Genomic DNA, 144,179 nt, shown 5'->3' with positions numbered 1-144,179 from the left:
ACCCACATTCCCTCAGCGCTGATGTATATGTGACAGCTTGAGTTCAACTGCCAGCACCACCAAATCCTTTCCGTCCACCCACATACAGTAGGCCTTGACATGCCAGATAATCGACACTCTCTGGGTGCAGCCCTCAACCAATATCTAGTGGAAATTGGTGGACAGATAACCCAGGTCTCTTGCCCCTTGGATATGAGGTTTGTAAGGCGTGTGTTTTACACTGGGCCCCAGAGATTTGCAGTGGGATTAAACTCTAGTTTTCCAAAGTAGTAACCTGCTTCACCACAGTCCCTTCCTTGGCTTTCTTCCCTATCCCATCTCACTTCCCTATGCCCCTCAAATGTTCCCTGAGATTACCTCCAAAATACATTTCTTGGGGCACCTGGGTGGCTCAGTCAGTTGAGTGTCTGACTCTTGATTTTGGCTCGGGTCATGATCTCATGGTTCGTGGGTTTATGCCCCACACTGAGTTCAGCACTGATGTCACAGAGCCTGCTTGGGGTTCTCTCTCTCCTTCTCTCTGCCCCTCCCCTGCTCACATGCATGCATGCTCACTCTCTCTCAAAAATAAATGAATAAACATTAAAAAATACATTTCTTGTATTTGAGTTCTTATCTCAGAGTCAGCTTCTGAAGAAACCGATGTGAAGATAAGGTGAATGCCTCTTGTATGGTTTTGAACTGGACCTTATTGGTGCATTTCCCTTTATGAATCACAGAAGAACCCACAAGCACATAATTAAATTGGTTAACTACGTAATGACCAACCGTTTTTACCAAAAAACTCCAAGTGATTTCCATACAACAATCAGTTGGATCAATTTTCACAAGACAAGTGTAACTGAAGCCACAATGTGGTAGATATACAGTTTAGGCTCACTTAGGAAAAGACTTTGAAAGATCTTAAACCTTTTCCTAAGTTCAGAAAGTGAATCATAAACTTGTTGAGGTAGATAAAGAAATATATATTTGTCCCAGTATCCGAAACTATTTACTTTCTGTAAAATTTATCCTAACTTTCTATGTTGGCTATTATCAGCTTGTTTTCATTTTTGCAAACAAAACAGAACAGCCACATATTTACGGCTGTAGAAAGCATATTGACGAGGGATTCTTAAATCTCAGTCTGTTGATAGCAATGATTAACAGTTGGGCTTTGGGGGGGGGGGGGATCAATGAAATCTCTGGAACTGCCTACAAAATGGGACCATGTACTTTTTTTTTTTCTACTGAAGAAAGTTCCCCGAACTTGCATTAGATTCTCAAAGGTGTCTATGATCCAAAATACATGGGAGAGGCCGACCACATTAACGATACAAGAATTGATTAGCAAGAACCTTTAAATGCATCCTCAAAGAAACCGTTGACAATATTAAAGCATAGAAGATTAAAGACTCTGGTTCTTTTTAAAAAATTTTTTTTTCAACGTTTTTTTTATTTATTTTTGGGACAGAGAGAGACAGAGCACGAACGGGGGAGGGGCAGAGAGAGAGGGAGACACAGAATCGGAAACAGGCTCCAGGCTCCGAGCCATCAGCCCAGAGCCTGACACGGGGCTCGAACTCACGGACCGCGAGATCGTGACCTGGCTGAAGTCGGACGCTTAACCGACTGCGCCATCCAGGCGCCCCTAAAGACTCTGGTTCTGATCATGGCACAATTATGGCTACCTGACTTACCTTTCTATCATAAACAACCATCAAACTAGACAAAATAAATGAAGCAACTGATTTAAGTCAGTAGGCAAAACAGGGTTTTGATCTTGGAGAGGAGATATACAAGGTAGGCTCCATATTTACTCCACTTTCTGCTTTGGTGAACTTTCTAGACTACAGCCAGAGGTGTACCCAAACAGTACCCAAACAGAATAGCAGTCTTGCTCTGCTCAGATCCAGATTGCTGAGTTGGCCGGAATTTACTGTGGAGAGGGACCTGGGCAGAATAGGAGTTTCACACATCTGCACAGGTGACTCCTTGAATCTTTGGTCAAATACAAGCTGTACAGGCATAGGGCAAACTCTATGAGGTCTAGCAGAGAACAGCTGCAGGGAATGTGGAAGATAAAAGAGACACAGGTGGTTCAATTGGCAAAAATGAAGAGATTTTGCTTAATACTTTGGTCATTTAGTTGAGACCCTAGGAAGACCATGCCTAGGGAGAGGGCACTATAGTCCTAGAGGAAGGGCTCTAAAGCCAAGCTTCAAAAAGTTCGAGCTGATCTACCAAAACTTATCTGCCAGCCAAAATAAAATCCAACACTCTTTCTAGGAAGACAACCAAATCCAGGCCAAAACAAAACAAAACAAAACAAAACAAAACAAAACCCCACAACATTCATGATGCCAAGTATAAATTTTAAAAAAGTTACAATATGTGTGAATGAACAGAGAAATCTGAAATATAAGCAGGAGACAAATTCAGAGATCACACAGGTACTGGAATTAGTGGGTAAGGGTTAGAAAATAGTTATAACCAATATAAATATTAAGGAAAAAATGGCCACAGTGAGAGAACATGTGGGGAATCTGTTTACAGATCAAACTATAATAAATGAAATGAAATGAAACAGGAACAGCAGATATACAAGATCTGAAATTAAAATTTTACTGGAAGGGTTTAACAGCAGATTGGACACTGGAGAAGAAAAAAAAAATCAATGCTTTTGTAAACATGGCAGTAGAAACTATCCAAGTTGAAGGACCAAAAGAAAAATAAAACCAAAAAGTAAAACACCTGTTGCACAATACCAGGGGGTATTACAATAAGTAGTTTCGATTAAAAAAAAAAGAGAGAGAGAGAAGAGAGAGTCATTGGAGCAGAACATATATTTGAGGAAATAATTGCCCCCCGTATTTCAAACTTGTTGAAAAATATCAACTCACAAATCCAAGGAGCTCAAAAAAGTCTTAAGATAAACACAAAGAAAAGTGTATCCAGGCAACATCTATCTATCTATCTATCTATCTATCTATCTATCTATCTATCTACCTATCTACCTATTTATTAAAAAAATGTTTGTTTATATATTTTGAGAGAGAGAGAGTGCAGGCAGGGGAGGGCCATAGTGAGAGGGAGAGAGAGAATCCCAAGCAGGCTCCATGCTGAGCCTGGATGGATGTGGGGGATGCGGGGGGTGGTAGGGGTAGGCAATTGCAGGATGTGAGATAATGACTTAAGCCGAAATCATGAGTATGAGCCACCCAGGTGCCCGCAGGCAAATTCTCATCACAATTCTGAGGACCAAAGATAAAGAGCAAACTTAAAAATCACCCAGAGATAAAAGACACATTACACACATGGGAACAATAATAAAAGCAATGACTGATACCTTATCACAGAGGATGCAAGGCAGAGACAACGGAATGACATTATAAAGTGTCAAAAACCAAACTTTTAACCGAAAATTTAATATCCAGAGATACTTTACTTTATGAAAGAACAAAACATAAGAATGTTTTCAGATAATAAAAGTTAAAACAGTTCATGATAGTAGCCCTGCACTATAAAAATTCTTAAAGCTAAAAAGAAACGAAGTACAGATAAAAATTCAAATCCACCTAAACTGATGAGGAGTAGCAGAAATGAAAAATATGTTAGTAAATATGAAAGACTTTAAAAAATTATTAATGTATTTAAAAGATAATTGGTTACTTAGGGTAAAAATACTAGTATATATTTCATGGACTGGAAGAATCAATATTGTGAAGATTTTAATTCTCCCTAATTTTATCTATATAATCAATGCAATCCCAGTCAAAATCCTAGCAGGTTTCTATCTAAGAATTGCCAAGATGACTCTAAAATATGTATTCAAATGTAAAAGATCGGGTTTGGTCAAAGGATCTTTAAAAAGAGCAACAAATTTGGAGGATTCGCATTTCCTGATTCTAAGAATTACTACAAGTCAACAGTAATCAAGAGACTGTGGTATTAATAGGCATAAAAACAAAAATCAATGGATCAGATCACAGAGTTCATGAACGGAACCACACTTTATGGTCAAATGACTTTTGGCAAAGGTATTTCAAAGGGGGAAAGAATGGTCTTTTCAACACATGGTTCTGGAAAAATTGGTTATCCATGTGAGAAGAAATAACATTTGACTACTATATCACACCACATACTATATCATATCATACACCACGATAGCATATAACATAAAGTTAATTCAAGATAGATCACAGACTCAAACATAAAAGTTAAAGCAGTAGAGCTTCTAGAATAAAATAGCATCAGAATATATCTGTGATGTTGGGATAGGCAAAGATTTCTCAGACAGGACACAAAAAGCACAAACCATAACAGAAAAGAAATTGGTAAGTTGGACTTCAACAAACTTATAACCTCCTGTTTATCTGGAGACAATGTTTAGAAAATGAATAGACAAATCATAGACTGGGGAAATATATTTACAGAGCACCTATCGGATAAAATACTAACATCCAAGATCTACAAAGAGCTCTTATAACTCAAAAATAAGAAGACGAACAATGAAATAATAACGGGCTAAAGATTTAAACAGACAGTTCACACACAAAAAAGATATTCAAGTGGCCAATAAGCATATGAAAACTTGATCCACATCTTTAGTTATCAGGAAAATACAAATTACATCCATGTTGAAGTAAAATGTGTACCTACCCTATGACCCAGCAATCCTGGATGTAGGTATCTACTCAAAAGAAATGAAAATGTGTTCACAAAATAACTTGTTCAAGAACGTTCATAGCAGCTTTATTCACGATAGCTTTAAATGGAAACAACCAAATGTTCATCGACAGGAGAATGGATAAAAAAAATTGTATTTATTTGCACAGCAGACTACTAATCAAGTGTAAAGAGGAATGATACGCACAAGGGTGAATATCAAAAACACCTCAAGTTGCTAATATGCTGGTAACCTGGGAAGGGGAGAATGGGGCAGAGATAATGGAAGGAAAGGAAAATTAATGCAGCAATATTTCCCTGACAGCTGTGAGCTTAGGCACTGCTACAGCCGAAACTGTGCTTGGCCATAGAGAATATTAATCAGGTTTAGCTTTTCACCAGCTTAGCGCTGAAAGGGCCATGGTGATTAACGGGACTAATTAAGCCAGCCCCAAGGGCAATGTCTGCATGTAAATATAATAGGATTATTCTTTATGCCTCTCTAATATGTCACCTTATATTACCATTGTGAAATGTTTGGGGCATTTAACCTAATCACTTGTCTAGACTTGTCTTCAAGATAGACAGGCTTTTCAGATTTTATTGTTATTCTTACCCAAAACAGAAAAATCAGATTTAGTCCAGGTAGAGGCAAAAGCAAAAGGGAAAATGTTGCTACGATTTGGTCTCAAAAGAGCCCAGGAAACATGTGATAGGTACCACTGTTGTGAATCCAAAGCCTGTCAGGAAAGTTCACAAAATAATGCCTTTCACTTCCCACTATTCTGAAACCTTCTACTACGTTTTCAAAATATCTATTAAGCCAAGCCCCTGTATTTTTGCAATGGAAATGGTCCATAGCAAACTTTTAGATATCATAAAGAAACATCATCAAAATTCCATGTAGAATAAGCTTCTACCATGAGGTTTCAATTGCTCTATTAACTGGAAGTCAAGAAAGGCTTTCTGGATGGTGGACGTCTATGGTGATGTAAGTACAGGGGTGAGCGAGGTCGGGGAGAAGAAATGTAACGAAAACATGCCAACATTGACAGTGATATGAGTATAAACACTACTTTTAAAATCCTTTCATTGTGAAACAAAATACACATATGGATAACCACACAAAACAAATTGTGTATCTTAGTGTGTTGTTACAAGGAAAACACGATCCTAACTCCTAACTGGGTCAAGAAATAGAAGTTTGCCAGTCGCCTCTTGGAACTCCTCTTCAACACTCTTTTCCTTCAAAAGTAATCACTATCCTCATCATTTTTCTTTTCTTGAGGGGGGTGGTGAGAGAGAGAGAGACAGAGACAGAGACAGACAGACAGACAGACAGACAGAAGGGGGAGAGAATCTTAAGTAGGCTCCATGCCCAGCATGGAGCCAGTCTCACAGGGCTCAGTCTCACAACCCCAAGATCATGATCTGAGCTGAAATCAAGAGTCAGATGCTTAACTGACTTAGCCACCCAGGTGCCTCTATCCTTACTTCTTATAGGAATCCTTCCTTGCAAATATTTGTGGTTTTATTAACCAACTGGGCATGCCTACAAACTATAGCTTAGTCTTGCCTATTAAAAAAAGATATATATATATAATATTTAAATATATATTATATATAATATATATATTATATTATATAATATATATAAAATATAATATATATTATATATATTAAATTATATAATAAATATATATTATATAATAAATATATATAATAAATATATATAATTATATGTATATTATATAATTATATAATATATAATTATATATGTATTATATATAGAGTCTATATATATAATATATATAATATAAATATATAAATATATAAATAAATATTATATATTAAAATATAATATATATTATATAATATATTATATATTAAAATATTATATATTATATAATAAATATTATTATATATTAAAATATAATATATATTATATAATAATATATTATTATATATTAAAATATAATATATATAAAATATATAATATTATATATTATATAATATTATATATTATATAATATACAATATAATTATATAATATAATATATATTATATATTATTATATTATCTTTTATTATTATTATAATTATATATTATTATATTATCTTTTATTATTATTTAAAAGATTATTATTATTATTTATTATCTTTTTATTATTAAAGATATTATATATATCTTTTCCCCCCTTTGCTCATGTGTTTTGTTTCTTTTTTTTTTTTTTTTTTATTTATTTTTGGGACAGAGAGAGACAGAGCATGAACGGGGGAGGGGGCAGAGAGAGAGGGAGACACAGAATCGGAAACAGGCTCCAGGCTCTGAGCCATCAGCCCAGAGCCTGATGTGGGGCTCGAACTCACGGACCGCGAGATCATGACCTGGCTGAAGTCGGACACTTAACCGATCTGCGCCACCCAGGCGCCCCACATGTGTTTTGTTTCTTAAATTCCACATATGAGTCAAAGTATATGGTGTTTGTCTTGTTCTGACTGACTTACCTCACTTAGTATAATACTCTTTAGCTCCATCCATGTTAATGCAAATGGCAAGATATTATTCTTTTTTATGGCTGAGTAATATTCCATTGTATGTATATACCACATATTTGTTGCCCATTCATCAGTTGATAGGCACTTGGGCTATCTCCATAATTTGGCTATTGTAGATAATGCTTCTATAAACATCAAGGTGCAGGTATCCCTTTGAGTTAGTATTTCTATATTCTTTGGGGTAAATACCTAGTAGTATAATTGCTGGATTGTAGGATAGTTCTATTTTTAACTTTGTGAGGAACCTCCATACTGTTTTCTAGAGTGGCTGCACAGTTTGCATTCCCACCCACAGCATTTTTCACAGAGCTAGAACAAACAATCCTAAGTTTGTATGGAGCCACAAAAGATCACAAATAGCCAAAACAACCTTGAGAAAGAAAAGCAAAGCTGGAGGCGTCACAATTCTGGACTTCAAGTTATATTCCAAAGCTGTAGTCATCAAAACAGTATGGTACTGGCACAAACATGGACACATAGATCAATAGAACAGAATAGAAAAACCCACATTAATTTTTATACGGTCAATTTATTTTTGACAAAGCAGGAAAGAATATCCAGTGAGAAAAAGATAGTCTCTTCAACAAATAATGTTGGGAAAACCAGACAGCAACATGCAAAAGAATGAAACTGGATCACTTTCTTACACCATACACAAAAACTCAAAATGGATGAAAGTCCTAAATGTGAGACAGGAAACCATTAAAATCCTAGAGAACACAGGCAGTAACCTCTTTGACATTGGCTGTAGCAACTTCTTTCTAGATATGTTTCCTGAGGCAAGGGAAACAAAAGCAAAAATAAACTATTGGGACTTCATCAAAATAAAAAATTTCTGCACATTGAAGGAAGCAATCAACAAAACTAAAGGCAACCTATGGAATAGGAGAAGATATTTGCAAATGACAAATCTGGTAATGGGTTAGTGTACAAAATATATAAAGAACTTATAAAACTCATCACCCCAAACATGATTAATCCAATTGAAAAGGGACAAAAGACACAGACATTTTTCCAAAGGAGACATACAGATGGCCAATAGACATATGAAAAGATACTCTTCATCACTGATCATCAGGGAAATAGAAATCAAAACTACAATGAGATATCACCTCACACCTGTCAGAATGGCTAAAATTAACAACATAGGAAACGAGCTGTTGGTAAGGATGTGGAGAAAGAGGAACCCTCTTGCTCTATGTAGTTTTTTAAAAAATAAAAATACTTGATCTCATCTTACTGATATTTTCATTTCAATTTCAGGAATATCGTCTTTTTTTTTTAACCTGTCCCATATTACATCTTGTCTCCTTTCTTTTACCCAGAGAATTTTGGACATAGGAAATTATAGAATAGAATGTCCATAATTTCTTTACCCCACATCTCATGCACAAAAGCCTCAAAATAACAATACTAACAACTCAACCTCCAACAGTTAAACAGTTTTTGCCTATGTTTTTCTCTTTGCTCCCTCTCTTCATTTTAAATAGTTGAACGATATGCATATTATCTGAGCATTACAGATGTTACACACAATGCTCTCTTCCTTCTAAATGCCAGTTAGTCTTCATTGTACGGTAACTATATACCCAAGGCTCATCTGCAGTCCTTACATCAATATCTTTCTAGTTCTTTAGATTATCTGAAGTTTGGTGTTTAGATTTCTCAGGCAGGCTCATAGGGACAATATTCTGCATTTCTTGCTTGTTGATAACAGTTTTTTGCCCTTTATAGTGGAAAGTCAATTTTGCTTGATGTAAAATTCTTGCTCACATATTTCCTCAAGAATATGAAATATATCACATCGTTTTCTTCTGACTTAAAGCTTTGATGTTGAAATATATAACAAGCTAATTTTTTCATTGTAATTCACAAGCTCTTTTTGCTTACATGACCAAAAGTATTTAAAAATTTCTATTTAAAGTCTAGTAATGTTGTTAAATTGCCTGGGTATTGGTCAACTGTTCTGGGTCAGTCTTCTCAGATAAGTAGTGTGCTCTTGTAGTACGTAGTTTTGAAACTTCAAGATTTTTTAAAATAATTTTTGAGAGAGAGGGAGAGAGAGAGAGAGTGACAGAGCATGAGCGGGGGAGTGGCAGAGAGAGAGGGAGACACAGAATCCAAAGCAGGCTCCAGGCTCTGAGCCATCAGCACAGAGCCCGACGTGGGGCCTGAACCCACCGACCGTGAGATCATAACCTGAGCTGAAGTCGGATGCTTAACCATCTGAGCCACTCAGGCGACCTGTAGATTTGAAACTTTAAAACGGTATCATCATAGTAAAGTTTTCTTAAATAATATTTGTAGCATTTATTCTTTTCGTTTGTTAAATTTTTTTTCTTCAGGGGTGCTACAATCCATTAATGTTAAATGTTCTTTGTCTATCTTTAATATCTGACACTTCCTCTCAAATCCTTTTTATCTCTTGATTCATTTTTTGCAACCATTTTTTCTTCCTGTTCACCTTCTATTTTTATCTGCAGTGTTGTGAATGAATCAACATTCTTGATTTCTTTTTGATTTAGCCTTTATATTTGAAATGAAATATTCTGTTATTTTAAATTCCTCATTGAATCGGAACTTTATTTCTGTGTTTTTCTGATTCTAATTTTTTCATGTGTTTTATCTTTGTTTTTAAATGCCTTTCTGTCATTATGAATCGGAAGGTTTCTGACCTGTTCTGTGGGTATGTCTTTTCTAGCATGATTACATTTTCTGTAGCGATATTATTGTGCTCCTTGTTCTTTTTCTTAATTTTTTAATGGTGTTTCTTACCTTTTATGGCATTTGGGCTTGGTACCTTCTGATTGCTTATCTTTATGTGAAATCAATTGTCTTGAATCAAAAGATCAGGAGAAGGTGGGGTTCCGGATGGCATTTGTGGCTTCACAGAGCTCCCTGTGTATCGGTTCTACGTGGTGTTCAAGAACATGGTAGTTGCTCTTTGTGATTTCTTGGTTCTGTTCCTCTCCTCACTTTTTTTTTTTTTTTTTTAAAATTTTTTTTTTCAACGTTTTTTTTTTTTTTTTATTTATTTTTGGGACAGAGAGAGACAGAGCATGAACAGGGGAGGGGCAGAGAAGAGAGGGAGACACAGAATCGGAAACAGGCTCCAGGCTCCGAGCCATCAGCCCAGAGCCTGACGCGGGGCTCGAACTCACAGACCGCGAGATCGTGACCTGGCTGAAGTCGGACGCTTAACCGACTGCGCCACCCAGGCGCCCCAACCTCTCCTCACTTTTAACCGGACCCTGTCTTTCCTGAATCTCTGTTGCCCCCCATCGTGCGCACCGGTCATTTCATTCCTAGCAGTTCGTCTAAATTGCGGGTACCTTGTTATGGAAAAGATTCAGGGCCTGGCACTTGGGGGAGTCCACGGGGTCTTAGCTGCTCCAGCCCCTTTGGTGCTCTCAGCCATGGCGGGTCCTCATTTCCTACTGGAGTGGGCAAACCTCTGCAGTTTCAGCTGATGTTCCCAATTCCATCTGCCCCACTTTCAGGGGACCACCTTGGCTAGTTTGGGCTTTCTTTGGTCCTTCAAAGAACAATGCTACTTTCTGTTTTCTCCCCTAAGTCAGTACCAAGCAGGTCTCCAAAGTTACTGGTGATTTTCCCCCGCACCTGCTTGTAGTTTTAGATTCTTTTGGATAGCTTATCAGTTAGTTTGAAAATATTGCCAATGAGTTTTCTATTTTTCTCTATTATTCTGTCATTTTTATTTTATTTTTTTAAGTTTATTCATTTATTTTGAGGAGAGAGAGAGAGAGAGTGAGAGAGAGAGAGAGAATGAGAATGAACACAAGCAGGGGAGGGGCAGAGGGAGGGAGAGAGAATCCAAGCAGGCTCCATGCTGTCAGTGCAGAGCCCGACACGGGGCTCGAAACCACCAACTGTGAGATCATGACCTGAGCTGAAATCAAGAGTCAGATGCTGAACCAAGCGAGCCACCAGGCACCCCTATTCTGTCATTTTTAATGTGAGAATTCTGTAAAGGTTCAGGAATGATGTCACTGCCATGATGGCCATCTCCTCAGATTTTTTTTACTCTTTCAAGTATTAATTTTTAAGACTTCTTAAAGAGTGAAAATGCTTTCTCTTTTTAATACTACCAGCAAACATTTTTCTGGTGTCAGATCATAAGGCAATTTTACCTCTAGACCAACATTTACGTCTCAAGTTGATTATAAAGTTGAATTTCTGTCATATTACTCAACCCACCATATGTGGAAAAGTGCAAGCTTCCTGAGAGGGACTTATGGGATGGCTAGATACCAATTACAGACTCAGTGTGTCTATGATTTAGCAGTAAGACCCAAGTGATGCCTTCAAGTAGAATCTTGAGGGATCAAGGTCAGTGGGTATGTGGTAGTGATTGTGAGGGAGTTGGGGGGCATATAGTTTAAGAGGGTACCGAATGCTTGGATACTATGAGTATTCTCACTGAAATTGATTTCATCTGTAAAATTTGGATGAAAATGTACTGAAGCCTTGGAAGGGGATTTCAGCAGTTTTTTGGGCATTCAGTAGTGGTTTCCAGGGTTATAAAAATTGTCTCTTAAAAAAAAAGTTGCCTCTTAGGCAATCTTCTCTCAGCAGGAGAAATATCACTGAATTTACAGAAAAAGTGCTTCCTCAGGTTCCCCTAGGTGAACTATGCAGTTTGCTATTCTGTGTTGGCCCCTGGGTCCGTGTGATTACACTAATATATTGTATTCAGCTCTGCTGCTTTCAAAATTTAAATAAGACATTTTATTTTATTCATTTATTGAGAAAAATGTACAGGGAAGTATTAAGAGGTAACTCATTTCCCTTTTATTTCTTGTTTATTTTGAAGGCATGTTAAAAGGGCCTTAGTTACCCGAAGGTTGCCAAATGGCTGATCAAATTTATAAAATCCCATGCAGAATGAGTTTTTAAGACATAAAAATCTGAACATGCAGGCTTTTAGATTTTGCCCTTGCATTTAAAATTTCTCTCAGAAGGCAATACTAAAAACCCGACTGTGACTTTAGGTAAGTTATTTGATGTCTTTGGGCTTGTTTTTCTTTATCAACTGATAAGATACATTGAGATATTTTCAAAGTTCCTTCTCTCCTACTTTGTCATCACTAATGATCTTGTTAGAATCTATTAAAAAGAAACAACCACATCGTCATTTAACTTCACATTAAGGCTTTAGCCCATATGCCGTTTTGAAGTATTCAACAAATGTCCCAAGCTTTGGGGGTATAAATGGAGTTTGGATGGTCACAGAGAGATCCATTCTGGTTTAAGATATTTGAACTACAAAATGTAGTCATACTTGTGTTTTCCTTCAAGTACCTTTAAAAGCCTGAACGGATCTTTTGCCTCCTCAGGTTTCTTCATGGTGTTCTTTTTTAAAAAATTTATTTATTTTTAGAGAGAGAGAGAGAGAGAGAGAGACAGAAAGAGCGCGTGGGCACAAGCAGGGTAGGGGCAGAGAGAGAGGGAGAGAGAAAGAATCCCAAGCAGGCTCTGTGCTGTGAGCATGGAGGCAGATGAAGGGCTTGAAAAACCATGAGATCATGACCTGAGCCAAAATCAAGAGTCAGGCCCTTAACTGACTGAGCCCCCCGGGCACCCCCATGGTGTTCTCTGTCAAACCGAACTTTAACATGTTGACATAATCAAAGTAATCAAAGTTTTGCGTGATACGCTACGCTGTTGTTTTAAGAAGCTCTTCCCCTCGCGTGCATCACAAAGATATTCGCCTACATTATCTTCTATTATTTCATATTTCATTAAGCTGAAGCTCCCATTTTTATATGATGCATAGTACAAATACAGCATTATATTTCTCTGTATAATAAGCCAGTTTTCCCTGAGGCCACACAAAGAGCAGTCCTTTTCTCCGTTAGTTTCTGGTGTACTTTCGGATACTACGGTTTCAAACAATTGTGGGCCTGTCTCTAGAGTTTCTATTTGGTTCCACTGGTCTATCTGCTTATTTTTTTGGCCAATGGCTTACTGTATTTTTTACTATGGGATTATGGATATCTTAAATCTTAGCTAGGCTAAGTCCTACTCTTTGTTCTTCTTTTTCAGAGTTAAATAGCTTTTTGTGCATATTTTGGCTCTCATATAAATTTCAAAATAGTTTTATCAAGTTCCTTTAAAAATCTGGATAATTTAGATAGAAATTACATTGAGTTTGTAGATTAATTTGGGAAGAAATGACTTCATATTTTCTAGTTAATTATCACTGTTATAGGAAAATATTGAGTTTTCTAAGTTGGTCTTTAACTGGTGGTCTTGGTGAGACCTCATTTTTTTCCTCTATCTTTATTCAAGTATGATTGACAAATACAAACTGTATATATTTAAGGGGCTCTTGGGTGGCTCAATCAGTTAAGCATCCAACTTCAGCTCCGGTCATGATCTCAACAGTTTGTGAGATCAAGCCCTGCATGTTCACTGACAGCTCAAATCCTGCTTCAGATCCTCTGTCTCCCTCTCTCTCTCTGTCCCTCCCCTGCTCACATGTTCTCTCTCTCTCTCAAAAATAAATGAACATAAAAAAACTGTATATATTTAAGATGTACAATGTGGTATCTTGATATACTTTGTGTAATGATTACCACGATCAACTAATTTTCATATCTATCACCTCACATAGTTACCATTTTTGTGTGTGTGTGGTGAGAACACTTAAGATCCACTCTGTGAGTGAATTTAGAGCATACATTAATAACTATAATTACAATGCTGTACCCTAGATGTCTAGAACTTCTTCATCTTATAATGGAAGGTTTGTGTCCTTCGGTTAACATGTCCCCATCTTCTCTATCCCGTAACCCCTGGCAACCATACAAGTGATATCATCCCAGATTTGTATTCTGTGTCTGGCTCATTTCACTTAGCATAACGTCCTCCATGTTCACCAATGTTGTCAGAAATGTCAGGATTTCCTTCTTTTTAAAAGCTGAGTAACACATCACAATTTCTTCATCCATTCATCCATTGACAGATACTTAGGTTGTTTCCATATCTTGCCTTGTGAATAATGCTGCAAAGAACATGGGGGTGCAGATATCTCTTCGAAATATTGATTTCATTTCCTTTGGATAAGTACCTAGAAGTGAGATTGTTGGATCACGTGGTAGTTCCATTTTTAATTTTTTGAGAAACCTCCCTGTTTTCCACAGCACCTGTACAAATTTACGTTCCCATCAACAGTGAACAAGGGTTCTCTTTCTCTATGTCCTCACCAACACTTATTGTCCCTTGTCTTTTTTGATCATGGCCATTCTAACAGGTCTGAGGTGATAGTCCATTGTGGTCTTGATTTGCATTTCCCTGATGATTAGTGAGCATTTTTTCATATCCCTGGTTGGCCATCGGTGTATCTTCTTTGGAGAAATTTCCCTGGGCTTTCATTTTTTTATTTTAGAGACAGAGTGTGTGTGAGCAGGGAGGGGGGGAGAGGGAGAGGGAGAGGGAGAGGGAGAGGGAGAGGGAGAGGGAGAGGGAGAGGGAGAGGGAGACGGAGACGGAGAGAGAGAGAGAATGAATCTTAAGCAGGCTCCACGCTCAGTGCAGACCCAGACACAGGGTTCAATCTCACAACAGTGAGATCATGACCTGAGCTGAAGTCAAGAGTCAGATGCTCAACTGACTGAGCCACCCAGGTGCCCCTCCCTGGGCTTTTAACTTTAGGAGGGTTTATTTATTTCTGGTTTATCCTTGCTATCGAATGTGGCCCTTTGGTGTCACAACTGCAAAACCTGTAATGTTCATCAGAATCTCCCCTTCTTTGGCAGTCCCTGATTCCAATTTTTGTCTACCTAACACCCAAGGCTCTTTAAAAATCTCTGCTCAGTTTTTCAGCCTTTCAGCCATCACGTATGAATTGAAAATTGGCCCGAGTAGAAATTGAAGCTTCAAATGCCAGGCTCATTTCTCTTGAGTTTTTCTTCTGTCTCAACTCCAGGACTTGCCGTTCTTTACTTTCTCTGTAGCTCTCCCATGACTTGAAGGAACTATTTAAATATTTGTTCAGTATTTTAGTTGTCCTCAGTGGGAGGGTAGGCCCTAAACGACCTAGTTTATTTTTGCTAGAAACAAAACTTGACAAACCACTTTTAATGAACCCTATATCCTGCTCCTCTACCAGGCAACTTCTGCTGAGAATTCGATAGTGAACTCTTACAAAGAAGCAGCACAAGAATGAGGCAGTCCCCTCCAGCTCTGAGGGTTTCTAGGGCATGGGGGTGGGGGGGTGGAGGAATGACTATTAAGGACAGCAGAGTTACCTGTACCTATTTTATGTGAACATTATTCTTAACATTTTTTCAATTTTAAGAGACAGAGCATGAGCAGGGGAGGGGCTGAGCGAGAGGGAGACACAGAATCCGAAGCAGGCTCCAGGCTCTGAGCTGTCGGCACAAAGCCCGATGTGGGGCTCGAACTCACGAACCATGAGATCATGACCTGAGCTGAAGTTAGACGCTCAACCGACTGAGCCACCCAGGGGCCCCACTTGAACTTTAAAAATTTTTTTTGTAATAATTTCAGATTTACAGAAAAGCTTTGAAGATAAGCACAATATAGCTTCACCCATGTATCTCATCCTGCTTCCCCTGATACAATCATCTAACATAATCATGGTACATTTGTCAAATCTAAGAAATGAACATTGGTCCAATATGGTTAATCTAAACTACACAAATTATTCATATACAACCAGTTTATCCACTCATGTTATTTTTTTTTCTGTTCTATCCAATCTTGGGTGCCACATTGACATTTATTTGTCATATCCCCTGATCTGTGAGAATTTCTCAGACTTTCCTTGTTTTTTATGATGGACAGTTTTGAAGAGTACTCATCATATACTTAGTAGAATATCCCTCAGTTTGTGTATCTGATGTGTTTTCAAAATTCAAGTGGGGTTATGAGTTTTGGGGAAAAATACCACAGAGACAGATTTCCATTCTCACTCTGTCATATCAGGGATATGTGGTGTAATTGTGACTTCTTACTGATGATGTTAACCTTGTTCACTTGGTTAAGGAGGTGTCTGTCACCTCTCTCCACTGTAGAGTTACTGTTTTTCTCTTTGCAACCTACACCTGTTTTATTAGCTGTTTACCACAGAAGGGCTTCTTTGCTCTCTGGATATCACCCTCAGAGACCCGCGGCAGCCTGGATTTCTCTAGTTGTGGGACAGGCAATAATGGCCTCGAGGTAATGTGAAGAAATAAAAACAACAGGAGAACTTGAAAGCTGTCCTCCAACCCACCTTCCATCGCTACAGCCTTTGCCTTCCACCCCGGGAAGCTACCTTCTCATTACCCCACTGGGTTAGGACACACTTGCCCTCAAGCCCTCAAGGCATCTAAAAGTTTTCATAATTTTACTTCTTCAGTTGATGGTTTCTTGCTTTTGCAGGAGGTGGTTTGTCAGCCTGTCAAAAACCAGAAGCCACCCTTAGGTAATTTTCACAACCCTATGGAATTCTATAGTAGTGATGGCTCAATTTTCCAGCCAAAGAAACTGAGGCTAAGAGAGGCTAAGGGATCTGCTCAATGGCAGAGAGCTATTCATTGCAGAGTTCAAATTTATACCCAAAGCTCTGGATTCTAACCATTGTGATATACTACCTGTCGGTCACACAGCAACTTGAACAGTGCATACGCAAAACCATGCCCTCCCTTTTCATGCAGAACCATTGTCCTTGCGTGAAGCTGGAACACCAAGCTCAGCTTTGTTCCCTTGGGCTGGGATACTTTATAGGAGACCCTGTCCTCTTATGTGAAGAGCCCTGGTAAAGTCAACCCTCCAGACACACGCAGCCCCATCTGAATCTACTGGATCTTTATGGCTCAGGCTCTCGCACGAGAACCCCAAGACACTTGTTGAAACTGGCCCTTCATCTCTACTGCTGAGTATCTCTCTTGAACAGTGTGCCAAGGTCCTCTGCAGACAAGTAGTTCTCTGGCAGTAGTTCAAGATAGCCCCAGAGGAAATTTATCCTGTAAATATTTATTCAATGCCTATTGGTAAAGGGCCGGGTTGGGTGCTGGATGAGAAGGAGTGTAATTTTAAAAGAAAGAAAGATGCCCAAGACACAACTGTCAACTTCCTGGAGTTTAAAAAAATTGGCATTATAGTGAAAAAGCATGTATTTCTATCTCCATGTCCATCTCTGTGTCTATTTCTATTTCTCCACACATATGCACGTGTGCATGCACATACACATGCACACACACACACACACACACACACACAAGTGGTTGCAAGCTTTTCCATTGCTTTAGAAGTCAGAGAAACATTTTGTGCACCTGGGCAGAGAAAAAAATAACTAAAAAGTGTAATTCTGTGGCCAAACTACATGCCTTGTCATCCTTAGAGAAGTTTCCAGGGTTAGGAAGATACAGAGTTATGTTTTCAAAAACTTAATGCTTTTTTCTACCCATACACTTGATGGCAGATCTTGCTTCACTTTCCTTATGTCTTTGATGATAACAATTTCCTCTTAGAAACATGTTTAATTTTTCCTGTTCCATATGTCATCCCTGTGCAAAATCATCTTGTTGACTCATTCTGATATGATATGGACAGGAAACCTAGTGACTGCTTTTTGGTCTCCAGAGCATTATTAGAAGAAAATTCCTTTGAACCTCTTCCATGAAAGAACATAAAGTTTGCTTAAAAAAATGGACATACCTCTTATTAATTGTTACTGTGGGTCTTCCAGATACATGCATTTTAATTTAGATTTTTTTAAAACCATCTACAGATAAATAACTATTTTCTTTTTCAGCTAGGTAGAATCAATGCTAGGGGCAACTTAGAAACAGAATGTGGCTTTTGCGACATTTCCTGGCAATTTTTGGCCATAATGACCGTTCCACTGTACCAGATTCTAACAAAGGATGAAATGTTGCTAGAGAAATGTTTTCTTCTCCCTTTACATATTCTTAACAATTCATTTGACTTCTGCTCCACAAATATATTGCAATTTTTTAAAATGAGAGTGCATAACCTAATGGTTTGAAAAGTCCTTGAGTCCTGGTGAACTGAAACTTAATTTTAATAGTTTCTTTGGTTTTCATTTATTTATGTATGGATGTTATGTATAGGTATACATATATATGTGTATGTATACACAACTTAGTATCAAAAGTTAGGAAAAAAACTTGATTAAAAATATGTTTACCCTATTTTTAATGTCAAGCTACCCATATCAATAAGATCGTAGTATCAGATTTTATGTGGTAAATCTTGTGCTGGAGTCAGAAAGGTGTGGTTCAACCTCCCAAGATCTACATTAACTATGTATTTTGGTTAATTAAGGTAACGCTTTAATGTTAATTTCAATGTAACCAAATACAAATTACTATTTTAAATCTATGGGAGCACTTCAGAATATGTGTATAAACCCAATGGAAGGATCATTTGCCCAGACCAGCCAGATCAATCCAACAATCTGCCAAATAAATGGACCGGCTATATTGAGGACTCTATTCCTTAAATGGTTTCGTCTCCTTGTTGGTATATATCATAAATATGCAACAGAGATAGTGCAGTAAAGTGAAAGTACACCAGATAAACTCAGGAGACTTTGATACTAATCCCTGGTCTGTCACCAACAGTAATCACGAAACATAAATGTCTATCATCTTACTAATATTAAAGCACTTCTATACATATTGTATCATTTGATATAAACACCCAGGGAAGCAGATATTCTTACTATCACTTCTTTCTTTTTAGAGCATTTTGGCTATACTTATGTAGATCCTGAAACTCATGAGTTCAAAGGTCCTTGGCCAAGGTGACTTAGTACCAGGAATGTTTGGCATTTCAATCTAAGCTTCCGGGTTTTAGAATTCTCATCTGCAAAATGAAAATTGGATGTTCCCTAAGTCTCTTTCAGTTAGAAAAAGGGGCTCTCTAGAAGTTATGTTTTCTAGATGGAAAAAGTGTATTAACAAACCAAACTATAGGACATCACCAGAAAGCATGCTGATTTTTGTCTCCCAGTCATTTCATGATTTATTTAGTGGGAGAAATGCCACTTCTGATCCTGGACAAAAACTCAGTCTTGGGACTGTTTTGTCTACTTTCAGGGAAAAAAAAGGCCAATAGTTTTTTTTTAAGTTACTAGCACAGACCCAGTTCAGAATTTAGAATGCCATGGTCTTATTATATTAAATAGTCATAACTTGAAGTTAAAATGTCTTCTCCCCAATCTGGAGGCCCTCTATAGGAGAGAAGCCAGGGAAGCAGGGCACGGTGCCTTCCCTTCTCCCCCATCTCCCTGACCATAGTTCTGACAAGACCAGAGCCACAAAAATGGAGGGGAGTCCAGAGGTATGAGACTGTTATAAGCTGCCTGTGTGAATTCTGGGTGTGAGTCCTTCAGGGGCCCTCACTGGGAATATCTGATATGGAGTGGCAACTCCCCTTCAGCAGCTGACCCTTCAGGGGCCCACTTTATGAGAACTCCTTCTGCTGTGGTCACAGCTCCCCTCCACACCAATCCCTTGGGTGGGATTTTAAATGCCAGAAGGTCTCCCAGCTGGTCCATGGAAAACACTCATCCATTTTCTGCCTTAATAGGTCAGTTCCAACCCAATCACCTGTCCTTTACTCCAGTCTTCAGAGCCCATCTCTGCTTTGAGGTTTTACAGGTGGGAGTCAGAGATCTGGCCAATGTGTCCCTTTAACACTAGTGAACAGTGTCAAAACTCTCTTGACTAGAAATGAAGGACAGGCATACCACACACTGCTTGGGATGATGGGGTTAACAATCCAGTTCTGTCCAAAGACATTTTCCTCAAAAATTCTAAATCTTATCTTTATTGATATGCTATATCCTCAATAAAGATGATTAGGCACCCCTAATCATCAAGGGGTGCCTAGGTGGCTCAGTTGGTTAAGCGTCTAACTCTTGATTTCAGCTCAGGACATGATGTCACAGTTCATGAGTTCAAGCCCCATGTCAGGCTCTGCCCTGACAGCCCGGAGCCTGCTTGGGATTCTCTCTTTCCCTCTCTCTCTGCCCCTGCCCCTACTCATGCTCTTGCTCTCTCTTTCTCTCAAAGTAAATGAACACGAAGAAAAGATGGTCATCTAATTGTTTCTCAAGAAATAGTTTTGACATTTTTGTTCTCATTGGAATGCAGTATTTATTATTTTCATATATCAGCCAAAAGCCAAAATGGAGACAGAAAGTGCTCCATTGTTAATATTCCCCATGAACATATAGAGAGGCTAGTAAAAGTTTGCATCTAAGCATGGCTAGTCCACACTGGCTGTAACACAGCCAACCTAATCACTTTGGCCATTATGTTAATGATCACACCAAAGGAATGATAGGTTTTATTTGTGGTTGACTAAGTTGGCTGTGCCACAGGTTTGTTAGTAGAAAAAAATATTTTTAATTTTCTCCTCTTGTCAAAGGAATAGAAGGACAAAATGGCAAAGAAGCATTCCATTAAGTTTCTTTTCAGCTATATTGAGATATGGCTGACAGAATTTTAATGTACACAAGTGTAATGATATGATCCATATATATATATATTACAAAATGATTACCACAGTAAAGTTAGTTAACATATCCATCACTTCACATAATCACCCTTGTGTGTGTGTGAGAACATTTACAATCTACTCTCTTAGCAACTTTCAATTGTACAATAGAGTTTTGTTAACTACAGTCACCATGCTATACCGTTCGATCCTTGGAACCTAATTCAGTTTATAACAGAATTTTGTACCCTTTGGCCAACATCTCACCGTCCATGCCCCCCAGTCCCTGATAACTACCACTGTTCTCTGTATTTCTGTGATTTAGGCTTTTTAAAGATTTCACATATATGTGGAATAACTTCCAGTTATAAGATGAATAAGTTCTGGAGATTTCATGTACAGCAGGGTGACTCTAGTTAATAATACTGAAGTATATACTTGAAACCTACTAAGAAAGTAGATCTCACCATGAAAACAAAAATGGTAATTATGTGAGATGACAGAGATGTTAACTAACTTTATTGTGGTCATCATGACACAACATATACACGTATCCAACCATTACTTTGTACACCTTGAACTTACTTGGATGTTATATGTCAATTATATCTTAATAAAGCTGGGGAAAGAAGTGAAACTACTTCCCAGCCTTCTTATTCCTAACCCATTGAGCACTCAGAGCAGGTAGCATTAGGTGGTCTAAGACTTTGAAGATGAATCTGTCTGCTAGAAGAGCTTCAATTCCAAGCTTGTGAATAGTTTCTGTCATGTAGGGCTTTTCAGTATCCCATGTGGTATGTTACGGGCTATATAAATGCAAATTTCATTTCATTTAGAAAGGAAATGAGCCACACTAAATGGACATAGATACAACTCTAGAATTAAAAGGAAGGTGGATTCCTTCTGTCAGCAGGGCCAAAACAATACTCCATACCAAATGCATCTTTTTTAGAAGTCTTAGCAGTTAAAAGGAACATGAGAGCTTGGATGAAAACAGAAACAGAATGAATTCTCTGTTCCATTTCATTGCTTTACTACTCAGCACCTATAAGGCAGAACTCACCGTGTTGGTTTTCTCTGGTTATTTCTGATTCTGTACGACTACTGGGCTCAAATGAGTTTCTTTTGACCGAATTCTAATAATTAATTCTAATAATGGAAGGCAAATTGCTGCACCATTGTTGGATAGAGCCTTTCTATTGCTTGGCTGGCAACGAACAACTGAGGATCAATGTTTCTTAGATAGAAAAGAGAGAGATCAGGCAAATCGTGTGCCAGAGGACACATATACAAATATTATATCTTTCTTCTCTGTGGCAGAAATTCCTTATTGGCATAGCAGAAAAATCTTGTTGCTTTATGAAAAATAATAACTGCAGGTTGGCTTTGTTTAACAACACATCTTAGTTCGCTAAAGCATTGGAGTACAGAAAAGAAATATGGAGTTCCAGCAAGAAAGCTGACAAGGTTAGCCTCAAACTAAACTTAGAAATGAGGACTACTACATTAAAATGAAAACAAAATTAAGCATTCAGTTGAGTTCAAAAGGAAAAATGAGATTCATGCTCAGTTGCCAAAACCAAAAAAGGAATGTAAATTTAGAGTGGAATTTTATGAGAAAAAGATCAGAAGGATTTGAGGGCAATGGACCAGATACAGGCTCTAGTGGGATAGAGTCAGAGGTGGATTAAAGACAGCCACAAATTGTTTGTCACACTTTCCATCAAGACGTAGAAATCCCATTTGTACCTAGACTGATCTCGACCAATCAAATGAGAGAGAAAGGGTGCTGTGTAATATTCAAGGCCATGACTTAAGAGATCTAGAGCTTCCACCTTTCTCCCCTGTGAATGCTCCCTCTTGAAACCCAGCTGCTTTGAGTGGTCATAGGGAGGAGCACCGATGCCTCCTATCCAAAAGCCCAACTGAGCCCCCAGTCAACAGCTACCACCAACTTCCAGCAATCGCAGTGAGCCATCTTGACTATTTCATCTCCAGTAAATCCTCCAGATGACTTCTAGCTAATACTCAGATGGAATAGAAAAAGTACCTAGTTGAGCTCAGTTGACCTATGGACTCATGAGAGATAAGGATAGGTTGTTTTTGTTTTAAGGCAGTAAGTTTCCGAGTAGTTTGTTACACAGCAATAGGTAACCAAGCCAGGGCTTGAGATATTAATATCCACGTAATAACTGAATGTATGGCCATCAGCCTATAGGATGCAGAGGGGAGACGCATAAGACCTCTGCATAAGCATGGGACGTGGAAGTGTTGTTCTCTTGGTAGAAGAGGAACTAGAAACACCCTGCCCACCATCCCACATGTGCACCAGGAAGCTGGCCTTTCTTGTTTTTATTAGGAGGTAGATGAAAAAACATTCTTGCATGAAAAGAAAAGCCTCAGGCCAACATTATGCCTGGGTGTGGAGGCTAAATTTACACTACTCACTTTGTGCAAGGGTTTCTCCAAGCTGTTAATATAAAAATTGACCAAGAATGGATGCGTCTTCTTGAGTACTTTAATAGAAACAATTTAAAACTGTTCTGTTGCAACAACTTTAAAATTTAAGGTGGCTGTGACACTTATCAGAGTGGGAGAATCCTGATGAAGATGATCTCACAGTAAAAATTTATAAACCATGTGAAGAAATGATTTACTTTGAGAAAAAGTCAAAAGATACAAACCACATAAGTATTCACAAATATAGAGCTTAGGATAACAAATCCAGCTGAAGAATATTTTTGAAAACTGCATTTAAAAATAATTCAGAGGGAAGAGGAAGAATAAAAACTAAACTCAAAGGGGCACCTGTGCGGTTCAGTTGGTTAAGGGTCCGACTTCAGCTCAGGTCATGATCTCCTGGTTTGTGAGTTCAAGCCCCATGTAGGGCTCTGTGCTGACAGCTCAGAGCCTGGAGCCTGCTTCGGATTCTGTGTCTCCCTCTCTCTCTGCCCCTCCCCCACTCACACTGTCTGTCTCTGTCTCTAAAGTAAATGAACACTAAAAAAAATAACTAAACTCAAAGAATAAACAAGATAGTTTTTAAATAGCACATGCCCTTGAAAAAGAGCCAAATGCAGTGGCAAGAAATCAATGAATTAAAAAAAATATTGCAAGTTTTAAACAGCAGATTTGGCTTGACTGAAGAAGGAATTAGTGAACTGGAAGACAGATTGGAAAAAATAGCACTAAACATGAAGTGATAAAGAGTTAAAAAAAATTTTTTTTTTAATGTTTATTTATTTTTGAGACAGAGAGAGAGACAGAGCATGAACGGGGGAGGGTCAGAGAGAGGGAGACACAGAATCTGAAACAGGCTGCAGGCTCTGAGCTGTCAGCACAGAGCCCGATGCGGGGCTCGAACTCACGGACCGCGAGATCATGACCCGAGCTGAAGTCGGCCGCTTAACCGACTGAGCCACCCAGGCGCCCCAAGAGTTAAAAAAATTTTGAAAGAGATTAAGAGGCATGGACAATAACAGGAAAAGTTCTAACATATATCTAGTAAGGTTCCAGAAAGAAAGGTGAGAAGTAATGGTAGAGAAGGAATAACTGAAGGGACATTAAGAATGTTACTAAGGGTCTGCTTATCACATTTACATTTGTTGCCTAAATAATTATCAACATAGAGGGTTGAGATTAACTGTTGTCCTCATTTTTAGTTGAGGAAAGTGAAACTTTGAAAAGCTGTATGACCCAGCACGTTCTTTTCCCTCTAGAGTAGTGTCTGTGTGTGCCCCTGTTCCCCCATGCTTGATTCTCCCCATTTTTCCATCCCACTCACACTGCTCTTTGGCCAAGGTTCCAGTGAGTTTGTGGTCAAATCCAGTGGGCTGCAGTTGCCTGTTCTACGTTAATGATATGTCAGGCCCGCAACCTTGTCAACTGCCACAAATAATACTGTTTAATATAAAAATGGGAGATTTGAATGGAAAAATTTGATGGAAGGAGGGGCCACTCAAGCATCATTAATGAATACTGTAATCCCTTTTGTAGAAGCCCTTCTCTTCTAAGGGCAAACACTTCTACTGATGCACAGAACAAATTCTTGATCCACCTCCATTCCAGAGTAAACGAAAGGTTTTTTAACCAGCTTCCTGAAATCAAGATTTTATATTTTAAGGAAAGTGACATTTCCTATGTATGATTGGAAGCATAACATTATAAATGTAACTAGCATTTAGGCTATAAAGAATACCTTCCTTCTGCATCATTCTGAATTTACCAAAACTGTCAGAGAAGACTCCAGTAAGGGTAAGCAAGAAAAGTGGTAGATTGGGTCCAAATTTATTTCTTTCCATTTTACAAGATATGCATAAAAGTATGAGAAAGTGAGTTTCAGGGAATAACTGAAGCATAAAGATGAGAACTTTCCAACCCTCAAAAGAAACAGGTTTATCCTTGGTACTGATCTTAGCCCTCACAGCAGAAATCCTGGGGGAACTGAGGTCTGCTAGAAAGTTATCACATTTTGTAATAACCAAGAGTCTGGCTATAAGCAGAGCTCACTTTTCTCTTGTATTGGACAGGACAAAGGTGGTTGAAGATGAGGTAGGGAAGGCCAATCCTCTTCCACCTAAGTGGTGGCCCCACCATACCACTGTCCCCAGTCCACATATGGTAGTGGCTAAAGCTTAAATATATACATCCTCTGTTACTCTCTGATCTTACCCATCTTCCTGTTATTCCTGAGAGAGTAAGTTCTATGATCCTTGTCCCCAAAACAGAAAGGGCTATTTCTGATTTTCATTCTGAGAACTCCCCACTCTCCTGATTTTCTCTCTTCTCTCCGTTCCTGTCAATCTATTTTTTATCTCCCATCAACTTCTCTTTCTTCATCTACCACTTCCCCTTCTCAGATTTCCTGTACTCAGCTATAGCTTTGCTTTGCCCCCCACACAAGTCACTCGCTAGTTACTTGACTACCTTCTATTTCCATTTTGTATTTCAACTGGAATTTTTTCCTAAGGGCCTTTCCTCACTGAGTAATTCTAGCCCCTAACTTTGGGAAGAGTTATAAAGGTAAAGTTTTTATTTACAAACATAAAAATTTTTTTTAGGTGGATAGAGAGAGCACCTGAGCAGGGAAGAGGGGCAGAGGGAGGGCGAGAGAGAATCCCAAGCAGGCTCCACACTCAGTGCGCACCACGGAGCCCAATATGGGGCTTGGTACCATGATCATGACCTGGGCTGAAATCAAGAGTCAGATGCTCAACTGACTGAGCCACTCAGGTGCCCCTAAAAACATTTTTAATAGTAAGTTGGCGATTTGGAACTCAGACCACTTGTTACAGGGCAACACTATTGTAACTGATGGTTATGTGTCACATCAACCACAGAAGTATCTTGAATCCATACTGTATAAAGAATATGCCATAGTTCTAGCAACTGGGAAGTGTGGAACAGGAAGAAATTGGGAAAGGAAGAGAATTCCCTCTTATTCCTGGTCTGAAGTCATTCCTAGAGAAATTTTCGCTACTGGTGCAGCTTGTTATTGACCTCTTGTCAAACTCTCCTTCTGCATCATTCCTGGCTTCTCTCTCCCAACCTGCTGGATCCTTCTGCTGTCCAAAGTTCTATTTTGTGGAGTAACAAGAGCTAAAATTTTCCTGTTCTCCAGAGTAGTCAGATTCAGAATTATTTTCTTTTACTCCTTCCCACCTTAATCAAGACATTCATGCTCTCAATCTGTTGAATTTCAACTAAGCTTTAGGGGACGAAGGCAGAGGGATAAAGTAGCTTATGTGGAGACTCTACTATGTTTGGAGAACTTTAATAAATATTATCTTATTAATCCTCAACAACCGCACTATAAACATGGTATTTTTGAACCCAGTTTATAGATGGGGAGACTAAGATTCAGAGGACCAAGCTCACTTGCTTTATTAGTTACCTATTGCTATGTAGTAAAAAATTCACCCAATATTTAGTGACTTAAAACAATTCGCATTTGTGATCTCGCCATTTCTGTGGGTCAGGAATCTGGGTGCAGCTTAATTGGGTCTTGTACTTCAGGGTCCGTCACAGGCTACAATCAAGGCATTGGCTGGTCTGGAATCATCTTAAGACTCAACTAAGAAAGGATATAGTCCAAGCTCTTGTGGTTGTTGGCAGAATTCAGTTCCTCATGGGTTGTTGAGCCGAGGGCCTCAGTCTATGGCTATGTGTTGGGTGGAGGCTGCCCTCACTTCCTTAACATATGGGCTTCCCCAGTGTGGCAGCTTGGTTTGTCAAAACCTGCAAGCCGAGGTGATAGAATCAAAGAGTAAACCCCAAGTCACAATCTCTTGTAACCTAGTCATATAAATGACATCCCATCAGCTTTGCTACATCTTACTTGTTAGAAGCAAGTCACTATTTGCATACACTCAAGGGGAGGGGATTGCACAGGGCTTGAATACTGCAGGTTGGGATCATTAAGACCCTACAGCTGATAGGAGGAAAATGATATTTAAACCCAGTCTGTTAGTGTCTAACTCTGTGTCCTTTTCACTCAATGAGGTGGCAATCTGACTGAGCTGACTAACATTGATGAAGAGGAACAAATTTGGGGCTTTTCCAGATGATCCTTTCAAGGTGCTCTCTCAATGGGATGTAAGATCGGGACTCAATGATAGTAATAATGGGACCAGGTTCTGGAGAACTCTGGTGTACTTAGACATGAGCTGAAACTTCCTGTGGTGTGAACCCTGGAGTCAGAGTGGATGAGCAGGGGGTGTGTCCTGGTGCTGGTGAAGGGGGGAAAAAGCTGTGTGTAGCATGCAGAGAAAAGAGAGGCAGGGAAGACAGTCAGGGATAATTGCACTGGATACCCAAGACGGTAGCATACTTTCTTTCTTTTTTTTTTTTTAACGTTTATTTATTTTTGAGACAGAGAGAGACAGAGCATGAACAGGGGAGGGTCAGTGAGAGGGAGACACAGAATCTGAAACAGGCTCCAGGCTCTGAGCGGTCAGCACAGAGCCGGACTCCGGGCTGGAACTCACCGACCGCGAGATCACGACCTGAGCCTAAGTCGGACGCTCAACCGACTGAGCCACCCAGGCGCCCCAGTAGCATACTTTAGAATCTAGTAAAGTGCTTTTATTTGCTAACACAATTGATCAGCACATAGAAAACCACTAATTGCATAGGTTCTTAACCAGGTAACTGGACGCATAGCAAGATACTCTAAGATATTATGGAGGTAGCGACTGCAGGAAGCAACAGGGTGATATGACAATCTTGGTTTTAAACATGAGGAAACTGAGAGCCACAGAGCTTATCCAGGAAATGATGTAATTTAATAACAGAGCTGGTAAAACTGTGTTCTGATGTGATGACTGAAGTATCTTGCCCTGCATATAAATGAGTAAATAAGTGTAAGCAAGCCTTCCTCCCTTTGCCTGTGAATAGAGGAAGTATGTTTGGCTAAGTAAGGAGAATGGTGGCAGAGAAGGTGGATGCCTTACTACCAAGGGTATGGATCTGGTTGCTGATGAAGAACTTTCATTAATCCAGAGATGCCCATGGCCGCTGCTGAACTGAAAGGGATCTGAGCAGAAGCCAGGGGCCTGTCCCATCTGACTGTTACGGTGTGGTTCAGTCACAGCAACTCTTCCCTGTCTCCTTTTTCTGGGATTCACCTGGGCTGATGTGGTTCATAACATGTGATCATTAGGGCCACACCTGCATGCATTTAGTGCCATCCCTCTTCCAAGGTCACAGGATGACTATGAGGTAAATCGGAGTTTGAACCCAGGTCTCATGATGCCAAACAGTTTGCTCCTTCCTCTATGCCGAACAGTTAATTGAGCATTGGGAAAAGGCAGATGCACAATGACCTGAATATGGAAGAGACTAGAAGCAGTGGCCCAGAATAGGGAAGGGAGGAAAGTGCTAAGAGTGTGGAAAAAAAAAAAAAAAAAAAAAAAAAAAAACAACAACAACCAGGGAACATTCGTTGAGTACTTTTTGTTTTCTGGACATCCTGCTAAGCATTTTACGTGTATTTTCCCACTTAATCCTTTCAACAACCTTGTAAGGTACATTCTGTTATTATTATTCCTATTTAACAGATGAGCAATCTGAGACTCAGGTAGATTAAAACGTCTTGTTTAAGGTCCAGAGCTGAGAAGTAATGGAACTGGGATTCAAATCTCGTTATCTTTGTCTTCATCTTTTGATCCTGAGTTACCTCTGGAGCCTCTTCTTCCACCAGAGCCCAACTCAAAGGAAACACCTGGACACTAGCTTACTTGCTTTAGAATCTAGTAGAGGCCTGCTGGGCCTCTTGTTTGAATTCATTTTAAAGGCTAATGAAATGTCAACCATAACATCATATTGGTGTCCAATCGGACTTTGTACCTTAGATAATAAAACATGGAGCTAAAAAATCTTGTACCTCACAGCTTATATACCTGGGGAATGTTGGGGAACATAATTTCCAAAGGAAGAGGTTTTAGCTAAAAGATTTATTAAGCTGGATCTTTCACAGTCCAATGGAAGCTTTATCAGTTGCTTGGCAACTGGTTTTTGAGACGGTGCAACTTGATCCAACTGACAAGCAAAAAAAAAAAAAAAAAAAAAAAAAAGAAAAAAAGAAAAGAAAAGAAAGGCTAAAGCAACTTTGTTATCATATAAACTCATTCTTGTCTAAGAGCTGAATCTAGATTCTGGATCATTTGTCTTCCAGTGACTTCTGTATCTATCTACTAAAATTACTAGTTCCCTAGGTAATATCTATGCCTATGGTTTGTAGCAAAATGCTAGCATAACATCTGTGAAGTTCTTTTTGCAAATAAATTTTGTGAACTTTTTCAAAGCCCTGGGTAAGTGTGGTTTCTCTTCAGGGAATATAAATCTTAAATTTCTACTCTGAGAAATACAAGATCACAGTTGACGGGGGGTGGGGGGATCTGGATTCTTAGTGACCTTCCATCCATGACTACCTTGAATCAGATACAATTTTAGTTGTTTTTTCTAGGAGCTGCTACATCTGAAAACAGTAAAGACAAACTTCTCTTCCCTCCTCACTATGCACCTGTCATACATGCCCACTAAATATACCTAGGTCAAGTCCAGGTATTCCATCAAGGCTGGGCAGCATGCAAACGTTTTACTTACAAGGAGCTCCAGTGGTAACAGAGCTGAGGTATGGTAAATAGGTCTGAGAGTCACAACCTTCTAAGAATATCTTTGGCTTTTGCATCGCCTTCTACCTGAGATTTAAGAGCTTCTAAGTAGTAGAGCCAAGACTTGAACCCAAATGTATGAACTCAGGATCATACTGTTTCCACTTTACAATGATAGAACCTCTTCTTCCTCAACTGTTAAGGACACTACTGTTGCTTTTTTTTTTTTTTTGGTTTAAAACAAGATAAATTTATTTTCTAACGGTTCTGGAGGCTAGAAATCTGAATCAAGATGTCAGCAGGGCCATCCTTCCTTTGAAACCTGTAGGGCAGAATTCTTTGCCTTTTCCCAGCTTCTGGTGTTTTGCCTGCAATCTAAGGACATTACTGTCATTTTGATGAAGTTTTATGCCCTGGGATCACCTCTGCCATCATATGGGAAATCACCATAAAACATCCAAGTGCTGGCTCCTTACAATGGTCTAAAGAGTTTTGCTATAAAGCATATACTTGGACTCAACTTATAAAGGCCGTTGATGGCATCACATCAACCTCTGGCTTTATGAATGCTAAAGCAAGAGAAACTTCTAGTGAACGCTCATATTCACTATCATTTCAATGGTGTGTGTGTTCACTGTCATGGGTATATGTGTGTGCATGTTTATGTAATTGTGAAATTAGCAAATACAATTATGATTTTTATTATGAATCACAGACATAGTGATTGTGGAATTAATTCTATTAGTTTTTTTGTGTGGGGGTCGTCTTATAAAAAAGTAATATATACAATATATTAGATAGGTTTGGAGTCCGTTTACCTATTTAGGGTGTTAAAACCCATTTTTTTCATTTTTGGAATTTATTTGTTTGTTATTTATTTAATTCCAGTATAGTTAACATGCAGAAATATATTAACTTCGGGTGTAAAATATAGTGATTCGACAATTCTATACATTACTCAGTGTTCATCATGATAAATGTACTCTTAATTCCCATCACCTATTTCACCCATACCCCCCCCACCTCCCTTCTAGCAACCATCAGCTTGTTTTCTATAGTTAGAGTCTGTTTTTTGCGCGCGCGCACACACACACACACACACACATATATATATATATATATATACATATATATATATGTATGTATGTTTAATTTTTTGAGAGAGTGCAAGTGGGGGAGGAGCAGAGAGAGGGGGGTGACAGAGGATCCAAAGTGGGCTCTGCACTGACAGGGTGACAGCAGTGAACCTGATGCAGGGCTGGAACTCATGCACTGTGAGATCATGACTTGAGCCAAAGTCCAACACTCAACCAATGGAGCCACTCAGGCATCCCTCTTTTATTCTTTGTCCATTTGTTTTGTTTCTAAAGGGTCAGTATCCAAAATATATAAATAACTTATACAACTCAACACCAAAAAACCAAATAATCCAATTAAAAAATGAGAAGGTATAAACAGGTATTTCTCCAAAGAAGACATACAGATGACCAACAGACACATGAAAAGATGCTCAACATTGTTAATCATCAGGAAAATGCAAATCAAAACCACAACGATATATCACCTCGCACATGCCAGAATGGCTAAAATAAAAAACACAAGAAACAAGTGTTTGCAAGGATGCTGAGAAAAAGGAACCCAGGTGCACTGTTGGTGGGAATGCAAACTGGTGCAGCCACTGTGGAAGACAGTAGGGAGGTTCTTCCAAAAATTAAAAATAGAATTACTGTATAATCCAATCACTCCACTACTGGGTGTTTACCCAAAGAATATGAAAACACTAATTTGAAAAGATGCATGCACCCCTAATTTATAGCAGCATTATTTACAATCACCAAATTATGGAAGCAGCCCAAGCATCCACTGATGGATGAATGTGGTATAAAGAAATGTGGTATATATGTAAAATGGAATATTACTCAGCCACAAGAAGAATGAAATCTTGCCAGTTGCAACGATGTGGATGGACCTAAAGAGTATAATGCTAAGTGAACTAAGTCAGAGAATAACAAATACCATATGATTTCATTCATATGTAGAATTTAAGAAGCAAAACAAAGAAAAAAAAAAAAGACAAACAAAAACCAGACTCTTTACTATAGAGAACAAACTGGAGGTTGCCAGAGGGGAGGCAGGTGGGAAGATGGATGAAATAGGGGAAGGGGATTAAGAGTACACTTATGGAGAATGAAAAAAGCCCCAAATAGTATTGCTGTTAAAAAAAGAACAAAACCAAAACAAAACAAAAAAAGAGTACACTTATGGTGATGAGCAGGGGGTAACATATAAAATTCTTGAATCACTATATTGTACACCTGAAACTAATACAAAACTGTATGTTAATTATACTGGAATTAAAAAAAAATAAAGAATGACAACAAATTGAAACACATAAACCTAATTATATGTCAGGGTAATGTCACAAGCATATAGAAATAGGAATAACCTCAAATGACTTTAAAACACAGTGTATTGATTGTATGTCTCTAGCGGGGTATCTCCCGAGGACAGCAAAAACCACAAAGAAATCTTAAACTGTACTGTGACCTTACTGCTAGTAGTAAAATTATTGGTGTTTTTGTAATTACTATGGGTATATTTTATTTTATTTTTTATTTTTTTAATTTATTTATTTTTTAGTAATCTCTATATCCAATGTGGGGCTCAAACTCACGACCCCAAGATCAAGAGTTGCAAGCTCTTCCGACTGAGCCAGCCAGGTGCCCCTCTGTGGGTATATTTTAGATAACGCAAATAAGTAATTATGTTGCTGCCATTAGAAATCAAGATTTTCGGTATTTTTGAGGATGTGAAGGAAAGGGAACACTTGTGCACTGCTGGTGGGAATGCAAATTAGTACAGCCACTGTGGAAAACAATATGGAGGGTTTTCAAAAATTTAATAATTTTTTTAATGTTTATTTATTCTTGAGTGAGACAGAGACAGGGCACAAGCAGGAGAGGGGCACAGAGAGACAGGAAGACACAGAATCTGAAGCAGGCTTGAGGCTCCGAGCTGTCAGCACAGAGCCCGTTGTGGGGCTCAAACCCATGAACTGTGAGATCATGACCTGAGCTGAAGTCAGACACTTAACCAACTGAGCCACCCAGGTGCCCCTTAAAAATTTAAAATAGAACCACTATATGATCCGGCAATCCCATGTCTAGGTCCTTTCAAAGTCGAGTGGATAAAGAAAATGTGATATATATATATATGATATATATATATATATATATGTTGGATATGTTGGATATATATATATCATATATATGTTGGAATATATATATAATGGAATATATATGTATAATGGAGTATATATATATGTATAATGGAATATATATATATGTATAATGGAATATATATATATATATATATATATATATATATATAAATAATGGAATATTATTCAGCCATAGAAAGGAGGAAATCCTGCCATCTGTGATAACATGGATGAACCTGGATGACATAATGCTAAGTGAACTAAGCAAGACACAGAAGAAGAAATATCACATGATCTTTCTTATATATATAGAATGGTGGTTGCAGGGACTGGCAGAAGGGGGAAATGGAGCGAAGGTAGTCAAAGGGTACAACCTTCCAGTTGTGCAAGATGGATAAGTTCTAGAGATCTAACGTACAGCATGGTGACAGGAGTCAAGACTGTACTGTATCTTTGAAGTTTGCTAGGAAGATATATCTTAATTTAAAGCTTCCCATTGCATACACAAATGGTAATTATGTAGAGGTGATGGATATGTTAATTAGCATGACTGTGGTGATCTTTACACAATGTATCCATGTATCAAAACATCAAGCTGTACACTGTAACTATATACAGTTTTTTAAAAGTTATTTATTTATTTATTTAGAGAGGGAGGGAGGGAGGGGCAGAGAGAGGGAGGGAGAGAGAATCTCAAGCACCGTGAGATCATGACTTGAGCTAAAATCAGGAGTCAGATGCTTAACTGACTGAGCCACCCAGGCACCCCAACTATATATGATTTTTATAAGTAAATATAGCTCAATCAAGCTGGTAAAAATAAAGAAGTCAATATTTTCAGTGTGAAAAAGATACAAGTATAAAATGAAAGTAAAAACCTTATCATCTTACATGTGAATAGGAAAATATAATATGAACTTATTACTTTTTACTGTCATAAAATGTTTCCCCAAATCTTCTCACTGAAAAGGTCTTAAATTAATGACAACCTTGTAGCAATAAGTCCTTTTATGGCCCAGTTTACGTTGTAAAGATACAACTCCTTGATAAAAAAACCAAGGCTCCTTGGAGAAATGACAGATCCAACGTCTGGAGCAAGCCTTGGGAGAAATGAAGCTGAAATTCTCTTCGTATGAGAAGGCAGACGATGCTATAGAACACTCTGCTGAGTGTGTCAAAAGGATAATGGGAGTCAGAAAATTATTATCTCTGTAGGTTGCACATGTTGCCGAAATTGATAAATAAAGTATCAGAGTCAAGCTTTTATTCTGATTTTCTTGTGTGAATGGTATGTGAAGGTAAACAATAGTTCCTGAAGGGAAGTTCCCTTTCATAGAACAATTCTAGGAAATAAATACGGAACAGAATTAGAAAATCATTATTTTTGCAACCATCAAAGAAATAATGAAGGTAGCCAATGACCATTAATAAATACCCAACCATTGGCTAAAAGCTTCCTAACTTCATAATGATGGATTGAGCTGATAGCCCAGGAATCCAGTGATCAGTCTCACATCATTGAAAATGGGACAGAGATTGGGTGCCTTCTTTTATTTAAAATTTTTTTTAAATGTTTATTTATTTTTGAGATAGAGACAGAGTGCGAGTGGAGGATGGGTAGAGAGAGAGGGAGACACAGAATCCAAAGCAGGCTCTAGGAATGAAGCGGAAACGCTCTTCGTATGAGAGAGCCCGACATGGGGCTTGAACTCATAAACTGTGAGATCATGACCTGAGCCAAAGTCGGACGCTTAACCGACTGAGCCACCCAGGTGCCCTGATTGGGTGCCTTATTATAAGACACAATAGGATATTCACAGCACTACCTGAGTTATTCTCAAAGAAAAAAATTGAACCTGAATTGAACTGAGCCTCAAGGTCTGTCTGCCAGTTTATGGAAGATATTGGCAAAGAGAGAAACGAGTTAAATGATACCATGAGGAAGTAATAAAAATCCCAACCATACTCCATTCTTCAAGACAAATAACCAAGTTTATCCAACAAATTTGTATCATGAGAACTAAAAAATAAATAGGTATAGATGGTCCTCAACTTACAATGGTTTGATTTACAATTTTTTGACTTTATGGTGGTGTGAAAGTGATATGCATTCAGTAGAAACGTTACTTCAAATTTTGAATTTGAATCTATTCCCAGGCTAGTAATATGAGGTACGATCCTCTCTCATGATGCTGGACAGGGGAGAGAGCTGTAGCTCCCAGTCAGCCACACAATCACAAGGGTCAACAACTGATACACTGACAACTGTTCTATACCCATACAACCAGGCTGGTTTTCACTTTCAGTACAGTATTCAATTAATTACATGAGAGTCAAAACTCTATTATAAAATAGGCTTTGTGTTAGATGATTTTGCTCAGCTGTCGGGTAACAGGAATGTTCTGAGCATGTTTAAGGTAGGCTAGGCTAAGCTATGATGTTCAGTAGGGTAGGTGTATTAAATGCGTTTTGACTTTTTGATATTTTCAACTTACAAGGGGTTTATCAAGATGTTATCCCATTGTAAGTCAAGGAAGACCTGTAATAGAATTAATAGAAACTAAAGAGCCATAATCAGATGCGATGAGTGGAACTTGTGAATACTGGTTCAAACAAATTAATTAAAAAATGACATTTTCAGATACTAGAGAAATTTGTAATGGACTAGTTGTGATGTGATATTAAGGAACTGTTAATTTTGTTTGGTGGGTTAATGGCATAATGGTTAATTTACAAATAATACCCTTATCAGAGAGACAAACTAAAACATTTACAGTGAAATGACATGATATCTATCATTCGGTTTAAGATGCTCCAGTGTGGGGGGGGGGGGGTGAGGGGAGGAAAAAAAGTGGGTGTGTATAAATGAAACAAAGATGGCAAAATGTTGATTCTTTGTTGAATCTGAGTGATGAGAACAGGAGAGTTTATTATATATATTTTTTCTTCTTGTGGGTGTTTGAAGGCATCCACTATCAAAAGTTTTCAAAAATTGCCCAAAACTCAAATCAATTATTTTGCAGCATTTTTCAATGATGTAAACACTTTAATAATGGTAAAGGCATTGCGATTTCATAATGAAATGCATATTTGATGCTTCAGCTAATTCGAAGTTACCATGATTTTATTTACTGTGATAAAAATCCTAGCCTAATTTTTCCTTTGATTTTCAACAGAAAATGACTGGATTGGCAACTTTTGATTTTATTTTCCTCCAACAGGAGACAAGAGGTAAGAAACAAACAAGAATCCTTTTGCAATGTTCTGTAATCCTCCACCTCCTTCTATTTTAATAAAACCTGGTTTGCTTGTCAGTTTAACATTTTATTAAAGGTCAAATTGCAGTTTGTAATAAGTAAATTCTAGAAATGTGGGTAATAGAAGTTTCATTTGAGGGCAAATATAGCTGTTTAAAAATAATTATCAGAGGAAGTAAAATCCTTCTTTGGTATTGGCATTATTCCATTATACATTTTACTTTTAAGTAAATATCTTGCTTTATTTTTATATGTCTTATTTCCCCTTCTCCATATTTTCCTCCTCATGACCTCTTTTTCTGATTAACTCTTTGCTCATATCTTAAGGATTGGTTGAAATGTTACTCTACGATCCTCTCGATTAATAATAATGCTGTACATTAAGCACTCACTAATAGGGCCATGTGTGTTATGATGGCTTTACACATAAAAACGCATCCAGTCTTCCCTATAAGCCAATGAAATGGGTGCGATTCAGCTACTTACAAGCTGAAGCCCAGACACATGTACAGACATTTCTCCAAAGAAGACATCCAGATGGCCAACAGACACATGAAAAGATGCTCATCATTACTTTTCATCAGGGAAATGCAAATCAAAACTACAATGAGCTATCCCCTCACACCTGTCAGAATGGCTAAAATCAATAATACAAGAAACGACAGGTGTTGGTGAGGAAATGGAGAAAAAGCAACCCTCTTGCACTGTCAGCGGGAATGTAAACTGGTGTAGCCACTCTGGAAAACATGGAGGTTCCTCAAAAAAGTTAAAAATAGAACTACCCTACAATTTAGCAATTGCACTACTGGGTATTTACCCAAAGAATATAAGAACACTAATTCAAAGAGATACATGCACCCCTGTGTTTACAGAAACATTATTTACAATAGCCAAGATATGGTCAAGTGTCCATCGACTGATGAATGAAAAAAGAATACTGGTATACATATACAATGGAATATTATTCAGCCATAAAAAAGAATGAAATCTTGCCATTTGCAACGACATGGATGAATCTAGAGAGTATAATGCTAAGTGAAATAAGTCAGAGAAAGACAGGTACCATATGATATCACTCATATGTGGAATTTAAGAAACAAAACTGGGGCCCCTGGGTGGTTAAATGTCTGACTCTTGGTTTCAGCTTAGGTCATGATCTCACAGTTTACAAGTTTGAGACCCACATCGGGCTCTGTGCTGGCAGTGTGCAACCTGCTTGTGATTCTCTCTTTTCCTCTCTCTGCCCCTTCAATGCGCTCTCTCTCTCTCTCTCTCAAAATAAATAAAGTTAAAGAAAAAGAAACAAACAAGGGAAAAAAATAGAGAGGGAGAGGCAAACCAAGAAACAGACTCTTAACTATAGAGAACAAACTGATGCTTACCAGAAGGGAGGTGAGTGGGGAAATGGGGGAAGTAGGTGATGGGGATTAAGGAGTGCACTTGTGATGAGCACAGGGTGATGTATGGAATTGTTGAGTCACTATATTGTACACCTGAAACTCATATTACACTGTATGGTAACTAACCGGAATTAAAAATAAAAACTAAAAAAATTACATGTAGTTAGGTCATACTTACATAAATGTCAACTTTAATTTGGGTATCCAATAATGACATACCTGCACTTCCTTCTCTTACAAAAAGGCACCAACGGAGTAGGGAGTGAGATGTGGAGAAGAGAAATAATTACTACATTCAGTGTTACATGAACTTTCATTGCCTACAAGTGAGGATAGTCATTCATGAGCAAAAAACACTGTCATCAACTTCCTCAGTCATGAGCCTTCCCCCAAGTGTATCTTCTAGTTTATGAGAACAGGCTATTTCATTTTGTATTCTACATCTTTACAATAATTTTGAAACCTATTTCAGAATTTAAAGATAGGATAATTCAGTTTTTCAATCGATTGCACACTATGGTTAAATCACTCCAGTGTCCAAGGGCCTACCACTTTATTTCTTAAAACCAATTAGCAAGTATAATTAAACCATAGGGGAAATTGTGTGTCTGACACCATTTAACATCTCCTTCTGAAAGGATGCCATTAATTGTCCATATCCTTTTATCTGAGTCCTGTTTATCACAGGGACATCCTCAGGGTGAACCTTGGGGACTGTTTTCCTGGAACACTAGGAAGATTTAAAATCTTCAGTGGTCATTATATTGTAAACTGTTTCATGATTTGGTCATTTAGGACAACACGTGTCAGCTCCTTGACCCCAGGAGGTAGCTTGAGTGTCAGAATGAACATCTGAATTATTTAATTACATCAGCCTTTGAGGTGCTGTCTTTGAGAATGGAGCCAGGTTCATGAATGACTGTTGTTATAAAGATGGAGGTAGATGGGGAGCCTGGGTGGCTCAGTTGGTTGAGTGTCTGACTTCAGCTCAGGTCATGACCTCACACTCCCTGAGTTTGAGCCCCACATTGGGCTCTGTGCTGACAGCTCAGAGCCTGGAGCCTGCTTCAGATTCTGTGTCTCCCTCTCTCTCTGCCCCTCCCCTGCTCAGGCTCTCTGTCTCAAAAATAAATAAAAACATTAAAAACAATTTTAAAAAAAGGTGGAGGTGGAATTTATCTACCATATGTGTCCACAAGTTTGTCTACTGATCAGAAGGCAGAAAGTTGTCCTTAGGTCTGCTGACATTTGTAATTTATGCTACACAATGTTAAAACATCATTATTATTTTCATTATGTATTTACAAAACATTTTCACTTATAAAATATGGACAAGTCAAAGGAAGATTTTAAATCAGCTATAACCCCATCCTTTTGTTGATGTTTTACTAGTAATCATTCCTATTTTTTCCCCCTTGGAGACAAATTTATTTTTACTAAAAATGAGATGTATTTCAATAAATAGTTCAAAAGTTTAGAATAAAGCAAAATCCAAACCAACACAGTATGTAACTTGCTTCAAAAAGTGTTTATATAGTAAGAACTTCTTCTCATGCTGCTAAATGTTTAAACTATAGCCTTATTTTTAGTGATGGCATAGCATTTTGTTGTACAGATATAACAATTTACATAATCCAATTTACTATTTTTGGAAATTAGTTTTTCTCCCCCTTTAAGTACTGCGGGATGAACTTTTTTTGTAGCCAAATATTTGCACATATCCATAACTATTTCACTGAACAAATTTCTTAAAAGTGGAATTCCTGAAATGAAAGGCGCTATTTTTTAATCCAAAAAAGTCTATCCATTTGGCCTGTTTTCTTTTCCAAGTAGTTTAAAAATACCTGAACATTAGGTCTCACTGTTTTGTAAAAAGACCACTTTTATTTATCACCTGACTTCAACTCATGTCAAGGAGTTCTGTTGTTGGCTGAGTGACAGCTGCAACAGGGATGACTTAAATTTTCATTGCTCCCAGCATTTTCTCACTCTTTCATTTTGTTTTACATACATGTCTTATGTATGATCATGTATCCTGGTTTGCCTTGGACAGCTACAGTTTATGTGTATTGTTCCAGCATAATTATTCATAGCACCCCATTTCACCCTCAACATTGTTCCAATTTAGGTGGTCATGATGTGAATGTGAGAGAATGTGTTTGGAGCTTTAGAAATGAGCATGAGAAGTACTTAGAGCTCACTAGGTTGAAGATGAATAAGGAGCAATGAAATCATCATTATCCACCCGTGATACCACTTGAAAATTCTAGTTTCCAAAAGAAAATCAAGAAATGCTTGAAGTGGATGAACCATAATAGTGGGGGTTACCAACATTGGTGCTAGCAGCTGCATTTATTGAAGAGTTAAGAATTCTTTGACTTGAAGGGTACCTTAAGTCCCTGACTGATGAGATCCACAGGTGTTCCCTAGAAAGGGCGTAATTGTTGGTAGTCAGGTCATGGCTTACCAAAGAGGTAGTCTTAGAGGAACTGGTATCCTCTGGCAGGGTGAGTTAGCTTGAGAAACTGGAAATAGAGGAAGGTGGTTCTGGGCTCTACTGCCTACTTGCACATTTTCCTCAAGTCCATTCTGCTGTTTATTTCACAGTTACCAGCATTACTTCCTGAATGATGTTTATACTCTTCTTTTGAATTTCCAAGGACATAATTCTGGGCACATAGTAATTGCTTATTAAATGTCGTGTGTTATAAACAAAGAGAATAATGAAGACTGTGGTAGACTGCATGAACCATGACATTTGGTACCCAGATGTTTAATTTCAGGCTTCTTCTCATCAACTTTATTTTTTTTTCAAAGCAAATTATTCACTGCCTTCTATAGCTGTTTCTTCTAAAGAACATTTTGAACAGAGCTTAAAGGAATACATCGCTAAAGCCCTGGATTTTCTAGGAAGGTCCAATTACTTCTACAGTGCTTTGCAGTTACAACAGCTCTCTTTTATTTGGAGGAGTATGTTTTCATGAAGAAGCAGGTGGCAAGCAGAATTCTCCATCTTCACTAATGAGAAAGACATTGCTACACAGTTATGGCAGATAACTCAGCAGTGAAATCTCTCTAGTTACCTACCCAGCCATCTGCCATTAACTTGTTACATCTCATGAGCAGAGATTGGGTATTTTCTTTAATGTGATTCTTACTCTGGCTATGACCAAATAATAAAGTAGAATACTGATCAACCTAGTGATTTTGGTTATCATGACATTTAAATCATAATCTATGGTACAACTCAATTAATTGTACAGCCACTAGTCAACAAATAGATGAAAAAAATCACTTTGAAAGTTTGTACTCAGAGGTGCCTCACTCGCTCAGTTGGTAGAGCGTGTGACTCTTGATCTCAGGGTCATGGGTTTGAGCCCCATGTTGGGCATAGAGCTTACTTAGTAAAAATAGAATCTTGAAAAAAAAAAAGAAAGTTTGTAAGTAAATAGTTTTGCAGTTTTCAATTATGCTTCCTCATACCTTGCCTTTTTTGAAAATATAAACGTTCTACTTCCCTTTTTAAAAATCTAGAATAAAATACAATGAATAATCAAGATTAAACAAAAACGTGCTGGGCAAAACCCTCACCCTTCTTTAAGTGAGCAAACATCTGTGGTTCATGTCTGCAGAGATTGTAAATCTATTCTTACACAATTGAACTGGCAAGCCAATGATGTCCTCTGGATTATATATATATCTATATATATAGTATATCTATCTATCTATCTATCTATCTATCTATCTATCCACTATATATATAGAGAGAGACACACAAGCAGGCTCTGCTGTCAGCACATAGCCGGATGTGGAGCTCGAACCCACAAACCGTGAGATCACGACATGAGCCAAGATCAAGACTAGGTTGCTAAAGTGACTGGGCCACCCAGGTGCCCCTCCTCTGGACCTCATCTTTAATTAGCTTTAGCCCTAAGTTTGGATGCTTTATTTAAAACATTAAAGTAAGTCTTAGAAAAACACAGACAGTATTCCTACTATCAAGTGTTTTAACAACAGATTTTAACTATTTAATGGAATTTTTCGTAGGTCTCAATTGGGTATACATACAAAACAACCTTATTCTTTTCTCCATTTGTTCAGTGGACTAAGTTTTCTTCTGAAAGGAGATCTCAGAGCAGGTTCCATAATGCTTCCAGTTACTCTCATGTGACAACAGCCCTCCAGTCATCATAAGAATAATCTTATTTTAATAATTGATATTTCCGTTCCAAACTCTAACTTTTCTCTGGCTTACTTCAGATCTAAACAACTGGGGGTTGGAGTGGGCTGGGAGAGGGTAGAGATATGATTTGGGAGGATTCAGGATTCTTTCTTGATCACTGCCATCTCCTCCTCTTTCCCTCTCAGTTGGCTGGTCTTAGTTTTGAACCCTCTAGCATAAGGAAAGGAGCCAGGGGGTAGAAAGGGTCTCAAATGACTGGTATTATTGTGATCTCCTATTTATATTTACCAGGATTGGCAAGCAGTTAAAACTGACTTTTGGTGCCCTTCAGAATTTTTCGAGATTTCCCAATGGGAACATCTGATACTGTTGAGTGCAGTATCCCCTTTGACTGGCTGCTGAAGAACATTCTCCACAACTTCTTCATCCCAAAATACATCTCCAACCTCTTTCTGCTCAGATCACATTGATCTTTATCAGGAAGACTTCTCAGGCAATTTTCCTTTTAAAATAAAAAAAATTACCTTCCATTTTCAGAGCCCACATCTTGCCCAAAGGATGGACAGAGTGACTCTCTCCTACAGCAGGTGGATGTGCATGGCTCTCAACACTGCCCTCTACTGCCAGGGGCTGCTTCCATCATCCCCTTTCCTGGTGTGAGTCGGTGTGAGTCAGACCCTAGTCTACTGTGTCCTTGATTGCCAAATGATACCATGGTGGGGTCACCATTTTCACAGGCTATAATCTGAATAGTGACCCCTGCAGGTATGCAATGCGCATCAAGCCTTCTGAGTTGTTCTCTTAATCTGTCTCACTAGGCTTGAAGTAAACTGGGAAATATCCCTCTCCCTTTCCCTAGCGTGGGAGGAGGGAGGGAAAACACCACAGGATTCCAATAATACTCTCCAAAGAGAATTTCCCTCTGGCTTCATTAATTCCAACCCTTTCACATCATCTTGATATGCTCAGATGCTCTTGCCTCCCAGGCTGGAGTTTATTTTTTTGCATTTTTAATAGAGGAATGGGGACAAACAAATTATGCTATATTCACACAGTGGGCTATTTCTCAGCAACAAAACAAGCACAGCACACACAAAACAAAACCAACCCCCCCCCCCCCGCCCATAGTGGATACACAAAAAAACACAGATGAATCTTAAAAACATTATTTTGAATAATAGAAGCAAGGCAAGAAGTTTATAAATTATATTAAACCATTTATACAAAGTTCTAAGCCAGGCAAAATTAGGCTTTTTTTGTTAGAAATCAGAACAGTGGTTGCCCTGGGTTGGGAGGGAGGATTGATTGGGGATGGATGGTCCCATCACTGAGATGATAGAAATGTTCTATGCCTGGATTTGGATGATGGTTACCTGGATATATACATTTATCAGAACATATCCAATCTGATATGTGCTTACATTGTATGTAAATTACACCTCAACTTAAAAGAACTTAGATTTTACTGGATAGATTTTGTAGAATATTGGCATGAGGAACACTGAAGCCAATTATACAAAGAACACCCTACATTCTCCTTCACTCTCAAAAATTTACCTTGCGCATTTAGCTCAGCATTTCAGCACATCAAGATGGTTTAGAAATTGTGTTCTCTCTTTGCTTTTTGTTGTCTGCCAACATTATTCTGTCTTCTCTGTCTTCATCTGTATCATCAATATAAATGCTAAAAATCTTCCCCTCCCAGGTAGAGACCAGGCTGTTGTAACAAATATCTGCAAGTTGTTCTCCTTAATAAGCTATGCTCCTATCTAAGCTTATTAACCCATAATGAATGAGTCATCTCTATGAATGTCACAAAACACTTTATCAAAATACACTGTTGACTTCAACATGCACTGTATTTCCATGCTTCCTCCAATTTACTGAATTGTCAATGTTTTCAAGATGTATTATCTTTCTTAAACTAAAATACGTAAAATTGAGCCAACATATCTTTTAAAACCATTTCTGATATTTTCAATATCACAGATTCCTTTTATGTGCCTTATCTTTTTTCATTGTATTTTATTTTTTACATTTACAAGTATATACTATAGAGAACACTTGAAAGGCTATAGCCCCTTGCCCTTTATAGATGATATTAGATAAAATGAAAAATGCCTCAAAGCTTCCAGCAATATGGCAGACTGAGCTGATAAGGAAAAGCAAATAGACAGAGATGCTGGACAAAATGTAGCAAGCTTTTTCAATACAGCTAAACTTGAAAGAAAATAAAGAAAATCCCCTGGTACTAGAAATGAAGAGGAAACAACACCAGAAAACTAGGCAGAAGCTGATGCAATGGAGGCTCAGGTGGATATCAGGTCCAGGGGTCTAGAGGTTGGGTTTTGATGCCTACACAGGAACAGAAGATATGTGCTTGAACCTGCACATTTAAGGAAGTTAGAATCAAGCTCCATAAATAAAGCTACAGAGCCCTAAAAGCCTGTTCCAATAATGCAAACTGAATAGCTTCTTCTCCTTGAGGAAGATACAAAGAACATTCCTAACTGCCTGGGGATGTTGTAAAAATAAAAGAGTTGTCTGCGAGAATAAAAACATCATGAAGATAGTACGCAAAGCCATCAACAGATTCAATACAATCCCTGTCAAAATTCCAAAGGCATTTTTTTGCAAAAATAGAAAAAGCAATCTTAAAATGTGTAAGAAACAACAAAAAACCCACAATAGCCAACACAATCCTGGTAATGAAGAACAAAGCTGGAGGCATCACACTTCCTGATTTCAAAGTTTATTATAAAGCTACAGATATCAAAAAAGTATGGTACTGGCATAAAAAAGGACACATGGGCCAATGGAACACAATCAAGAGCACAGAAATAAACCTACACATATCTGTCAACTGATATTTGACAAGAGACCCAAGAATACACAATATGAAAAGGAGCCTCCTCAATGGTGTTGGGAAACTAAATATTCACATGCAAAAAAAATAAAATTGGACCCCTATCTTACACCACTCACAAAAATTAACTCAAAATGTGAATTATAGACTTACACATAAGATCTGATACCATAAAACTCCTAGAAGAAAATATAGGGAAGACGCTCCTTAGCACTGGTCTTGGAAATAAATTTGGAAATAGGACATCGAAAGCACAAAAAAAACAAAAGAAAAAGTAAACAAGTGGGACTACATCAAACTAAAAATATTCTGCACAGCAAAAGAAACCATCAACAAAATGAAAAGGCAATATATGGAATGGGAGAAAATATTTGCAAACCATATACTGGATAAGGGGTTAATATTCAAAATGTAAATTACTCCTATGACTCAATAAAAAAACCCAAACAATTCAGCGAAAAAATGGGCAGATGAACGGAATTCTGTCATTTTTTCAAAGAAGACATTCAAAAGGCCAACAGGTATGTGAAAATATGGTCAACATCACTAGTCATCAGGGAAATACAAACCAAACCAGAATGAAATATCACCTTACACTTGTTAGAATGAACTATCATCATCAAGAATGCAAGAGATAACAAGTGTTGTTGAGGATGTGGAGAAAAGAGAATTTTGTGTACTGTTGGTGGGAATGAAAATTGGTTTAGCCACTAAAGAAAACAGTATGGAGGTTCCCTAAAAAATTAAAAATAGAACTACCTTATAATCCAGCAATTCCACTTCTGGGTATATATCCAAAGGAAATGAAAACAGGTTATTGAAGAGATATATGTACTCCCATGTTTATTGCAGCATTATTCACAATAGTCCACATATGGAAACAACCTAAGTGTTTGTCAACAGATGAATGGATACAGAAGATATAGTGTGTGTGTGTGTGCATGTGTGCGTGTGTGCATATGTGTGCATGTGTGCAAATACATACACACAATGGAAGATTATTCAGCCAAGAGAAAGAAGGACATCCTGCCATTTGCAACAACATGGATGGACCTTGAGAGAATTATGCTAAATGAGGTAAGTCAGACAGAAAAAAGACAATTACTGTATGATATGACTTATGTGTGGAATATAAAAATGCCTAACTCGTAAAAACAGAGAGTAGAATGGTGACTCCAGGGGCTGAGTATGGAGGAACTGGGGAGATGTTCAAGGGTACAAACTTGCAACCAGTAGATAAATAAGCCCTCAAGACTGAATACACAATATAGTGATTACAGAGAACAATATTGTATTATAAACTTCAAAGTTGCTAAAAGACTAGATCTTAATTGTTCCCACCATAAAAAAGAACTGATAATTATGTGATGTGATAGGCTTGAATCTTGGCTAACACTATGGTGGTAACTGATATATGTATCAAATCAACATGTTGTACCCCTTAAATTTTCACAATATGCCAGTTATATCTCATTGAAAAAGTCATGAAGAATGGGTTCTGAATTGCTATTATCTGCATGGTCTAGAAAACTCAAGCTGAGAAGTTAAAATAAAACAATTTAAATGAGATGAATAAAAACCACTGTTTCAGTGGGGGGAAAGGTTGTTCCAAAATCCAGAGCAATATAGGATTTTCCCCTCCCCCCAACTCTATGGCCTCCCCCAAATAGATGAACTCACAACAAAAATTGCACACAATTATGGTTCTAGCAATGCAATGATCCTGCTAATGGGAAAACTCTGCTATGAAATGCTGGCCAAACTATAACAAACGTTAAGTGCATACTGCACGCACACACACACACACACACACACACACACACAGAGAGAGAGAGAGACAGAGAGACAGAGAGAGACAGAGAGAGACAGAGAGAGAGAAGGAAATCTGCAAAGGGAAAAAGAGGTGGCTGTTAACAAGAAATCAAATTATGGTCTGAAGTTACCAATTCCTTAGGGTGAATGGAATGACGTTATCAGTCAGTATCATCAAGGATTGGGTTCTAACATATAGAAACAGGCAATGAACCTTTAATTTCAGATGAAGAAGAAACTTTAAATCGCATCTTCTGAATGAACTCAAGAATTTTAAGACTTATACCCTTAATTTACTGACTTGTTGTTGGCATGAATCGCCATTCTAAATCCCTATGCTTTATCCAATATTGCAGTAGCTAGATGCTTGAGAACAACATTCATGAGAATCGCCTGTAAAAAGAATTTTGGCTTACATTCGGCCAGTGGTGCAGAATTATGAAAGAGTTGAGGAAGGAAGAGAAGCTGACATTGTTGTTCCTCCCCTGTTGGTCACAAATAAGGTTATGCAAAAGCTGTGAGCCTCTGAGGTGTCTTTTAAAGTGATTGACTTGGATGATTGCACTAACTTCCTACTCCTCTGGAAGCCAGTGGTGAAATGGAGTCTTCTTTGAACTACAAACTTCAAAAACCTCTGATGGTTTATATTTGCACTTATATCCATAATTCCTGCAAGAAATACCTAGACTGGACCCTGCTCAACAGACTTAAAGGATGGATAAGAAAAAATATCTTTCGAGTGGAGCAGGTAGATGTCAAAGGAAGCTTGTATGTGTTGGCTTGGGCCCTGGGTGGGGAAAAGTCTCCCATGAAAATTTTTCATAATTGACCTGCCCCTCAAACAGATGGTCCAAGAAATGCAAAGCCAAAGAAATAAAACAAAAGTAATAAGAAAGAAGTGAAACTCTCAGTGAACCTGGAAGAAGCATAGAGAAATCTACTCTGAAGGGATGTACTCTCAGTCTTGGCTACATAATTTCTTACATATATGACCCATTGAACTTGACCTCACAACTCAAAATTAGGAAGCTCGCAGGATAACAATCCATCATAAGTAAGTACCCATACTTATCATCAGGTATAATCACAGCAGGATTATACTCCCAAGATTTTTAGATAATGGAACCATTTCACTAAAATAATAAAATATGTTTGGAATTAAAGACATAAAAAAGAAAATCAAAGCCAACTGTGAAAAATTACAGGCAGATTTGAAAAATAACCAAACGGATTTTGGAAAGGAACAAAATAAAACACCCTTGCTAGTTTTAGCTTTAAAGAAGATTAGATGGCGCTGAAGAGAGAACTAGCAAACTAGAAAACAGCTCCAAAATGAAGCACAGAGTTAAAGATACAGAAACAGGAAGAGAATTAAGAGACAAGGAGGGTAGGGGAGGAGCCAAGATGGAGGAACAGCATGGAAGTTTTTTTTTGCGCCTTGTGTCCATGAAATACAGCTAGATCAACACTAAACCATCCTGAACACTTAGAAAACTGATTTGAGGATTAACACAACAATCTGCACAACTTGAACCACAGAACTCAGAAAGTATGCAGTGCAGAGAGGTGAACTGGGGAAAAGAGAAGACGTGGAAGGCAGGGAGCTGTTTTTGCTTGTGGAGAGAGGATGAGATGGGGGAGAGTACAGGAAAAGCACCCCCCCCCCCCAGAAGTAGCTGGAGAGAAAGTAGAAAAGTAGAAACAGCTGCAGGGACTGAAAAGGGAGAAAGGAGAGGGTTTAAATTCCATTAAGACTCAATAAACAGGGGGATCACAAAGTCTGAAACTCCACAGCTTGATACCTGGCGGTGCTCTGGTGCTCCCCAGGAGCAGAGTGAAGTCCAGAGGGTCCTCAGGCCACACGGAGAGAGGTAGTTCCCCTGCTGGGAGGACATTTGGTAGAGGCTGTGTTGCCCCACAGGCAAAGGCCTCAGTGTACCCCAGAGAACTACCACATTTGATGGTGCTAGAACAAGGTCGTTAAGGATGAAACCTGGTACCAGATGCGTGTTGTGATTTTCCACAATCTCTGAAACACTCCTGCTACACGATTGTGTGAACTTTTTCTGGGGCAGGCTGGCACCAAGCCGCAGTCTCTGGGTATCAGCAGCAGCATGATCCCACATATGTTCCTGGGTGTGGCCTGCACCCAGCCATTGCTCAGTGAGACCCTCCTGCAGAGGGTCAGAATGGATCAAAGCCACAGTCGCTCAGAAGTGACGGGCCGGGAAACACAGCTGCATCTGAGATAAAACTCAGGGTGGAGGTGCTGCCTGGCAACCTGAGAACTTGGTCACAGACAATGTAAAAGTGGGCAGTGGATGGAAGCTGGAGACAAAGGATGGGTACGTGATTGCTCACTGGGGAGAACAGAGTTCCAATACTAGAGATTGGGTAGCTGGGTGATGCCATTTTCACCCCTCCTGCGCATGCACCTACACACCTACAAGCACCACAACAATCTACCCCAGTTACCTAAGCAGCACCATCTGCTGCTGGAGAATGGAGCCATTGCACTAAGCCCCGCCAAACTGGGCCAACCTTGCTCTTCAGGAACAACACAAGTCTCTCTGCCTGCTTAGTTTACGGACTGTCAAGTGCTTCAGAGTCTGAAAATGATGTAATTTCAATTGTATTTCAGTCTGTTTGCTGGTCCATCTATTCAATTTTCTTTCTTTTTCTTTTTTCATTTATTTTCTTTTTCTTGAATATAGAAAAAGAAAAAAACTTATTTGTGTTTTCATTGTTTATTAAAAATATTTTTCTTTAATTTTTTTCTAGTATATATTTTTACTTTTTTGTAAATTTTTTTTTCAGTATATGAAGTTTATTGTCAAATTGGTTTCCATACAACACCCAGTGCTCATCCCAAAAGGTGCCCTCCTCAATACCCATCACCCACCTCCCATCAACCCTCAGTTTGTTCTCAGTTTTTAAGAGTCTCTTATGCTTTGGCTCTCTCCCACTCTAACCTCTTTTTTTTTTTCCTTCCCCTCCCCCATGGGTTTCTGTTAAGTTTCTCAGGATCCACATAAGAGTGAAACCGTATGGTATCTGTCTTTCTCTGTATGGCTTATTTCACTTAGCATAACACTCTCCAGTTCCATCCGTGTTGCTACAAAGGGCCAGATTTCATTCTTTCTCATAGCCATGTAGTACTCCATTGTGTATATAAACCACAATTTCTTTATCCATTCATCAGTTGATGCACATTTGGCTCTTTCCATAATTTGGCTATTGTTGAGAGTGCTGCTATAAACATTGGGGTACAAGCGCCCCTATGCATCAGTACTCCTGTGTCCCTTGGGTAAATTCCTAGCAGTGCTATTGCTGGGTCATAGGGTAGATCTATTTTTAATTTTTTGAGGAACCTCCACACTGTTTTCCAGAGTGGCTGCACCAGTTTGCATTCCCACCAACAGTGCAAGAGGGTTCCCGTTTCTCCACATCCTCTCCGGCATCTATAGTCTCCTGATTTGTTCATTTTTGCCACTCTGACTGGAGTGAGGTGATATCTGAGTGTGGTTTTGATTTGTATTTCCCTGATGAGGAGCGACGTTGAGCATCTTTTCATGTGCCTGTTGGCCATCCGGATGTCTTCTTGAGAGAAGTGTCTATTCATGTTTTCTGCCCATTTCTTCACTGGGTTATTTGTTTTTCAGGTGTGGAGTTTGGTGAGCTCTTTATAGATTTTGGATACTAGTCCTTTGTCCGATATGTCATTTGCAAATATCTTTTCCCATTCTGTTAGTTGCCTTTTAGTTTTGTTGATTGTTTCCTTTGCTGTGCAGAAGCTTTTTATCTTCATAAGGTCCCAGTAGTTCATTTTTGCTTTTAATTCCCTTGCCTTTGGGGATGTGTCAAGTAAGAAATTGCTACGGCTGAGGTCAGAGAGGTCTTTTCCTGCTTTGTCCTCTAGGGTTTTGATGGTTTCCTGTCTCACATTCAGGTCCTTTATCCATTGTGAGTTTATTTTTGTGAATGGTGTGAGAAAGTGGTCTCGTTTCAATCTTCTGCATGTTGCTGTCCAGTTCTCCCAGCACCATTTGTTACAGAGACTGTCTTTTTTTCCATTGGATATTCTTTCCTGCTTTGTCAAAGATGAGTTGGCCATATGTGTGTGGGTCTAGTTCTGGGGTTTCTATTCTATTCCATTGGTCTATGTGTCTGTTTTTGTGCCAATACCATGCTGTCTTGATGATTACAGCTTTGTAGTAGAGGCTAAAGTCTGGGATTGTGATGCCTCCTGCTTTGGTCTTCTTCAAAATTACTTTGGCTATTCGGGACCTTTTGTGGTTCCATATGAATTTTAGGATTGTTTGTTCTAGTTTCAAGAAGAATGCTGGTGCAATTTTGATTGGGATTGCATTGAATGTGTAGATAGCTTTGGGTAGTATTGACATTTTGACAATATTTATTCTTCCAATCCATGAGCACGGAATGTTTTTCCATTTCTTTATATCTTCTTCAATTTCCTTCATAAGCTTTCTATAGTTTTCAGCATATAGATCTTTTACATCTTTGGTTAGATTTATTCCTAGGTATTTTATGCTTCTTGGTGCAATTGTGAATGGGATCAGTTTGTCTTTCTGTTGCTTCGTTATTAGTGTATAAGAATGCAACTGATTTCTGTACATTGATTTTGTATCCTGCAACTTTGCTAAATTCATGTGTCAGTTTTAGCAGACTTCTGGTGGAGTCTATCGGATTTTCCATGTATAATATGTCATCTGCAAAAACTGAAAGCTTGACTTCATCTTTGCCAATTTTGATGCCTTTGATTTCCTTTTGTTGTCTGATTGCTGATGCTAGAACTTCCAAAACTATGTTAAACAACAGCGGTGAGAGTGGACATCCCTGTCATGTTCCTGATCTCAGAGAAAAAGCTCTCAGTTTTTCCCCATTGAGGATGATGTTAGCTGTGGGCTTTTCATAAATGGCTTTTATGATGTTTAAGTATGTTCCTTGTATCCAGACTTTCTCGAGGGTTTTTATTAAGAAACGTTGCTGAATTTTGTCAAAGGCCTTTTCTGCATCAATTGACAGGATCATATGGTTCTTATCTTTTCTTTTATTAATGTGATGTATCACATTGATTGATTTGCGAATGTTGAACCAGCCCTGCATCCCAGGAATGAATCCCACTTGATAATGGTGGATAATTCTTTTTATATGCTGTTGAATTCGATTTGCTAGTACCTTATTGAGAATTTTTGCATCCATATTCATCAGGGATATTGGCCTGTAGTTCTCTTTTTTTACTGGGTCTCTGTCTGGTTTACGAATCAAAGTAATACTGGCTTCACAGAATGAGTCTGGAAGTTTTCCTTCCCTTTCTATTTTTTGTAATAGCTTGAGAAGGATAGGTATTATCTCTACTTTAAACGTCTGGTAGAACTCCCCTGGGAAGCCATCTGGTCCTGGACTCTTATTTGTTGGGAGATTTTTGATGACTGATTCAATTTCTTCGCTGGTTATGGGTCTGTTCAAGCTTTCTATTTCCTTCTGATTGAGTTTTGGAAGCGTGTGGGTGTTTAGGAATTTGTCCCTTTCTTCCAGGTTGTCCAGTTTGTTGGCATATAATTTTTCATAGTATTCCCTGATAATTGCTTGTATCTCTGAGGGATTGGTCGTAATAATTCCATTTTCACTCATGATTTTATCTATTTGGGTCATCTCCCTTTACTTTTTGAGAAGCCTGGCTAGAGGTTTGTCAATTTTGTTTATTTTTTCAAAAAACCAACTCTTGGTTCCGTTGATCTGCTCTACAGTTTTTTTTAGATTCTATATTGTTTATTTCTGCTCTGATCTTTATTATTTCTTTTCTTCTGGTGGATTTAGGCTGTCTTTGCTGTTCTGCTTCTATTTCCTTTAGGTGTGCTGTTCGATTTTGTATTTGGGATTTTTCTTGTTTCTTGAGATAGGCCTGGATTGCAATGTATTTTCCTCTCAGGACTCCCTTCGCTGCATCCCAAAGCATTTGGATTGTTGTCTTTTCATTTTCATTTGTTTCCATATATTTTTTAATTTCTTCTCTAATTGCCTCGTTGACCCATTCGTTCTTTAGTAGGGTCTTCTTTAACCTCCATGCTTTTGGAGGTTTTCCAGACTTTTCCCTGTGGTTGATTTCAAGCTTCATAGCATTGTGGTCTGAAAGTATGCATGGTATGATTTCAATTCTTGTATACTTATGAAGGGCTGTTTTGTGACCCAGTATGTGATCTCTCTTGGAGAATGTTCCATGTGCACTCGAGAAGAAAGTATATTCTGTTGCTTTGGGATGCAGAGTTCTAAATATATCTGTCAAGTCCATCTGATCCAATGTATCATTCAGGGCCCTTGTTTCTTTATTGACCGTGTGTCTAGATGATCTATCCATTTCTGTAAGTGGAGTGTTAAAGTCCCCTGCAATTACCACATTCTTATCAATAAGGTTGCTTATGTTTGTAATTGTTTTATATATTTGGGGGCTCCTGTATTCGGCGCATAGACATTTATAATTGTTAGCTCTTCCTGATGGATAGATCCTGTGATTATTATATAATGCCCTTCTTCATCTCTTGTTACAGCCTTTAATTTAAAGTCTAGTTTGTCTGATATAAGTATGGCTACTCCAGCTTTCTTTTGACTTCCAGTGGCATGATAAATAGTTCTCCATCCCCTCACTCTCAATCTGAAGGTGTCCTCAGGCCTAAAATGAGTCTCTTGTAGACAGCAAATAGATGGGTCTTGTTTTTTTATCCATTCTGATACCCTATGTCTTTTGGTTGGCACATTTAGTCCATTTACATTCAGTGTTATTATAGAAAGATATGGGTTTAGAGTCATTGTGATGTCTGTAGGTTTCATGCTTGTAGCGATGTCTCTGGTACTTTGTCTCACAGGATCCCCCTTAGGATCTCTTGTAGGGCTGGTTTAGTGGTGACGAATTCCTTCAGTTTTTGTTTGTTTGGGAAGACCTTTCTCTCTCTTTCTATTCTAAATGACAGACTTGCTGGATAAAGGATTCTTGGCTGCATATTTTTTTCTGTTCATCACATTGAAGACCTCCTGCCATTCCTTTCTGGCCTGTCAAGTTTCAGTAGAGAGATCGGTCACGAGTCTTATAGGTCTCCCTTTATATGTTAGAGCACGTTTATCCCTTGCTGCTTTCAGAATTTTCTCTTTATCCTTGTATTTTGCCAGTTTCACTATGATATGTCGTGCAGAAGATCGATTCAAGTGACGTCTGAAGGGAGTTCTCTGTGCCTCTTGGATTTCAATGCCTTTTTCCTTCCCCAGATCCGGGAAGTTCTCAGCTATTATTTCTTCAAGTACACCTTCAGTACCTTTCCCTCTCTCTTCCTCCTCTGGAATACCAATTATGCATATATTATTTCTCTCTAGTGCATCACTTAGTTCCCTAATTTTCCCCTCATACTCCTGGATTTTTTTTTATCTCTCTTTTTCTCAGCTTATTCTTTTTCCATAATTTTATCTTCTAGTTCACCTATTCTCTCCTCTGCCTCTTCAATCCGAGCTGTAGTTGTCTCCATTTTATTTTGCAACTTGTTGATAGCATTTTTTAGCTCCTCCTGGCTGTTCCTTAGTCCCTTGATCTCTGTAGCAAGAGATTCTCTGCTGTCCTTTATACTGTTTTCACGCCCAGCAATTAATTTTATGACTATTATTCTAAATTCACTTTTTGTTATATTGCTTAAATCATTTTTTTTTTTATTTTTTAATATATGAAATTTACTGTCAAATTGGTTTCCATACAACACCCAGTGCTCATCCCAAAAGGTGCCCTCCTCAATACCCATCACCCACCCTGCCCTCCCTCCCACCCCCCATCAACCCTCAGTTTGTTCTCAGTTTTTAACAGTCTCTAATGCTTTGGCTCTCTCCCACTCTAACCTCTTTTTTTTTTTTTTTCCTTCCCCTCCCCCATGGGTTTCTGTTATGTTTCTCAGGATCCACATAAGCTTAAATCATTTTTGATCAGTTCGTTAGCTGTTGTTATATCTTGGACGTTTTTCTGAGGAGAATTCTTCCGTTTCGTCATTTTGGATAGTCCCCGGAGTGGTGTGGGACTGCGGGGCACTTGCCCTGTGCTGTCTTGAATAACTTGCATTGGTGGGCGGGACCACAGTCAGACCTGATGTCTGCCCCCAGCCCACCGCTGGGGCCACAGTCAGACTGGTGTGTGCCTTCTCTTCCCCTCTCCTAGGGGCGGGATTCACTGTGGGGTGGTGTGACCCATCCGGGCTACTTGCACACTGCCAGGCTTGTGGTGCTGGGGACCTGGCATATTAGCTGGGGTGGATCGGCAAGGTGCACAGGGGCAGGAGGGGCAGGCTCAGCTCACTTTTCCTTCGGAGATCCACTTCGGGAGGGGCCCTGCAGCACCAGGAGGGAGTCACACCCGCCGGAGGGATGGATCTGCAGAAGCACAGCGTTGGGTGTTTGCGCAGTGCAAGCAAGTTCCCTGGCAGGAACTGGTCCCCTTTGGGATTTTGGCTGGGGGATGGGAGAGGGAGATGGCGCTGGCGAGCGTCTTTGTTCCCCGCCAAACTGACCTCTGTCATCCGGGGCTCAACAACTCTTCCTCCTGTTGTCCTCCAGCCCTCCGGTTCTCTGAGCAGAGCTGTTAGCTTATAACCTTCCAGATGTCAAGTACCGCTTGCTGTCGGAACACACTCCGTCCGGCCCCTCTGCTTTTGCCAGCCAGACTCGGGGGCTCTGCTTGGCTGGCGGGCCGCCCCTCTGCCCCGGCTCCCTCCCGCCAGTCCGTGTAGCACGCACCACCTTGCCGCCCTTCCTACCCTCTTCTGTGGGCCTCTCATCTGCGCTTGGCTCCAGAGACTCCATTCTGCTAGTCTTCTGGCAGTTTTCTGGGTTATTTAGGCAGGTGTAGGTGGAATCTAAGTGATCAGCAGGACGCGCGGTGAGCCCAGCATCCTCCTACACCGCCATCTTCCCAGGATCCCCCAATTTTTCAAATTCTATTTTGCTTCCATCATTTCATTTTATTCTATTTCATTGTATTCATTTTTTCAAATTTTCAAACATTTCCCTACCGCCTCCCCCCCCTTTTTTTCCTAATCTATCAAGCTCCTTTCAACAACCAGACCAAAACACACCTAGGATCTATCATCATTTATTTGATTTTTTTGAGTGTGTATATTGTTTTAAATTTTTTAATTTTAATTTTTTTGCCTTATTAAATCCTTTTCTTCCTTCAAAATGATGAAATGAAGGAATTCAACCCAAAAGAGCAGGAAGAAACGACAGCCAGGGACTTAACACAGATACAAGTAAGATATCTGAACCAGAATTTAGAATCACGATAGTAAGAATACTAGCTGGGGTCAAAAATAGATTAGAATCCCTTTCTGTGGAGATAAAAGAAGTAAAAGCTAGTCAGGATGAAATAAAAAATGCTATAACTGAGCTGCAATCTTGAATGAATGCCACAGTGGCAAGCATGGATGAGGCAGAGCAGAGAATCAGAGATAAAGAATACAAACTTATGGAGACTAATGAAGCAGAAAAAAAGAGGGAGACTAAGGCAAAAGAGCACAATTTAAGAATTAGAGAAATCAGTGGCTCATTAAAAAGGAACAACATCAGAATCATAGGGGTCCCAGAAGATGAAGAGAGAGAAAAAGGGGTAGAAGGGTTATGTGAGCAAATCATAGTGGAAAACTTTCCTAACCTGGGGAAAGACATAGACATCAAAATCCAGGAAGTACAAAGGACTCCCATAAGATTCAACAAAAACCGACCATCAACAAGGCATATCATAGTCAAATTCACAAAATACTCAGGCAAGGAGAGAATCATGAAAGCAGCAAGGGAAAAAAAAGACCTTAACATACAAGGGAAGATGGATCAGATTTGCAGCAGACCTATCCACAGACACTTGGCAGGGCAGAAAGGAGTGGCAGGATATATTCAATGTTCTGAATCGAAAAAATATGCAGCCAAGACTTCTTTATTCAGCAATACTGTCATTCAAAATAGAAGGAAAGATTAAAAGTTTCCCAGAAAAACAAAATTAAAGGAGTTTGTGACCACTAAACCAGTCCTGCAAGAAATTTTAAGGGGGACTCTCTGAGGGGAGAAGAGATGAAAAAAAAAGAGAGAGACAAGGAGGGTAGAATGAGAAGACTCAACATATATCCAGTTGAATTCTCAAAGGAGGAAATGTGAAAGAGTCAATTTTTTTCTTTTTTAAATTTATGTTTTAAAAATTCAAGTTAGTTAACATACAATGTAGTATTGGTTTCAAGAGTAAAATGCAGTGATTCATCAAAAGAGTCAATTTTTCAGGCAATAATAGCAGAGATTATTTTATAACTGATGAAGGAATTAATCCCCAGATTTCAGAAGCATAAGTGTTTCAAAAAGAATCGAGAAAACTAAAAGTCAAAACGAGAAACAAGCAAACAAAACCATAGGTACACTTAGACATACCATTGTGGAACTCCAGGCCACCAAAGACAAGGAGATAATTTTTCAGGCGACCAATAAGAAAAGACGGGGCTTATCCCTTAGCAGTTATATGATTTAATCTCAGATAAGTCCACAGCTGATATCAGAATTCAAGAAGTCACAATTTTACTCACTTTAGCATCCTTTTAATATTTTTGGTTAGTCACTGTAAAGCCACTATTGGCGAGCTGCCCAAATTCCTGCCAGGGGCGAGTGCCCCTGCCACTCACCATTCCTATGGACTCAAAAGTTTCCAAGTACAAGTGTGCATGACCCTTTTCCTGAGGACCATCTCTGTCAAGCAGGAGAGCAGGCTGAAAGTTCTGGGGAGGGGATATAGCTGTCAACAAATGACATGAGAAATATTCCATCTCCCATGTCCCTCATTTTATGTAACCCTGATGCATGTAAGTGATCTCACAGAGTTCCCCAGGGTGACTGTGCTTCAGTACCCTAGAATGGTAACTTGCTCTATAATGTACGCTGCATTGGCTTCCTCCCTTCCTCTAATTCTCCGCTGGTGTTTCCTGGGACGATGTCTCACACAAACTACGTGCATTCACATCCCTGTGTCAGGGTCAGCTTTGGGGGAACCCAACTTAAGGCAGACACAAAAAATACAATTTTGATCCCACAATTTTAAATAAAAAGACTTTTTTTTTTGGACGGGGAATATTGTTCTTCATTTTCAAACCTCTCAATTCGGAATGACCAAATGGTTGGCCATGTCTGGGTGAGACATACATGGGGCAGGAAGGACACAGTTCATTAAGCCACTTCTTGGTGGTTTCTCAACAAATCCTGAGTGACAAGGCTCTGACTCCAGCCTATGAAAATCATACTCCCTTTATCTTTTTGAAAACTTAATTTTGAAACGATACTCCCAGGAAGTTGAAAAATACTACAGAGAACTTCTATGCACCCTTCATCCAGCTTCTTACAATGGTAACATCTTATATACCTTATAGTATAATATAAAAACCAGGAGACTGGCATTAGTACTGCCTATAGAGATTATTTAGACTTTGCCAGTTTCTGTGTGCACTCATTTGCACGCACACATGTGTATGTGCATGTGTAGCTCTATGCAATTTTATCACATGTGTAGGTTCATGTAATCACCACCACCATCAGGATACAGAACTGTTCCATTACCACAAAGGAGCTTCCTTGTGCTACTCATTTAGAGGCATAACCACCCCCATCCCTGTCCCTCACCCTTGGCAACCACTAATCTGTTTCCCATCTATATATTATTTAATGTATAACCTCCAGACTTGTGTAAGAAGAAAAGTTTTAATCTGTTACAGAGACAAAGGAGATTAACAGGCAGTTTTTCAATGTCAACAGGACTTTCAGACTTGATTTTAAATAAATTCACTGACACTTTTGATACAGTAAAGTGTTTCTAAGAGTGTCCTTTGTATGGGTACAAACAATCCTACTTCAAGGGAAATACATGTTCATTTCAAAATTGTGCTTTAAATATTTATGAAACTGATATGCCCTGCTGTACTAGGTTGGGATACAAAGCAAGAGTATTTCTCATGATATTTTTTATTTGTATTAACTGACTCTTAGCCCTGAAAGCTCCTATTTGCAAGAATGTGTTTCTTCCATTCATATAGTCCGCCTTGATAATTCTAAGAACTTTAGTGTTGGTTGCTTGGCCCAAGGGCCTCAGTTCTTTTTTTTTTTTTTTTTTTTAATATATGAAATTTACTGTCAAATTGGTTTCCATACAACACCCAGTGCTCATCCCAAAAGGTGCCCTCCTCAATACCCATCACCCACCCTGCCCTCCCTCCCACCCCCCATCAACCCTCAGTTTGTTCTCAGTTTTTAACAGTCTCTATGCTTTGGCTCTCTCCCACTCTAACCTCTTTTTTTTTTTTTTTTTTTCCTTCCCCTCCCCCATGGGTTTCTGTTATGTTTCTCAGGATCCACATAAGAGTGAAACCATATGGTATCTGTCTTTCTCTGTATGGCTTATTTCACTTAGCATCACACTCTCCAGTTCCATCCATGTTGCTACAAAAGGCCATATTTCATTTTTTCTCATTGCCACGTAGTATTCCATTGTGTATATAAACCACAATTTCTTTATCCATTCATCAGTTGATGGACATTTAGGCTCTTTCCATAATTTGGCTATTGTTGAGAGTGCCGCTATAAACATTGGGGTACAGGTGCCCCTATGCATCAGTACTCCTGTATCCCTTGGATAAATTCCTAGCAGTGCTATTGCTGGGTCATAGGGTAGGTCTATTTTTAATTTTCTGAGGAACCTCCACACTGCTTTCCAGAGCGGCTGCACCAATTTGCATTCCCACCAACAGTGCAAGAGGGTTCCTGTTTCTCCACATCCTCTCCAGCATCTATAGTCTCCTGATTTCTTCATTTTGCCAAGGGCCTCAGTTCTTACTACTATTACCTTGAACAAAGAACAATGGAATCCTTTTGTATTATTGTCGTTTTGGCCCAAGAGTCCCCAGCTCTTCCATTGCTGCTGTTTCTGTCTCATGGTGTTGCTGATAGTCAAGCAGTTGGATGCAGACCTCCTCTGCTTTGATGACAAGATGAAGCACACACTGACTGCCACTGTTGGAGTGGAAGCATCTTTGGGTGCAGTTGGGAAAGAGGAAGTCTCCATAAACCCAAAGAATTTTCTAGATCTCAAGGCATTCCAGCATCTGCCAAACACTGGGACTGGGATCGGCCTTCCTTTTAACCTTCAAGAATGCCAGCTTATCTGTGTTCAAGAAGCTCCATTCCTGGCTTTCTGGCTGCTTCCTGAGGGAGCTGAAGTCCTCAACTGTGCTACCCCATGAGCAAAGTAAAGTGGGAGAGAGAGAAAGAAGATGCCAAGGTAGTGTTTACTATGCTTTCATTCCACAAGGCCAGGGAAACTTAAACATAACCCCAATAACTCACCACCTCCTGTCTTTTTGAGTGCTAATGTCCTTGTCCCTAACCTTAACCCTAACCTACCCCAACAAGGTTTGTCCATTTCTGCAGAGATGACTGGGCATTTTAATACTTTATGGCTTGGCAACAGACAATCACAGCTTTAAAAAAATAATTTCTAAGATCTGGATTTTTTTCATCGTAACCAGAACCACTTTGTTATGTTCAAAAGTAAACAAGTTTTAGGACAACCATCCCTACGGGGTGCCTCAGTGGCCCAACTGGTTAAGTGTCAGACTCTTGGTTTTGGCTCAGGTCATGATCTCAGGGTGGTTTTTGAGGTCGAGCCCCATGTCTTGGGATTCTCTCTATCTCTCCCTCTCTTCCCCTCCTCCACTTGCCCATGCAAGTGTGCACACATGCACGTAATCTCTCTCTCTAAATAAATAGACTTTAAAAAAGAACAACCAACTCTGAAACTGACTCTAGGACTTTAGTTATACAGTTCTATTACTGCTAGGCATAATTTCAATGGACAATTATAATAAATGATAATTTATTCCAATAGATGCATTCCAGTAAAAATCCACCTAAACAGAGGTTGAGTTCTGATGCACCACTTACAGAGCTTAGTGAACCACGCTGTGCACCTCCTCTCTCTTTCCAGCAGCCTGTGTAGTTCCTGGCTCTAGGAAAGAGCAAGACGGAAATGGAGATCGCATTCTAAAATGACGAGACAGGCAAAAACCAAATAATTTTACGCACAGTAGGAATGGAGGGGAAAGGGGGGAGTTACGGCGTAGGGTGACTAGAGGTGTGAATTTCTTTAGCTAAGAAAACCAGAGAAGACTCTGAAAGCAGCCATAAAAAATCCTGAGAAAGAGAGTGTATGCTTCATTAGGGTAGGGGTTCCCGTGCATTTAGTTCACACAAGCTAGGACAGTGCCTGACACATCTGAGACATATTTGTGAACTGAATTAATAGGGATTTCAGGCAGAGAGGGCAGCAAGTACAAAGGCCCTGAGCCAGAGAGAAGGTCACTGTGGCTGGAAAAGAGTGAATGAAGAGAGTCCAAGGAGATGACCCTGAAGGGGCACATAGGAGGTCAGCTTTTGCATGCTGGCTTCAGAGGTGGATGGGAAGCGTGACTTGGGAGGGCTCACCAGATGTCCAGGATCAGCCCTGCCATATGAGATTCTTCAGATTGTAGGCATCCCAGTGTAACTCTGCCCTGCCTGGAACCAGTGGAATTGGAGGGCGCCCAGGTCACGAGCAGCTCAGGATCAGGAGTAAGGCTGGGATGTGTGGGTGACACCCAGGAGCGAATCAAGTAAAAGGATCTGAAAATGCAGGAATAGGGAGGGACTGAGAAAAGCAGCCCCAAACGATCAGTTGCAAGGACGGCTAGAATAACTGATTGCATTGGAGAACCAATCAGTCATAGGCATGGTGTTGGCATGGCCTTCCTCATTACAGCTCAAGAGTCAAAATTTGTTTTCAAATAGACTCACATGATGCCTGTTTTTGGTCTTGCCTTGATCTCCTTAGGAAAAAACCACCTGGGCTCATTGTTCAAAATGAGTCTCTTTCAGGAGAAAGTTAATATAATCTTAAGAAGTTTTTTTGTTACATAACTTTAAAGGCTTTCTTTCAGAAATGAATAAATATGCTCATAGAAAGCAGCTCTGCTGTGAAATAAAAAGAAAAATTGAGCAAAACATGACTTTAAAAATATAGCTTTGAAAAGTGTTTGGATTTTCACTATTTTCCAAATAGTTGTATTTATTTTTCTGCTAGTATTTTATGTTGCTTTCCCCTCTAAGTCCAGGATTTGCCTAGATAGATTCTATTATTTTTAAATTCATAGATATGTAGGAAATGCTACATTTATAAATGGTGAAAACCCAGCTGGAAGCCACACAATTGTGATGGTAGTTAAGCAGAAAACATGATCACTGAAAAAAAATGGCCAAATAAACAAAGACGATCCGGCTGTATCATTCTCATTTGCTTCGTATTTTCTTCAGCTTTGACAGGCTCATATAATAACCATCCTGTTCACCGCAGAATGAAAATAAATTCCGTTTAATTAATATTTATTGTACTCTGTGCCTTGTGGCACAGCTCCAGTTTAGTAATATGCAAGCAGAGAGTGGTGGGAGTTGGCTTATAGCACCTCTCTTTGGCTTACGAGGAGGAAGCAGCATAGAGTGGGGATGCGAGATGGGGTAGGTTGCAGAAATGGTTCCATTTCTTCTTCCCCAGTGCAGGCTCTTTGCCGTGCAACTCTGCGGTACCTCCTACTCTGGCTCTGGGCCAGGCTAACGGTATGGTGGCAGTATGGTCATTCTGAACCTAGGCCTTTAGGGGCCTTGAGTGTTTGTGCTCGCCCTCTGATGTTGCTGCATTATTATGGCCTGTGGCAGGTGGGATGATGGTTGTCCAACGATGTTGATACTAATGCCTGGAACCTGAGAATATGGTACTTTATATGATAAAGGAGACTTTGAAGATACAATTATGTTAGGGAATCTTAAGATGGACAGGTTATTATGGATGATCTGGGTGGGCCCAACTTAATCCCATGAGTCCTTAGAAGTTCTTTCCTAGTCAGTCAGTGGGAGACGTGACTATGGAAAAACTGTCAGAGACATGCTGATTTTGCAAGAGGAAGGGGGCCACAGACCAAGGAACATGGGTGACATCTAGAATCCAGAAAAGGCAGGGAAATAGATTCTCTCCCAGAGCCTCCGGAAAGGAATACAGCCCTGCTGATGTTTTGATTTTAGCCCAGTGAGACCTGTGTCAGACCTGTGACCTCCAGAACTGGAAGATAAGAAATATGCAATGTTTAAGCCATAACTTTTTGATAACTGATCACAGCAGCAATAGAAAATTATGCATGGCCATAGGTAACTGATACAAGTGAAAAAACAGACTTTCTCTACCTTCTGGTTTATATCATCTGTTTTGTATGGTTCAGTCCATATTATAGAACATTCAGCCAATTCAATTTCACCTTCCCATTGAGGCTGTCTTCCTGCTTATCCTTCTTCCCCAATTGTGGTTGGATGGGGAGGTGTGCAGCTCTTCTAGCATTGGGAGTAGGTGTTGGGAAGCCCAGCTGTTTCTTTTGTAGGGGTGGCCTAGTTCCTGGGTGGATGTTGCTATACCCTCTGGGGTATGCTTGCTGTGGTTCTGGTACTGGCTGCCCTTTCACATCCACTGCTGAAGTCCATGGCTTGCAGACCCTGTGGTTTGTCTTCTCCCCTGTTTCCCGAGCCCCACCTTGATTCTCTCTGGCTCTGTGTGCCTTTCAAGGTTTGACTCACTCTTCCCTGCATCCATTACCTGGGTGGCCTTGTTTGTATCCCTCAGATACTAGGCCACTTTCACCTCCATAAGTCCCTGCCATGGCAAGTTCCCCAGTAGATTCTCAGTTCATTCTGGTAGCATGTGGAGACTTCCAGATCCATTCCACATATGGGAAGTTGGGGGTAACACAAGAGTGTCACATCAGGACCATTCGGTGAAGTGTCCTTCCTTCCCACATGCCTGCCATCTCAGGAGTTCCCAAGTCGTAGCGCACCCCCAAGCCCCTCCACTTTCAACTTCTCATACCATGTAGCAGGCCACTCCACTGCAGGATTCAACCCAGAGCAGGGAAGCCAAAGTACATATTCTCACGCTTTCCTTCCTCTTGTCCTCCTCCTTCTCCCCCACATCCTCTCCAGAGCAGAAGGAGTGGACTCCTTCTTCTTGTTCAAGAGGGATTCCCTATGCTTCCCAGTTTCCTCCTAAATAAGGCAGTATTTTCCCTTCCCTAGTCACTGAGTTTGTAATTGCAAATGAGATGCAGGGAGATAAGCAGTGTGGCTAAAAACGCAAGACCAAAAAATACATTTCCTGTTACATGCCAGGCACTAAGTTAGGTACTTCAATGTGAAGTAGAGAACTATTCACAAAGAGACTTCTGTTAAGACAAGAATGTGTGTGTGCGTGTGTGCGTGTGTGTGCGCATGCGTGCGTTTGCATAAGGCTGTGAAAGAATAAATATAGGCAGTTTTGTCTACTGTAACAAAAAGAAAATTATTTACACAATGTTTTTGAGTATATTAAAGAACAGAAATTTTTGAGAATGGCATATAAAACTGGGTGATGGATCCATTGAATCTGAGTCTGCCAAAAAAATTGTTCTACCAATAGATAACTGTGGTCAAGATTGTGAACTATTATAGCACTGCATTTGGTTTTGGAGCTTAAGGCAAATCATTTGTACTAAAGCCAGGAATGAGATGAATGGAGAAGTCCTTGCTAAGTTGTGATTCTTATAATAGTAGTCCTTTTTGTGCCCAGTAACATCAGATTTAAGGCTTTGATTTGATGCACTTATTCATAACTTGGGATCTGATAAAAATGGAGAGTAACTGTTTTGACTTGTTGGACAAAGTCCCAAAGTCGGAGTCTCAGCTTCATCCTGGTACTCGTTTTAAAAAATTACACATTAGGGGCGCCTGGGTGGCGCAGTCGGTTAAGCGTCCGACTTCAGCCAGGTCACGATCTCATGGTCCGTGAGTTCGAGCCCCGCGTCAGGCTCTGAGCCCCGCGTCAGGCGCTGGGCTGATGGCTCGGAGCCTGGAGCCTGTTTCCGATTCTGTGTCTCCCTCTCTCTCTGCCCCTCCCCCGTTCATGCTCTGTCTCTCTCTGTCCCAAAAATAAAAAAAAAAAAAAAAAAAAAAAAAACGTAGGAAAAAAAAAATTACACATTAAAAATCTGATGTGGGATAAAGGACCACAAATGAGTAATAGCCAATGTGGCACGTGTAAGAGCACTTTGCAAATGGCAGCGTGCCGACCTGGGTTGGGTTCTTTGGGAGAGACCCTGAGACAAGGATTCCTGTACGTGCTATTTTTTTAATGTTTATTTATTTTTGAGACAGAGAGAGACAGAACATGAGGAGGGGAGGGGCAGAGAGAGAGGGAGACACAGAATCCGAAGCAGGCTCCAGGCTCCAAGCTGTCAGTGCAGAACCCGACACAGGGTTTGAACTCACGGACCATGAGATCATGACCTGAGCCAAATTTGGAAGCTCAGCAGACTGAGCCACCCAGGCGCCCCTGTACTCACTGTCTATTAAGGCTGTGCTCCGAGGAAAGACTGGTCAGGGGGTGGGAGAAGCAGGGCAGGGAAAAAAGGATGTAATGGAAGCTTGTTGTCTTGGGCATAGTTCCCCAAAAGTTAGCTTCCGTATGATCCTGCAGGGGAGATTTGGGGTAGAAGTTAGGCTTCAGATTTTGTCTGCACCAGGAGGAAAGAAGCTAGGCTTTCATACTGTGGCATCATTCAGTCATTGGTTCAGGGCTGCCAGGAAAAGAGGGAGCAGGTGTGTGGGGGCCACCAACCTCTGGAACTCCACAGTATAGACTGCAGCTCCAGTTACCTGTGGGGTGACCTCGGAAGAGATTCACAGGTGCAGGTATCAGAAACAAAGATGACAGTAACCAGAGGCGGCGGCATGAACACGGCACAAGGGATCAGGGGGCATCTAGATGGAGCACGGCGGGTGTTCACCCCATGCGTCAGCTAAACTAGCGTGAGGTCATACGATGAAAAAAGCCTCAGCTTCCCCAACACATTCTTTCTGTTTCCTGAGGCTTTTGTGACCGTCACTAACATCAGTTCAGTAACAGTTGATCTACAGTTGTGAGGCTGCTCAAATTTCAAGTTACTGTCCCATCTTTCTCCAATCCAAGAGTAGACATCTGCTAGGTCCAGAGCTAAGCTTTCACTAGCAAGCTCAAATAGTTTTCACTTCAGGAATCCTGGTTTCCCAAATTCATCTGTCATCTTGACAGAGGACCAAGGACATCCCTTTCACTGTCCTTCCAATGGCGATGGGCCACCAGTTTGGGCTCCTCTGCCTGGCTTCTGAGGCCCTCTATCATCTGACCCATTTTTTCTTATCCAAATCCGTGCCCCGCATCCCTCTTTCCAGCCCCTCCCACCAGGCTGACTCTCGACTGTCCGCATCCCCATAACATGCTCGTATCTGCTTTGTTCCTTCATCCTGGCTATTTCCACCGGCTGGGTGCCTCTTTTCTTTTCTTTCATCTCTGCAAATTCCCTTCACTGCTCCAAGTTCAGCCTAAGTCCCTCCTCCCCGATCAGCCCAATCTGAACAACTCCAGGTCACGTGTTGTCACCCTTCTTTGAATTTTTATGAGTATTTAAGTTGTCACAAGAGCATTTTATGTGCCTTTATATTGGGCTTTATTGGTTTGCTATGAAAGTGTTCTGTGAACGATGCCTCTAGAATTACTGGAAAAGTTTACAAAATACTGGTGCTGGTGTTCCACAAGACCAATTCTATCAGAATCCCTGCAATGGAGCCCTCTATATGATTTTCAAAGAACCTGACTGCTACTAATGTACAGCCAGAGTGGAAAATTCGCTTTGAGATACAATGAATCGAATCACTGTTTTAAGTACTCACCTCCAGAAAACAGATTCATATATTGTGGCTACAGGAAATATCTGACACTGGAAAGAGCTTCCCATGAGCATATGGTGTCACTCCGGTCACGGTTTCCCTACTCAGGATGACTAAACTGTGCTCAGGGTTCACACGATGACAAGGTCAGCTAAAGCTCTGCAGGGAACAGCAGTCAGTTGGAGCCATTTTGCACCGTTCCACACAAGCCCTGCGTCATCCTTAGCTAAAAAAAATACAACAGAAAATAAGGAGGGAACACCCATCTATCTCGCTAACTTCAGATCCGTGGGTTCAGCCTTTCAAGTCTCATTTCTGCTATCAACAGCTCACAGCGGCACTACAGATTTTATTTCCATTGTGTTCCCTAGAAGAAAAGTCTTTACGAATTTCCAACAGAAAGAAATTTAATACAAGGAATGAGTTACTTATGGAACTATTGGGAGGGTTAGAGGGATCAGAATCAGGAGGCTGGCTCTAGGCTGACTTCAAGGTCATACGCCAACATGACCACAACGCACAGACCGGGAAACTACCGCAGTGACTGTGAAATTCAGCAGCATCGTACCCGCTGGGTCATATGTTTATGCCCAGAGAACATGGAAAAGAACGGCCTCTATCTCCTTCCCGCTTTCCATGTCTCCTGTGAGTATACAGAGCTGGCAGAACCTGTCACATCTGGAAGACTAGTGTCAAGGGAGCTCGGTAAACATAGGTTTTAGACTTCCAACCTTTTAAAAACTGCGGGCATCTATGGAAGCTGAATGCCAGAAGACAGTATCTTGCATACATTCCTGAGCAATCCCATGGATCAACAACCATACAGCTTTGGGTGAAAAATAGCAATGTTTCATATCAATAAGTGTTGCCTTGCGTCTGGGTTACAAAGATGAAAAAGACCTAGATCTTGAGATAGGTAAGCACCTTTAGAGGAGTGGTTACATCTTAGGCTCCATCTGTGGTCACAGCTTCCCAGAGGGTTTGTCTTGTCAGGCCTTTTTTTCTTTTTCTTTTCTAAGTTTATTTATTTACTTTGAGAGACAGAGAGCGCAAGCAGGGGAGGGGCAGAGAGAGAGAGAGGGGGACAGAGGATCTGAAGCAGGCTGCATGCTGACAGCAGAGAGCTGGATGCAGGGCTCGAACTCATGAACCAAGAGATGGTGATCTGAGCCGAAACCAAGAGTCGCACGCTCAACCGAATGAGCCACCCAGGCACCCCGAAGCCTGTCTTAAATTAGGTGAACTCACGTCAGTTGTGTGTGCCTGGGCTCACTGCTTCACCTCCCCAGGTAAAATTAGCACATGAAAAAATGGCATTCCTGATGGCAGCAGCTAAGTGCTGCTTTTCCAAAGACAACTCCAAGTGTAGGAGAAATTTTAAAGACAGAAATGAATGGTTCAATGTGAGGAGCTTTGCAAGTTTTCAGTTTGTAGTACATACAGAACCCTTAGTAAAAGGTTTTATGTTTTATTGTTTAGACAGAAACAGTGCGACCAGATGACGGTTTGAAATGTCAGTGCCAATATATAATAATATACCCTGAGAAGTTGAGTTTGGCCCTTATCTGTGTGTCTTACATTTGTTTTGCCTCAAACTGAGATTTCAACATCAGTGGAAATTTTCCATTTAAGGGAGCTGTAACATCTTGGGCAAATTAATAACTTCTGTGAACCCTAACCTCTACAAGTAGGGCACAGCACACATTTGTTAGAAGCGAATAAAGGAAATATCTCTCAAATCTCTCCACTGACATTCTCCTAACAGTAGAGAGAGTGTAAGGTACCCACAGAAAATTCAAATTTGGGGGGAAATCTTTTGTTTTACCATAAAATGCCAAGTGAATTCTATCTATGAACCCACATTATATTCATTACGATTTTATTAGAAATATCTTAGGTATTTTTCATCAGGTAAAACTGACTTTTTAGGAGGATGTACAGTTTTATCCCATGGCTTCCAGTAGGTTCTAGCATGTTCTCTTGAGAACCAAGTTTACAACGGGAAATGTTTCACCAGTGTCTGCATGTAGAAGGCCCCTAACAACACTTGGATGAATTCTGAAGGCGTTTTCCAACATAGGGAATTTAGAATATAAACACATCGAAGAATAGGTAGCAATTTCTAAATTTTGCGGGTTACTGTTTTTGTCCTGTTGTTATGACTTTGCCAGAGAATTTTCCTCCTTTTGGATGTGCTGAAGGGTGCTCAATTCTGCTTTTTCTATCCTATCCTGTTACAGATATGGAACGTTTTTACCCAGGGAGGTCTTTGTCTAGCCCCTAATTAGTCCAGAACAAGACTGCTTTTATGTCTTTATATTAGGAGTCGTATCCTCAGCGGCTGGTGGACTCTGGGAATGGTTCTGCGGCAGGACAATTTTCCTGATTGACAGACTGTTCCGCTGGGGGTGCAGCACGGGAGCACAAACCAAACGTCATTTAGACTGCAGACATGTCCCTCCTTTTCTGCTCTCCTTGTGCTGACTCGCCTACTATGCTTGCACACCTTCGTTACTTGGTTCATGAGAGTCCCTTGACCTGCAAAAGTTCATTTTTTCCTTTGGACCTGGAAAAATTCTGCTTTTCGTGTAGGACAAACTCCAAATGGCGTCCTAAGTTTTCCCTTCCTGGATGCCTGCTGCTACACCTACCATCCCCTTTCCATTTCCTTCCAAGCAAGGTGTCCTAAGATCTGATACGTATCTCTGTTTTAGCATCTGTCACATCACGTTGGTAGTTGTTACATGTTGTCTGTCTCCAATGCTGGCTGGCCTGTGAGCTTCACAGGAGAGGGAGACCTATCTTAGCTCTTACGGCATTCCCAATGCTTGCAAATGTTGAGTGAAGGCAGAAGGAAGGAAGTAACAAATAGCAGGCTCGATCATACACAAAAGCACAATCCGAATGACTGAAATACATCAGCACCGCTGAGCCTGCTTTCCTTCCTTCTGAAATATTTGTGAAAACGATACCAAGAACCGACACAAGTCTTTACGTAAAGGTACTTCATTTGCAAATGAAACATAGAAGGCATTGGCTTAGTACCTTAAATCTGCTTTACTAGGAGAGTTCTTTCTGAATAAAACATATTAGAAAGATGACCACACTCCCCCCACCCCGCCCCGCGTCTCTTATAAATTGTGAAGGCACTCTGCATGTCTGAAAGTCACTAACGTATAGCTTGGGTTTGTGAACTGGCATTGTATCTATGCTGTCACTTAATTATTTTGAAGTTAGTGGATTAGTTAATGGTTAACAACTAAGCCAGAATGATGCACAAGCCGCCTTTTCCAAAATTAAGCTTAATATTTCATAACTATTTCACAGATTATTTATGTGAGTAAAAGTCTCATGGAACCTTCTTTCTCAAGAAAGTAAAAAAAAAAACAAAACACTTCCGTTTTTAATTTAGCACTGAGATTGCTGTTTCTTTGTCATAGTAATTATGGGCCTTCGTGCCAGGGCCCCATTTTTTGCTTCTCCCTTATAACATGGTCATGGTTGAATAGCTTTAATCAGGCACCAATTAGTCCCAAATCTATAACTCATTTAAGTCTGGGTCTTTGGTGGTTGTGCTTTCTCCTTTCAAACTGGGAGGGAAATGTTAGGGAAGTTTGAGCAAATGATCTCAATCCCTGATGAATAGTTTGGAGAGAGATATTTCTGTAACCTGCCCAATAAACTGGTTATCATATTAAACTCATTTTTAGCAGCTTATATTCACTTAAGCATTGCTCCAGATGGTGGCTGTCAAAATGTTTTTTATAATTAGCATCAGTAAACTTCTCCTGGGCCTTTAAAATTCACCGCAAATCACGTGTTGTCTATAATCATAATAAGATTGGAAATGTTATTAATATCCTCCTCAGGATTCTGCTACACCAGTTTCTGTAAAACTACATGGATCAACACAGCCAACTCTTTTCTGCTGTTGCGGTCTCAAAGGCTGTTAAATGGTGAATGTGACTATATCTAGATGCTGTTAAAATTAAATATAAAATGGAGACCGGACTCGAGAATTCCCTGAGCAGACAAAACCATTTAAGCCACATAAGCAAAACCAAATCTAGCTTATTTTGCGAACATAAATGAAACTTAGCTTAGCTTATTTCTTGTAAATGCCTCTGACAATCATAAAATAAAGTCATCTTCCTAAAAATGGTATGTGATAATCACTTGTAACCAATCCCCTGCCATCTGGAAACCCCCGCTGTAATAGCCAATCATTGTAAAGATTAAATAACTTCCTCATTTTCGCTTTATAAGCCAGCCTGTAACTTCATGCCCCTGAACTTCATACCAGTTCTTATTTTTGGAGGCTCCCAGTTCGTGAGCTCTTCTTACGTGCACAATAAACACTTCCTAAGTACTATTTATTGATTTAGCGGTTTTAACTTTGCTATGTCTGGTTTTTTGACCATCTACAAACTGATCTGATCATTTTCACGCAGTTGGCCGATCAACTCTGACATATAAACACCTGCCGAAGCATTTGTTTAGCCAAGCACACAAACCGTCCTGTTCACATTAACGTTTTCTAGAAAACAAGATTTGGATCACACCGTATCGCACTGAATTGGGTGTCTCAGTTGTTGTATTCATCAGGTCTCTTTTGGTTGCAAGTGACGGAACCCCTGTTTGAGCCATTTTATGACGAGGAAGCCCGATTGGAACAGCAGCGGGCTGTTAGTAACAAAAGTTAGTAGCCAAAGCTTCGGAGGTGTACCGGCCAGTCCTAGGGATGACTGGGCCAGGGACTCACCTGCACGCTGTCTTAGTTTCTGTTTTTCCTGCTCTGTGGAGAAGCCAGGAAGGGAGTGTGAGAAGCAGGACAGGAAGTTGTAGAAGCCAAAGAAGGACGCGCTTCCAAGCCTGGTCCCAGCTTCAGCCTAATCCTGCAGGGTGGCTCCGAAATATACATTAGAACTCAGAGTTTGCTCCAGCTGGAGGCAAGGGAGCTTGGTTTTCAGATGCCTGCACCAGTCAGCCATTGACTGAGTGCCACCCCCCCCCCCCCCCGGGGGAAACGTAACCCCAGGCACTTCTGGCTCCACAGGACAGGTCCAAGCAGCTCTAGTAGCCAAAAGGATGGCGTCTTTAAAAGAGTCACAGGTGTGGACCATCAGAAGCAAAGCACAGAGACGTGCTAGTGATCCAAAAGTTGGTTCCTGATAGGCACAGGTGTAGACCATCCGAAGCAAAAGCACACAGAAGCCGAGGGAGGGCTGCACACAAACGGTTAAAGGGATTCTTAGAGGGATCTGGGCAGGATGCTGATAATGTCCACTAACGAACACTGTGGAAATTGTTTTGTGTCTTTTATCTTGACTTGTTGGCTTTTCCTTTGCCCCAAGACAGCAGTTTCCTTCATGAGTGAGGGAACATGGATGGGTGCCAGCTGCTCTTAAGTATCATATCCTGTAGCTTTTACTACCAAATTGGGAGGTTTGTACTTAGTGCCAGCTAGAAAAGTCAGGTACTGTTCTGGTTTGGGTCAAGTGCTTACTTTCGAACCGATCAGCTCTAGCCTTGGGGACAGGGTGATATAAAAACATGGTGAGCTGCATTTGATGTAAAGGAAGAGACAGTTCCTAAGAAGGGCTGTGATGTTACTGGAAGAAGGTAAATATGCAAGAGAGACAAAAGAACGTTTGGTTGGAGGATGGGCTTGTCATGGCCAGCGTAATGTGTTTATTCCCTGAAGGACTTGTAATTGTTCTACATAGACATCCAGCTGAAGGTTATGTCCTTGCTATAGCTGGGGGTTCCAGGTGGCAGTCTTCGGCACAAAAGTAAAAATGAAAAAAGAGATTGTAGATTGTTTTGAAAAAAAAAATCTCAAAAGGGCATCCTATTGGGACAGATATAAATATGAATTCATATTAATTTAGCATAGGTATTACCTGAACACAAATTCAGTGCTCAGGAATTTATTCCATTGGATCCTTATGCATGGACTTCCCCGTTAAATACAAAAGGTATTTCAAATGTAGGAAATATACAGCTAGAAGGGAACTGGACCATTTAGACCATCTACATTTATCTTTGCGCCTGATTTCTCTTTGTGAGTCTACGGATGCTTAATAACTGTTTAATCTGAATAGAGTTCCACCACTAGTATCTCAGAGGTGAGATACCTACTCTTATTTTTCCAGTTTAAAAAGATGCCATCTTGCTCATTTAACATCCTTTTCAACCTATATCCCCACTTCTGTTTATCAAGCAGTTTTAGTGTAACGTGCTTCAATATTAGCACAGACTTGCACGGATATTTCAGGGTGCCGAGGAACAGCGTTGTTATCAAGCATCAGCAGCTGCTGTTTATTGGTGATAAATGAGTTTTTTCCATCGAGGGCAATTTCTCTGGTCTTTTGTCTATTATCTAGGTAGAAATGAAGGATATAATATATCCTTAAAGTGGTATTCACGCAGTTCTCCAGTTAATGAAGCACTGAGGGGAGGGGAGGTGGAGAGACACACAGAGAGCTAGAGAGAGGGCAAAGAGAGACACACATGCACAGAGAGGGAGAGACAGAGGCAAAGACACACACGCACACTCACACACACACATGGAGGTATAGAAAGAGAGAAGTACAGAGAGATGGGGAGAGCACAAAGCAGAGGCAGACTCTGATAACACTGTGGGTCTCTGCTGTGCATCTATCTCCAGGGTTTTGCTGTGACATACTTTGTAAAGAAATATTGGGGCGCCTGGGTGGCTCAGTCGGTTAAGTGGCCGACTTCGGCTCAGGTCATGATCTCACGGTCCGTGGGTTCGAGCCCCGCGTCGGGCTCTGTGCTGACAGCTCAGAGCCTGAAGCCTGTTTCAGATTCTGTGTCTCCCTCTCTCTGCCCCTCCCCCGTTCATGCTCTGTCTCTCTCTGTCTCAAAAATAAATAAACGTTAAAAAAAATGTAAAAAAATGCTTATCTTTATTTTTATTCTAAAATCTGGTCAGAAACGGTTATCCTTAGTGGTGGTGAACAATGGTTATCATTAATACTGATCAACAATAGTTATCTTTTTTTAAATTTTTAATGTTTATTATTTATTATTGAGAGAGAGAGAGTGAGAGAGCACGCAAACAGGGGAGGATTAGAGAGAGAGACGGAGACACAGAATCTGAAGCAGGCTCCAGGCTCGAAGCTGTCAGCACAGAGCCCAATGCGGGGCTCGAAATCACGAACCATGAGATCATGACCTGAGCCGAACTCGGATGCTTAACCAACTGAGCCACCCAGGTGCCCCAACAACAGTTATCCTTAAGGCCTATCCTTAATGATTTTATTTAATCCTGGTCAACAACAATTTATGGCTTTTTCTACTTTCTGGTCACATGATAGGTATGCATTTCCTGGCTCCCTTATAGATGGGTCGTCTCATGACTAGTTCTGGCCAAGGCATTATGACTAGAGGTGATGTGTGTCACTTTCAGACCAGAGGAACATTTAATCCCTGGAGTGAGTATCTCCAGAGCTCTCCTTCCCTCTTGGACACTGACTAGCAGCATTTGGGGTGGGGGTTCCTACATTACCATGAATATGATGAGCAGAGCAGCCCTGTAGCCGTGCAGTACACGATGCGGAAATAAACACGCCAAGATTACACTGTATGTTAACTAACTTGAAGCCGCTGACATGTGAGTGTTCTTTGTTCCTGAAGCAGAACATAACCTATCTTGACTGACCTGGGCACAATGGCTCTCAGCCCTATGTGCACATTGGACTCACCAAGGGAGCTTTGAGTTGATGTGAATATCCCTGTTTCGCTGCAATTCAGTTGGAATAGAATCCATAGGTCTGAGTCCTGGATATCATTTTTTTAAATGGACTTTTAATGGATTTTTAAAATAACTCAAATAGGGGCGCCTGGGTGCCGCAGTTGGTTGGGCATCAACTTCGGCTCAGGTCATGATCTCAGGGTTCATGGGTTTGAGCCCCATGTCGGCGGGCTCTGTGCTGACAGCTCAGAGCCTGGAGCCTGCTTCGATCCTGTGTCTCCTCTCTCTCTCTGCCCCTCCCCTGCTCACGTTTTCTCTCTCTCTCTTTCTCTCAAAAATAAAAATAAACATAAAAAATTAAAAAAAACTCAAATAATGAGTGGCTAGAATGTAAACTTCACAAGGGAATACGATCTGGCAAATGGCAGACACAAGGTAAATAGTTGTTAAATGCATTATCATTAAGTGAATAAATGCAATCAGGCTTAATTAATTTTCTTACACCAGGGTCTGCATCCTGCTCCCTATGCCATCTGCTCAAACCAGTACCATGACCCAGGGTCCTCTTCTAAAACGATGCTTTGCCCTGGTCATTTCACCTGCCTTCTCCCTGGATTTCTGCATGTGTATCATCCCTCCATGGTTCTGAGCCTTGTTTATATCGAGGGCCACATTTTTAAAAAGTTGCTCTCTTTTGTCCCATTGTTACATCTCCCATCATCCCATTCATCTTGACTGCTAGTCCGTCTCTGATCACAGGTGTGAAAAAGGAAAAGAAAATGATACTTGTAACAGTCTTCAATGCCTAGCTGAGTACTTCCCCTTCCATCACACCTTTTCCCAGGCTTCCCAAATCATAGTGAACTTGGAGTTTACAGAATTCCCAAAGAACATTTTGTAACCTGAACTAATCACCTCGACACTTGGGTTGCATTTGATTGTGTCTGGATGTGTGGATAAGTTCATTGAAAAATTAAGAGTTCCCTAGTAATTACTGTATATCCTTCATAGTGCTTAGCAGTAGAGTTGATATTCAATATTTATTTTTACTCAATAAATACTTGACTGGTTACATGTATTCAAGTATTATATTAAATATATGATACTTGACTGACAGATTGAATGAATAGGAGAATACATTACATGTGTATGTATGTATATATGTACACATGTATATGCTTTTATTACGTTCGTCAATTGGAAATTTATGGTTTATATCAAGACCACAATTACAGTGAAATGATTCTAAATCTTGAAGCTTGTGTTAGAGTATTTAATCACTTATAAAAATTAAGAGTTTCCAAATTCACACATCCATCATATTCTGTAGCATCTCACCATAACTGTTGGTTATGAATTTTAAGCAATTCTCCTAGCAAGACTAATGCCTGAAGTGTCAGACATAATCAAATATTGCCTAGTTGCATAACTCTGCTAAACACTTACAGGAAAAAGCTGCAGGTGCAGTTCTATTAGAGAATGGTTAGTCTTAATGAATTTCCACCAGAAATATAAGTGCATAAATCTGGCCCACAGCCAATCACCTCCTTCATTCCAGTAAAGAATATTGAGCTCTAAACCAAGTAAGGGAAACTGTGTAAGATCATTGGTTTTAAGATCTTTCTCAAAACCTATTTTTGCCATTTAATATAGCAGTTTTGCTAATATATTTTTAATTTTTAAAAATATCATCTTTTTGGGGCGCCTGGGTGGCTCAGTTGGTTGACCGTCTGACTTCAGCTCAGGTCATGATTTCACGGTTCACGGGTTCGAGCCCCACGTTGGGCTCTGTGCTGACAGCTCAGAGCCTGGACCCTGCTTCCGATTCTGTGTCTCCCTCTCTCTGCCCCTCCCCCATTTGCGCTCTGCCTCTCTCACTCTCAAAAATGAATAAATGTTAAAAAAATTTTTTAAATCATCTTTTTGAATAAATTATAAACTTTTTGAGAGAAAAAATGGTAAACTTCTTGTGAGCAAGGATAGAAACGTCTTGGTCGTGTAGAACAATACTTTAAATAAGAATCATGTTCATTAGTTCTTTCTTGATCTGATCATTTAAGTTGAATTAAATAATTAAATATGGTTGAATGTGCATGCAGCATTGATTATACATCGTCTATTATAAAATAGAGTTTCATTAAATCAGGTTGTATTTTCTTGTATTGTGGACTTCTTTAGCAGTCTGGTGAAATCCCCTTCTCAGCATCAATGTTTTTAAATGCATAAAATGCAGAGAATTTGATGGTATCAAGTTTGTGGTTATCTTCAGTTCTGTCCGTGGATCAAATGGACTTCCAGAATCCCTGCACTGGGAGTATGAAAGTCCAATAAAGTGTATAGATCATAACTGTAAATAACAGTTGCCACGGGGGTACACATTCCTTGGGAAATTCCATGTAATTTACTTGTGATAAAAATCTTAGAGTGGAATCAGCTTTTCCAAAAGTGTCAATAATATTAACAACTTCATGTTATGAAATATACATGTTTTGACATAAGTAAATGAGAGCATGACCAATGAATAAATGATTTGCACAGATTTTTAATGGGAAAAGGACAAGTCACCATTGATATTCCTCCCTGAAGACCCAGTCTTTTTATGTGTCACACACAAAATCGACAGAAAAGATAAAGATGTATATGTAACTACTGATACATAATTGATATTTTTATTATATGGGGTTTCTATTTTGTCTTTGTGTTTGAAAAGATTCCCTGGTAACTCAGTGGGTATATTGGCAAGACTCAAACAAACAACTGATAATAACCAGTTACAATTCATGACTGCTAGATTAGTGAGCCATTATTTATAGTAATCATCTATTAATAGTATAGGGCATGATATTCATATGGCTATGTATGCGTGTGTACACACACACACACACACACACACACACACAGGTACGCATGCACTGCAGGCAATGTTGCATAACAGAATGAAGCTGGGTTTGAAATCAGATGGATATGGCTTTGAATCCTGTCTCTTCCACTTAGTACTTTTGTGACCTTAGGGGCCTCCCTTTCTCCCTTCTTTCCTCTTTTACTTCATTCAGAAGTATTCAGAAATATTAGCTGGGCATGCCGTGAGTAAACAGACTTATGTGAAGGCTGTCTCTCTAAGTCCCCATCTCTTCATACTTAAAACAGGGAGCACCTAGTTTTTAAGATTGAGGGGAGGAATGTAATGAGAGTACAAAATGAGAAACATTTTATGGAATTTTGGACACATCATAGGTGCTCTAATTTCATCACATATCCAACAGGACCTATGAGTGCTTGGGGCTCTCCAAGGAAAACCTTTATGGAAAAAAGAGTCGTTAAAAGGAAATTGGGAGGGTGAAACTGGAAGAAGGTGGTCAAAAGGCACAAACTTCCAGTTATAAGATAAATAGGTCCTACAGATGAACTTTATGACGCGCTGACTACAGCTAACACTGCTGCGTGATATGCAGGAAAGTTGCGAAGAGAGTAAATCTTAAGAGTTCTCATCACAAGGAGAAATTTTTTCCCCTCGTGTTTCTTTCTTTTTTCCTTCCTTTTATTGTGTCTATGTGAGAAGCTGCGTGTTAGCTGAACCTACTGTGGTAATCATGTGACAATATATGTAAATCAAACCGTCATGCCATATGCTTTAAACTTATACAGTGATGTAGGTCACTTAGATCTCAATAAAATTGGAAAAAATTTAAATTTAATGATCTATATGTAAAAAAGAAATTGGATGCAATATGAAAGGGTTTTCTCATCAGATCGTGGTATCTTTCGATTGCATTGATCTAGCAAGAGAGCTCAGAGCCTACTCACTCGACACTTGCTCACTAGAACTAGGATGATGTGACTAACACTCATTTAAAATGCTGAAGGCTAATATAAACAATACATATCAAAAATACAAGTCTGGACCAAGGGTTCCCAAACTTAAGCATGAACACCACATGATTGTTGGGCCACATTCCCAGAGTTTCTGTTTTTGCCCAGACGTTTTTATTTCTAACACGTCCTAGGTAGTGCCAATCTGCTTTTCCATACGTTGAGAACCACACTTTGAGGCCTAGACTTTTGCCTTACTACAAACAGCAGTGTAATGGAAGGTCTATTGGTGTTCAGAGCCTTATGGTTTGCCCGGGGACATGGAACATCACTTGAGAACTCCCATTTTAAAAGGAATGAAGAAGAAAGACAGGAAGTATGGTAGACAGAATAATGGCCCCCAAATACGTCCGTGTCCTAATCTCTGGAATCTATAAATATGTCTCATATGACAAAAGGGACTTTGTAGATGTGATTAATTTAAGGATCTTGACATGGGAAGATTATCACGGATTATCTGGGTGGGCCCAGCATAATCACAAGGATTCTTATAAGGGAAAGAGAGAGACAGGGAAGGAGATATGATTACAGAAGCAGAGAAGGAGAAAAGCATACAACAATGAAGAAGAACAGATTGGAGTGAATGTGAGGAAGGGGCCATGACCTAAGGAATACAGTAACTTCCAGACACTGGGAAAGCAAAGAAAACAAATTTTCCCCTAGACCCTCTAAAAGAAATGCAGCCCTATTGACACCTTAGTATGACCCCGCTGGGGTCCATTTCCGACTTCTAGAGATAATAACTTTGTGTTGTTTTTAAAACTTTTTTTTTTAACGTTTATTTATTTTTGAGACAGAGAGAGACAGAGCATGAACGGGGGAGGGGCAGAGAGAGAGGGAGACACAGAATCTGAAACAGGCTCCAGGCTCTGAGCTGTCAGCACAGAGCCCGACGCGGGGCTCGAACTCACGGACCGTGAGATCGTGACCTGAGCCGAAGTCGGACGCTTAACCAACTGAGCCACCCAGGCGCCCCTAACTTTGTGTTGTTTTAACCAACTAAGTTTATGGTAATTTGTTAGAGCATCAGTAGGAAACACATGCAGTGAGTAAGAGACAACCTAACTCCATACTCCATTTACCTAGTCAAGAGATGATTATCAGTGCTTTGGAGTGCAGTGATTTATTCTCTTCTTTAAGGAAGTTGGAAAAAACAGTTTAAAAAATGAAGTTTCTAGGCACGGGTCTATAGATATGGTATCAGCAGCCACTCCATTCAACAGTAACCCTCTTCCACATCTTTACTTCCTTCATTTCTGTACCAAGTCGGCTGACCCTAGGCTCTTGGTTCAAGTGCAGCCACATGAGTCTCAATATCAAATCAAGTCTGCTCTGATTCACCAATAGGAACTTCATGTGTGTTGGTCTTATCAAACCAGAAAGATAGACTAAACCCAAATGTATCACGTATAATCAGCCAAAGAAATTGAATAAACTGTTCTTGGTGAAGTTGACAGAGACTTCTCCCCCCATTCTCAAATGCAGATTGTACGGATTGTCATGAAAACTAAGGAAAAACAAATGTACATACATTCCTCATTGGCTCACTATAATGTGTCTGGACAACTGGACCGGTGAAATGCATGTTTTCATAATTTTTGTATGGTATCCACATCCTTCATATTTACAAACATTAGTAGGTATTCCCTTCTTTTAGCAAATGAGCATTCTTACAGTTCACACTTATGAAACAGACGAATTAGGACATTGCCTCAATACTAAGGCATAAGATCCCTCACTTATATTTTTATGGTTTTGAAATAATTATATGCAATCAATGGGATATTCATTTTTCTCCCAAAAAGCTGTTATTGACCCAATGGTAATTTTTACAACTCATGGGGTCCTAGTCAAACAGAAATACAGGAGTGCTATCATTATTTTTTTGCTTGGCAAAAAAAATTTACAGTAAGTTTTGAACATGCATTTAGAATTTCCTGTGAGCATTTAGAACAGAACTAAACTAATAAAATACATATGTGGATTTTCAATATTCATAGCAAAGATACACTTTACTAACATTTGAAAGCTTTCTTGGGTCATAGAATTGTTGAAGATGGTCTGGAGGTCTTTACTTCAGGGGCCATTGCTGATCTAGAACGACAAACGTGTCTGCAGTCAAGAGCACACATTGGAATCTGAGTGAATTCCTTATGGAGACAGGGTTTTTCTTTAGGGGCTGGGAGTGTTGCTTGTAAAACAGGAGGAAAAAAATATATATTTTATTGTATATTGTATATTGATTGGTTTCTCTCTGTCGGGATAATTAAGAACAAATGACTTCATTAAGTTTTGTGAGTCTGCAATCTTCATGTGGTATATAGCCACACCAACAGTTGAGAGTAGATTAGAATTATCCAAATTCCTCAGATTAAATTTTGGGGGGATTAAAGAATGGGATTCATTGCTTTCAGTATTAAGATTTGAGGACGTAACTTTGGTGGGGCTCTTGCATTTAACAGGATGTAGTGTGGTGTGGTATAATGTGTTCTGCCTGTCATTTGACAGCAGCTGCCATTGTGTCTATTCTAAGGATTAGGGTAAATCAATGTTATGTATTCACTTTATTATTACTTGTTCAAGTGTGGGTGATAGCCTATGAAAATTGATCTAATATTCCCTGTTTTGTGTCTTGTCCTAATGCAGCATAGAGGAGTTCTCATTTAGTATTGTAAGAAAGAGAAAAAGAAATTTCACTAAAATTAGTAGGTAAATTGGTGATACTCTTAATTTAGAGATAACATTATTTTCACCATTACTCTCATTTGCCATTTATTTCAATTGGTATAGTAATTTAGGCCAACAAGTAATTTATATTAAATGAATGTTTGTTGACAGAATGATTCCTATAAAAACGTATTTGTTAGAATTGTTCCTCATCGGAGATTTATCCATACACATATGTTCTTTATGGATATGCATTTGGCCTGAAAGGCTCATGAAGGCAAGACTGCGAATGTGAATTGGGATTTTGAAAAATTTAATTTTGCTTCTCATTATTTTCCTTTGAATGGCTTTAGAATTATTTTCTCTAATTACGTGAATGACACTTTAAATTTTAAAGCTTCATTCCTTGCCCCTCTGTGTTGATGTTCATGCCTCCTTTCATGAGACCTATATTTTACTTCTATTTCCAAAATTTCTGTCTTTATTGGTAAGCCTATTACAGATCCATTCTGACACAAAGATCTTTTCATTTTCCACTGTAGCATCAGCATCAACACCTAACACTTAATGTCCCTTGGTTGTCAGATTTTTTGAGAACCATAATTAACTGGATGCATGCATCATTGATGTTTACATGCAACAGATGGCTTAGCTGGGAGAGGTAGATAAATTTAGCTTCTGTTGGGCATGTATGAGTAATATACTGGAAGGAAAAATGTGTAGAAAAAAATGACTTGAATTTTCCTGTATTCCGAGAGTTTTGTACATTCAGCTCTGGCGAGCTATATCTTTTTATAAAATCGAAGTTCCTTGAAGGTAGAGGTCTGGTGAATGTTTGTCTTATTATTCATTGTAGTTAGAATAGTTGCTAGCTTCTCAATAGATGGTTGCTGGCAGCTAAATGAATGAGGGACTGAGTGAATGAATGAACAAATGAATGACACTGGGGAGCATTAACAAGAGCCAGTAATGTTACAGTTTATAAAATCCTTCCATATGCATTTTATTTGAACTTCATGACAAATTCATGTGGTAGAAATTATTGTCCCCATTTTATAGCGAAGAAAGCAAAGTTCAGAAAAGTACAGTGACTTATCCACATTTCTTAGCTGGTAAATGGTAAAGGCAGAACTTAACCAGAACTTCTGGCTCCAAATTCTCTACACCTTTGGTTACACCCTGCCATGTCCTATTACCTATGTTCCATCTAAATTTGGGTGTCTAGGAGGACAATGTAAGGATTTCTGGTGGTATATTGGTGGGGTTGCAAATTTTCTTGAGGGACTAACTCAGGTCTCCATTTATTTATGAGAGAGGAGACCCAATGATCTCTGACGTTGGAGAAATACACCTGACTCCTGTGAAGGTGGCAAGCTTCCAACATAGAAACCAGAGGCTAGCTAGTATCTATCTATCTATCTATCTATCTATCTATCTATCATCTATCTATCTATCTGTCTATCTATTATCTTTCTGAGGTAACTGACAAATAAAATTGTAAGATATTTAGATTGTACAACATGATGATTTGATATATGTATAAATCGTGAAAGGATTCACCCCATCAACTCCAGGCAGGTAGAGCCATATCTCTGGAAAATAAAAAATCATTTCTATCCATCTTCCCAGATTAACTGTAAACACTAAGGAGGCAGGAACACCACTGATCTTTTCCATGACCTTTTACTCAATGCTTAACACAGTTTCTAAAACATAGTAGTTCCTCCATACCCTACCCCTACCCTACCCCTGAACTCTTAACCCCAAACCCTAACCCTAAACTGAACCCTCTGGAGAGATCTCTGGACTTCAGGATACCAGGCACATAGCCTCACCCTAGTCCTAGCCCTAGTCCTCACCCTGGTCTTAACCCTAACCCCAACCCTAGAACTGAGAAAAAAAAGATGGTGAGAGATATATATATATATATCTCCACACACAATGGAGTATTACTCAGCCATAAAAAGAGTGAATCTTGCCATTTGTGTTGACATAGATGGAGCTAGAGAATATTATGCTAAGTGAAATAAGTCAGAGAAAGACAAATACCATATCATTTCATTCATATGTGGAATTTAAGAAACAAAACAAATGAGCAAAGGGAAAAAAGAGAGAGAGGCAAACCAAGAAACAGACTCTTAACTATAGAGAACAAACTGATGGTTACCAAAGGGGAGGTGGGTTAAATAAGTGATGGGGATTAAAGAGTGCGCTTGTCATGATGAGCACTAGGTGATGTATGGCATTTTGGAATCACTATATTGTACACCTGAAAACAATATTACATTGTATGGGAACTAACTGGAATTTAAATAAAAACTTAAAAAACATAGTAGTTCCTCAATAAAAATACTTATTCTTCACTTTTTGACTTCAGATTGTACCCCAAAACTTGACTGCAAAGTAAGAAGTCATTAAATAATAAAATATTTCCATTAATATTAATGGAGGGGAGTGCCTGGGTGGCTCAGTTGGTTGAGCATTGGACTCTTGATTTTGGGTCAGGTCATGATACCAGGGACATGGGATCGAGCCCTGTGTCAGGCTCCACACTGAGCATGGAGCCTGCTTGGGATTCTCTCTCTCTCTCTCTCTCTCTCTCTCTCTCTCTCTCTCTCTCCTCTGCCCCTCTCTCCCACTCACATGCTCTCTCTTTCTAAAATAAAATTTAAAAATATACATATATTAATGGGAAAGGTTATGCTGCATCCCATCCCAACCCGAGACCCCTCACTAATTTTTTACAGGGAGAAAAATATTTCAATTCAACAATGAAAATAAGCTTTTATAAATAATAAACACAACCTGAAAGTAAACGTATACTATTTGACATGAAACGTAACAAAAGTTTATTACACTTGACAGAGGCGGAAGAAAAGTCTTGAGAGGGGGTGGGGGTAGTGGAGAAGAGGTAACAGGGAAACATTCCTTACAGAGAATATTTTTCTTTCAGACTAGTTTTATCCACTAATTTTCCAACCTTTTGCGAGATTATGATTATTTTGCACTTACACTGGCCTTTTAAATATTACAGCACAGAAAACCATTTATAGGTCAAAATAAAGGCTAATTTATGGGAGGAGTTTGAAACATGTAGAAATATTTTATGCACCCAACAGCTTGAAGATCTAGAAACAATTTCTGTTGCTGGTTATCTGAACCCAAAGCAAAGCATTTGGGTTTATTCCAACACGTCACACAATTCAAATATGTTCCATAAGATTTTCTCTAAGAAATTATTGTTTCGGGGCGCCTGGGTGGCGCAGTCGGTTAAGAGTCCGACTTCAGCCAGGTCACGATCTCGCGGTCCGTGAGTTCGAGCCCCGCGTCAGGCTCTGGGCTGATGGCTCGGAGCCTGGAGCCTGTTTCCGATTCTGTGTCTCCCTCTCTCTCTGCCCCTCCCCCGTTCGTGCTCTGTCTCTCTCTGTCCCAAAAATAAATAAAAAATGTTGAAAAAAAAAATTAAAAAAAAAAAAAAAGAAATTATTGTTTCAAGTAAATCATGGAATGTGTCTTTTTCTCAAGTGGTCAGGTTGGTATATTATTTCTTCCGTGTATTTATTTAGTGCTTTGTAAGTGAAAACAAAAAAAGAATTATTTCCAAAGTAGAATAACTTTCTCAGAACCCCTAGGAAAACAACTATTAACTGACAATCACTATGTAAAGTAAGTCTCTGTATTTGATGATTGATCAATGAACAAACTAGAAACTCTCAATGGACTTGGATGGTGCTGACCTCTGTTGATGAACACACTCTGTCAAAAAGTTACTAACTTTGCTTTTGTTGGAACAAAGCCCAAAACCAGTTGATCTGCTGCTTAAAGAGGGAAATGAGGGCACGGTAGGGAGAAGGGTTGGCTCCAAAGACCCCCACAGCCTCATCTTTCCCCCCTCAGGTCCCATCTGTCTACCCAGATGCCTTTCTCCTTGCTTCCTTGCACCCCTGTGATTCATAGCATTTTTAGTTTTGAAAGTCTCAAAAACGGTTTGAAAAGGCAACTTGAATTTCAAATCTTAGAGATACTTAAAAAAAATCTTTCTAATGTTGTTAAAAAATGCACTCAACTCTTCAATTAGAATTTAAAGGTAGATAAATACTCTGGTAGGATTTTTAGTCGAGAACTATTTTTACTTTATGCAATAATTACAAGTTTAAGTATCTTTTCTCCCAGGGTACATGCGACTCCTCATGGAGAGACCTTATTCTTTTTCACTACATTATCTCCTGTGCTTCCCATATATAAGGCACTCATGTCTCCTGAAAATATGAATGCAATAGATGCCACACTGAGAGACTGAAAGAAGGCTACTCTAAAGATCTCCCACATATATGCTCATAAAGTCATGCACTTCTATGCATGGTGATTTCCCAAAGAAGAATCCAAGTATGTGGCCAGTAGCCTAGATTATCTGGTTGACATGGATGCTAAAATTAATGTTAGGCTTTTGGTTTTGCTCATAGCCCACTGTCTGAAGTATCGTGACTCTAAGATACATTTCATAGCTGTGGTTATCTGTATCCTATCTAATGCAGTGATTTTGCAATCTCTGCGTTTGTACATATGTACTCTGCAACTCTCCCTGGAATTTCATGTAGATATATTTGATTTTAGGATCCCCTACCTTTGCTTCGGGTGGTTACTGACCATCCTGGGGTTCTGGCACATTTGTCATCTGGGGTTATTCTTTAATATAGCATGTGATAAGTTGACCTTTAGTTTTTAATTCTTTGTGGCATTGAAATTGACCCAATTATATCCCTTGCTTCAATTCTTACCCATTTATTAGTTTCCATCCTGTAATACAGAAATTGGACAGTCCATGTAATAACTTAAAAATTCTTAGGAATCTTAAATTAGTAATATGCAAACCTCAAGATATGCATTCTTAAGTGTTACTTTAATGTTGGGAAGTTGTAGAACATGTTCATTGATCATGTTTGTTTCGTTTTTAATGAGAAAAAGGTGGTTTTATTACACAAATGATAATGGAGTATATGAACAAATGATGGAAACAGAAAGATATGCTGAAATCTAAATAAAAATGAAACATCCTTTGGTATTTGGAAAGGAAGATAGAGTTCCAGAGATTGTTCCCCTCATCAAATGAGAGCTAATAAGAACTGATGAGTGAGACAGGTGGTAGAATGAACTAGGCCAACCATCCAATCATACAAGCTGACACAAATCACTTGAATGTATTTTTCAGGCTGAAAACATGGACTCTGAAACCCATCAAAATAAATTTTACAGATGGTTTGACAAAATGTCATCATGTAGGATGCAAATCATTTATTTTCTGTACTCTTTTAATACATATTTGTTTTTTGTTTTATTTTTCAAGTTCCATCCTAAAGGTTTCTTTTCGCTTATAACTCTGCTAATAGGGGTTATAAAAATGAATTTATCTTATGTATTGCATGATAGTGCCTGAAAAAACACACGTATATACACACCCATGCTTTTTCCCCTGTTAGAAAGAACATGTATTCATGAAATTGTATTTTAAAGTGTTTTTGATATTGTAATATCTTAATGACAGGTTTTAAGGATTCCCTCTCCTGGAGTGAGAAGGGAAATGAGAGGGTGTTGGTTATACTTTAACATTGCTGATCTAATCTAGACCATTGTCCTTCCCTGCAGTTAGGGTATGATAACGTTCCTGACTGGTCTAATATGTTACCAGGGAGAAGGTTAAGTACTGTCCTTAGAAGGATCAAATATCTCACCGAATCACATAGTAGTTACAACCCAGATGAACCTGGACTGAATTAGGCACAGCCTGGTCAACTGTCCCACCAGACAGAGTTGGGCAGCGTATTTCCCCAGATACGAGACGGTGATCGATTCCCATGGCACCAGTGAGTAGAGTTTTCAACACACGTCATCTTGGGAGAAGGGTATCATTATCCTCTCGCACAGGGACTCGAGACATTCAGTGACTTGTTCAAGGTTGGTTGCTGTATCAGCAAGGAATGGAACTGGTGTACTGGGAGCTGTTTAACAATTGGGTCTCCAAGGGAAAATGAAAAAGTTCTGAATTGTAGTAAATTCTCCCACGATGGTCTATTTCAAGCTACCAATATGATGTCACTGTGCGCAGAATTGGGAGGTGATGCACTTCAAGCATACACAAAATAGTAAAATAATTAGGAAGTGATGAGTTTGAGTATTACCTTTGCTTTGGTAATTTATTTCATTGCGAGTTTGTATAATTTAATTTTTAATAGCTAATGTTTGGCCACTGGCTTGCAAAATCTTTAAATATTTAACAATTGGCTCTCACAAGCCAGTACACACTGGCTTCAACACACTACTGCCTGATATCTGCATGCAGACGAGGGATTATGAATATCAGCATTTTAAAGATTTCATGTTAAGTCTACAACTTAGTCACTCCTTGTTACTTCTCATCTGTTTCTGTGGTATAATAGGAACCCTTGGATGGCCAAAAAAAAAAAAAAAAAAAAAAAAAAGGAGAATGTGAGCTTCTTTTTGAAACTCTATGAAGGAGAAAATTTGGAAAACGAGCCAGGCTTTGAAGCCAGGGCTGGAGAGAGGAACTAGGCAGGAACTGGGAGCTACCTCACAATGAGGAAGGAAGTTTAGAGCCTGAAGCAACCAGCAAGAAGGCCTTGTGGTCCTGGAGTGATTCCCAGAATAATTTTTGTCACTGCCAATCATCAATGTGTTTTTCCTAGACAACTCACAGAAATATATGCTGTTTTTATTTTAGTGCTATAAATTGCTACAGCCTATTAAAACTTTACTTCCTCTTTTCCCACTTCCCTAGATGACTCAGAATTTTTGATTTCCACGATGTAAGATCATTTGAGCTTCATTCATTCTGGATCACACCCAACTCTTCTCTCTAGCATACAACTCTTCCCTGATACAGGTTCTGAATCCTTAGCTGCCTATAACAGGGTGGCCCTAAACCTCAATTCGGCCACAACAACCTCTTCATACTTTTCCCAAGCAAGCCGAGCCCGCCTGACTTTCTGAGTTGGGCAGGCTAATTGTGTTGGTGGCCCACTGTTCACACTTAAAACTTCTGAGTCCATATTTGACTTTTCTCCTTTACCTCAGGGGCCAAGTCCAGTCCATTCTATCATTGAAAAGTCTTCCTAATATATCTCTTTACATCTAAGGAACTTTTTCTTTCTTTTATCTAAGTTTTTCCCGACAGCTTTTATTGGGATATAATTGACATATAACATTGCATAAGGTTAAAATGTGCAACGTGTTGATTTGATACACTTATATATTGCCAAATGATTACCACCACAGCATTAGCTAACACCTCCATCACATCACATAATTTGTTTTGTGCTGAGAACATTTAAGATCTACTTTCTTCGCAAGATTCAAGTATATAATATAGTATTATTAACTATAACTGCCATGCTGTGCTTTGGATCCCCAGAACATATTCATCTTATAACTGGTAGTTTGTACCCTTTGACCAACATCTCCCGATCCCCCAGACCCCTGGTCCACAGCCCCAGGTAATCACCATTCTATTCTGTTTCTATGAGTTTGGCTTTTTTAGATTCCGTGTATCTGATATCCTACAGTATTTGTCTTTCTCTCTCTGACTTATGTCACTTAGGTGACTTATGTCACCTCTTCTATGGAACTCTTTCTTTCCATGCAACTGCCCCACACTTTTGTGTCTTATAATTGCACACTGCAATAATTTCCCCTCTTATCTCTTTACTTCTGATTCCTCCACTCTGCTCAGTTTTTCAGGTTTATCTTCCTCAAGTGTCTACCTAAAAGCTGCCATTGCCTCCTGAATCTAGCCCAGATGTCTTCTTCTGGCTTCACAGGCTTACATTCCAACTGTCTGTCCCATGACTCCAATCTCTACCCTACACTAGTCAAAGTCATTGTTTTCTGAGTATTCCCTTGCCTTCTCCAACTCCCAACTTTTACCCATTCAGCTATTTCTGCTTGGAATTACCTTTTCATCAGTTATATCACTTTTTTTCCTGACCTCAGCTTTCCATCCAGATTTCATCCTTCCTCTCTGCAAACCTTTGTAGAAATATTTGTTCTTCTTTCATAGCACCCAGCACCTTCTGCCTTTTATAAGTCATTTGGGTAATTATTTTAAACTTCCTACTAGAAAAGAAAGACCACATCTTAAATTTATTTTTGCATTTCTGTAGCTCTCAGAACAGAGACATTTGCTGACTGATTAAGATGAGCAGTCAGCCGTATTTTAGAGGGTTTCTTCCAGACTAACTTTGTTAGGGCCATGAGGGGGAAAAATGCTGTGGAATGTCAACTGTCATGGTGGGGAATACCAACATCACAATAATGTAACAGTATTAATAGTTATAATTTACAAGTGTCTGCTCTGTTGTCAGATCCTTGCTAAGTGATATATCTATCTTCTGATTCTTCCTAGTCACCAAGGGACGCATTATCTATGAGTAAACTGCACCTCGAAGAAGCAAGGTGACCTTTGCTAGAATTTCAACTCAGGACTTCCTTTAACTGAAGCTCATATTTGTCTAGTCTCTATTTGGGAAGGTGGTCACTACAAGCACATGAATGTCTGAGAACAGGAGGATAACCCCACCACTCTCTTTGTGGCCTCTGCCAATCCCCTGTCAATTCTTCTGCACAAACATTTAAAATTTGTCTCAATTTCACACCATGTAGCACTTGATTTCAAGGATGGTACACTTCTGACTTCCTACCGTGCAAGGCCTAAAACCCATTGTGTATGTCTAAGGTTGGTTCTTCTGGCTTGACCCTTTTCATATCCTATTTCATATGTACATGGTATTGGCATCACCTCAGAGAAAATTCTTTATACTCTGAAGTGTGATAAAAGATAAATGTTAAAGGGCAAAAGATGTGTAAATATCAAATATAATAAAGTCAAGTCGCCCTCCATGTGAAAAATTCTATTGGGGTGAAGAACATGGATAAGTATCTATAAATAAAATTCCAAAGTGTGACACCAAAAGGTATCTTTCAGGGGATGTCTTACTAGATAGTAGACCACTGGATAACCAGCTTTTGGGCTAGAAGAGGGCATTGGGGCTCAAATGATAGCACTTCCCACTGTTGACTACTGAGCAGCATGAATTTATGTTCAAGAGGGTTTGAGATCATGTAGAAATTAAGAGCTCTAAATTTTCTATTTATTTATGTACCTTTTACTTTATAAACAGTATGATATAAGAAAAAAGGGGCTTTGGGATTAGGCAGGATTTGCTTCCTGGCTCTACCCCCAGTCACCTAGCCTCTCTGAACCTGTGTTTCTTCACGGATAAAATGAAGCTAACACTACTTACCTCAAGGCACTGTTGCCAAAATAATGAAATCTACAACCATTGTCTATGGATGTGAAACTTAGTGGCTTAAAAAAAAACAATCACTATTGTTATTCACAAACCTAATGTTAGTTGAATGGTTCTGTTGATCTGGACCAGGCCTGGCTGATGTTGGCTGGGCTCACTCGTGCACCTGCCATCAGCTGGCAGGATAGCTGGGGCAGGCTGGTCTAGGATGGCCTCACTCACATGTCTAGTGGCTGGCCAGCTGTTGGTTGAGATAAGAGAGCTGACCCAGCCACATGCTTCTCATCACCCAGGATGCTAGTTTGAGTCTGTTTACGTGTAGGCTGAGTAGGGTTCCTTGAGCGCTAGCCAGAGCAAGTGACAAGGCCAACCCAGATTCAAAGGTGGGATGGATAGACTCCACTTCTTGATGAGAGGAGCTGCAAAGTCACATCTTAAAGGGATATTGTTATGGGATATAGTATGGAAATTGTGGCCATCTGTGAAGTCTATTACATGACCACTTTGAGAAATTGTCAGTATTTAAAAAACAGCACATGCATTCTTTTTCACACAGCAATAGCATTCCTAGATATATACCTAAAGGATGCATTCATATGAGCTTGAAATATATGTACTGGAATGTTCATAGCAGTCCCATTCATAATAGCCACAAACTGTAAATGACCCAAATGCCCATTAGCTTGCCTATTTAGAATAGATAAATACACTGTAGTATATTCACACCATGGAATACTATGTGCAATGAAACTGAACAAACTACAACTATATGCAATAATATGGATGAATCTCACAAGCATGATTCTGAAAGAAAAAAAAGACAGACACAGACAAGTACTTATTTTCTGGTTCCATGTATATAAACTTCAAAAACAGGCAAAATCAATCTATTCTGTTAGAAAACATGATAGTGGTTACCTTTGGGATAAAAGGATTGAAAATGGGCACAAGGCAGAGGGGGGACCTTAAGGGTGCTGGTCATGTTCTGTTTCTTCCTTCCTTCCTTCCTTCCTTCCTTTCTTTCTGAAAGTAAGCTCTATACCCAATGTGGGGCTTGAACTTATGACCCCAAGATCAAGAGTCGTATGCTCTACTGACTGAGCCAGCCAGGTGCTCCCATGTTCTGTTTCTTGATCTGGCTGCTGATTCAGTGTGTTCAGTTTGCAAAAATGTATTGAGATATACTCTCATCAATTAAGTACTGTTTTGTATGCATATTTTACATCAGTTAAAAAGTTTATTAAAAATGGCATATTTGAAAATACCTATTCACAGCTGCCTCTCACATATCTTTCCTCACCACATTCCCAAAAGACACTATGTGTGTGGTAACAATTTCCATTGTTATATGTTTAGCATGAAACAACCAATCATTTATGTAAATGTCAATAAGACACTCAAAGATAATTAAAACAATGAGCATATCAAAATCATATGTTTTTAAAGTACCCCTACTGCCCGAGATACGATGCTGGCATTCAAAGAACTGAATCTGTTATAATGGCTGGGTTGTAGTTCGTCTGGACAGAGTGTCTCAGTGGTCTTCAATCTTTTTTTCCACCTGTTCAGATCAGTGAACTTGGGGTTATATCTGATTTTAAGATCAATAGCCTTATGCCCATCCCCCTTTTCCCCACTCAAAAAAAAAAAACCATATTGGAATGTAAGAAATCAAGTAGAACTTTATTCCAGAGATAACTTTGCATTCTCTCTAATTTATAGCAGAGGAGAAAATCATTCCAAATTCTGGAGATACAATGGGGAACTACACAGGTTATATCCCTATTCTAAAGGAATTTACTTCATTCATAGTGATAGAATACTCGCAAGATGTCCACAGTTAATCAGAATAATGGTGTATTATGACAGGAAACTAACAACTGCTAAATCAGAGCATAGTACTAATAGAGTGTTAATTTGGATAGGGCAGAGTTTTGCTGTGGCAAAAATTATCTCCCCAATCCAGAGGCATACAACAATGAAGGTTTCTTTCTTGCTTTTGATGCATGTTCATTAAAGTTAGCCAGGAATTTTGCTCTGCTTTCCTCTCAACCTGGGACCAACGTCAATCTGGAATGCTGCATATCATCATTGTATATAGGGATAGAAAACATAACAAAGCACAAGCTTACTCTTAAACTTCCACTTGAAAGTGATATATCTCATTGTTGCTCACATTTCACTGACCAAAGCTACTCATGAGGCCATACCTAACTTCAGGTGGACAGCAAAGTTCAAAACTATCATGCACTCAGGAGACAGAGTTAGACTACTGGGGAACAATCTTTTTTTTTAATGTTTATCTTTGAGAGAGGCAGAGAGAGAGGGAGACAGAAGATCCCAAGCAGGCTCTGCGCTGTCAGCCCAGTGCAGGGCTTGAACTCACAAACTGCGAGATCATGACCTGAGCAGAAGTTGGATGCTTAACCAACTGAGCCACCCCTGACTACTGGGGAAGAATCTTAATGATTACCATATATTGTCAAATTGCAGGTCTCAAAATAGCTTTCTTTCATTGTTGGTCAGAGAGTATACCTTGATTCCTATGCTAACTACCAAAAATGTATCTTGATAATCACAAGAAGGAATGACTGAGAACTTGAATATGAATTAGCATAAATCTACCCTGGTATTATTCATGAGATGTTAGAGCTGGAAGAGACCTTCCATGGAATCTAGTTCAATCCCCTTATATTAAAGTTAGAGAAACTAACTCAGAAATGACCTGCTTCAAGTCAAAGAGCTATTTATGATAAAACCAGAACTTGAGTTGAGTTTAATGTTTTAATTCAAAGTGTCAAAGTTCAGCCTTGTATGTAATGGAAAGAAGTTGCATATTACAATAATATTGCAAGCATTTACAACTTTGGCCAATTCCAGTCTTCGTTCATTCAATAAATATTTATTCAGCACTTACAGGCAATGACTTAGATACTATAGGAAATAAAAGATGAGAGAGCGACACAATCTATACGTAAAGAGGCAGAATCTGATAGAATCAACTAAGTAATGGGGTAAGTATGGTAAGAGTTACAAAGGGAATAGCAAGGATCATTTTTGCTCTCTACAAGATTAACTGTTAATGATAGCTGGTCAAGAATTGATATGCAATCATCAACTGATCTTTGACAAGAATGCCAAGAATACACAATGGTAAAAGGACAGCCTCTTCAACAAATGGTGCTGGGAAAACTGGATATCACATACAAAAAAATAACATTGGACCCTTAACTTACACCATACACAACAATTAACTCAAAATGGATTGAGGGCTTAAATGTAAGACCTGAAATGTACAACCCCTAGAAGAAAACATAGGGGAAAAGCTTCATGACACTGGCCTTGACAATGATTTCATGGATATGACACCAAAAGCACAGGCAACAAAAACAAAAACAAAAATAAAACCGTGGGACTACATCAAACTAAAAACTTCTGCACAGCAAAGGAAACAATCAACAGAGTGAAAAGTTAACCTACAAGATGGGGCTCGATCTCACAAACCATGAGTTCATGACCTGAGCAGAAATCAAGAGTTGGACAATTAACCTAATGAGCCAGCCAGGTGCCCTGATTATTCTGGATTTTTCAAGATGGTTATATCATCTACAAATTAGGATCAGTTATCTCTTCGTTTCTCATTCTCATACCTTCTTTATTTCCTTTTCCTAGTATTATTTCATTGGGTAGCCCCCCCCCCCATTAAATATTCATTGATAGTAAGGGGTTTGAACAGGGTTGCCAGTCTTTTCCTTGACTTTAATGGCTAATTCTTAAGATTTTACCAATAAATATAATGTAATATAGGTGTTTTTAGAAGACTTTACTTTTGTTGTTAATGAAGGTCTTTTTTCTTTCAAGTTTTCTAAGAATTTCACCTTGAATAGGTGTTGAATTTTATCAAGTATTTTCTTTTTGTTTTTACTGAGACAGCCAAAAGACTCTTCTCATGTAGGTTGTTTACATGGTAGATTATATCAATGTATTTTTCTGTTTTATCAATTTTGTATTCCAAATATAAACAAGCTCTACTAAATTTGGTGTATTCATTTTAAAAACTGCTGTTGGATTTCATTTACTAATATTTTATTCAGAATTCTTTTTAAAAATATACGTGCATCTGTAATTCCTTTTTCTTGTACTGTTCTTGACTGTTTTCTTTAATTTTGTAAATGTTTATTTTTGAGAGAGGGAGAGAGAATGCAAGCAGGGAAGGGGCAGAGAAAGAGGGTGAGACAGGATTCAAAGTGGGCTCTGTGCTGACAGCAGAGAGCCCAATGAGGGGCTTGAACTCATGAATTGCAAGATCATGACCTGAGCTGGAGTGGGATGCTCAACTGAGTGCCCCTGCTGGTTTTGATATTAAGTTTATACTAATTTTATAAATGAGTTTAACAGTTTTCTCTTCTCACAGGTATCTGAAACCGTATAAATGTGTGTGTGTGTGTGTGTGTACACACACACACACACACACACACACACACACATATACACATACACACTGATCGGAAAATTTTTATGGGCCAGTCCATTGACCAGAACTCAAACCCAATGACTGTCCACGTCTAATCACTCTGGGAAACAGAGTCCAGCTGTGTGGCCAGTAAAAAAGGAAGAACACAGATATTGATTAGCACTAGTAGTCTGCTATAGTTTATATTGTTCTAGAAAATTTCCATTGCATCTACATTTTTAAATTCATTGGCGTAAATTTATTCATCAAATTCTTTATGATTTGTATAAATTTCTATTTATCTTTGGTTATGTGATTATAATAGTGTTTATTATCATAGCCTCCATTTATCAGTCTTGCTGGTAGTTATTAATTTCTTTTTTAAAGCTAGGTTTTTGTTTTGTTGAATCTTTCTATTGTTTCTATTGTCCGAATTTCTGTGCTATCATTGTCATGTTTTTCCTTTTATTTTCTTGCTTTATTCTTGTTCTATTGTTTACTTTCTAGTTTCTTGAGTTTTCCCATTGATTTTCCATCCTTGATGCTTTAAAAAAGTTCTCTCTCTCTTTTTTTCATAAATCCCACCACACTCTTTCCCCATTTGTATCACCAGTGGTACTAAAGAAAGCTCTCAACCTGTCATACCAGGGATTTATCTTGCCTAACGCAAGGCAGACATACCGGGGGTAATCTGTGGTAGCAATAATAGTAAGAGACCTGTGGTTCTCAGACAACCTTACTGTATCCTAATCCTAGAACTTTATCAGTATAGACAGCTAGAACAGCAAAATTCAAACCAGAAATTAGTAGTAGCCCAAAGCACACAATCTTAATTCCATCACAAATTTCCTTTTACCTACGCAACAGGAACATGACCCAAGGCACTCAGTTCTTAGCTATTATTTCTTCTTGTTATACATTAACACAAAACAACTGCATACCTACGTCTCAATCATATTTCAGTTTCTTTGTTTCTGACTCGGTTTTGCATATAGCGTGTCCACATCCACAGACATTTAGAAGAACTGTTTGAGTTGTTTTGCCAAATCACAAGATACAAAAACAACACATTTGAGAACAACTCTAGTTGTAGAAATATACAACAAATGTGCTGAATCATTACCCACAGAAAAAGGTAGGACAGTTGAAAGATGTAGCACAATACGGAATTAGTCTTGTAGGGATTAACGGGGGAGAGAAGCTGGGAGACAAGAATGTGTACATTGGCCAAGAGTCTGTGGGAATGAATTCCTAGTTTGGAGTTGTGGGTGCTTTGTGAGATCCTTGACAGTAGAGGACATGGTCTTACTCACATTTGCATTGATCCATCGTGGTCTTGGCTCTTAGAAGATTCTCTGAGTGTGTGTGCGTGCGTGTGTGTGTGTGTGTGTGTGTGTGTGTGTGTGGCTGATTGAAAAAAATCAGAACTGAGGAAAAGGAAAGATCGGTGTGGTCGACTCTGCAATATACATGGTGAGAACTTTGCAATTGTAAAACTGGAGGGAGTTATACATGTCAGACTGAAAGAGAATCTAGGAATAGTAGGGTCCAGCCCCTTACTTCACAAGTGAGGAGACTGCAGCTCCTAAATATAAAGCATGGTTCTCATCATACCAGGAATATAATGATTAGAATTGATAATCATACGGGAATTCAGGCCTTTGGGGCCATTTTGTGGTTATAGTAACTTTGTATACATCCAGATTCGATGTATATTTGGAAAGCTTACTCTAGGTCAGGAGCTGGTGAATGATGGCCTGTGAGCCAAATCTAACTGGACACTTGTTTTTGTAAATAAAGTTTTATTGGAACACAGCCATGACCATACATATTGTCTATGGCTGCTTTTACACAACAACGGCAGAGTTGAATAGTGCCATACACCGTATGGCCCACAAAGACTAAAATATTTACTCTTTGGTCCTTTACTGAAAAGGTTTGCTGACCCTGTTCCAGGTACTTGTATTATCAAAGGTATCTTTTATTCCACAGCTGATCTAGGGGGCCCGTCTTTATTGCTTTCCTGGGGCTAAAATTAATTTGACAATTGAGTATAACTTAAAGAGTGACACAACGTGTTTGTTATTTCTGAGACATAAAGGCGTCGAGGGAATACTTAAGAGCCCCCAAAGTAACTGTTCGCAAAAACACATTCTTTCACGGATTGGGGCTTGTGGGTTTTCCTCTGGGTGAGAGAGATGGATGTCGGGAAATGGGCTGAACCAGTAAAAGTCATTCTGAAAGTAATTTCCAGCGATCCTGTAACATTTAGAGTTCATTTCCTCAAGAGCGACATTGCCTCGGTGCATCTTTACACACTGCTCACTCAGCCAGATCGCCCTTTTGAAAGGCACTGGAATTTTCCCTTCTTAACACAACCCTCAGCAGCTGGAGAAGTGGAGCTTGTTATGGGTGAGGGCTCGCTGGAAGGTTTCCACGTAACCCAGTGGCAGGCATGCCGCTTGGAGGAAAGAGGACAGGAAGCTCAAGACCACAGCCAGTTTAAAATGCTGCCTCATTAGTGGCAATTAGCACTCAGTCATGCCTGGGAGATCGTCCCCATAAAGCAGGTCAAATCAATTACTGCCTGCCTCTTAGACAAAGGAGGAGGCTCTTGCTGATCGCTGTGCTAGTTCTGAGACCAGGAACAGTTTTGACTACATTTCAAAACCTTCCCCCCAGAGGAGGGCTTCCCTCTTTTCTTTTGCTCTGTGTGCACAAAGAAATACAGCTCCTGTCAAAAAAGGCCCGTCAGCGTCTTCGAGGTTTTGGTTGCAGGAGAATTGGGGCCAACTTCAAGGATGCTGGAAACTTTGTGACTCTGTGACTGGATGCAGGGACCTGGAGGGGTTTGCTCCTGGTGAGAGAGACTGAAAGAGAATGAAGTTCACACGTGACGCGGATGCTAATTCCTCTCCGTGACACACATATAAACCAGCTCTAAAGAAAATCAAAGAATTGATCGTGTCCCTGCTAGTGGCTAAACTGGAGATAGCGTTTTTGTCTTTTTAGGAGTGATGGAGAAGGGTCAGCCAAGGTATTTTATGAACTTCTGGGAAAAAAGAAATGTAAATGCTGGACAGGGCCCTCGTGTGGATTCTTAACAGTCGCTGGGTGTGCCCAGAGGCACTTTGCGTCCTGCACTGCCGGAGCCCAGAGAAGAGCAAGGCAGATTCCTTGGGAAAGAGCTGGAGACTTCTCCTTTTTTGTGTAACATTTTGTGTCAACAGCGGTTTGGGTAATTTTCAGTTGGTGTTCACAGTAAGGCGCTCTCAATTAATATGACTTTGCATTTATATAGTTCATTTTATCTGATGCTAAACACACTTTACAAGTGCCAGGAGCTGCTATTGTGTAGAGTGGCCTTGTCCTAGATAATAGAAAGCTTTTCTCCTTACCCGCCCTTGGTCATCGATGAAGAAAACTCCCTCGCCCCTCCCAAAACACCCCTCAGAGGCTTCATTAGCAGTAATCAGCGGGGTCAGTTGTGGCACAGTGGCAAGCTCAAGGGCAGAGACCCCCCGAGGCATGGGTGGGGTTCTGCATCCGCCTTCTGGGTCTCATCACACCAAACGTCCTCCAAAAAACATACCATCCCAGAAAAAACCCCAGTGTTCTGGCTATGCTGAGCGTTATGGCATGTCCTTTCTTCTGGACCAGATTGCTGTACTCTTAAGCAGGAACCTTTCTCTGATTTAGCCTTTTCTATGTTTGGCCAGTGTTCCCAGGATGGAGGACCTAGGCTGCCAGCCTAGGTCAGGACTTGGGGCAGCCCAGAGACCAGAGGAGTTCTTACGGCTCCAGTTCGCCATAAGTCATGGAGGCTTCCACGGGAAGGAGAACAGAAACTGAGACAGGCAAGGTATAGAGTGGTGGGCTAGCAGCTGTGGTCAGGAGTCCAGTCACTTAAGCCAAGACATCGACATCCAGAATGCAGAGGCATGAAAATGACTCTGAGCTTTTCAACAAGGCTACCCAAGTGAAGACCTCCCAGCATGGACAGGGCTGGACACACTTCCCCATCGCACCTGCACACGGCCCTGTGTTTGCTTCCACCGCTGTCCTGTCAACACCCCTGGCAACTTTAATACCCACATCGTTAACCTGTTTATCCGCACCGCATTTCACTCATCTGCCCGTCACATATTCTGAGGGTCCCACTGTGTTCCAGGCACAAGCTCTGAGCCGAGGACTCAAGGATGAAGACACAGGGCTCCTGCACTTGAAGGCCATCAGAAGGGACGAGATGGCTGAGCGAGTAACCAGGGAAATAACGCCAGCTGCTCTTTTCGGCACCTTCACTTCCCTTCCACTGCAGTCATTCCCAAGGGTATTCCCAATTTGAGCTCAGGCCCATATACAGGGCCTTGAATCCATACTTCACCTCCTGAGACCCTGATGTCTTTATCAGCCATATCTCTAACTCTCTCACCGACCCTCCAACTTCATGCTGGCATTTGTTCGCGCCCCGTTATTTTTCATCACTGGCTTGGACTTTGCTTGTCCTTTACCCATTTCACTCTGGGTGCACCCTTTTAATACTCCCTTCTTGATCTTTAGAATTTCTTTTGTCCTTGAACTTACATGGACTTCGTCAGGTCAATTCAAGCCCCTGGGTTCCATTTGTATTTGCTTTCTTCACTCACGTGCAGTGGTCATTGGGGTGGAGAAAGTCATGAAAATGTATTGGCTGAGACTGCTTCAAATCCATCCTCTGTGGCCTCTGCCTGGCCCTTGCAGCGACTCTGCTGTTCTTTTATTTATATTTCCTTTCTTGCTTTTGCAGACATTCTCTCCACCTCTCAAAGCCTCAGTATCACTCCTGAGACAGAGTGCTCTCTCACTCTGAGCAGACGAACTTCTCTCTTCTGGGTTGTAGAATATCTAGAAGACTCAGGTGAACTTTCTAACTCCCCCTCTTCCAGGTCATTATATCCTCACTGCTTTAAATTTATATTTCTCACCTCTTTGGTCTCAAGAACTCATCTCATCCTTTCAAGGCTAACTCTTGCATGTGGGTTCAATGAAAGAAAATTTCATAATCAAATACTTTTTGGAAGTCCAGTATATTACACTTTTCTTTTATGTGGTAGATTAGCATGCTTAGAACTTGGAGTAGTTGTGCAGTAATAAAAAATGTTTGACTTTGTTTAAACCAATGTTTATTATTAACCGTAGAACACTTTCTCCAAGCAATGTGCATTAGATACTCTGGGCAACTCATTTTGGAAAACATCACTTGGACATCTAGAAGGTTGAGAACTTGTTTTAAGAATTTTTTCATCCTATCTCCCAGTATAAACCCCTTTCCTTATGCCCTTGTGTTTTTTGTTTTTGTTTGTCTGTTTTGTTTTTGTGTTTTTGTGGGTGTGTGGGGTTTTTTTTTTGCAAATAATTGATCTTCAGTAAATGTTTGCTAAATGAGGAAATGAACAAATCTAGCTAACTCGATAATGAGTATTTCTTGAGTAATTACCATGTTCTAGGCACTGGAGATATAATGATGAATAAGACACAAAATCTCTTATCCCCAAAGAGCTTCCATTTTAGTGGAGGAAGCCAATTATAGATAGATGAATATAGACAGATGAATAGTGTCAGGTAATGAGATATGAGATACGAGAAATGAGATACTATTTCTGATGGAAGTGGGTTATCAAGAAAGATCTCTGTATGGTGGCAACATTTGAACCAAGGCTTGAATAAAGTGAAGGAGTGAGATATTGACCTATTTATAGAAGGAGGAATTCAGACAGAGGAAAAAGCAATTGTGTTTGTTTTTAAAATATGTCTACCAATTCTTTGATAAGCTCCCTTCAAGGGTTGGAAATTACTACCCATCTCCATGAGTATGGGCTAACCTAGTAATCTATTCCTTACAAAAAGTATATGGCAGAAGTGACAGTGTGCGCTTTTTTGGAGACTAGGTCATAAATGACATTGCAGCCTCCTGGACTTTTCTCTTAGATCACATGCTCTGGAGAAAGCCAACTGCCATATTGTAAGGACACTCAAGCAGCCCGATGTTTATAGTTCTTCCCTTCTCATCTGGCTTGACTTACGTATAATCCTGAACAAATCAAGATTATTCAGTCCTTCCAAACTCCACTTGGTTGGCACAATATGTTGTGTTGAGCCTACTTCAGCCTGTGAAATAAAATCAGCCAAAATCCAAAGTCCTTTCAGAGCTAAAGAGATAAATCTATGTGGTGTTGGCAGAATCTGAATTGAAGGGTAAGCAAACAGCAGCAAGGGATTATAAATCCCTACTTGCTTCAACTATAAACCAATCTGTCCACAGCAAGAAAGCATTTAATAAAGGGTTTCATTGTACTGGAGGAAATGGAAAATTATACTCCATGAGTGAATGGTCTGCCAGCAACAGCCTGGAACCAGCAGCATAGATGCATTTTAATAGTTTAAAAAAATCAATAACTTCAGTCTTTTTAATTAAATTGCTATAAGGGGGAAGAACACTTAATTTCAGCTTCTGTTCCTTCAGAAAATGTTCTCCACGAAGAACTAGTATAAGCATATTTGGATTCTTCTCAGACAACATACATATGTATTTTTCATTGTGTTAGTGGGCTGAATTCTGTTTTTGGTGCCCTAGAAACAAAAGTGAGAATAAATAGGAAAAAAAATCACAAAATGGAAGCCTACCTAGACAGCATCTGTGACATCATAAATCCCAACATGGGCATTAAGGAAAGGATGGGGGAAAAAAAATCAAGGTTTCAAAAGCAAACACAGCACATCCTGTTCCAATTCTAAGCAAGAGCAGGCAAGAATTGGCCAATGTCCAATCTGGAGAAGGCACCTAGAGATTTTTAATATATTGGTGAGAGCAGTGGGTATTTTCAGGGATAAAATGCTGGCGTGGTGCTTCTAAAAATATCCTTAACGCAATGGAAGTCACCTCTTCAGTTACTCTATTTTAATTAGATTCTCTCCTCTGATTATTTCCTATTTGTGCTGCTTTCTTCTTATTTTTCTCATCCTCTTGCTGTCCTGGGGGCTCTTCTACGTTATCGCAGGCGGTGATGCTCAGTGGTACTGACAGGCTGCCAGGCCGATGCTGCTCCTCTCCCCTGGAGCCCAGCTTACACCAGACCCCTGCTCTGATTCATGATCTAGAAGATTCCCTCTGCTCAGGTATGACAGAATTTACCCTGCACAGATGCTGGCCACAGCTTAAAGACCCCCACCTTCCTTATTTTCCATCACTTATTTTCTCAAGCCACAGACCTGAATGTCAATATAAAACCTTCAAACTTAAACACACACACACACACACACACACACACACACACACACACACACAACTTCTTTATCTTACGTCTGAGCAAGATCAATTTAAAAGTCACCTTGCCATGCTATGGGTGATGAAATAGTGTACATGGTGGGAAGCCATCCCTTTCTCAACCGCTATGCAAAGTGATGTGACTCTGTCACATGTGGTGTGAGAAGCCCAGGAAGCTACGCAGGTTCAACGTGTTCGGTAAGTAACTCAGACGTACTCTAGCAGTTTTATATAAAATCAAATTGTGTCGTAGATGAGCTGAGGAACATGGGTTGAGTATGTATCTAGCTATATATAAAGCTGCGGCATCATCAACCAGAAATAGCACATAGGACATGGCAGCTAACCCTTGCCTCTACCTCAGCACTGTTCATTCTGGAAGATGTGCTTAATCTCACAAAAGGCAGGGCCAATTCTCTTGTCTTATTTTACTATTTTAGGCCCAGTCTTCCCAGCCTAAAAGCCCATAAGTAGGCTCACAGGAAAAGCCCCAAGATGAACAGATCACAAAATGAGTCCTAGAAATAATGCTCATAGAAATGAAAACTGTGGCTTGGAAAAGAGCAGCCTTATAACAATATGGGGGAGTTTATTTTTCTCACCCCACAAGTATAAAAGGAAAGCTGTTTGAATGGTCATAAGGAATTGGGTCATGCAATGGACAGCCCCTCTGAGGGTGTCCACCCTTGGTGGCAGGAGGAGGGCCCTGTTTGCCAGCAAAGTTCACCTCTTGGCAAATGGTCAGAAGAGGCCTGTGCTGGCCTGACATTTCCTTCTGTCCTTGACCTTCTGCAGCTCCCATAGTTTTGCCTATTGGGGTTGAGTTGGGATCCATCTGTTGTTTTTGTATGTCCTTTGAAAGAATTATTATTTATAGCATTAACAAGGAATATTCTTTTGTGATGAAATTTGGATTTTCTTCACCAGCACTTCTCTGTCAGTGCCTCAGTGCCTCCTAGTCACTTTCCTAGGAAACTCCCAAAGAGAGAGACCATGTACCTCTTCCTTGGTGACTCTCCCAAAGAGAGTGATCTGGGTGAGAGGTCACCATCCTAGCTAATTGCCCTTGAGGTTTGTCAAAATCTGGATTAGATAGACTTGGAAAGGAGTGATAGGGTGGACTCTCTCTGACTGAAATATTGGCAACTATCAGTCAGCACTGATGCAACAGAAAGGAAAAGGCTCACCTTCCCAAAGCACAGATTAATGGAAGGGAATTGAACTGCCATGGAAGATTTCTTTTTTTAATTAAGAGAAGAAAGCATACGTTTGGGAACAGGATCATACTTGCAAAAGTCAGAGGAAGAAGGAAATATGAAAAGTATTGGCCCTTCCAAGAAATCGTACATGATAAAATTCTGAACATGCCATCTGATACAGATCTATTTTAGATACCTTCTGTGATTCTGTGGTAGGTAATTGGCTCTGTAGCCAACCTCGCCATTGCTAAAACACATGTGCCTCTCTCCTTCCTCCATACCCCCAACAAACCCCATGAAACATATTCCATTGAGAGCAGTGATTAGGGGGACCAACTTGTTCTGGAGAGCAGTGCCTTGAACATCCCTGGTTTTAGCACTGAAAGTCTCAGACCCCAGGAAACCCCTCAGTCCTAGGCAAACCAGGATGGTTGGTCCCTTATTTGGCTGCTCAACAGAATCAGCTGGGGAGCATTGAAAGATCTTGATGTTCATGCCTCACTCCAGACCAACTGCATCAGAAACTCTGGGGGTAGGACCTGGGCAATTCCAGTGTGCAGTCAAGGTTGAGGACCAGAAGCTGAGACCTTGTGCTAACTTTCTGTGCTGAAGCCAGAGCCTCCAAAGGTAAAATGACATAGATATAGTTCAGTTTCATATCTTATTTGTGATAATGGTGCCTGTATTTTCACTAGATTAAATGTATCAGATGCATTTCCTTAGTCCTTGAGACTGAAGACCATTTTGCATGACAAAGCCATCCCTTGAAGGAACACTGATTGTAAAAATGGGTAATTCTCTCTAACTGAGCAAAATTTGTACAGAACTTTGGAATGCCACCCTCCCATCCTGGTCTCATTTTCTTTTGGCTCATTGAGATAGGAGATTAGAAGGAGCTATTTGATGGGTGCCTGGGCAGCTCAGTCGGTTGAGCGTCTGACTTCATAATCAGGTCATGATCTCATGGTTTGTGAGTTCGAGCCCCGTGTCGGGCTCTGTGCTGACAGCTCAGAGCCTGGAGCCTGCTTCAGATTCTGTGTCTCCCTCTCTCTCTGCTCCTCCCCTGCTCACACTCTGTCTCTCTCTCTCTCTCAAAAATAAATAAACGATTTAAAAAAATTAAAAAAAAAAGAAGGGGCTATTTGGAGCTTCTCATTTTGAGTATTGGTCACCATTTGTGGGGGTCTTAGTGGCCTACTGATTTTCTCATCTTTGGGACCATCACCAGGAAACATGTCACTTACCCCACTTGGGCCACCTTAGTTTCGTAGGGCTTGGTCACCTGTACTTATTCTCAAAAGTCTCCAAAAGAAGATAATGATATAATTTTTTCTTTTTTTTTTAAATTTTATTTATTTTTGGGAAAGAGCGAGAGAGAGCACAGTGGGGGCAGGACAGAAAGGGAGGGGGAACAGAAGATCTGAAGTAGGCTCTGAGCTGACAGCAGTGAGCCTGACACGGGGCTCAAACTCACACACCATGAGACCATGACCTGAGCCAAAATCAGATGCTCAACCAACTGAGCCACCCAGGTGCCCCATGATATAATTTTTATTCATGCAAGGAGGAGGACAGGTGTGTAGGTGTCCTCAACAGCTCTACACTCATTACCTTCCCTGGCTTTTAAGGATGACCTAGGTCTTTTAGGAATAAAGGTAATCTGGAAAACTCACTCATCATAAAAGGCTAAGATTCTCAAGGGTTGACATCCTGGGGTCATTTGCATATGGAGGGCAGTGCTTTCCATTCATTTGTATAACACAAAATTGAGGCTTTTTGTGCCAGGCGCTATGCCATTGACTGCAAATACACTGGTAAACAAGGCATTGTATGGTCCCTGACTGCATGGGAGTGGCATTCTGATGGACCTTTCATTACAAAAAAGGATTGAATTATTAATCTCAGAATTTCAAGCATTTATAGAGAAAGTTTTGAATCATCTTGGATTTCCTTGTATCATCATATGCAGGATACCAAATACTCTGCTGGCAGTAAGCTTGGCCCTATAGTTCTCTTTTTTGCACAATCTGAGTGATGTTTATATAAATGTATTTGTGCACACACACAATTGTGTTGGAATATTACTTAAATTGCAGGCTAAATACTTACTGAAAGCTTATTACAAAGCAAGTACTACTTGAACAGACAAGGGAAAATGACTTTTAAGACAAAGAACATCTTGTTTAAAAAATTACTACCAACACCTTCAGCTCTCATTCTCTTGTTTTTCTGTCACTCGGGTATGTAGCTGAGCCTGTAGAAAGAAGAATCATAGAGGCCCCTGCCTATATTTGCTTTCACTAGAGCCTTAAGGCATTGGACCTCTGGTGTTCAGCACACTCCAGGCAGTTTGACTCAAGAGATGGTTAATAAGTTCTTGAAGAAAACAAATCTTAGCAGGCTACAGAAGGGGAAAAATGAGAGACAATGAGTGCAGCATCACTGGAGTGGCGTTGGCGGACCAAGGGCAGGCTGCGCCCCATTGTACCCAGGCATGGATTAACACTTTGAAGAGTCACTCATGTTTACCATTTAGTAGGATTATTGCCTGACATTTCAAGACTCCCTCTATTGCATAAATTGTATTGTTTCCTTCTTCCCCGTGCCTTATTTGTTTTTCTTAATCTTTGAGAAGATGAAGTTTTACTAAATACATTTTTTTATGTTGTACTTGGTTTTAACTCTCAGCATGAATGCTATCTAAAATCATGCACTTAAGATAGATTATATTGTGTTACTAAGGAGAAAATTTTTTAATAAAACAGGAATCATTTGGGAGAATGAAAACAATCTTGAGGTAGTTGTAGAACCTTAATAATTTCATCTGTGTACTTTTATTTATCTGTTATCATCTATCAGTCAGTTTATTTCCTTTAGCATATATATCTTTATGCTTAGTATAACCAGGAATTATGTCAGATGAATAACCTTCTTCCCTGGTCTTCATTGTTATATAGCCCGGTCTTAGACCTAATAATTACCAGATGTGTTTTTCGTGATGGTGACTTAAGGGCAGTTCCTGACATGTAGGATGCACACAGTAGTAGGTGATGACAACTTAAGGACTCTTTTCTAAAGTCAGCAAAAGCAGTGCTGCCTGGGACAGCTCTTATATGTCCCTCTGGATAGTGGAGCTCAGTGACACCATGAGAGCTAATTAGCCACTCTAGGCAAGCCCCTCACCAAGTGTGTTTTAAGGGATGGATGAATAATACTCCCTCCTATTTATTTATTTACAGAGTGTGCACATGCATCTGCAAGGGAGGGGCAGAGATAGACAGAAGGTGAGAGAGAATCCCAAGCAGGTCCTGTGCTGTCAGCACGGAGCCCAACAAGGGGTTTAATTTCATGAACGCTGAGACCATGACCCTAGCTGAAATCAAGAGTCAGATGCCCAACCAACTGAGCCACCCAGATGCTGCCTCCCTCCCATGTCTAAAAGAACTTACAATCCAGAGGGAGGAGACAAATGGATAGTAGAGGGGACAGGCCCGGCCCCAAACACACTTAGCCAGGTGAGTCTGGATGATGCAGAGGGGCGTACTTGGGATCTTGGAAGCTGAGTAGGGGATAGATAGGTGCAGAGGAGCTGTAAAGCATTCTAATCTGAGCACATGGTTGCCATGGAAAGCTTGAGAACCAGAATTTCCCCTGGGCCCTGTGGCTGACAACGTAACAACTGGCACCAGGCCACACTGTAATATCAGACACCTGCTCCTCCTCCCTGTCGAGGTCAGCAAACTTCTTCAAGATAAGAGGCCAGAGAGTCAGTATTTCTGGCTTCGTGGAGCATGTAGTCTCTGTTGCAACTACCTAAATCTGCTGCATTAGTGAAAGCAGCAATAGACAATATGTAAATGGATGGGCATGGCTGTATTCCAATAAAACTTTATGTACAAAAACAGGTGGCAAGCTAGATTTGCACTGTGGACTTTCATTTGCTGACCCCTATTCTATTCTGCAAATCTACTATTCAATTATCCCCCTTTTCCTTTGTATTCTATGGTAATAAAGCAGCCATATTCTAAATGGAAATGTAACAAGAAATGAAAACCAAATAGCCCATATAAGTCAGCTTGGAAGATGAATGTTAGAGAACAAATCATGAACCAAACAGAATCCATAGATGAGCTTGTCTCTAGTTCACTTGTCCCTTTCTTGGCTCTAACTCCATCTTAACAAACTCCAGTTTCCAGATTACTTACAATGAATGATGAAATGATTTTGGGCTTGGTGAATGGATAGAAGTTGTCTGACTTACCCATGTTCTGTCTGAGCCTCATCTTATGGGAAAGTCCGAGCTAGGGGGGAATTCCTCTAGAGTCACCAAATTGCATCTCTGCAGCATATGCTATTGTAAACATGCAGTGAATTCTTATTCATTAATTCCCAGCAAGAGTAGAAGAAGCATTTCCTTAGAAGTCATGATCTATATTATGTACAGTGACATAGCCCATTCTTTTATATAGTGCATAAACAAGATGTTATTAATGATATGTAGGTAGATTATGTTAGAGAGAGCATAGTATCTTCAGATTTAACATTCTATTTCCCACACAACAGTATGAATCCATCAATCCTTATGGAATACAAGGTACAATGATACTTTCTGATTCCTAAGCCCTTAACAGACCATAGTTCTTTCACACACAGGAGATAGAAATAGCACCAATGATATTAACAGAGACAGTTTACTATAAATAATATTCTCAGGCACTGGAAAACTAAAAGGGCAAAAAGAGAGCATGTATCATGGAGGTAGCAACTGTGGGAAGTACTATCACCACAATGGCCCAGCAAAAAGAAGAAGAAGAAGAGGAAGAAGAAGAGGAAGAAGAAGAAGAAGAAGAAGAAGAAGAAGAAGAAGAAGAAGAAGAAGAAGGAGGAACAGAAGGAAGAAGAAGGAGAAGAAAGAGGAACAGAAGGAGGAAGAAGGAGAAGAAAGAGGAGGAGGACAATGAGAAGGAGGAAGAGAAGAGGTTGACATTATTGAAACTTGGAAGCTTGAAGGAGGGGGCCCACAGAAGTGGGACTCAGGCCTCCTGGGAGATAGATGGCAATGCCTGGTTGGTGTTGGGGTCTCTGAGCTCAAAGAAGGGGCACGTGGAGCTGGGGCCTAGACCTCTGGCAAAAGTACTTCTCCAGTGAGCGATAGCTCCAAGATTACACTATGAGGCTGGTTCTGAGAATGTCAGCCAAACTCCAAAGTAGAATCAACTGGTGCTACTGGTAGGACAGAGAAGCATCACTATGATGATGCTGACAGAAGTAAAAGCAAACAGGAAGGAGCAATTCCCTTTCTCCTCTTCTGGGCTTGAAATGTTCCTCTGGTATCTCCTATTGGCAAAGCCCAACAAAGCCACCGGTAAGCTCAAATGCATTTGCAGAGTCCCAGCCCCAGCATTACAGAGCTGAAAATGGAAGGGTGAGTTTGGAGCTGAGAGTCAAGGCCTTAGAACTTCTTTGCCCTTTAAGAGCATGCTTCTGAAGAGTTGCATGTGAATAAAATTTTATTTAATGGAAGAATTTTTTTTTTTAGAGAGAGAGTGTGAGTTGGGGAGAGGGGCAGAGGGAAAGAGAGAGAGAATCTTAAGCGGGCTCCATGCTCAGCACGGAGCCCAATGTCATGACCGTGGGATCATGACCTGAGCTGAAATCAAGAGTCAGTCACTCAAATGACCAAGCCACCCAGGCTCCCCAAATGGAATAAATTTTTTTCACCAGCTGTCAGAATGATTTCAATAGCTGCCTTATCCGTATTCTGAAAAAAAGCAAAGCAAAGCGGCAGACACTTGATTGCTAGTCATTTTGAGTTTTCTACATCTCTCCTTTCTTTAGACCAGAGGACGGCAACCTTTTTCTGTAAAGAGCCAGATAGTAAATATTTTCAGCTCTGTGGGGCCATATGGTCTCTGTCACACTACTCAACTATGCATTTGTTGCGTGAAATCAGATATAGACAATACGTGGAAATGGCTGTGTTTCAATAAAACTTTATTAACAAAAACAAGTCGCCAGTAGGATTTGGCCTTCTCTTGCTCTAGTGCAGCATTTCTCAACCTTGAATGCACAATTTAGATTAATCCCGGAAAGCTTTAAAAATACCTATGACTAATTCCAACTTCCAGAGACTATTATTCCACTGGTTTGAATGGGACCTGGGCATTAGTATGGTTTAAAAGCTCCCTAAGGGGCGCCTGGGTGGCTTGGTCGGTTGAGTGTCCGACTTTGGCTCAGGTCATGATCTCACGGTCCGTGGGTTCGAGCCCCGCATCGGGCTCTGTGCTGACGGTTCAGAGCCTGGAGACTGTTTCAGATTCTGTGTCTCCCTCTCTCTCTGCTCCTCCCCTGTTCATGCTCTCTCTCTGTCTCAAAAATAAATAAACGTTAAAAAAAAATTTAAAAGCTCCCTAAGTGATTTGAATGTGCAAACAGAGCTGAGAACCACAGCCTTAGACTCCCTGTAATCCTTTAATCAAGTGATCAATCATCAATAATTCTTAAATGCCCTAAGGGGATTCACTATTTGAAGGAACCCAGAGGTGATTTTTTTCATGAAAATTTTTTAGAATCCCAGCAACATCAAATCCTCATTTATCTTTCATGAATTCAGATTTCCATGTATTAATTTTTAAAAAGTAGGAAGAAAGTGTATATATACAAAGAGGGCACTTATGCATTTCTTGGTTTGGTGTAACAAGATCCATAACAAGACACTGGTGTCTTATTCATCTTTGTGTTTCTGGCATGCAGTGAATGGTCAAAAAATATTTGTTGATGGAATAGATAAACAAGGGCATGAAGAAAGGAAGGAAGGCGTTATCTTAGAAATCTTAATCATCATTCAATGGAGATTATGCCAAGCCTTAAGTGACAACTGCTATAAGGCCACCATTGAAAAAGGAATTGTGGTTTATATATACAATGGAATACTACTTGGCAATGAGAAAGAATGAAACATGGTCTTTTGTAGCAGCGTGGATGGAACTGGAGAGTGTTAGGCGAAGTGAAATAAGTCATACAGAGAAAGACAGATATCATGTGTTTTCACTCTTATGTGGATCCTGAGAAACTTAACAGAAGACCATGGGGGAGGGGAAGGGGAAAAAAACAGGGAGGGAGCCAAACCATAAGAGACTCTTAAAAACTGAGAATAAACTGAGGGTTGATGGGGCGTGGGAGGGAGGGGAAAGTGGGTGATGGGCATTGAGGAGGGCACCTGTTGGGATGAGCACTGGGTGTTGTATGGAAACCAATTTGACAATAAATTTCATATTAAAAAATATGTTTGGAGAGAATTGGCAAAAAATAACTTGCTAATGTATTTTCCCCATTAAAATGATTCTGTAGGTATTATCAGACCATGGAACAGCTGCCAAATAAGATGCCAATTTCTATGAATATTGTATGTTTTACATACATATACATTTGCACAGCTAAGTAAGGGCTCCTAGTGACATTTTTTATTCTTTTGTGGGATTTCCAGACTTCCAGTCTCTTAGCCAGTTCTGACATTGGAGAGTTAAAGATGTGTAACTTACTACACACTACTCATCTGTTCTCAGCCTTGATTTAACATTGTTAACACCGGGGGAGCTTGAACAATCACTGGTGATGAGGTCCCACCCCACAGATGATTTAACTGGTCTAGGGGGATCTGTTGGTAAGTTTTCCCAGATAATTAAAAAAGTTTTTTTAAACCTTTATTCACCTTTGAGAGATAGAGCACAAGTAGAGGAGGGGCAGAGAGAGAGGGAGACAGACTCTGAAGCAGGCTCCAGGCTCCAAGCTGTCAGCACAGAGCCCCACACGGGGCTCAAACCCACAAACTGTGAGATCATGACCAGAGCCAAAGTCAGCCACTTAACCGACTGAGCCACCCAGGCAACCTGTTTTCACCACTTAATTCTAATGTGCAGTCAATGCTAAGAACTTTTATGTTATGTCGTGTGCTGATAACCTGTTTTTCTAATTCAAACTATTTTGTTCCCCATCCCCTCCATATCAAAGGTCTTTCTGGGACTGGGACCTTGTCTTTTCTGAAGACCAGAGAACTATCTTTGAGTGGCCTTGTAGTGAGGCTGCTTACTTGCTTGTTGACCTTTATTCTATCTGCTTACAATTTGAGTTTGAGCTCTTTGCGGAGACTTTGCTAGGCCTTCCTATTACAATGCACATTTATTATTTTGCCTATTATCAGCACACACAGGCTTTCACACTCTGCCTCCCAGCCCTTGCCTACCTTCCCAGCGCCCTTTGCACCCCAGAGGACAGATCTCATTTATTCGAAGTATCTGCCTTTCTCAGCCTATCTCATTACGTTGCGGTTTCCTGGGCTGTAGCTGATTGTGTCCAAAGATATGGAAAACCATACATAATTTACATAAGCCTATATATTTCATATAAAAATACTTTTGCTCAGAGAACTCAGGTATGTGTAAAAGATGTCAGAATTCTTAAGTCTCTTCAAGTCACATGGTTTGAAAAAGAAGTAAAGTGTTTTTCAAGTTCTTTAGAAAGAAAGGGAATTCACTTGAAAGAAATAGACAAGAGTCAGTTTTAAACCAAAGCAACCAGAAATCTTATAAAGAAATTTATTTTATTGACCTCTTTCTTTTCTTTACTCTCCATTCCTATAGTGGTGACAAGGCTATCTATCTAACAAGTTCAACAAACTCTGTTTTATTTTCTTCTTCCTGGGCAGACAGGAAGACTCATTTCCCTGGCTTCCTCATACTTAAGACCACAAAACTGGGTTCTGTCCACTGGGTTGTTGGTGAGAGCTGTCTAAGCCATTCCCAAACCAAGTCTTTAAAAGCATCTACCCAGTTGTTCAGTCTTCTCTTCTGCTGCTGTACCCTTGGAGGCCAGATGCAGCTATAAGATGATAGAGTCTCTACCATCATGTATCCCTATAGATGACAAGACCCTCTTTGACCATCTACATTGGACTTTTAATGAGAGAGAAATATACCTTGGTTGAACCATTGTGTGTTTTGGTCACCATACAATAACCTATCTATGCAATTAATACATTTCATTTCTATTTCTTTCTCATTTTTTGCTTCAAGATGTAATTGAGAGAAAAGTGCAAAGTTTGATGTAGAACTACTTGCTGAAGACAAGTGATCAAAATCTTTTACCATGGCAGGAAGACAGTAATAATCTATGAAGTATTTTCATTACCATAGGAATTTATTGTATTTATTTCTAATATTTCTACAGTAAATGAGTAAATATTTATAATATTTCTACAGTAAATAGTAAATGGCCTATTTTATGCCATACATACATATAGCAAATTCTTACTAATACAAATTCACACAGAACAGAAATCTGTTTCATGTAGGTTTCCATACATCCGTAGTGTCATGAGGCCCCAAGATGTAAGTTGCTAAAATATCAATCACACCCTTCTCCTTGAAAATTTTTTTTTTGGTTTCTAGGACACCACCTACTTCTGGTTTTCCTACAATCTCACTATCTATTCATTGTGAGTCTCTTTTACTGGTTTCTTCTTGTCTCCTTGAACTCTGAAGGTCTTGCTGCCCCAGGCCACAGTCCTTGGATTTGTTCTTTTTTTTTTTTTTACATAAAATCCTCACTTAATTTTCTAAATTATTTTCATGGCTATAAATACTATATATACATCAAGAACTCCAAAATTCCTATTTCCAGTTTTGATTCTCCCCTGAACTTTAGATTTGTATAGATAGCTGACTTCTTGACATCTCCATTTGGATGTCTAACAGACATGTCAAATTTGGCATAAGCAAAACTGAACTCATGATTTCTCCTGGAAACCTACTCCTCCTAAAATTTTTCTTGTTTCAGTAAAAGGCAATTCATTTTACCAGGTGCTCAAACTAAAATTTTGGGAGTCATCTTTGACTTCTCTCTCATCTCACACATTTCCAGACTGACTGTATGGAGAAGAGCCTCCTTGACCATTGACAGTGGAATCAGTTACACTCTGTCAACAAATACAGAATCCAGCTACTTATTTCTCCACTGTTTTCACTATATTCTCTTGTTCAGATTATTGTCTTCTAACTGCATTACCATAATCTATTCTCAACACAGAAGCTAGAGTAATCTTACTAAAATGTAAGTCAAGGCATGTTATTTCCTTGGTAAAATCCTTCGGCTGGCTTCCTACCACACTCTTTTTTTTTAAATTTTTTTTAAGTTTATTTATTTTTGAGACAGAGAGAGACAGAGCATGAACGGGGGAAGGTCAGAGAGAGAGGGAGACACAGAATCGGAAGCAGGCTCCAGCCTCTGAGCCATCAGCCCAGAGCCGGATGCGGGGCTCGAACTCACGGACCACGAGATCGTGACCTGAGCTGAAGTCGGACGCTTAACCAACTGAGCCACCCAGGCGCCCCCCTACCACACTCTTAATAAAAGCTAAAGTCTTTATAATGGCATACAAAGTGTTATAGGATGGATCCTACATTGCCTCTCTGACATTCTTTCTTACAGCTCTTTCCCTGGAATCAAGTCAGTCTGGTTGGTCTCCTTCCTGTTCTTTGAACAAACCAGGCATCTTCCCAACCCAAGGCCTTGAAAGGGAAGTCTTGCCATTGTTCTGCATGGAACAATTTTTCCTCCAGATATTCACATACCTTCTCTTTCATCTCCTTTGGGAGTTTGTTGATGTGTTACTTTTACAGGGAAGTCTTTCCTGACCAGCCCATTAAAAAATGTACCCCCAGGGGTGCCTGGGTGGATCAGTCGGTTGACTGTCCAACTTCGGCTCAGGTCATGATCTCATGGCTCGTGGGTTCCAGCCCCGCATCGGGCTCTGTGCGGACAGCTTGGAGCCTGGAGCCTGCTTCAGATTCTGTGTCTCCCTCTCTCTCTGTCCCTCCCCCTCTCATGCTTGCTCTCTCTCTCTCTCAAAAATAAATAAACATTCCAAAAAATTTTTTTAAAAAATGTACCCCCAAACCCAGCCTTCTTTAAAAAAAAATCTTTTAATGTCTTTACTTTTGAGACACACACACACACACACACACACACACACACACAGAATCCGAAGCAGGCTCCAGGCTCTGAGCTGTCAGCACAGAACCCGATTCAGGGCTTGAACCCACGAACTGTGAGATCATGACCTGAGCTGAAGTTAGACACTCAACCAACTGAGCCACCCAGGGGCCCCAAACCTAGCCCTCTTTATCTTCCCTCTATTCTTTAAATTTCTCCACATCACTATTCACCATCCAACACTTACATTTGTAGTACTTATTTACCTCCAGTAAAATATAAGCTCTATGATTATTAAGATTTTTGTATATGTTCTTTACTATTATATTGCCAGCACCTAGAGTAGTGCCTGGCACAAATTAAGTGATAAATGATTATTAAATGAATAGATGAATAATGAAAGGAAGAAATGATGAAATGGATTTTCCTCCAGGATTTAAGTGGCACTGGCCTTAAACCATTTCAGAAAGATGCTTAAAATATTATTGCAGGGTGGCCACTCATTTAGTGGATTCCAATTAAATCCCGTTACTAACAGGATATACATGCTGATGTTACAGCTTTCATTGTGTGTGAGTTATTTATATCTGACCTGCTGAGGTTTAAAGAGATTTCTATTCCTTGCTCAGTGAAGATGGATAAACTAATTATAATGCTTCATATGATCATATTATCCAGGGCCTAGTAAAAAAAAAAAGAAATCATACTCGATACTTCAACTAAAGACACTTAAGGCAGAGAACTAATTCCACGGTATTGGAGGTTAGACAGAATGAAAGGGAGCATGGAGGTCATCTAGTGATTATATGTGAAGGGAGGATTTGCTACTCCTGGGGTTGTGGGAATACAATAAAGAGACAGAGATGACCAGAATTAAGAATCTTGGAAAGTATATGACCCAGTAATTCCACTTTTAGATATATACACAAGAGAAATGGACACATAAGTCTACACAAATGTTCATAGTACAAATATTCATAATAGCAAAAAAGTTGTTTGTTCGTTTGTTTGTTTGTTTTGCTATTGCACCCAGTTGCGCCTGGGTATCTCAGTTGGTTAAGCGTCCAACTGTTGATTTTGGCTCAGGTCATGATCTCACGGTTGGTGAGATCGAGCCCCACATTGGGCTCTGTGCTGACAGCATGGAGCCTGCTTGGGATTCTCTCTCTACCTCTCTTGTTGCCCCTCCCCCACTCTCTCTCTCTCTCTTAAAATAAATAAACATTTATAAAAAAAAGTAGAAGCAACCCAAATGTCTACCGACTGATGAAGAGCTGAACAAAAGGTGGTATATTCATACAATGGAATACTATTCAGCCATAAGGAATGAAATACATGCTACAACATGGGTGAATTTTTAAAAAAATTATGCTATGAGGCGCCTGGGTGGCTCAGTCGGTTGAGCGTCCGACTTCGGCTCAGGTCACGATCTCGCGGTCTGTGAGTTCGAGCCCCGCGTCGGGCTCTGGGCTGATGGCCCAGAGCCTGGAGCCTGCTTCCAATTCTGTGTCTCCCTCTCTCTCTGCCCCTCCCCCATTCATGCTTTGTCTCTCTCTGTCTCAAAAACAAATAAACGTTAAAAAAAATTTTTTTTTAAAAATAATAAAAAAATTACGCTAAGTGAAGGAAACCAGTCACAAAAGGCTGTAAGTGGTACAAATTCGTTTATATGGAATGTCCAAAGTTGGCAAATCCATAGATGCAGTCAGTAGAGTAATGGTTGCCTAGGGCTGGAGGAGATGTGGAAAATGACCACTAATAGATACTGGGTTTCTTTTGGGGATGGTGAAAATGTTCTAATTTTAATGTTTTTTTTTTTTTTATTTTTAAAGTAGGCTCCTCACCCAATGTGAGGCTTGAACTCAAGACCCTAAGATCAAGAGTCACATGCTCTACTGGCCGAGCCGACCAGGTGTCCGGAAAATGTTCTAAAATCAGATTGTGCTGATGGTTGCACAACCCCGTGAATATACAAAAAGCCACTGAAATGTATACTTTACATGGGCACATTTAATGGTATGTGAATTATATCCTGATAAAGCTGTTTAAAAAAAAAAGAAGCTGGGAAGAGAGGCTCTGTGGATCAGACCACTGATGAAGGGCCCAATCTGACTGCTTCTGGTACCTCTGAGGTAACATGATAAAGCTGGTTTGGGGATAGGAATAAAAGTTGGAGGCTGGAACCAATGCCACTGCTGTGATAAAGGTCTATTGCTGTTGAGATGACACAGAAATAGCAAGGAGAAAGGTGTTCTTTGGTTTTTTTTTTTTTTTCTCCTCCAGCCTTTTCATCTCTGTCTAGCTCCCCCTACCATCTGAACTTCACGGGACGCCCTTGGCAAAGGAGAAATGTAGTTTGCTGAGATCCAGTCCCAAAGCAGAGTAGAGGCGGGTGTATTGGAGGTATCAATGGCATAATAAGTGACAGAATGCAGACCCATGGTCTCGCAGGATCTAAACACACTCTTGCACGTATTTTAAATTTTATTAAACTAAAGCCACACATTTATTATTGTGCCTAACAATACACAATGATCCCTTGCATAAACAAAGATGCTCTCATACTCTCTTCAAAAAGGGGGGAGGCTAAGCCCCCACTATCATGATAGTCATCTGCGGCTGGCAGTCACTATTTCTCTTTTTGGATAATTTTATCCCTCCTTGAGTTTAGTCACAATCACACTTGAATATTCTGGAAGCTAAAGGCTAAACTATGACAATTTTTGCAATTTCTAAACGAATCTAAAATTACCTCAAAGTAAAAGAAAGACTAAATGTTGTAGTTAACTTCAACATGAACAATACTTACATAAAAAAAAGGAGGAGAGAGGAAAAAAGGAATTGGTATCATGTACACACACATCCATGCATACACACACGTGCACACACACAGCAGGAGGCAAGGAAGAAAATACAACCGAAGCCTTCATTTATATAACTTAAGACTATAACCATTCACAATGCCATCAGTGATACTTATAACAGCCTTTTTCTGGTAGCCATTTCATGTTCCCTTTTTTCCTGGGGCAGCCAGTTGCTATTCTATTCTTTTACCTGGTTGAGTGGTTCTGCCTTTTCTTCTCCTTCTCCTTCTCCTTCTCCTTCTCCTTCTCCTTCTCCTTTCTTTTTTGCAGGGGCCAGGGGAGGGTTAATGCTGCTACCATTAACTTTTACTCTTAGACATTAAAAGTACCAGAAAGATTCCCAGAGAATCCCTTGGATTCCAACATAATCTACTCTAACTCCGCTGAGCAGCAGCAACTCAATCTCCCCTTGGTAATCCAGATCAATTGTCTCAACCAGGATAGGTCTTCACCCTTCTTCGACTTTGGATTTGGGGGCACCAGGAGTACAAAATGGCCAGTGCCAGTCTCAACTACCAATTTAATGAAATCATGGTCATGTTCCCTGCTTGGAACTAAGTCCTCTAAACCAGCAGAACCCAAGGAATGGGTTTTAAATGAAATATTTTGTGAGTAGGATATTAGATGTAATGGTGAAAGGAACCACTCCCAGTTCCTTCCTTTGATTCTTGGTCCCATGATTTCTGCCTATGGGAACTAGACACAGATATTTGTTGCTAATTCAAAGCATACTCTGCCTCCTGTGAAATAGTTGCCAATCTTTTTTTGTTTTGCTTATCTCCCAACTGGTCATAACTAAACCTTTGGTCAGGCTCTCCTTTCTTCTATTGGACCAGCTGCTTCTGGATGATGAAGTACATGGTAAGATCAGTGAATTCCATGGGCATGCAGTCATTGCCACACGTTTTTCCCTGTGAACTGAGCTTCTGGTCAGAAGCAATGATCTCTGGGCCATCGTGGTGGTGAATAAAGCATTCCGTGTGTGCACAGAAGGCAAATCAATATCCAGAAATCATGTTGCTCAAGCAAAGAGAGCACACTGCTCGGTGGGTTGCAGAAGGGATTCAGTGTTAATTAACCTGCCAGCAGGTGGCTGGTGTGTCCCTGGGGAGAATGTTACCATATCAGAGACTTAGTGTTGGTTTCTGCTATTAGTTTAGGCACTCAGCAGTGGCAGTTGCTGGATCAGCTGGATCAGGAAGAGCTAGCTTACAGGAAGAAGGAACTCCCCCTTTCCTCCTCCTGCTGGTCAACCTTTCTCTAGTGCCTCCTATTGGCAAACCCACACAGGAAGCTAACTGGGAAAGGAGAAAGGTAGGTCAACCCACCACAGCTTCATGAAGCAGAAAAAAGACTGGTGGATATTGTTGTGAGAGACAATAGCTTAATAACCATTCATATTTGGTAAATGTAACTCTCCCCTTCCTGGGCAGAAGACACAGCATGGTGAGGCTGAACCTTTTCGTTTTGAACCGAGAATCATGAAGGCATGAGAGAATGAGCACGAGCTCTGTTGCCAAATCTCCACTCTACCACAGAACGGTTATGTGGGAAGTCGGGCAAATCACCTGATTCCTCGGAGTCTCTGTTTTCCCATCCGTGAACGGGTAATAAAAACTATCTCATAGACCTGTTGTGAAAATTACATGAAATATGTGAGGTAATATCTGTCAAAGCACTTAGTGCTCAATCAATATTGTTTCCTATCCCCCATATGCTCCCAGTTTGAATCTATGGTCACTAATCTCGAGTATGGAATCACTCATCACCTTTTAGCAGTGGTTCTCAACAGGAGTGATTTTGCCCCCCTCTCCCGCCCCCCCACCCCCCCCCGCCAGGGTTCACTTGGAAATGTCTAGAGAGATTTTTGGTTGTCACAACTAGAGTAGGGGTAATAATGGCACCTAGTGGGTAGAGGCCAGGGATGCTGCAAACATCCTACAATGTACAACCCTCCACAACAACAACACACATCAGCCTTCACACGTCAGTAGGGCTGAGGTTGGGAAACTCTGCCCTACAGCCAGGGCCACTATGATCATTATACGCTAATGCCACTTTCTCAGATGGGAAGCCCAAATGGAAGTAACTGCAAAAGTGGCTGAACTGAATTAATGGACTCCTTGCCACATTGCCTTGATTTAGCTCCAAGCCTTGCTCCCAAATGGGTTCATAATGGCGCTTTTAGATTATATTGCAATGGAAGAGCGCGAGAGCACTTACGGAAGATAAACAGCGGCCAAACTGGCCACAGACGAGCCATCTTTCTTTCTAAATTTATAGCAGTCTGTTCTTTTGCTTCATGGAGCAGGGGATGAGCCAGCCACATAATCTCTTCCCCAGGTTAAACAACAGTGACATCTAGGACAGCTTCAGTAGCAGCACTGGCCGCTATGCTAAACACTTCCCATGCATTATCTCATTTTGCTTTTCTTCAGGGGTTCTACTTTTTGGTTTTTCTTTCACACTCACCCATCCTATCAGAGCAGACCAAAGTGTTAACCCTTTAAATGGTACTGCAAGGACATTCACAGGGCCCAGGCATTAACTGTCCAAAATGGTAAGTGTTACTGTTGGTGGGAATGTAAACTGGGGCAGCCACTGTGGAAACCAGTATGGAGGTTCCTCAAAAAGTTAACAATAGAACTACCCTACGATCCAGTAATTGTGCTACTATTTACCCCCAAAATACAAAAGCACTAAAACAAAGGGATATGTGTACCCCCTATGTTTATAGCACCATTATTTACAACAGCCAAAGTATGGAAACAGCTCAAGTGTCCATCGATGGGTGATTGGATAAAGATGATGTGGTATACATATGCAATGGAATATTAATCAGCCATAAAAAACAATGAAATCTTGCCATTTACAAAGACATGGATGGAGCTAGAGAGTATAATGCTAAGTGACATAAGTCGGTACTCTTAAATGGAACTTAAGAAACAAAACAAACCAGCAAAGGGGAAAAGAAAAGAGACAGACAAGCCAAGAGACTCTTAACGATTGAGAACAAACTGATGGTCACCAGAGGGGAGGTGGGTGGGGGGGATGGGTGAAATAGGTGACGGGGACTAAGGAGGGCACTTGCTGTGATGAGCACCGGGTAATGCATGGAACTGTTGAATCACAATGTTGTACACCTGAAACTAATACAACACTATATGTTAACGATACTGGAATTAAAATTAAAAAAAAACCCAAATGGTAAGTGCTATGTATGCATTATGCTTTTAGCATTCTCCTTCCCTGAGAGACAAACTAGCTGAAGAGAGAAATAAATCAATGACTTTCAGACAATCAGTTTGATACAAGGGCTGTCTACATATAACTCAGTGGAAAAACAAGATCTCACAATTTTCAACGTAGGAAATTATTTTGCACTTGTCTTTTGCCTTCAAGATTACAATAAACCAAAAGAAAATAACATCACAAATCTTGCAGAGGAAGGCTCAAAGCACGGTGATTTTTGTGTAAGATGAAGAAATTTTCCATAAATTTCGATCACTAAATATTTGGCTTTGTTAATCAATAACAAAAGACTATTTCTGAAAGCGTGACGTGACAGGTCTCTTCCTTGAGGACAACAAAATTGAGAATCAAATTCTAGGAGAGTGGCAACTCACACGTACATGTTCTTGGGTATGCTGTTAATGATTTTCCACGTTAAAGAAATGCTTATCCAGTGCTGGGAAAAGCCCTTGGTTGGAGTCAGACAGATCTTTTATGACTTTAGGTGAGCTACAGAATTTTAAGAGACTCAATAAAATGTGGATAACGAGACTTACTTTACAGAGTCTTTAAGATTATGGAAAGAACAAAGGCGGTGTGCCTAGTATATAGTTGATGCCTTAAAATATTATTTGCACTCTCCTTCTGCAGCATTAAAATGGCATTTCTAAGAGATCAAGGTAAACAGCACCAAGTAATAAGACGTATCAACATCATAAAACCCTCGATTTGATATCCTCTTGCCAAAAGCACATAACTTCACTCCAGCTGTTAGAAATATCAGACAAACCCTAAATGAGGGATGTTCCTCAAAATAACTGCTCAGTACTTTTCAAAAGTTTCAAGGTCATAAAAGGGAAAAACCAAGAAATGGTTACAGATTGGAGGAGGCCAAGGGGGAAATAAAAACTACACACAGAGTGGGATCTTGGCTAAAATCCTGAAATAGAAAAGGTACGTTAGGGTAATAACTTGTGCAACTTGAATAAGTTCTGCAGTTTGGTTAAAAATATGCTAATGTTAATTTTCTGTTCTTGATGATTGTGCTATGGTGTGATATAAACATCAGGAAGAGTGGGCGAGGGATCCATGGGGACTTTGTAACTTTTACGTAAGTCTGTAATTAGTTCAGAGTAAAAGAAGGCAGATCCAATAATTTGTTGGAGTTAAATACATTTATAACTTGTGTTACTTACGTGTTAATTGTATTATATTAATTGTGAAGAAGTTTCAAAAACACTTTTTTTCTTCCCTAACGGCTAAACGCACATTCTTTTTCACACACTCACATACACATGTACACAAATGCACATATGTTCGCAGGACAATTTGGAAATATATACCAAATGCTGTAAAATATGCATACATTTTGACTCTGCTACTCCACAGCTAGAAATTCATCCCAAGGAGATCATACTACTCTTTTATAATAGGTGCTCAATAAATATTAGCTAAATAACTGAATGGATTGAAGTATATAAATAAATATGGCTTTCACATGGTCATTTATCACAATAGAGAGAAGAATACAGCCTCAATCTATGTCAAAAAGGAATTGATTAAATAATGGTAGCCTCCGTACAATGGAATAGCTTTTAATTGTTAAAAATGTTGATGTAGAGATTTATTGACATGGGAAGATGCTTAGAATATATTGTTAATTGAAAAAAATTCAGGTTACAAAATAACCTCAGTTTTGTTAAGAAAAATATACTTTTTATATATAAAAGCATATATATCCAAATGTTTTCAGCGATTGTCTCTGGACGATAGAGTTTTGCATGTATAACTATGTTAAGATGAAAGCTTCAAGCCAGACAAGAAATTACAACAGAAATTTCAATAGATATGAAAGTGCCAAATCAGTCAGCACAAGCATCATAAAAGTGATTTGAAAGGAAATGAGTCCAAGATCTTGTTCTAGGACTCCTGAATCCCTCAGCCCTGTCAAGGCTATAAAAAGGCATCAGAGAGAGGACTTAGTCAAGGAGAGAGTAAAAGAAATTTCTCTGCAGAGGACTGCTGCCGAGCTATGGGGTGTTGTTGCGTTTAGAGGTGGTCTGGGAAGGGGCTGCCTTCTAGTCCCACCCTAGGCAGGGGGCCATGGGGCAAAGCACCGAGAGAGTCTGAAATGCATCACCTGCTGTTGGGAGATCCAGGGACTCTTGTCTGAGAAAGCTTCAGAGGCCTGAGGACTGAAGTCAGACTCCTGCCCAAGCAATGAAAACGAGGGTTCAGGAAGGGCCAAGAATCAACTTCATTTCCAGAGCCAAGAGGGGGCTTCTGTATGTGGATGGCCTGAATTTCCAGTTTGTGGATATCACATATGCAACTAGGGGTCTTCTCTGGGGAGTGGAGGGAGGGAGCAGAGGCAACGGAGGTGTGCCGTGAAATATCCAAGGTCTAAGGGAGAAATCAAAAGGAACTCAGTACAGAGTAGACCAGCAGGCAAACGCGGAACAGGACCTCACATGTCCCAGGAGACAGCTGTAAACATCTTTGAAGATCGCAAGCACAACAAACAACATCCTCTGCCGTTATAAGATCACATACAAGCATCCTCCCCTTCCCCTCCCCGCTCCTCACATCCAGCTAGTCTAAAGGAGTCACAGGGTGTAGAGTAGCCAGCGGGGATTACAATGTGCATTTATGCAAAGAGTGACAACAGGCCAAAACTCAAATGGAATAACAGAATTTTGCAAAAGATCACAATCAAATTGAGGCCCCAGTTAGGAGCTTGGGTGTTCAAGTGTTTGTGGGCCTTTTTCTTGTCAATTATCTCGGGTTATGTCAGTGCTAAAGACAGTGTGAAATGGGATGCTCCATATCTTCAGGAAAGAATGGGCATAGCATCTATCCGGGAGCGGCGAAGGTTTAGCGGGGACCTATGACAGGTACTGAAAGGGAGGCTAAAAGCCACTTGTACTTTTTTCCTGAGAACAGAGTAGACAAGTATGAATCACAGAGGAAGTTCATATTCTACTAGAGAGATCTAGGAAGATATATACAAATAATTTAAATACATGGATTAGTTTTTCACCCATACTGTGCTCATTGGAGAAGATAAAAGCATTGGAATTTAATCATTGAGGAGGTGACACGTTTATTTTGGGAAACACGGCAATTCTTTTGTTGAGACTGCCCTTCTTTTTCTTCTCCCCTAATTCCCTTTTGGCTGTCTCCACTACATTTTGACTATATTTTCATGATGATGATGCTCCAATCAGCTTGACATTCCTTCAACAGCTGTACTAATTTCCATCCATAAAACTCAATCCACCGCTGTTCCAAGCAGAGCATGCCCATGCTTGTGCTGGACCACCGATGCCTCCCGGGAAGATTCAGTATGTACCTCCTAGATCATGGGCTAACTCGTTTGAACTGGGCTTTTGTCTTCGTTGAGGAAGAAAATGACAACTATATTTCTTTAGAGGCATGCTGTCGCTTTAAACATAGGAAATGCAAGTCCACTAACTTCTTTCAACAAAAAGATGGAAAATCCTCATACTACTTTCCCTCCCCACATCCAGTTCAAGCACCGGAAGGCTGTGGTCAGAAAGCAGGAAACTCCACTCAGCTCCCAACTGATTGATGGATTAACATGAATAGACACTACCTTCCTTCTATGGAAGGTGGCGACTGATGCCCACTGCCCAGGGATTACCTCCGTACAGAAGGATAGTCTCGTTTACGGCCCCTTCAACACACACACACACACACACACCTGTTCCCACCATTAAGTTCTGTGATTATCAAGTGTTCATTGCATTTGCTTTTAAACCTATTTGTGCCACTTTTCTTTGTCATAGCAATTACACAATTTACTAAGGAAGAAAACTGCTATTTTAAGATTGGGTGCTTTGGCAAAACACTTGTAAAGGCAAGTTTTTCAAACAGTGCTGTCAAAAACTGTGTGTGTGGGGGGGCACTATAAAAGATTGGGGAGGTTTGTAAAAACTGGAAGCATTCTGCACCTTGAATAAATTTCCAAGCAGCAGCTTCAAATTCTCAATTCTCTTAAGACTAAACTGAACTATAAACTTTAGTCTGGGGAGCCTCGGTGACTCAGTCGGTTAAGCATCCGACTTTGGCTCAGGTCACAATCTCCCAGTTCATGAGCTTGAGCCCCACGAACTGACAGCTCAGAGCCTGGAGCCTGCTTCAAATTCTGTGTCTCCCTCTCTCTCTGCCCCTCCCCTGCTTGCGTGCACTCTCTCTCTCAAAAATAAATAAGTCTTAACAATTTTTTTTAAAGAAAAGAAACTTTAGTCCAAGCGCTAAGGAAGGCCACCTGAAATCTAATTGGCATACTTTTGCTAAAATAAAAAGTCATGGAACTGGAGTGTATTATGTTAAGTGAACTAAGTCAGCAGAGGAAGACAAATAGCATATGATTTCACTTATATGTGAAATTCAAGAAACAAAACAGATGAATGAACTTAGGGGAAGGGAAGGGAAAAGAAGATAAAAACAGAGAGGGAGGCAAACCATAAGAGACTTAATTATAGAGAACAAACTGAGGGTTGCCGGCGGGGAGGTGGGTGGGGGATGGGCTAGATGTGTGATGGGCATTAAAGAGGCAGTTGTTGGGATAAGCACTGGGTGTCGTTAAGTGACGAATCACTGAATTCTACTCCTGAAACCAATACTCCACTCTATGTTAACTAATTTGAATTGAAATAAAAACTAGGATGAAAAATAAATAAGTACATTAAAAGTCATGGTTCTATATGGAAAGAACTGGTAAGGAAATATATATTGATCTGTTATTAAAGCAGTTTACTAAAAATAAGTATTATGATTTTGATGATTCCTGACTTTAACTGACTTTTTCAATGTACCCACCAACTAACTGGAGAAATTCTACCCTATGACCAAGAGCAGGGGTTAGCAAACCACAGCCCCAGGGCCAAATCCAACCCACTTCCCGTTTCCAGAGGACCCGGGAGCTAAGAATATTTTTACATTCCTAAATGGTTGAAAAATACTACAAGAAAAATATTTTGAGATATATGAAATTACATAAAACTCACACTTCTGTGTCTGTTAATAAAGTTTTAATGGAACCCGGACACGCCCATTCTGTTGAGTAGTGCCTGTGACTGCTTTCCAGCCACAATGGCAGAGCAGAGTCATTGCACCAGAGGCATTATGGGTCGCAAAGCTGAACATATTGACTATCTGGTGTTTACAGAAGAAGTTTGCCGACCTCTGTCCTGGGGCATTATTGAGCACTTTGTTCTTTACTTCCCTCCTGTTTGTTCGGGGTGTGGCAGGAGGCGCCTGCACCCCACAAGGCTGTCTGGAATACTGCTGCCTTTCTGTGCTCTAGGATTCACACCATGACAAAACACTCTTCTTGGCGATCAGACATTTTTCTGTGTCGGAACCGAGTGAAAAGAATCAAGAGTGACCTTTTAATGGACGTTATTTACTCACAGGAAGGCTTTATTTAAGTACAGACAACTCCGAGTTCATCTTTTCTCTTCTGCTTCCTTTGGGCCAGGTTGTCTGAAAGAACAAAGCAATTCTTTTGCTTTGTTTCTATTCTGAAGGAATGATGTAGGTGAACGACCTGGAGAAAATTGATTTTTTTTTTTTTTTTTTTTCTGCTTGTGCATCTTGGTTTGATTTTCCTTTTGGAGTTGACAGATAATCCTCTTTTCTGATTTACTGGAAAACACTGGTATTCAGAGTTAGGTATTGGACGGCCAAATATATGATTTAAAAGGGGAAAAAATAAAAATAAAAACCACATCGATTTCTCCCTTTTTTGGCAGGAAGCAATCAGAGGCAAAAGACAAAACAGGGAGGGTCTAGAATTGCAAGCTTTTTTTGTTCTGAGGCAAAGCAATACCTCATTGACTATTAAAAAGTGTTCCAGGGGACTTCATTATTGTTCTGGTGGAAGAGGGCTAAGATAATATAGGGTGATAAGCGTCTGGCGTAACTGGAACTTTTGACTGAGGAACCGGGGTACAACATGGAGCTGTCTTAGATTGCATTCCCTAGAAACAGAGCCCAAGCCACGGAGTGTGATGTAAAAGAACGCTGAGAGGAAAAGTCCGGAAAGGAGTGGAGAAAGCAGCAGAAGGAAGGGGAGAGAGATTCGGCAAGAATGTGGCTTCAGGGGAAGGGTAGCCTCGGCTTGAAACTTTGGGGAGCTTTGGAGCCTGAATAGTACCTTGGGGTCTGCTCCGCCCTGGTCATCAGGACAGTCCTGAGGCATCTCCGGTGGGGCAGTGAAACCCCCAGGCACCCCCAGCAAGGCCACTCCAGCTGCCAAGGTTAAGGTTCTACAGCTGGGGAGGGCTGCAAAGGCGTGAGCGGCGACCTTCAAAGCAGCGGGTCAAATGAGCCAGGGGACCCACGCCCATCACACAGCTCTTGGAAAGAGTAAACAATTCTGAACCCTCTCAGCCTCACTAGGAAGTTAAAGGCGATCGGGGCGAATCTTCACCTGAAGGAGAGAGCCAGCGAGGTGCTTTTATTTTATCGTACAACGGACCAGACCCCGGAGAGGGGAACAAGAGCCTTCCAAGGAAGATTGAAGGGTTCATTATTATGTGGGACTGAACACTGATTGGAGACTGTGTTCTGAGATTTAAAGTGACCACAGACTTTGTATTACCGAGGACTAAATGGAAAAGTAATTGCATTTCCCAGGTTGAATCCTGGGACAAGGGAAAATCGAGCCCTACCTGGGGGAATTTAAAGAGGGCAATGGGGGGGGGGGGCGGTACCTGCGTGGCTCAGTCGGTTGAGAGTCTCACTCGATTGCTGCTCGATTGCTGCTCGTGTTATGATCCCAGGGTTGTGGGATTGAGCCCCGCGTGGGGCAGTGGGAGACCAAAAACATGTACTTGCTTTGTGGCAGCTTCCTGCCAGTCTTGTGGAAACAAGGTATCACCATATGTGGAAGACAAATTATCAATTTAAAATGTGAGGCTGGAATTGTTTCTAGAATTGATCAGAACCGTCAAATCCAAGGAAAATGACTTTTCATGTTTTTTAAAAATTTGTGTCTTAGAATCCTCTTTTGATTTTAAAACATCAAATTTAGAGATACATAGGTAGAGAGAGACACAAGGAAGTGCCACTGGCAGTTTTCCATTTCCCGGTTTTGATCTTCAGTGGGCTCCAAGAGATACACTAGTGTCCTGGCAAACTTCTGTTTGGCTTGCTTAAATAGGCTTCTGACACTTAAACCCCAAAACTTTGTCTTGTTACATGGAGGGTCTTAGAAGTGGTGATCTAGTTCTATGTGGGCTAGAGGAAGGGAAGGAGAAGAGTTTAAAGATTTGGCCTGAAGCTTTGTTTTCAGGGCAATCACGCTATTTTTAGTTTATCTTTGCCTGTGGTGGCTTTGGGGGTGGGCGGTTAATGGAAATAATGGAAGTCCTCAGGGTACACTTCTGAAGCCATCCTTGGGAGGTCGTCATCGAATAAGAGACCCCGAAATTCAAATCAATCGCCAAAGATCACATGGTGGCCAAGTGGCGAGGCTTGGAAGCCGAGCCTGTCTGCCTCCAGGGAGGGTCCTTTACTCCTTCGCAGCACGGCGGAAAAGACCCAGCTCTGGGAGTCAGGTTGAATGCACCTGCCCTGTGCATCGAACATGCATCTGCCGTGTGCATCGAACGAAGCTTTTGTTTGGGAAGATTTGAAAGGCCTTGGAGGAAGGTTATTTGTTTCTGTTCATGTAATGCAATTAGCCTGTTGAATGTGAGATGAGAATGAAATGTTTTTCTCGGCTCAGTCTATCCATTTTAGAAAGAGAACCGAATCTACCGATGCTGACACTAATGTGCGTGGGGGAGCTCACCAGAAATGAAAACACTAATTTATCTCAGTCTAGTTAGTACTTTGGTTCTTTCCTTCCCTCGGAGTGTAAATTGCTAAGAACGTGAGACTCTGTCCTGAATGGAGGTTTGTTATCATGTTGCTTAATTAAATAACATTCTCCAAGGCATGGAAGTGTAATTATTTCCTCCCTTTCTTATGCCCATTAGTTGAAATCCTCACATTTATTTATAAAACAGGGTAGGTTTTTCTTCCTCTTACTGCTGCTGCCAGCATGGTAGATATTTCTTGTTCTTTGATTTTCACCGTATTGGAACAGATTTTCATTAAACTTTATGGCAATTACTTGTATAACATTTACAGGACTCATCTTTTCTCTATAGATGGCAAGATTCTCAACTTGGGCAATTTTCTCTGGAAGAGATTTTGATCATGTAATTTAAAAATTCTATAAAATGAAAAGAAAGGAAATTATTATAAAGGCTTTTTTTTTTTTTAAACCAAGCAGCTGGTTTCATTATCATTTTTCCTCCTGAGTATATGTTGAGGCAAATAGTAAGCTTTTGCATTGAAGAAAGTAATAGTTTTATGTACAAGTCTCATCAGAGAAACTAAGAGTAATAGCATCACTATCATGGGCATATTCCACTTGAGATTAATTTCTTTGGACAAATTCAACATCAAAATCTCGGGCAATGAAATCCCTTCTATTAAGTTTCTTATGAAGCATCAAAGTTATTTTTTTCAACGTAGAAAATCCAAAAATAATACTTAATAATAGTAGTATGTCTGACCCTGTGCCAAGTGTTTTACGTGCACTATTCCATTTTTTATTTATATATTTAAAACCACTTAATTGAGATATAATTGACATGTCAAAAGCCGTATTTAATGCATACAACTCGATGAGTTTGGGGTCAAGTACACACTTAGAAAGTCATCATCACCATCAAGGACATAAACATATCCATCACTTCCCAAAGTTTTTTCCTGTGCCAATTATTATTATTATTACTATTACTATTATTATTATTTTGACATGTACTATTCTAATGTCTATTTAATCTAAAAATCCCTATGATTTAGGTATTATTATTAATATTTCTATTTTACAGTTGAGGGAACTGAAGCTTGCAGATTGCTCTAAGTCTCATGCCTTTTAATAGACAGAAATGGGATTTCAACTTTTACCTGGTATGAGAGGGGATTCTAGGGAGTTAAATTTGGAACCAGAAACCTTTCCTATGGTGTTATCCAATTAGAGAGTGGGCTAAAAGGGGGTAGGCAAAGAACCAGTTCGAGTTGCTTTATTTGGGAGAGGCTCTACAAGTGCCAATAATTTAATGAGAGAGAAGTTCTCGCGGTTAAATTTTTCTAATCCAGAAATAGGTTACAAACGGTAACATCATGCGTGTTGCCATTTTCGGGCCTTTGTCCTAGCTGTTCCTCTGCCTGAATATTTTTTTTCTTCATTTATATTGATATGTTTATTCTCTTCTTTTTTTCTCCGCATTTCCTTTCTTTTTTTTCTTTAAAGTATTTTAATCCAAGTTAGTCAATAGATAGTGTTATATTAGCTTCAGGTGTATAATTCAGTGATTCAACACTTCCCTACAAGGCCTGCTCATCACAGGTGCTCCCCTTAACCTATTTCCCCCTCTCCCTCCCCCCTCCCCTCTGGGAACCATCAGTGTGTTCTCTATAGTTTCCTCCTCTCTCTTTTTTCCTTTGCTCGTCTGTTTTGTTTCTTAAATTCCACATATGAGTGAAATCATATGGTACTCGTCTTTCTCTGACTGACCTATTTTGCCTAGCGTTATACTTCAGCTCCATCCATATCATTGCAAGCGTCTGCCTGAAGATTCTCAACTAAGATATCAACGTGGCAAACGCCTTTACCTCCTTGAAGTCTTTGCTCAAATGTCAACCTCTGAATGGGCCTAACCTGACTCCCCTATTTAAAATTAGAAACCCCAAGCCCCAGAACTTCTGAACCCCCTTTGCTTTGTTTTTAAGTAGTGCTTCTCACCTTTTAACATACTACCTAATTGACTTAACTACTGTCTACTGTTTATATCTACCTTTCTCAACTGGAATATAAAAGAGATCCAAAAAAAGAGATCTTTGTCTATTTCGTTCACTGATGGACCCCAAATTTTTAATCTTTTTACTGTTTATTAATTTTTGAGAGAGAGAGAGAGAGAGAGAGAGACAGAGTGCAAGCAGGGGAGGGACAGAGAGACAGGGAGACATAGAATCTGAAGCAGGCGCCAGGCTCTGAGCTGTCAGCACAGAGCCCGATGCGGAGCTTGAAACCACAAACTGTGAGATCGTGACCTGAGCCAAAGTCGATGCTCAACTGACTGAGCCACCCAGGCACCCCTGGACCCCAAGTTTTTAGAACTGTACCTGGCATACAGTAGATACTCAATAAACTTAGTTTGATGAGTAAATCAGGAAGACATCTTCCCAGGAATTATAAACAAGCAATTGAGAAATTGAGATATCATGGAGGTCAAGCTCACAGCTTTCATAAATGTCAAAGCAGAAAGTCTTTTCTTGGTTGAATTCTCTGTCTCTCACACACTCACACACACACACACACACACACACACCACACACACACCACACACACACACCTTCCCATGCAAGGTAAGGCTATCAGAGTATTTTAGAGGTAGCAATTCATTTTAAAGAGATCACATTTACATTTCTCTGGGAAAATGAACACAAAAGTCTTTTTCTCTGCTCTTGAACAAAACTGTAAGATGCCCAGTTGCTCTAGTAATCCCTGTTAGCCTACACACCAAATGACCAAAGTGGGGAAGGATGAGCAACAAAGAACTAGAAATGGTCTTCTTATCAGGAAATCCTGCTCACTGTGAAATGACCGGCTCTTCCAGAGCAAAGAGTAATTTCTTTCACTCTCAGAATGGCTCTCTCAGCCAACACCATTGATTATACCTAATGCACAGTACACAGCGTCTAATAAAGACATCTGGGAGGTAAATGGATTATAGGAAGGTGTTAAGAGCTTGTAAGTAAAGTAAACCCAAGAGCTTTGGGGCAGAAGGTGAAAGACAGATGGAGGAAAGGTTAGAAGGGGAACAGGGATCATCATTCCAAACCAGACTTGGAGATTACCATGAGCAGAAAGTGAAAAAATAGGGGGCACCTGGGTGGCTCAGTCAGTTGAGCGTCCGACTTCAGCTCGGGTCATGATCTCACAGTCTGTGGGTTGGAGGCCCGCGTCGGGCTCTGTGCTGACAGCTCGGAGCCTGGAGCCTGCTTCGGATTCTGTCTCCCTCTCTCTCTGCCCCTCCCCTGCTCATGTTCTGTCTCTCTCTGTCTCAAAAAATAAATAAATAAAAGCATTAAAAAAAAGAAAGTGAAAAAATAGGGCACCACTTATGAGTGCCTGCAACAGGTCTTTGAAAGTCAACCACTTAGAACAGGGATTGACAAACTATAGCCCTTTGGCCAAATCTGGCTTGCCATTTGTATGGTCTACAAGCTAAGAATGGTTTTATATTTTTAAGTGGTTAACAAACAAAAGAAAGTTAATATTTTGTAACACCTGAAAATTATATGAAATTCACATTTCAGTGTCCACGAGTAAAGCTTTGTTGGAACATAGTCATACTCTGTTTCCATATTGTCTATGGCTACTTTTGTGTTACACTGATAGAGTGGAGTATTTGTGACAGAGACGGTATAGACCACAGAGTGTAAAAGACTTATCTGCCCCTTCCAGAAAATGTTTGCCTGCTCCTGACATAGAACTTCAGTTACTTTGCTATGTTTTTGTATTAGAGATGCAGTAGGGTTTCTTTCCTACAGATACTTTTTCTTAATAAATCTTACAACAATATGTTTATTATATTGTTACAATATATCTCATACTTTTTCTAATTTTGCTGCTGCAGAGCCTTGTAGGTTGCACATCATCTGAGAGCCATGTATCTGGCACCGAGTAATAAGCATTGTTCATTAATTTAAGTAAGATTCCAATCTTATTGAGTTTTCCTTCAAATTGTTTTCAATTTAATAAAATCAAACTGTACCTAATAGAGAATTAAATTCTGTATTTGACTCAAATGTCACAGTCGACAATCTCATCCAGACTTTCATTGGGGTGTGCTAGGGTTTCTTTTCCTAAGCCAGCAAGGGTATATCTGCAATAAGAGTCTTCTGAACGGCTCTGAACTTTTTGGATTGCTGCTGTGTGGCGGGGTGGGGGTGGGGTGGGGGTGGAAATCGTGGGCTCCATTCTGAGGCTACAACAATCAAAAGATCTTAGCCTTTTTTTTAATTTAATTTTTTTTAAATTTACATCCAAATTAGTTAGCATATAGTGCAACAATGATTTCAGGAGTAGATTCCTTAGTGCCCCTTACCTATTTAGCCCATCCCCCCTCCCACACCCCCTCCAGTAACCCTCAGTTTGTTCTCAATGAGTCTCTTCTGTTTCGTCCCCCTCCCTGTTTTTATATTATTTTTGTTTCCCTTCCCTTATGTTCATCTGTTTTGTCTCTTAAAGTCCTCATATGAGTGAAGTCATATGATTTTTGTCTTTCTCTGACTAATTTCACTTAGCATAATACCCACCAGTTCCATCCACAAAGTTGCAAATGGCAAGCTTTCATTCTTTTTGATTGCCGAGGAATACTCCATTGTGTGTATGTGTGTGTGTGTGTATATATATATATATATATATATATATATATATATATATCACATCTTCTTTATCCATTCATCCATCGATGGATATTTGGGCTCTTTCCATACTTTGGCTATTGCTGATACTGCTGCTAGAAACATGGGGGTGCATGTGTCCCTTCAAAACAGCACACCTGTATCCTGTGGATAAGTGCCTAGTAGTGCCATTGCTGGGTCGTAGGGTCGTTCTATTTTTAGTTTTTTGAGGAACCTCCATCCTGTTTTCCAAAGTGGCTGCACCAGCTTGCATTACCACCAACAATGCAAAAGAGATCCTCTTTCTCTGCATCCTCACCAACATCTGTTGTTGCCTGAGTTGTTAATGTTAGCCATTCTGACAGGTGTGAGGTGGTATCTCATTGTGGTTTTGATTTGTATTTCCCTGATGATGAGTGATGTGGAGCATTTTTTCATGTGTCAGTTGGCCATCTGGACGTCTTCTTTGGAGATGTGTCTGTTCATGTCTTTTGCCCATTTCTTCACTGGATTACTTGTTTTTTGGCCGTTGAGTTTGATAAGTTCTTTATAGATTTTGGATACTAACCCTTTATCTGATTTGTCGTTTGCAACTATCTTCTCCCGTTCTGTCGGTTGCCTTTTAGTTCTGCTGATGGTTTTCTTTGCTGTGCAGAAGTTTTTTTCTTATTTTGATGAGGTCCCAGTAGTTCATTTTTGCTTTTGTTTCCTTGCCTCTGGAGACGCGTTGAGTAAGAAGTTGCTGTGGCTGAGGTCAAAGAGGTTTTTGCCTGCTTTCCCCTTGAGGATTTTGATGGCTTCCTGTCTTACATTGAGGTCTTTCATCCATCTTGAGTTTATTTTTGTGTATGGTGTAAGAAAGTGGTCCAGGTTCATTCTTCTACATGTCGCTGTCCAGTTTTCCCAGCACCACTTGCTGAAAAGACTGTCTTTATTCCATTGGATAGTCTTTCCTGCTTTGTTAAAGATTAGTTGGCCATACATTTGTGGGTCCATTTCTGGGTTCTCTATTCTGTTCCATTGATCTGAGTGTCTGTTCTTGTGCCAGTACCATACTGTCTTGATGATTACAGCTTTGTAGTCTAGCTTGAAGTCTGGGATTGTGATGCCTCCTGCTTTGGTTTTCTTTTTCAAAATTGCTTTGGCTATTCGGGGTCTTTTCTGGTTCCATACAAATTTTAGGATTATTTGTTCCAGCTCTGTGAAGAATGCTGGTGTCACTTTGATAGGGATCGTGTTGAATATGTAGATTGCTTTGGGTAGTATCGACATTTCAACAATATTTGTTCTTCCTATCCAGGAGCATGGAATCTTTTTCCATTTTTTTTGTGTCTTCTTCAATTTCTTTCATAAGCTTTCTATAGTTTTCAGTGTATAGATTTTTCACCTCTTTGGTTAGATTTATTCCTAGGTATTTTATGGTTTCTGGTGCAACTGCAAATGGGATCAATTCCTTGACTTCTCTTTCTGTCGCTTCATTGTTGGTAAAAGATCTTAGCCTTACGTGTAGCCATCAGTGCACGTGCATGTCTCCCCCTCTACCAGCTTGTGAGGACAAATACAGTCTTATTCATATTAACAACAGATACGGATCCATCAATATTAATACCAAATTCCCCTTAGCTCCCAGCTTCCATCTGCTTATACAGAAGTGCTAGTGCCTTGCAAATGTCCCCTCCCCAGGCATTTTGGGGATCCTCAGGGCTGCTTTGCAGGTGCCTGTTTATGAGACTCAGTCCTGGCTCGCTGTGGCTGCCAGCCAGTGGGGGTGTCTGTGCATGCAGGTCCTAAACCTCCCAGGAGGGCTGGGCACTGGTGTCATTGCAGCAGCCAGAGCTTCCCCTGCCACCTCAGTGTGGCTGAGCTGGAGGTGTGCTGCCCCTGTGGAACATTCCCCCCAGCCCCCGCTCCGCTCCCCAAGCCACTCTGGTGTGACAAGCATGTGCAGGTGTGTGTCGCCGCTGCTCCCGGGAGAGGGAGGTGCAGCTGCTTGGATCACTTAATGTCGGCATCCAAACAGCGCCCTTCAAGGTGAAAAGGAGACTCGGTCTGGGGCTGTCCCACAGCTGGGCTGCTTGGGAACGAAAGTGCCACAAGATGTGGGGAGCCCGCAGGTCCCACTCCCATGCCCACTCACCCTCATGCTCATGGCCTTTCTGCTTTCCTTAGGTCATCATACCACAAGCGTGGTGACTTCCCACAAAAGCCAACCCGACCATCTCCTCCCACCATCAGGCCACACTACGGAGTTTGGCTGGTGGCTCCCGAGCTCATCTCTGCCGTGGTAAACTCACTCCCGGGGACTAGGCAGCCCTCCCTGCGATCCAGCCTTCTTTGGGGCCTCACCAGCGTGTTGAGCTTATCTACACATATCTCAACTTCTGTTGTGCTCAGGGTTAAATGTACTTTACCTCCACCTCCCAGTCCCCAAGTAAGTATGCAGAAACAAACAAATAAATGTGTGTGTGTGCCTGTGTGTGTGTGTGTCTGGTCTAGCACACTTCGAAATCTGACCCAGCCAGGGATCCCTTCTACAGAATATCAAAAGATTCTTTTGTGAACGGAAGGTTTGATTATGGTCTACTGTGAGAAATATTATACCTATCTTTTTATGTAAGTCCTTTAGTTTGAGAAAATTATGTGGCTGATAGATGCTTTTGTGATGATTTTGATAGATGCTTTTGAATGGATGAAAAAAATGCTTTTTTCATTTGATTAGGTATATTTTCAATTTTTATTCATTCACTTAAAAATATTTGTTTTGCATCTACTATGAGCCAGGCACGGGGAACAATGTGGACACACAAGGGCTCCCTTTCCTGGTGGATCTCATATCCTAGTGGGTGAGTGATAAACAAGAGATGAAAGGCATGTATTATTTTCAAGTCATGACCATTTTCATAAGGCAAATGAAAGCAGGGTAAGAGGACAGAGAGTGACAGTGGGGGAACACTACAGTAGAGAGACAGCATGGAGAGAGAAGGCCTCTGGGAGGATGGAACTCTGGAGCTAAGACCTGAAGGAAGTGAGGGAATGAGCTTCCTGCCACTCTTGGAGGAAACGTGCAGAAGAAAGGCATGTGCAAAGGCCCTGGGAGTAGGTTAAGAGGAAGCATGGGCAGAGCTCCTAGGTTAGCACAGATGGGCATTCCTTTAGGTCAACCTTCAACCTAATCACACTCTCCTCCCTCTTTCCCTTTGGGAAAGTTTAAGCATGCTGCCTGAAGCTAATGCAAAAGACACCCCCCCCCCACAACAATAAAAAAACCACCATTTATGAAGATCTACTATGTTCCAGAGATTTTTACATAGGCCATTGACAAAATTTAAAATGATCCTGGGAGGCAGCCATTTTTATCCACACTGCAGATTAATCATGTGACCTGCCCAAGACCACACAGCTAGTAAGTAAGTGGTGGAACTCCAAAGCCTGGGCTATTTCCATCATTTATGAAGTTCTCAGTCTTCTCCAATCCCAGCCTCTTTCATCATATTTACTATCCTGCACTGGATGGCTTCTGAGCCTCAAATGAAGACCCATTTGGGAGGAACAAAGAGAATGGAAAAGGAAGGCTGTTGGGGCAGGGAGCTGGGTAGGTCTCAGCTGATCCTATTGCTTCCACCAACATTTGGAGGCTTCTTCCCAGGTTCTGACAGTGAACGTACTGTGGGAAGTCTCTCTGGAAGTAGGGGAAGCTCATCTGTGTCACCGGCCTGTTGGTATCCTGGAGTTAAGGGCCTGAGACTAAGCATCTCATGGCCTACAAAGAGGATTTCCCTGGAGCGGGCAAGTTATGATAGAGGAGAGCCCGTGCACTTACAGATCCCACAGGATTTCTGCCTCAACTGATCAGGTTCTCTGTGTCACCTGTTCGGCCACACCCTCAGAGCGTTTATGGCAGTCACTAGCCAAGAGTGTTCCATCTATCGTAGTGAGTCCACCAGTACGAGCGAACTCAGTGTCTTGAGCTTGGACCAGAAGCTCTTCCCTACAGGCAGAGGGGTGCATCTCCCACAAGGAGTACCCTAGACACAGCTGGAGGATGGGACTTTTTCTACCAGAATCTCTGCAGGGAGATTTTATGGTTGTGCACGTCTGGACGGACTCCTCAGGGATTATGGTTGGATGGAATCCAATATTCCCTTTTGTAAACCCAGCTTACACGGGTGGGGAGCACATTCCCTAGTGCCTGCCTGAGGACAGAAAGCTGTTTTGTATTTGTGAAATACCAGTCATGCTTTTGATGTCTCTCAAGTCATCTGCCTCCAAATGGGAATCCTAATTAGTTATGTACTCATTATTCAATGAATGTAATTGTTCACAAATCCAATCGTCTATTCATTATTCCTTTCATTCTTTTGCCCTTTGGGCCATCTCATTCAATTATCTAATCCAGAGAATGTAATGTAATAGTTCTCATCATCCGCACATGACCACACATAGCAGTATTAGAAATAAAAAACCACTTCATACGTGTGAAGATGAGTACAAGGCTAGAGTAACTGCTGTGACAAACCATCCCCAAATGTTAGCAGGTCAATGTAGTTAAAATGAGTGAGTCACTTACATTAGAGAGGGTCATGTGTCCTCTCACTCAGACGGCTCCCCTGGAAGGTTGCTGTCCAGTTGCTGACTCAGGAACCCAGACTCCTGCTCAGTTGTGGCTCCATCTTCCTCTAAAGTCCTTGGAGTCCTCTCTACTCAACCAGCTAATGGAGAAAGAAAAGGAAAGGCCACATGCATGAGGATTGTGGAGGGTCTGCAAGGGGGCTTCTATCCCTTTGTCTCACATTCTTTTGGTCCAGACTTAATCATTTGGCTACATCACAGGCTGGAAGAACACAGCCTAGCTGGCTATCCTAGAGCAAAGGAAAGTGATTTGGTGAACAGCTGGCCATCCACTGTGAATCCATGGTCTCTAAAATCAACTAGGATCCTGCCTGCCCAGTATCCTATGTTACCCCAGCCAGCTCTTTCTACTTTATCAGTTATTTCAAAATTTACTGTTTCCCGAATTTCTGCCTCTACCACAATTCCCACTATTATTTTTTAAAGATTCTTTTTGTCTTAAGGAATCTCTACACCCCACATGGGGCTTGAACCAACAACCCTGAGATCAAGAGTCACATGCTCTACCAATGGAGCCAGCCAGGTGCCCCTCCCATTATTCTTTTTTGAAATAAAAGATTTCAGACATATGAAAAAGGATAAAGAACAAAGTTCACTGTATATCTACGACCCACATAGGAGACAAAATATTGCAAAGACAGTTGAAGTTGTCTGTCTATCTATCTCTGATTCTTTCTCAGGAGGCGATCTTGTCTCCTATTAAACAAAGAAAATAGGAGCTCACCGTATCATAACTCCCTCAATGTTCTGCCACCAACAATACAAACATCCCTGCTTCCATCACCATTTCTTCTTGTTTTCTGTTGCCACAGGAGAAGGATGTCTCCCCTCTCCTTCATCTACTCCTTCCTCTTGCTCTCTCCCTCCTCCATTACTGCAACCTCACTCTCTCACCCCATGTCTCCGTGTGTTCAGTTTCTTCCTTCTCATCAGCATTTAATGATTTTTAACTCTCTTCCAACTTACTTAAAATACAAAAGCAAAACCTCACAGCACTAGCTGACTTTGTATTTCCTTCTAGGCTCACTCTCCTCTTCATGAAAATTCTTTCTGAAATGGCTGTCCACTCACACTTTAAGCCACTGCAATCTGATTCCATCCCACTGCTCTGGGGAACCAGTTCTATCCTAGGCCATTATGAGCATCCACTCAAACCAATGGATATTTCTCAGTCTTTATCCTCTTTCACCTCCCAGCACATTTGACCCCCCTGGATCTATCTCCTTTTCCTTCTTGAAACACTCCCTTTCCCTGGTTTCCCTAGAACTATGTTTTGCTTGGTCTCTTATTACTGTCCAGATCTTAGTACATTTGTCCTCTATATTCCCTTAAGTGACAATATTTCTTAAATGTTTTCCTCCTAGACCATCTTCTCTTTTCCTCTTATGTATTTTTCTTTAGTAATTCATTTCACTTTGTATTTTCCTTTTTTTCTTCCACATGTCATTTTCTACTGAATCCTTGTCAGCCCTAGGCCCAAATCTCTCTCACCAAAACCAACCAACTAAACAGAAAATGAACAACACCGTCAACAACAAAGATCTGTCTGTAAACCCTTGCTATAACATCCACCTACTTTGCTATCACTTCTTGGCCAAAATTCTTGATAATTATCTACAAACGTCCCTCCACTTCCTCACCTCCCACATTTCCTCAGCTCATTCTAACATCCTGGATTCTGCTCTCATCACTTCATCATGGTGGCTCTTGAGAAGGTTGTTGGTAACCTTTATATTGCTAAACCCAGTGGTCGTTTTTAGCCATCTTTCCCCTGACTTCTTAGTGGCCTAAATCCTATAGATGAGTGTTTGGATTCTGACACCACACTTTCCCTTCCACCTCTTTGACTACTCCATCTATGCTATTCTGTGGACTCATCTCAAAATATCTGTCTTCTAAATACTGAGTTTTTCAAGCCTTGGTCTTAGGCATTTTTTTCCCTTCAAAGTTTCCCTGCCCTTGACTTTAGTTACTATTTATATCTTGATGACCCACAAGTTTATTAAATGTCAGGTCAGATCTTCCTTCTGAGCTCCAAACCTGTGTATACAATTTTCTCCTTCACGTTGCCACTTGGATATTTTAAAGACTTCTCCAATTCAGTATTTCCAAAACTGGTATCTTGCATTTTTCTCTCTAAACCTTGTCCTAGCTCTCCGGTGTTTCCTGATTTAGCGAATGGCATTATCATCTATTCAGATACACAAACAATTCCCACAAAATTACTTTCAATAATTTCTCCTCTATTTCTCCCTCTAATTCATCCTGTTGTCAGTTTTGCCTCTCAAATATTTTCAAATCTCTCTTCCTATCCACATCTACCATAACTTCTCTCTATATATCTTGTACCAGTTTCCTTCTCTCCCTGTGATCCTAACACAGTGACTCTAGAGGCCTTTAATCTAGGCCTACTGCTTCTGTCCCCTTTTCTGGAACATTCTCTTTTTCTACTTTGTCTCTCCCTACTGACCTTGGAAACTCCTCTCATAATTTTTATCTCAGCTTAAGCATCCTTTTTTTTTTTTTTCAGGGAACTATCCCTTGATTCCTCAGACTGGATCAAGTTTCTTTGTTATATACTCTTATGGTTTACTGTTTATCTTTCTTTCACAGTACTTAAGACAGTATATTTATATTTGTGTGATTATTTGACCAAGGTTGAATCTTCTTCACTAGATTACATAGCCTAGTCTGTATTGCTAACCTCCATATTCTTGGCATATAGTACAGCACATGACACATATTTTAGGTGCTCAGTAAATGACTGAGTGGTTTCAAGTATTGACTATAGGGTAAGAATTGCCAAAACTATCTCCAACCCAAGTTGCTTTCCTGAGCTTCAGATCTATATAACTAACTCTTTACTGGGAATCTCTGATTGGAATCTTACTGGCATTGCAAACTTAACAAATCCCAAACTATGCTTTCTCCACCCCCATGCAAACCTCATTCTTCTCCTGAGTTTCTATCTCAGAGAATGATTCCCCCCAACCTTTCATTTGCCCAATTGAACACCAGGCATCAGCTCTGGACTTTCTGTCTCCCTCATCTTTCATTTTTGATAAAGCACCAACTCCTCCTCATTCTGTCTTTCAATTGTGCTTCCAATCTGTTCATTTCTACCCAACCTCATGGTCCCTATTCTAATTCAGGATATTATCAACTCTACTCTGGATCACTATAAATGTCACTTTACTGGTCTCCCTCCTTCTAGTGTGTGTTCCTCCTAGCCATCAACCTTTATATACAGTAATATATCTAAAATGAAAATCTGATCATACCTCTACTTTAAACCCCTAGATAGTTCCTCATCACTCAAAAAGGCTTATAAAACTCTGAAGGAGCCAGTTTTTGCTTGGCTCTCCATCCTCCTCTTTTATTTCTCTCCATACTTCATCTTCTATCCATGCTAGATCACTTCCAGTTTATTGAATGGGCCCTGCTCTCTTTATCTTCATATTTTCTGTATTAGCAAGTTACTGCTGCATAACAAATTATTCCAAAGCATAATGTCTTATAGCAACAATAATTTATTACTTCCCATGGGCCTGTAGGTCAGCTGTGTAATTCCTCTGATTTGGGCCAGATTCATTCACCTCCATTGGACAAACTCATTTGTCTTTGCTCATTTAGCTGGTCAGCTGGGAGCTGGCTGGTCTAGAATGATCTAGCATGGCCTTATCGGGCTCTTTTCCACATGGTCTCTCATCCTTCAGGAGGAAAGCCCTGGTTTATTCTCATGGTGATAGCAGAGTTAGAAAGAAAGAAAGAAAGAAAGAAAGAAAGAAAGCAAGCAAACATGCAAGGCCTCCTGATGCCTACACATGAAACTAACATGTAATCATTTCTGTTGCATTCTATTAGCCAAAGCAAGTCACAAGATGATCCCAGATTTAACAGATCAGAAATAGACTCCACCACTTGGAAGAGTTGCAAACCTATATTGCAAAGGGCTGAGTACATAAATGGGTGGAGAATCTGGGCTATTTTTGCAGTCAGTCTAGCACATCTTTTACATTCATTTTGAAGAGAACACCTGTACCTCAGCCCTTCTCTTTAATAACTCATAATTATCTTTCTAGTCTCAATTTAGATGTCACTTCTGGGAAGCTTTTCTAGATTCCTCTAGATGCCTCTCCTTTGGACCTCATCATTATAGCACGTGCATAAAATACCTATCTGATTCTCCAATTAGAACATAAGTTCTTAAAGACAGAGACTGTGTCTTATTTGGTCACCTCCTTGCACAATGCCTGGCAACAGCAGGGGCTGTTATAGGTAAATTTAAATTTAAAATGCACAATAAAAATCAAGCAAGCAAGATCTCAATAAGTAAATTTAAATGTGAAATGCACAATAAAATCAATCAATATCAACATGTGCTTCCCTGCCACTTAAATCTCTGTTTTGGAATAACACAGCAGCAAATATGGTCACCAACTTGGCTTTCTCCCTGTCTTTTCCTTTCTTTTTTTCTTCTTTGGTAGAGGCAAGGGAGCAGGATTTGAACTTTACTGTGTGATTCTACTCATGCGGAGTGGCCACGAAAATACAATATCAACACAAGAACAATGGGCACGAATCTACCTTATTTTCTTGTATTTCTTTTGAGCCCCTCGCCCCCCCTTTTTTTTATGGCCCTGTTCTCTACTCATCACCCGTATGGTAAGAAGCCTTGCACTGCTTTATCTATAAATTGCTTTTTCTCAGGGCTCAGTGATTCTCATCGCTAGTCTCCTCCATGTCTCACAACAGAGCTAAATCTGGTATTCACGGTGCCGTCTCTAGAGCAGTGAGGCACAAGATGACTCCAACTTCCTTCACTCAGCTGGCTTCCTTGTTGCCATCTTATCACATTCACTTCCAAGTTGTTACTGCCTTTTCTTAATCGCCTCCTTCACTTTTTAATTGACTTTCCTCTTGCTGTAGCTGCTTCCTCCCCCACACCTTGCCTCCCCCCTACAGATTCTCAAGTGCTGCTGTACTGTCCTTCCCATCCACATATTTTGTTCTCTTGCCAATTATCACTGTTCTAAGTATCTGAGCGGACCAGAAATGCTAACCCCCTCCCCTACGTAATTCATTTCAATAGCAAATTGTGATGACATGGGCAGTTCTCTCTTTCACTATTTTAAGCCCATCAGGGTTAATATCATCCTCTGCCAATATGTATCCACTCCTGTGGCTCCCATCTTTGCCATTGTAACACATTTTCTTGACCTTTCAAAAATTGCCCCTGAGGTTAACTACCATTTCTCACAAAAGAGAAGATTAGTAATGACAACAACCCACGGAAAAAGTATTACTCAGCAACTCCCAACAAAGAACACTAGTCAACTAGGGCTCTGATTCAGCAAGATCAGCCTTAGATTCTCAAAGTGACGGGATGAACTCTAAATGAGCCACTATTCCCAGCAGTAGGAGGTTCAGTATTCACAAGTTATGCCAAAGTAGCACCATTTACCTTTTTGACAAGTTTATAAGACTAGGACTTCAGTAAGATATTTGGCAAAGTTTCCTTGGCAGTCTTGAGAACTGTGAGGAGGAATATAGGTAGGATGATTCTGTGGCTGCATGATTATGCGGATGGAAAATCATTCCTACCCATAGAAAGTTGATTAATGGGGATGGAATTTTTTTTTAATAAAGGGCTGGGTAGTAATTAGTTAGGCTCTGTGAGCTGAACTACTCAAGTCTGCCACTATAGCCGAAGAGCAGCCCTAGACAATATATAGAAACAAATGTGCAGGGCTGTTTTGCAATAAAACCGTATTTATAAAATGGGCATGGGTTGGATTTGGCCCATGGCCACAGTTTGTTGACCCCTGTCTTTGGGTCTAAGCTACCAAGGGGCAGGACTATCTCATGCAAGTTTTAGTGACCCATACAGCAGAAAAATTCAAAACCTTCAATCTGCAACTGGACTGTCGTCTTTAATTACTCAACCCCATTGCACTCAGTTAGTGTTCACACCTGCTGATGCACCCATGTTCACACACAGGTGCGCAGTCACCACAGAAAGGTTTTCTTTTATTCTAGTTAATACCAGATATCCTCAGAGAGAAAAGAAGCACTGAGTCCTATTACTACAGAAATCAGTGCAGATTAAGAATTAATCTACACATAGATGAGCTCACAAAGGACATAAGAAAACATTAGCAGTTGATTGGAAATTAATGCTAAAATGCTAAATGAAGTTCTTAGATTGAAGCAGGTACATCACACTTGAATTGTTAATATGGCAATTAGCTCAGCCACCTACAAAGTGCTTGTTAATAAGTACTTCATAAAGACTTCTGTTAAATGAGAGCACACAGCAGGTTTATAAAATGTAAGTTTATATGGTCTTGAAAAATGTACTCAATATGTTTCTTTTTAAAAAGTCTAGTCATGGGGACTTCTTGAAAGAGTTCGTGCAGTAGCGAAATTTCAAATATTCTGTCCTTTCTGAAACTAAAGCCCGATAAGCTACAAAATGGTTCTCAAAGTGTGGTCTGCAACTAGCAGCATTGGCGTCACCAGGAAATCTGCTAGAGATGTCAATTCTTTTTTTAAATTTATTTCTATTCTTCTTTTTTTAAGAGAGAGAGAGAGCGAGAGAGCGAGAGCATGCACGCAAGTGAGGGAGGGGCAGAGGGAGAGACAGAATCCCAAGCAGGCTCCATGCTGGGCTCAATCCCATGAGCCTGGGATCATGACCTGAGCTGAAACCAAGAGTCAGACGCTTAACTGACTGATCCACCCAGGTGCACCGAGATGTCAATTCTTGGGGCTTCATCCCAGACTTCCTGAATGAGACAGTCTGGAGTGGGGGCCAGAAATCTGTGTTTTGATAAGCGCTTCTAATAATTCTGATGTGGCTCAAGCTTGAGAACTACTGCTTTATAACACTGAGGATTAACTGCAAGTAAGGTTGAGCTGTGTGTCCTACTGTGTGCGTGGGGCAGTGAGTCCTACTTTGTGTTCTCATTCGCATTACTTGGGGTACTTCATAAATACTGTCCT

This window comes from Panthera pardus, unplaced genomic scaffold (assembly GCF_024362965.1).
Source record: "Panthera pardus isolate Hobbes unplaced genomic scaffold, ASM2436296v1 HiC_scaffold_27, whole genome shotgun sequence".
Lineage (NCBI taxonomy): Eukaryota > Metazoa > Chordata > Mammalia > Carnivora > Felidae > Panthera > Panthera pardus.
The sequence above is the reverse complement of the archived record's forward strand: the minus strand, read 5'-3'. Positions refer to the sequence as shown.